The sequence below is a fragment of the Oncorhynchus masou genome, chromosome 31, assembly GCF_036934945.1.
Source record: "Oncorhynchus masou masou isolate Uvic2021 chromosome 31, UVic_Omas_1.1, whole genome shotgun sequence".
Taxonomy (NCBI): Eukaryota; Metazoa; Chordata; class Actinopteri; order Salmoniformes; family Salmonidae; genus Oncorhynchus; species Oncorhynchus masou.
In genome coordinates, this window is record NC_088242.1 from 77,898,026 (window position 1) to 78,020,966 (window position 122,941).

The window sequence follows — 122,941 nt, forward strand, 5'->3', positions numbered from 1 at the left end:
TTCCGTCTCAGACGCAGTCTTCTTTAACAAAAATAGAGACAACACTGCTGGACGAGAAAATTGACATGTAGGTCGTGCGCCCTCCATTTTTGTGTTGAGGAAACTGTACACCCTCCTATCACATAGTAGGCAGCAGACAGTGGAGCTAAAAGACGCACAGCGCATCCGCTTGCCTCCCCATTGACGTCACTTTCGTATCACATGAACGAGAAGGGACCAATCCAAGTGGCTCTATCGAAGTGCTTGGGTTCTTTCACGAAGATAGAAGAAAAAGACAGTAAAAAGGAACCATGCCAATGACCGTTTAAAGACCAAGAAACTCGTCGCCTTTGGATTTGGGTGTTTTCTATCAATGCTACGTGACTTGTATGAGTTCAATCTGTGGAAGATGTTATCTGGACTGGAGCTGGCAGAATGGACATGGCCCGAACATATTGAGTAGCTCGTTGGGGGTGCTAAACGCGGACAGGATAGACATTACAGTGGGAATGGTGTGGATATAGGATTATTTGCCTATCCAATAACTGCTCTTTTACTTTTCCGTTCTGAAATACCCCCATCAAAGACTCTTTCATGGCTTTTCTATCAGTGGCTCCGCCGTGTCTGTTTTTCGCCCACAACACTCTTTTAACAATTGAGGTCGTATCGCGGTAGCTTTGCTCCCAAGGTTTACAATCCAATCCAATTGGCTTTTCTTTTGAAATATATATATATTCAAACTAATATTAGATAGGCCTACATTGTTACCTATAGGATCTTTTTGCGACTAGTTGAATATGGATTTTAACAGCAGCGGCGGGGGAAACGAGCTACATAATAAACAATTCTATCAATCTGAGGAGAGCAAGCCTTTGCTGGGGGAGATGTCTGCGCCGACGCCACCGGAGGGGAATAATATTAAGTTAGGCGCCGGGCCGTGCAAGAGAACCCTTCTCCATTGCAGCAGCGGGATGCGATATAAACTACTACAGGAGGGGGACATCCAGGTGTGTGTGGTCAAACACCCTCGGACCTTCCTCAGCAAAATTCTAACCTCAAAATTCTTACGGAGATGGGAACCGCACCACCTCACCTTGACAGACTGCAGCCTGGCGTCTGCGACGGTGAGTTGCAACATTGTGTGCACGTACAATGTTTATACCCCCCCCTCCCCCCCCATGCTGTCTTTTTTTTAAATGTGGGCTTTGTTATCACTTGTAATACTCCGTTTAAACACGACGATTGACGCATTTTCTGTGATTAACAGCAGAAAATGTAGCCTATCAGTTTCCTTTGTTACCGTCCAAGTTCCATTTGCTCAGCTGATAATTAGATCGCAACATTGTTGCTTTTTTCCCCCTTCGGTGACACTATTGTCGCTACACCTACACACATCCTCTGACGACTGTGCAGTGGACTCCTATTTGCTACGCTTTTATTTTAGTTGGCTACGATTTTCATATCATTATAACATTTGATAATCTCTAGGACTATTGGTTCATCAAACATGTATGGCTGTTGATATGGTTTCAGTCCTCGGCGGCCTAGGCCTACTGTTGTCCTCAGGTTGGATAGATAAGCACGGACTGACGTGTTATTTCTGTATTAAAGCATTGTTTTGTGGGCAGTGAGTGATGGCATGCTCACAAATGTATTGGATGACATTTTCTGTAGTCTATGAAAGCTGAATTGGGCCTAATGTTAATCTCCCAACAGCTGCCTCCTATGGATTTGTATCACATTAAATACTGTTGGCCCAGGCCAGGGCAGGGATCAATTCCGTTTTTAATTAAGTGAATTCAAGAAGCAAACAATAGGCATTTATCATATTTAATTCCAATGCACTTCCTGAATTGATCCTAACTGTGATGTAAAAAATTACTGTACTCATTGGACTCTGATCTGCTGTGTAAACCTTGTATGAAGCCATGGCTCATAGATTAAAACTGTTTTCAACAGGAATGTCATATGAAATATGAGTTTTTAAACCGAACAAATAGTATTAATATTACTCTTCCTATAGTTACAAGTGTCTGGTCTCTTAAAAAGGTTCACAACTTATTAAGAGACTTCCTGGTTAAATGCATCTAAAATGGTTGAAGAAAATATGATCATGATCACTGTTAGGCTATTATTATTGTTACTGTTATTTACTGGTGGCAGTGGGACAGTTGGCATAAGGCTTAGGGCATTGTTTTATCAACAGGTCTTCTAAGAGGACATTGTTTTCTTGTTTTACATTTTCACCCATTTGAACAATTTCACCCATGCCGCATGCAGTAAGCTGATAATGCCACATTTGATATTTTTCAGATTTTATTATGAATAGACTTCATATAGTAAACAATGGTGGGGATATTTAATTATATATTTAATAAGTTACTTAAATAAGAATATGAACATGCAGTGTGTTTTGAATGTATTACACTTATGCACAAGGTATAATTTAATTGCAGTACAATCGGCAAGTCACCCATGGGGCTGTTCACAAATGTTTTGTCTTGGTAGACTGCATTACAATTTGCGAACACATACTGTCAAAGCTATTCTTACAACTCATCTTAACTTGTGGATAATCACACTAATGCCACAGTGCTTCAATGAAAAGCACAGTACAGCTACAAGTGTCAAACACTCCAAATTAGACAGTATTTTGTGGCTTGACCTAGTTGTTGATGAGAATATATGAGAATATATATATATATATATATATATACCTAAAATATGGTAGACTACATAACTTTACAAAAAAGTTATGTCTTCCTTCACAGCTCATTCTATCAGATGTGAAGAGTAAAGTGCTGACTAACCACCTCACCCCATTATCAATAACAGTCCCTCTCAGCAACAGGGTCACTAATAGGTGTCCAACAGGTGCTCAGTGTCTGGCGGATCGTCACTAATGGAAGTGTAGTTGTCTGTGGCGAATGGTCTCTTTGGGCCACAGTCAGTGTCTTACTTTTAAATCTGTAATGTCTGTCTGTCTTTAGAAGAGACCCGTTACATGTATTGTTTGATGTGTCAATATAGTATTCATAACAAGGTACTGTTCTCAATAAATTGCACATTAAAGCCCCAAGGAAATAATTTCTCCCCCATACATTGTAATTCCAGTTTGACTATATGTCAGACAAGTCAGGTCTATAACTAGTTCAATCGCAAATTATCGAGTGCAGAACTGTTGTTGTTCTGTACTAAAAACAACCTGAATTATGTTTCCTTTGTGTATTGGGTCACCAAACTGTGACTGAAACTTGAGCCATGCCACACAAGTTCAGGTGCATTTTCTCCTATCAGACTTACTCCTTTCCTGTCATAATTTACATTAGGACAAAACCCCAAGCCATGTGGATGCTTCAGTTTCAACAAATGAGGTAGGCTACAGTATAAATAGATGAAGGCCTGATATGAGAAAAGTGAATCATTCCTCTTCTTAAGCATAGGCCAGTCACTATTGAGAACCTGCATCATATTTGCGTAACACCAACCCATTACAAGAACTTCCTGTCACGCCTCCTTCACAAAGGCCTACAGATTAGCTTGCAGTTCTGATATCTCAAGGGTCCTATTATGTCTTGAAGCGAACACGAACAGACAGAAACTAAGAACATGAGGTTGAGCAGGGTTAGGCCATACTACTCCCCAAAGAGCTCAGATTAGACAGAGAGTAAGGTATATCAGCAAGCAACTGAAAACACAAGATGAGGCAACTTTTTATCTCCACTTTACATACAAGGGTTGGCTGGCCTTCTCTAGTCAATCGTAGGCTCAGTCACTGGTATACTTTTATTTACAAAGCCAATTTGGGTTTACTACCTTTTTATTTGGCCATTTTTGTTGTTCAGAAATCTGGTGGGTACTCTCTTGGTTCACAGGACTTTATCCTGCTAACTGTTTCAAATGTCTGAACTGAATTTGGTAAAAGGGCTTTCATGTACTCTGTGCCATCGGCTTGGAAAGCCTTACAAGATACTTTTAAACTGGAATTGGTGATTTTTAAATCATTGATTAAGGATTTTGAGGCTGATTCCCTGACCTGTCAATGTTTTATTTTATTTGTTTTATGATCTTGTGAATTCTTTTTTTTTTTACTATATTACCTGTAGTTGTTCATGTCTGTAATTGTGTATTGACTTGGTGCAGCCTATCTTGGTCAGGACGCTCTTGAAAAAGAGATTTCAAATCTCAATGAGCCCTTCCTGGTTAAACAAAAAAAATACAATCTAAACACTGAAAGTCAGACTGAAAAACCAAACTATTTTTCACATCATACTCCATTATAGCTATTATTGTAGCGTAAAATGAAGTGAAGACATTTATAATACGCAGTTGTGACACACAGAAGCCTCAGAGAGCCTCTTGGCAGACAAAGTGTTCATTCAAATACAGGATCATCCTCCTTTTGTTGGGATAATCACCCATTTAAGAGAATATTTGAATTATTGTCTGGAATTAAGCTGCAGTACCCTGACATGGTTTCTTATTATTAACCTAAATTTGACTTTCCCCTTTGCCAGAACATTCAGTAGAGTGAGAAATAAAGAGAACATGTGTGCAATAATGAAATGTGATTTTATCATAATTTTAGACATATAGACTTAGGCCTATTTGTCACCTACCCAGTAAATACGTTTTAGGCCTCATTATAAAAGTGTGCAGTAGCCCGCTGTATGCCATAACTATGATCAGCAGTGGTTTTAGCTCGTGTGCATTTGACCAATGGGTGTTGTTAATCAGAAATCCCTTTAAATCAAATACAGATGCTACAACAAATGTTATAGATTTTCTAACTGAAGTGGTACTAAACTACCATAAGTTTGCCACCTTTGTTGTAACCCAATCTGTACAGTAACAGTGGAACGGGTGCTATCAAGTATAAACATTTGTTTAACCCAGTACTCAGACACGGTATACAGTACATGGGATCCTTGGCAGTTCAGGAGGGAGTAACAGAGTGGTGAAAGGAAGGGCAGTGAGCTGGTCATGTGGCATCAGAACTAGATTATCCCCCTCCCTTACATGGTTCATCATATGAGAACCTTTGGAACCTCTGCTGTGGTGAGGTCCTGGCTGGGCTCTATTTTGTCAGCGTCACAGTGTGATTGTCTCAGCTCTCACAGTGCATTTCCCAAAGTAATACCTTAAATGTATTTTGTTTGTTTTGCCATGTTCATAGAGTGAAATCCCAGTACATTTAAAAATATATATTTTGTCACATGAATGGGTGCAGTGAAATGTGTTGTTTTACAGGGTCAGCTATAGTAGTACAGTACCTCTGGAGCAAATTAGGTTTAAGTGCCTTGCTCAAGGGCACAGACAGATTTTTTCACCTTGTCGGCTCAGGTATTCAAAGTCCTTCACACTTACACTAGAGCTTGTTGATCAGACAGCAGCCTGGTTGGTAATTTACAACCTACTGGTTGGTTCCTTTATTATGCAGTTACAGTAATAATAACCTGTTTTGTTACAACTTGCTGCACATAAAGCCGATTTACTGTATCATTCATTTTGACACAGAAAAGTGGCCATTTGCATGATATTTGGGAAGGCATGTTGGCACAATTGTATTGTTTATTTTTCATTATTGAATCTAAGCCAAGAGACAAATATTTCTGTGAGTTACATAATAGTATGTTCCAGCATTGTATGATGAAATGCTTACACCCTATTTGCCCTGTATCCCATAATCCATTTCACTTTTATTTTACCATCTTTCACACTGGAAGCCTTCATGCCTGCCGGAGCAGATGTGAATGCTTAAAGTACTCTGCTAGTATAACATTACAAAAACCAGTATAAAGTTTATCAAGTTATTGGCAAAAAGAAAAACCACAGCTTGTCAAATGTGTGTTTTTGTTTGAAGAAAACGGGGTAATGGTTGCTGTCACATGCACGTCCACTGCAGTCTGTCTCTTATTAGATCAAGCCATATTGTGCAGGTCACAGTCACTATATGGAGTTGTCCACATACACCAGTCAGAAATCCCCAATGCGTCATGGCTTGACTTTATTAACCTCAGGTCCACTAAGTCATGCCTGATTAATACTCCTCCATACCTCACCTTCTGCAAACTGATGCTGTGTTACAAAGTAGCCTAATGTACCTTTCAAACCACTGTGTTCTCTGTTTCTCTAATCACTCATAGTTTCAGGCTGCCATTGAAGTCTCATTAATTGGATATCCTTCATACAAGCTGTCCAGAGGCAACTGCCATCTACTGGTCTCTGATGTTTATAACATGTGCAAATGAGAAAATGGTGGAGAGTACTTGGCTAGCAATACCCATAATGCCTATACAATGAAAGGAGAGATTTGATGCTGGATTTTGTGAATAGCTGTTTTCATATTTTATTTGCATCGGTATGTAGAAGCGCCTGGCAGTATTTGTGTACCTTCTATACGTTCTCAAATTAATTTACAATGAATGCTTTTTACCATCTTTTTTTGGTGTGATAAAAAATGTTGCTGCCAAAATACATTCATCCTCAAATTTAGTTGATATAAACATCCTATAAAGACACATGGGGTATAATTGAATAAGGTGAGCACAGTGTTGGTAAATTAATTGTGTTCATTACTTGAGCTAAAGAATTGATCATGAACACTGACCACTGAAACCTGCTATGATTGTTAGACTATATCATGAGCAAGATCAACATTGATTGTCTTCATCGTTCATATGATCAGTTTGCCAGTGCACCTGAATACAGAGATGCTTTCCACCTGGTTCTCCCTGGAAACAACAAAAACATGTCTCCATTTCACCTCCTTGTTTCCATGGCAACATAGCTGTGTTGGTGAGAAGAGCTGTACTCCACTTCTCCTCAAGGAAGAAAAGCTGAATAAAGAGACAAAATTAGATGAAGAAAGACCATAAGCAAAAGTGAAGAAAACAACATTAAAACAACCACAGCAAGCTCTTGTGCAGGATATTGCATCTTTGACAATTTATGGTAGTTCCCAGTGTGCAAAATTGGTTGAAAGATGGCTTTTCAACATCTTGTGCTCTAGGGGATTCAATTAACCCTATCTGTTTGCTCCTGTAATATATAGACTTTTTCATTTGAATTTCTCAGAGATGCAAGGTTCCACTTCTCAAGTGACTTTATTTTTTTGTCTTGCTTTGCTATTTGTGTGCATGCATGCATATGTGGTGCATTTGTGCATGCACCTGTGTCCAGATACACGCACAATAAGTTAAATTAAAAATGGTTTTGGACAGTGCCTTAGGTATTCATACCCAAACTTTTCCCACATTTTGTTGTTACAGCCTGAATTTAAATTGTTTTAAATGGAGATTTTTTGGGCCACTGGCCTAAACACAATACCACACAATGTCAAATTATATTGACATTTTTACAAATGAAAGTTAATGTCTTGAGTAAGTATTCAACTCCTTTGTTATGGCAAGCCTAAATAAGTTCAGGAGTAAAAATGTGTCACGTAAATTTCATGGACACACTGTATGCAATAATAGTTAACATGATTTTTGAATGACTACTTCATTCACCCCACACAATTACCTGCAAGGTCCCCCAGTCGAGCAGTACATTTCAACCACAAAGACCAGGGATGTTTTACAATGCCTCGCAAATTTGGTTGATGGGTCAAACATTTTTTTTAGATATTTAATTTCCCTTTGAGCAATGTGTATTAATTACACTTTGGATGGTGTATCGATACACCCAGTCACTACAAAGATATAGGTATCCTTCCTAACGCCGTTGCCGGAGAGGAAGGAAACGGCTCAGGGATTTACAAGATAGAAAACTGATCAACAACATTGTAGTTACTCCACAATACCAACTTAATTGACAGGGTGAAAAGCTTGTACAGAATACAAATATTCCAAAACATGCATCCCGTTTGCAACAAGGCCCTAAAGTAATACTGCAAAAAATGTGACAAAGTAATTTTAATTTTTGTCTTAAATACAAAGTGTTATGTTTGGGGTAAATCCAATACAACACATTACTGAGTACCACTCTCCATTTTGTCAAGGATAGTGATGGCTGCATCATGTTATGGGTATGCTTGTAATCATTAAGGACTGTGGAATATTTCAGGATAAAGCTGAATGGAGCTAAGCACAGGCAAAATCCTAGAGGAAAACCTGGTTCTGTCTGCCTTCCACCAGACGCTGGTAGATGAATTCACCTTTTAGCAGGATAATAACCTAAAACATAAGGCCAAACCTACACTAGAGTTAGTTTTGACTTAAATCTGCGTTAAAATCTCTGGCAAGACTTGGAAATGGTTGTCTAGCAATGATCACCAAATAATTTGACAGAGCTTGAAGAATTTTGAAAAGAATAATGGGACAATCTTGTACAATCCCAGTGTGCAAAGCTCTTAGGGACTTACCCAGAAAGACTCACAGCTGTAATCGCTGCCAAAGGGCTTTGAATACCTGTAAATGAGGTATTTTCATTTTCAATAAATTTGCGAAAATGTCTAAACACGTTTTCACTTTCATTGTGGGGTAATGTGTGGACTTAGACAGGTGAGGGAGAACATCTATTTAATCCATTTTGAATTCGAGCTGTAACATAAAATGTGGAATAAGCCGAGGAGTATGAATACTCTCTGAAGGCACTGTAAAATGTATTTTGTTCTTAGACAAAAAAATCTATATTTGATATAGGGATGGTGTAATGCAAATCACTCCTGTTTTCACAATATGGCTACGGCATGTCAAACAGCATCCTCCCGGGTACTCTAGACCCACTCCAATTCGCATACTGCCTCAACAGATCCACAGATGACGCAATCTCTATTGCACTCCACACTGCACTTTCCCACTTGGACAAAAGGAACACCTATGTGAGAATGCTGTTCATTGACTACAGCTCAGCATTCAACACCATAGTGCCCTCAAAGCTCATCACTAAGCTAAGGACCCTGGGACTAAATACTTCCCCCTGGAACTGGATCCTGGACTTCCTTATGGGCTGCCCCCAGGTGGTAAGGGTTAGTAACAACACATCTGCCGTGCTGATCCTCAACACTGGGGCCCCTCCTGTACTCCCTGTTCACCCACGACTGCGTGGCCAAACATGACTCCAACACCATCATTAAGTTTGCTGACAACAACAGTGTAAGGCCTGATCCCTGACAACGATGAGACCAGCCTATAAGGAGGTCAGAGAACTGGCAGTGTGGTGCCAGGACAACCACCTCTCCCTCAATGTGAGCAAGACAAAGGATCTGATTGTGGACTACAGGAAACGGGGGTGTAGGGGAGCGGGTCGAGAGTTTCAAGTTCCTTGGTGTCCACATCGCCAACAATCTATCATGTTTCAAACACACCAAGACAGTCGAATAGAGGGCACAACAAAACCTTTTCCCCCTCGGGAGACGGAAAGATTTGGCATGGGTCCTCAAAGTTCTACAGCTGCACAATCGAGAGCATCCTGACCGGTTGCATCACTGCCTGGTATGGCAACTGCAGGGCATCTGACCGTAAGGCGCTACAGAGAGTGGTGCGTATGGCCCAGTACATCACTGGGGCCAAGCTTCCTGCAATCCAGGATCAATATAATAGGTGGTGTCAGAGGAAAGCCCATAAAATTGTCAGACTCCAGTCACCCTAGTCATGGACTGTTCTCTCTGGTACCGGAGTGCCAAGTCAAGGACCAAAAGGCTCCTTAACAGCTTCTACCCCCAAGCCATAAGACTGGTGAACAACTAATCAAATGGCCACCGGACTATTACATTGACCTCCCCACCATTTGTTTTGTACGCTGCTGCTACTCACTGTTTTATTATCTATGCATAGTCACTTCACCCCTACCTACATAGACAAATTACCTCAAACCTGTACCCCGGCACACTGACTCGGTACCCCTTGTATATAGCCTCGTTGTTACATTTATTTTTTTACTTTATTTGGTAAATATTTTCTTAACTCTTGAACTGCACTGTTGGTTAAGGGCTTGTAAGTAAGCATTTCACGGTAAGGTCTACACCTTGTATTCGGCGCATGTGACAATTTGATTTGATCTCGATCTCAGAGTGAGGGAGACGTTGAACCGCCAGTTTGCTCCATCAACCAGGGAGAGAGATTTAAATAAAGGAATTGCCTGTTTGTTCTTTTGCACGGGGAGGGAGACACATGGAGCAACTGCTTGTTTGTTCTATCACACAGAAGAGATTGAGAGAGATGCAAATAAAGGAACAACCTGTTGGCTTGACTGAGGGCGACGTTAAATAAGGAACTGTGTTTGAATTTACCCGGAAAAACGTCACATAAAGAAATGGCTCCGGTGTGTTAATGCAGAGGGAGGGTATCAGAAGTAAAAGGAAGAGCCTGTTGGTTTGACTGATGGGAGGGTGTCACACAAAACAGAACAGCTCTGGTCTCCTATATTGTAGAGAGATGAAGACAGCACATTCTGTTGACTTTTCGGGCCATGTGACCATAAACAGTCAGTCATGCAGCTGAAAAACGTCTACCAGTAGTTTATTGCTTTCTGTGTATACCATTTACTTTACCAGTATCAATTCCCAAATATCCAAGGTTAGATGTCTAACTGTAAATCAAATCACTTTTTGACAACATTTCTTTTTTTTTTTTTTTACCATACAACTTTCCATACATATGTGCCCATTGTAGCTCAGAAAGTGGACCTGAATGGTAAAACATTCAAGAGATAAAGGTGCTCAAAGTTAACCTATTTTGCAAACCCCATAAGACATGTCTTAATCACTGGAAAATATATAATTTTAAAAGCTTAAACTAGGGATGGGTTATTCAAATAACCTGAACGGATGGTAATATTCGATTACTTGGGAGAATATTCATTTCCGAGAGGAAAACAAATAACGCTTTGTCAAAGTACATTATCTATGTAACATTGCTACATAGACTACAAGGATAGACCATTACATTCTACATTTCTATAAAACAAGTTATGAGCTACCCATACAAAAAGACGCACTACTAGCCTATACACGTTTCACACATGTAGCTTGTTGTTATTGTCCGTCAATCAAAGCTGCTCAACTGTCACAGGCTCCATTTCTAGTCAACGCAAAATATTATGAAAATTACGGAAATAAATTGGCTAAATTAGGAGTATGCTACAATGATCTACGAACAGGTACTATAGGCTGTTGTTTCATATGAATGGAGTTGTTGTAGACATACAGGGAGCGCAGCAAAATAGACAATGTGCCTTAATATTTTAGCTAGCTTCTTTACAACAAATTGATGCAGTCAAGACAGGCACGACCAGATGTTGCAGCCATATGTTATTGATCATACCAAGTTTGTCTATCGCTCTCTCGCTCCTTTCCACACGGACTGTCACACACACGGGTCGCTGCGCCTCCCTCGCCCGCACCCTTCTACTGAAACAAGCAGAGCGCAGCGCACCCTCCCTCTTGAGTCTCGTGAGTAAAGGCGTCTGCTTACTTCAGTTCGGCGGGCGGCTATCCGAAGGAGTGTGCTCGCAAACTCCCAAAATAGCTTTTTGTTAGGAAAAAGTATTGACAAAAGCGGCAATAGTGCTGTAGCCAGTATACACTTTCTCAAAATAGTCCGAATTAATCTAAGAACTCTAGAAATCGTTCATGTTTATTAGTCGCGCAATTTTACATCTAAAATGTTTGGTGCATTATTTTCATTTAAAATATTTTGCATGAAAATGAGTTCTCTCGTTGAATGACAACCGATTTTATTGAATCTCTACTGTTGACCAATCACTGACGAAGGGGCGTCGACTCCAGCGACCACAAGAAAAAAAGGTGTGTCCGAACAGCCGGATGTCCAAAACTTCACAAAAATATATGCACGAACTCTTCCGAACTGTTTCGGCTGGGAGACACCATTTGAAGTTAGAAAAACGTGTTTTATACTATTTAAGACAGCTAAAAAAGTGTAACCTTCATTTAACTTGTCAAAACAAATTCTTATTTACAATGACCGACACATGTTTTTGTTAGCTCGGATTTCGTTTGCTGGCCCAACGCTCTAACCACGAGGCTACCTGCCGCCCCAACTACCTGGACACCTAAATAAATGATATTATTATGATATTATTAAAAATAGTGAAACTATTTCAAATGTCCATTCTTTTACAAACAGGGTTGTCAAATTACTTAATTTTGTATAACATTTTTTAAATAAAAATATTTTTTTAACCTTTAACGTCTAAGATCAAAAAATGCATAAATAGATTTGTGTATATACAAAAGTATGTGGACACCCCTTCAAATTAGTGGATTCTGCGATTTCAGCCACACCCGTTGCTGACAGGTGTATTAAATCAAGCACACACCCATGCAATCTCCATAGATAAACATTGGTAGTAGAATGGCCAGTACTGCGGAGCTTAGTGACTTTCAACGTGGTAACGTAATTTTTTACATGTATTTTTATTTCACCTTTATTTAACCAGGTAGGCAAGTTGAGAACAAGTTCTCATTTACAATTGCGACCTGGCCAAGATAAAGCAAAGCAGTTCGACACATACAACGACACAGAGTTACACATGGAGTAAAACAAACATACAGTCAATAATACAGTATAAACAAGTCTATATACGCTGTGAGCAAATGAGATGAGATAAGGGAGGTCAAGGCAAAAAAAGGCCATGGTGGCAAAGTAAATACAATATAGCAAGTAAAACACTGGAATGGTAGATTTGCAGTGGAAGAATGTGCAAAGTAGAAATAAAAATAATGGGATAGGATGCCACCTTTCCAACAAGTCAGTTAATCAAAATTCTGCCCTGCTCGAGCTGCCCCGGTCAACTGTAAGTGCTGTTATTGTGAAGAGAACTTCTAGGAGCAACAACAGCTCAGCTGCAAAGTGACAAGCTCACAGAATGCAACCACCGAGTGCTGTAGCGCGTCCTCGGTTGCCACACTCACTACCAAGTTCCAAACAGTCTCTGGAAGCAACGTTAGCACAAGAACTGTTCGTCCGGAGCTTCATGAAATGGGTTTCCATGGCCGAGCAGCGCACGCAAGCCTAAGATCACAATGCGCAATGCCAAGCGTTGGCTGGAGTGGTGTAAAGCTCCCTGTCATTGGACTCTGGAGCAGTGGAAACACGTTCCCTGGAGTTTATTTTATTTCATCTTTATTTAACCAGGTAGGCCAGTTGAGAACAAGTTCATTTACAACTGCGACCTGGCCAAGATAAAGCCAAGCAGTGCGACACAAACAACACAGAGTTACATTTGGGATAAACAAACATACAGTCAATAACACAATAGAAAATATACAGTTGAAGTCGAAGTTTACACATTAGCCAAATACATTTAAACTCAGTTTTTCACAATTCCTGACATTTAATCAGAGTAAAAATTATCTGTCTTAGGTCTGTTAGATCACCACTTTATTTTAAGAATGTGAAATGTCAGAATAATAGTGGAAGGAATGATATATTTCAGCTTTTATTTCTTTCATCACATTTCCAGTGGGTCCGAAGTTTACATACACTCAATTAGTATTTGGTAGCATTGCCTTTTAAATTGGTTAACTTGGGTCAAACGTTTCGGGTAGCCTTCCACAAGCTTCCCACAATCAGTTGGGTGAATTTTGGCCCATTCCGACTGATAGAGCTGGTGTAACTGAGTCAGGTCTGTAGGCCTCCTTGCTCGTACACGCTATTTCACTTCTGCCCACAAATGTTCTATAGGATTGAGGTCAGGGCGTTGTGATGGCCACTCCAATACCTTGACTTTGTTGTCATTAAGTCATTGTCCATTTGGAAGACCCATTTGCGACAAAGCTTTAACTTCCTGACTGATGTCTTGAGATGTTGCTTCAATAAATCCACATACTTTTCCATCCTCATTATGCCATCTATTTTGTGAAGTGCCACCCCACGCCCTTCACAGTTGGGATGGTGTTCTTTGGCTTGCAAGCCTCCCCTTTTTCCTCCAGACATAACAATGGTCATTATGGCCAAACAGTTCTATTTTTGTTTCATCAGACCAGAGGACATGTCTACAAAAAGTACGATCTTTGTTCCCATGTGCAGTTGAAAACCGTAGTCTGGCTTTTCTTATGGCAGTTTTGGAACAGTGGCTGCTTCCTTGCTGAGCGGCCTTTCAGGTTATATCGATATAGGGCTCGTTTTACTGTGGATATAGATACTTTTGTACCTGTTTCCTCCAGCATCTTCACAAGGTCCTTTGCTGTTGTTCTGGGATTGATTTGCACCAAAGTACGTTCATCTCGAGGAGACAGAACACGTCTCCTTCCTGAGCGGTATGATGGCTGCATGGTTCCATGGGGTTTATACTGGCGCACTATTGTTTGTATAGACGAACGTGGTACCTTCAGGCGTTTGGAAATTGTTCCAAGGATTAACCAGACTTGTGGAGGTCTCCAATTTTTTTCAGAGATCTTGGCTGATTTTCTTTTGATTTTCCAATGATGTCAAGCAAAGAGGCACTGAGTTTGAAGGTAGGCCTTAAAATACATCCACAGGTACACCTCCAATTGACTCAAATTATGTCAATTAGCCTAACAGAAGCTTCTAAACCTATGACATCGTTTTCTGGAATTTTCCAAGCTGTTCAAACTTCTGACCCACTGAAATTGTGATACAGTGAAATAATCTGTCTGTAAACAATTGTTGGAAATATTACTTGTCATGCGCAAAGCAGATGTCCTAACCAACTTGCCAAAACTATAGTTTGTTAACCAGAAATTTGTGGAGTGGTTGAAAAACAAGTTTTAATGACTGCAACCTAAGTGTATGTAAACTTCCGACTTCAACTGTACATACAGTGTATGCAAATGTAGTAAGATTATGGAGGAAAGGCAATATATCGGCCATAGTAGTGAAATAATTACAATTTGGCATTAACACGGGAGTGATAGATGTGCAGAAGATGATGTGCAAGTAGAGATACTGGGGTGCAAAGGAGCATGAGGATAAGTAACTATACGGGGATGGGGTAGTTGTATGGGCTCTTTACAGATGGGGTGTGTACGGGTGCAATGATCGGTGAGCTGCTCTGATAGCTAGTAGATATGTCTCGAGCTTCAGTGATTTTTGCAATTCGTTCCAGTCATTGGCAGCAGAGAACTATAAGTATTTGGTCACCTACAAACAAGCAAGATGTCTGGCTCTCACAGACCTGTAACTTCTTCTTTAAGAGGCTCCTCTGTCCTCCCCTCGTTACCTGTATTAATGGCACCTGTTTGAACTTTTTATCAGTATAAAATAAACCTGGCCACAACCTCAAACAGTCACACTCCAAACTCCACTATGGCCAAGACCAAAGAGCTGTCAAAGGACACCAGAAACAAAATTGTAGACCTGCACCAGGCTGGGAAGACTGAATCTGCAATATGTAAGCAGCTTGGTTTGAAGAAATCAACTGTGGGAGCAATTATTAGGAAATGGAAGACATACAAGACCACTGATAATCTCCCTCGATCTGGGGCTCCACGCAAGATCTCACCCCGTGGGGTCAAAATGATCACAAGAACGGTGAGCAAAAATCCCAGAACCACACGGGTGGACCTAGTGAATGACCTGCAGAGAGCTGGGACCAAAGCAACAAAGCCTACCATCAGTAACACACTACGCGGTCAGGGACTCAAATCCTGCAGTGCCAGACATGTCCCCCTGCTTAAGCCAGTACATGTCCAGTCCCGTCTGAAGTTTGCTAGAGAGCATTTGGATGATCCAGAAGAACATTGGGAGAATGTCATATGGTCAGATGAAACCAAAATATAACTTTTTGGTAAAAACTCAACTCGTCGTGTTTGGAGGACAAAGAATGCTGAGTTGCATCCAAAGAACACCATACCTACTGTGAAGCATGGGGGTGGAAACATCATGCTTTGGGGCTGTTTTTCTGCAACGGGACCAGGACTACTGATCTGTGTAAAGGAATAAATGAATGGGGCCACGAATCGTGAGATTTTGAGTGAAAACCTCCTTCCATTAGCAAGGGCATTGAAGATGAAACGTGGCTGGGTCTTTCAGCATGACAATGATCCCAAACACACCGCCCGGGCAACGAAGGAGTGGCTTCGTAAGAAGCATTTCAAGGTCCTGGAGTTGCCTAGCCAGTCTCCAGATCTCAACCCCATAGAAAATCTTTGGATGGAGTTGAAAGTCCGTGTTGCCCAGCAACAGCCCCAAAACATCACTGCTCTAGAGGAGATCTGCATGGTGGAATGGGCCAAAATACCAGCAACAGTGTGTGAAAACATTGTGAAGACTTACAGAAAACGTTTGACCTCTGTCATGGCCAAGAAAGGGTATAGAACAAAGTATTGAGAAACTTTTGTTATTGACCAAATACTTATTTTACACAATAATTTGCAAATAAATTCATAAAAAAATCCTACAATGTGATTTTCTGGATTTTTTTTCCCCTAATTTTGTCTGTCATAGTTGAAGTGTACCTATGATGAAAATTACAGGCCTCATCTTTTTAAGTGGGAGAACTTGCACAATTGGTGGCTGACTAAATACTTTTTTGCCCCACTGTATATGGGGCTTTGGTGACAAAACGGATGACACTGATAGACTGCACCCAGTTTGGTGAGTAGAGTGTTGGAGGCTATTTTGTTAATGACATCGCCGAAGTCAAGGATCGGTAGGATAGTCAGTTTTACGAGGGTATGTTTAGCATCATGAGTGAAGGAGGCTTTGTTGCAAAATAGGAAGCCAATAGTATATTCCATTTTTGATTGGAGATGCTTAATGTGATTTTGTAAGGAGAGTTTACAGTCTAACCAGGCACCTAGGTATTTGTAGTTGTCCTCATATTCTAAGTCAGGACCGTCCAGAGTAGTGATGCTAGTCGGGCAGGTGGTTGCGGGCAGCGATCGATTGAAGAGCATGCATTTAGTTTTACTAGCATTTAAGAGCAGTTGGAGGCCATGGAATGAGTATTGTACGGCATTGAAGCTCATCTGGAGGTTGGTTAACACAGTGTCCAAAGATGTGCCAGAAGTATACAGAATGGTGTCGTCTGTGTAGAGGTGGCAAGAGCAACATCATTGATGTATGCAGAGAAAAGAGTCTGCCTGAGAATTGAACCCCGAGGCACCCCCATAGAGGCTGCCAGAGGTCCGGACAACATGCCCTCCGATTTGACACACTGAACTCTATCTGAGAAGTAGTTGGTGAACCAGGCAAGGCAGTCATTTGATAAACCAAGGCTGTTGAGTCTGTCAATAACCACATTCTTATTGGCAGAGTAGAAAGCCTTGGCCAGGTCGATGAAGACGGTTGCCCTGTACTGTCTTTTATTGATGGTGGTTATGATATCGTTCAGGACCATGAGCATGGCTGAGGTGCACCCATGACAAGCTCAGAAATCAGATTGCATAGTGGAGAGGGTACGGTGGGATTCAAAATGGTTGGGGATCTGTTTTGTTAACTTGGCTTTCAAAGACTTTAGACCCAAACTGTTCCAGACCTATATCTATCCTACCCTGCCTTTCTAGAGGGGGATGACCACTGAAGCTTTCCAATCTTTAGGGATTTCAGACGATACGAAATAGAGGTTGAACAGGTTAGTAATAAGTGTTGCAACAATTGCAGCGGATAATTTTAGAAAGAAGGGTCCAGATTATCTCGCCCAGCTGATTTGTTGGGGTCCAGATTTTGCATCAGCTATTTGGGTGAAGGAGAAGTGGGGGAGGCTTGGGAAAATTGCTGTGGGGGGTGCAGAGCTGTTGACCGGTGTAGGGGTAGCCAGGTGGAAGGCATGGCCAGCCGTAGAGAAATGCTTATTGAAATTCTCGATTATCGTATATTTATTGGTGTGTTTCCTAGCCTCAGTGCAGTGGGCAGCTGGGAGGAGGTGCTCTTATTCTCCATGGATTTTACGGTGTCCCAGAACTTTTTGGAGTTTGTGCTATATGATGCAGATTTCTGTGAAAAAGCTAGCCTTTGCTTTCCTAATTGACTATATTGGTTCTCAACTTCCCCGAAAAGTTGCATATCGCGGGGGCTATTCGGTGCTAATGCAGTACACCACAGGATGTTTTTGTGCTGGTCAAGGGCAGTCAGTTCTGGAGTGAACCAAGGGCTATGTCTGTTCTTAGTTCTAGATTTTTTGAATGGCGCATGCTTATTTAAGATGGTGAGGAAAACACTTTTTAAAGAATAACCAGGCATCCTCTACTGACGGAATGAGGTCAATATCCTTCCAGGATACCCGGGCTAGGTCGATTAGAAAGACCTGCTCGCTGAAGTGTTTTAGGGAAGGTGTGACAGTGATGAGGGGTGGTCGTTTGACCGCAGACCCATTACGGATGCAGGCAATAAGGCAGTGATCACTGAGATCCTGGTTGAAGACTGCAGAGGTGTATTTAGAGGGCAGGATGGTCACGATGATATCTATGAGGGTACCCGTGTTTACGGATTTAGGATTGTACCTGGCAGGTTCCTTGATCAATTGTGTGAGAGATTGAGGGCATCTGACTTTGATTGTATGGCAACCGGGGTGTTAAGCATATCCCAGTTTAGATCACCGAACAGTACGAACTCTGAAGATAAATGGGGGGCAATTAATTCACATATGGTGTCCAGGGCACAGCTGGGGGCTGAGGGGGGTCTATAACAAGTGCCAACAGTGAGGGACTTATTTCTGGAAAAGTGGCTTTTTAAAAGTAGAAGCTCAAACTGTTTGGGCACACACCTGGGTAGCATGCAGTAGATTGCAACTCCACCCCCTTTGGCAGTTCTATCTTGACAGAAAATGTTGTAGTTGGGGATGGAAATTACAGAATCTTTTGTGGCCTTCCTAAGCCAGGATTCAGACACGGCTAGGACATCAGGGTTGGCGGAGTGTGCTAAAGCAGTGAATAAAGGAGGAGGCTTCTGATGTTAACATGCATGAAACCAGTGCTTTTACAGTTACAGAAATCAGCAAATGATAGCGCCTAGGGAATAGGAGTGTATCTGGGGGCCTACAGGGCCTGGGTTAACCTCTACATCACCAGATGAACAGAGGAGTAGGATAAGAGTCCAGATAAAGGCTATAAGAACTGGTTGTCAACTGCGTTGGGAACAGAGAGTAAAAGGAGCAGATTTCTGGGCGTGGTAGAATAGATTCAGGGCACAATGTATGGGTATGGTAGGATGTGAGTACAGTGGAGGTAAACCTATGCGTTGAGTGAAGATAAGGGAGGTTTCGTCTCTTGAGGCACCAGTTAAGCCAGGTGAGGTCTCTGCATGTGTGTGGGGTGGGACAAAAGAGATACAGTGCCTTGCGAAACTATTCGGCCCCCTTGAACTTTGCAACCTTTTGCCACATTTCAGGCTTCAAACATAAAGATATAAAACAGTATTTTTTTGTGAAGAATCAACAACAAGTGGGACACAATCATGAAGTGGAACGACATTTATTGGATATTTCAAACTTTTTTAACAAATCAAAAAATGAAAAATTAGGCGTGCAAAATGATTCAGCCCCCTTAAGTTAATACTTTGTAGTGCCACCTTTTGATGCGATTACAGCTGTAAGTCGCTTGGGGTATGTCTCTATCAGTTTTGCACATCGAGAGACTGAAATTTTTTCCCATTCCTCCTTGCAAAACAGCTCGAGTGAGGTGAGGTTGGATGGAGAGCATTTGTGAACAGCAGTTTTCAGTTCTTTCCACAGATTCTCGATTGGATTCAGGTCTGGACTTTGACTTGGCCATTCTAACACCTGGATATGTTTATTTTTGAACCATTCCATTGTAGATTTTGCTTTATGTTTTGGATCATTGTCTTGTTGGAAGACAAATCTCCGTCCCAGTCTCAGGTCTTTTGCAGACTCCATCAGGTTTTCTTCCAGAATGGTCCTGTATTTGGCTCCATCCATCTTCCCATCAATTTTAACCATCTTCCCTGTCCCTGCTGAAGAAAAGCAGGCCCAAACCATGATGCTGCCACCACCATGTTTGACAGTGGGGATGGTGTGTTCAGGGTGATGAGCTGTGTTGCTTTTACACCAAACATAACGTTTTGCATTGTTACCAAAAAGTTCAATTTTGGTTTCATCTGACCAGAGCACCTTCTTCCACATGTTTGGTGTGTCTCCCAGGTGGCTTGTGGCAAACTTTAAATGACACTTTTTATGGATATCTTTAAGAAATGGCTTTCTTCTTGCCACTCTTCCATAAAGGCCAGATTTGTGCAATATACGACTGATTGTTGTCCTATGGACAGTCTCCCACCTCAGCTGTAGATCTCTGCAGTTCATCCAGAGTGATCATGGGCCTCTTGGCTGCATCTCTGATCAGTCTTCTCCTTGTATGAGCTGAAAGTTTAGAGGGACGGCCAGGTCTTGGTAGAATTGCAGTGGTCTGATACTCCTTCCATTTCAATGTTATCGCTTGCACAGTGCTCCTTGGGATGTTTAAAGCTTGGGAAATCTTTTTGTATCCAAATCCGGCTTTAAACTTCTTCACAACAGTATCTCGGACCTGCCTGGTGTGTTCCTTGTTCTTCATGATGCTCTCTGCGCTTTTAACGGACCTCTGAGACTATCACAGTGCAGGTGCATTTATACGGAGACTTGATTACACACAGGTGGATTGTATTTATCATCATTAGTCATTTCGGTCAACATTGGATCATTCCGAGATCCTCACTGAACTTCTGGAGAGAGTTTGCTGCACTGAAAGTAAAGGGGCTGAATAATTTTGCATGCCCAATTTTTCAGTTTTTGATTTGTTAAAAAAGTTTGAAATATCCAATAAATGTCGTTCCACTTCATGATTGTGTCCCACTTGTTGTTGATTCTTCACAAAAAAATACAGTTTTATATCTTTATGTTTGAAGCCTGAAATGTGGCAAAAGGTCGCAAAGTTTAAGGGGGCCGAATACTTACGCAAGGCACTGTATCTAATGCATGTTGAGCAGGACTGAGGGCTCTACAGTGAAATTAAACAATAAGAACTAGCCAAGACAGCAATAGATAAGGCATATTGACATGAGAGAAAGGCAATAAGCAATCACAGGTGTTGATCAGGAGAGCCAAGACAACAATGGGTAAATGGTGATGAATGTGCAAAGCGGGTCAGTTATGTACATACAGGACTTGAGTTCGAAGCTGGGGCAGGCATGTAAACAAAATTAGGTACCGTATTATTGAAACCATCCAGGGGGCATCAGCTGTGTAGCCGAGTGATCATTGGGTCAAAAGAGCAGCAATAGGTGAGTCAGGGTGCCGTTCTGTAGTCACTTACGCTAGGTGAGCAGGGGACACAGCGTTCAGAAAGCTAGCGGGCTGGGGATAGCAGATGGTTCTTCGGTGACATCGTAACAGAATAGCCGGTTGAGACCAAATCGTGCGATCACGTCGGCAGTCCAGTCGTAATGAATCAGGCTTCACCATCTGGCAGTCTGATGGACGAATCTGGGTTTGGCGGGTGCATGGAGAACGCTACCTGCTCCAATGCATAGTGCCAACTGTAAAGTCTGGTGGAGGTGGAATAATGGTCTGGGGCTGTTTTTTCATGGTTCAGGATCTTTAGTTGCAGTGAAGGAAATCTTAAATCTGCAGCATACAATGACATTCTAGACTATTCTGTGCTTCCAACTTTGTCAACAGTTTGGGGAAGACCCTTTCCTGTATCAGCATGACAATGCACCCGTGCACAAAGCAAGGTCCATACAGAAATGGTTTGTCGAGATTGGTCTGGAATAACTTGACTGGCCTGCACAGAGCCCTGACATCAACCCCAACAAACACTTTTGGGATGAATTGTGACACCGACTGCGAGCCAGGCCTAATCGCCCAACATCAGTGCCTGACCTCACTAATGCCTTTGTGGCTGAATGGAAGCAAGTCCCCTCAGCAGTGTTCCAACAGTCTTGAAGGAGTTCCCACATATGCTGAGCACTTGTTTGCTGCTTTTCCTTCACTCTGCGGTCCGACTCATCCCAAACCATTTCAATTTGCTTGAGGTCGGGGGATTGTGGAGGCCAGGTCATCTGACGCAGCACTCCATTACTCTCCTTCTTGGAAAAATAGCCCTTACACAGCCTAGATGTGTGTTGGGTCATTGTCCTGTTGAGAAACAAATGATAGTCTCACTAAGCCCAACCCTGATGGGATGGAGTATTGCTGTGGTAGCCATGCTGGGTAAGTTTGCCTTGAATTCTAAATAAATCACAGACCGTGCCACCAGCAAAGCATCCCCACGCCATAACACCTCCTCCTCCATACTTTACGGTGGGAAATACACATGTGGAGATCATCTGTTCACCCACACCGAATCTCACAAAGACACAGAGGTTGGAGCCAAAAATGTCAAATTTTGACTCCAGACCAAAGGACAAATTTCCACAAGTCTAATGTCCATTGACTGTGTTTCTTGGCCCAAGGAAGAATCTGTTCTTATTGGTGTTCTTTAGTAGTGGTTTCTTTGCAGCAATTTGACCATGAAGGCCTGATTCACAGTCTCCTCTGAACAGTTGATGTTCAGATGTGTCTGTTACTTGAGCTTTGAAGCATTTATTTGGGCTGCAATTTCTGTAGATGGTAACTCTAATGAATTTGTCCTCTGCAGCAGCGGTAACTCTGGGTCTTCCTTTCCTGTGGCGGTCCTCATGAGAGCCAGTTTCATCATAGTGCTTGATGGTTTTTGCGGCTGCACTTGAAGAAACTTTCAAAGTTCTTCAAATTCTCCGTATTGACTGACCTTCATGTCTAAAAGTAATGATGGACTGTTGTTTCTCTTTGCTTATTTGAGCTGTTCTAATTCCACAAATTAACAAGGCATACCTGTTAATTGAAATGCATTCCAGGTGACCCCCTCATTAAGCTGGTTGAGAGAGTGTGCAAAGATGTCATCAAGGCAAAGGGTGGCTATTTGAAGAATCTCAAATATAAAATATATTTTGATTTGATAATACTGTTTTGGTTACAACATGATTTCATATATGTTATTTCATAGTTTTGATGTCTTCACTATTATTCTACAATGTAGAAAATAGTAAAAAATTAAGAAAAACCCTTGAAAGTGTAGGCTTGTCCAAACCTTTGACTGGTACTATATATAGATATAAAGATTTGTGTATATGTTCTAGCTTAGACCCTACTTTAGACACAACATGCTTTTGAATACAGGGTGGGTGTCATTTTTTGTCAAATAAATGTACATCAGAGAATGTTGACTTGAATGGGAATATCTCTTTTAAATTATGCTTTCAATCTTCCATAGAAATCCCATTGAAATCATAGAAATATAGATACTAGAATAGTCATGACCACTTTAAGTTGACATTCAGCAGTGGGTGGACCGTGGGCCATATTTGTAGTAGTAATTAGAAGTTGAAATTTCAAATAAATTTCAATAGTGTACCTGTACCAACTAAATTGCAGTGTTTTTAGTGATAGGTCCATTCTGTACATTTTCTTTGTTTGACTGAAATGACACCCACCCTGTATTCAAGAGCATGTTGTGTCTCAACTGATGGAGGGCACAACACAAAAACCTCAGATGATGGAAATTAGGATTTAAGCTACAACATATGTGAAAATATGAAATAAATCAGAGTTTACGTGTTTCTACATAATTGACGTTAAATGTTAAAACACTTTTTTTTAAATGTTTTGAACGTAAAAATATGACCCCACCCCCATCAAAGTTGCCCATCCCTGTGCTCTATGGACAGCTATGTTGGGTGTTGAATACTGCCTTGTACAAGTCGTCAGCAATGCCTCTTCTAATTATTTCCATCACTGGGCAAATTTCAGGTCTGCTGAGCGCAAACATGAATGTTGTGAAAATTCTGTGCAACTTCCGACGCACGTTTACTGTGAACACTGAGGCTGTACCTGCTTTAAGTTAGTTTTAACAGTGGTCAAGTAGGCTTCTGGGGCTATTTGATCATAATGTAGTCCTAACAGAGTAGCCTACCATCAAAAACAATGAAGAAAATGCATCCAATAACATTTTAACATGGCAATAGCTGTTCAATTGTTCAGCCTGTGTGTTGTGTTCGACGTAGGATTACATTCCATTAGACTTTTTTATTTTTTTGAACATGCAGGGCTGGACATTAACCTGTTTATCCACTTGTCCTTCAGACAAGGTGACTAAAAATGTTGTTGTGGTGTTTGATGCAACAAAAAAAACAGTTTAAAATGCATCATTATTACATTACCATTATGGATATTGGCTACTTAGCTTATTCAAGCCTGTCTCAAAACCCAACTGCCCCTTACAGGAAAAAAAGCTCTTTACCTGACTCGTTTTTCAAAGATAGAATCCTACTCCGTGCGTTCTGCCCACAACAAAATCTCTTACATAATTAGTTTTACATATTAAGTATTGCATAGTAGTTTGTTTTGGTATGTTGCATTGAAAGTGGCTAATATTGTGTTAATTCGATCACAATTCCCACAGTAAAGAGAGAGGTTGATAGTGTTAAGAGTGGAAAACTCAAGAAAGTTGAGTGAAGTTCAATCTCGTGCTTCTCTGCCCGCTCTGATATTTCTTCTGTGCGCAGCTTTGAGGAAACATTGGTCATCAGTACTGTGATCATTATGACTTCCCAATGAGAAATTATTTGGAACACTGTGATAGCCTGTCTGTTAGCCTTGTATTTGTCTATTCAAATGTGCAGCCTGCGTGTGTAGCATGTACGAATGAGTGGTTGACATTATTTCTCTCATGGTCTCTAGCCCACGGGGTACATGGAGGCTGCCCTGTCCTACAGTACCATAGAGGACCTGCAGCTGCTCTCCTGGGATAATGCCCCCAAATATTGTGTGCAGCTCAGCTTCCCCGGGGGCACCGTCCTCCTGCAGGTATGCCCTGTACCCTCCCTCCCTCTTCATGTAACATGACGTGCATGTGTGCTTTCGATCTGTTACCTGATGGTCTGTGTGCCCTAACAGGCAGCCAACAGCTATCTGCGGGACCAGTGGTTTCATTCCCTGCAGTGGAAGGTAGGATTACTATGATGACGTATTCATTGGTTTGTGTTCATGGGGGTTCAACAAGACTCACAGTACTTTGCACAGAGATTTTATTTGTAGGCTACATAGAGAGCTGCATGGGCAGGGCACGTGGGAAGGGGTCCCACTGGTGGTCGGGGGCTCCCCAAATAGCATGTGATAGGAAAATGTGTAGAATTAAAGGAAATGTGCTTTACAATTCCAAAATGTTCTCATAACTTCAAGGCAAAATGTGTAGAATAGCAGGAAACTTGCCTTAAAACTGAAACATTTTCTCTTGGCCTCATGACAAAATGTGTAGAATAGCATTATAAAACTGCACAAATGTTTTGAAAGTTACTTTTTATTTAAATATGATTAAATCAAATAATTTTTTTCTTATTTGGGGCACCCTCGGAGGTCGATGCCCAGGGGCCTCAGATGCATTCGTCCTGTAATGCATGCATTTCCCTCATGTATCTTTGCATTGGTTTGATAAGCCTATAAAGCAACATATTGTGTCCCAAAGGCTTGAAGCCTATTGTAGTTAATCTGTATGTGGTTATGTGTGTGCCTCTATTTTCTAACCAGAAAAAGATCTATAAGTACCGTAAGGTTCTGAACAACCCGAGTCGCTGGGAGGTGGTTCTGAAGGAGATCAGATCACTGGTGGACATGGCCTTGACCTCTCCCCTGCAGGACGAGTCCATTCACCAGGCCCCGCTGCAAATCATCTCCACCCTGCTGGCCGAGGTATGCCCATCTGCTGGCCTCACACACACGCACGCCCGCAGTCATCTCACACACACACACACTACAATACACACACTATAATACACACACTACAATACACACACCTGCTGCTGGGAGCTCAGCTCAAAACACACAGATGCCTGCTGTTTGGCAGAGTCAGAACTGTTCGTCAGTTTGGGAGTGGCTCTATTCAATTTGTTTGTCTGCTCTCGCTCTCTGATCATACCTGTCCCACTTCTGATGTCCCCTCTGCCTTCCCAGAACACCAACCTCAGCTCTCAGGACCATGAGAACATCATTGTGGTGAGTTTAAAGGGGAATGGAAGCACTAGCTTCTAGAACGCCAGCTTCCTGTCACTGTAAATAGCCATATTATTATGTCAGTGACTGGACAGAAACAATTTTGTAGTTTAGCAATGGCGAAGTTTAGTAAAAGTGACCTGTTCGACAGGTAAAACCTGGTCAAATTGCTGAGACTGCAAAAAATTTTTGCCTATTATTGCAGCTCAGAAGGCGTGTCGAGCAGGTTAGAAATAGGCCCCTGGATAGCAGCTTTGATGATGGACAGCTACTCCGTAGCAGCGGCACCCACTGGTGTTCGTGTGGATGCTGTCAGATTATGCCCACTTACTATTGTTACAGTGTAATGGTGTATTCATCTGGATGTGTTTGTGTCCATACCCCCATGGACCCTGGCCACTTGAATCATAGGATGATTGCATTATTAAACTGTTACAGCACACGAGGTATAGTTAAATCTACACTTGTTGCATACGAACAGCTGCTCACCTTATTTACCTGTCTTGAGGCGAATTGAGAGCTAAGATAATACAGCCCTAGAGGATAATAGGGACAGCTGTGTACTTTTAAGTTGACTTCTGCACTAACTCTTGGGAATTATACTAGGTTAGCAGAGTTTATTAGCCCATGACAGGTTGCTGGCAAAGGGCCATTGTAAATACAAGATAGCATGGCTGGGGAAATTGTGAAGTTGTATTGATCAGTCCTGTCTCTGGTATCTCTGTGTGTCCCTAGGCCATTGCTCCTCTCCTGGAAAAGAACCACCCTCCACCGGACCTGTGTGAGTTCTTCTGCAAGGTAAAGATGGGGTCCAAACATTTCACCTCAACCTGTTGTCAGAATCATATCTCATAACTGTCTTTGCCCTTAGTTAGTGCAAGTGGTAATCTCACTACTCAGCTAGAAATGCCTCCACCCGCCCCATAGAATTGCTAGCTTTTCGGTGGCGTAGCTGGCTGAAGGGCCCTACACCCTATGCAAACAGAGCGACGGAGCGTAGTTTGCATGAAGTGTGTAGAGGCCTTTAGGCATTGTCAAGAGGGCGGTCTTGTGTGTTTTTGCGAGACAGAGGATCCGAGATCTAGGCCCGGTAGGACTTGAGGAATCAAACACACTGACGTCCCTCCCCCTAGGGCCATTGTTGGAGCAGAAGATTTAAACTCTTTACAACCATGGCTATCATTAACAGCACAGTTAGTTTTTCCGGGCCTAGTTAATAGAACATTTAGACGGCTGAGATGGAAACAGCGTTTCGGTACAATTTTATAAATGCCGACAGATCATTTGTTAGTTTGATATGGTGTGATCTTTTTATGCCAGTAAAATCAATTACGCGAGAAATGGCCCCTGTATGTGCAAATATTGATATAATAGCCATCATATCGAAGTAAAATTGGAGTCACGTGATGACATGGAGTGTGTGGTCCTCCCAGTACGACTTGGGAAACCATACAGTTTATTAGGTTATAGATTAAAACTTCTAATGAACTCCCACCACTGGTGGGAAAATGTGCATATTTTGTTTATGCGGATTTTAGAATATTGACATGAAAATCTGTCGCAAATTGGATGGACATCTAGCTACTGTTAAATGGTGTTTGTGTGTTTGTGCAGCACTGTCGGGAGCGTCCGCGGTCGATGGTTGTGATTGAAGTGTTCACCCCTGTGGTCCAGAGAATCCTCAAACACAACATGGTGAGCTGAGTTTTCCATCTTATTTCCTGTCAAGGGTCACGCTCAGTTTGTTTATGTCTGTTTTCTCCTGTGGTCATATATTGGAGTGAGTCAAAGCTCACTATACTGCCTCTTGTCCTCTCTATCCCCATGTTTATTTCTCTGTCAGGACTTTGGGAAATGCCCCAGACTGCGTCTCTTCACTCAAGAGTACATTTTAGCTCTAAATGAGCTCAACGCTGGGATGGAGGTCGTGAAGAAATTCATTCACAGGTGAGTCAGTGACAACATGTTTTTAGGACTGGGATTTTCTCTACCAACCCAACACTCAGGACCTAGATATATCAACTGTACCCCCTTGTTTATTTTGTGTTTTCTCCACGTTCGATGGAGGGTGTTTAGGGTATTGAATGCTGATTGTGTGTGTGGCTGTGTTTCAGCATGCATGGTCCCTCCGGGCAATGCCCTCACCCCCGCGTCCTGCCCAACCTGGTGGCGGTGTGCCTGGCTGCCATCTACTCCTGCTACGAGGAGTTAATCAACAGGTGAGTGATGTACTGTTACTGTAGTGTTCTGTAGAACCACCACACAGACTAGATTCAATGGCCAAATAAACCTCCCAAGTTAGCATGGGCTATTCTCCTCTCCTTTAAACATTTTAAATGAGATGTTGACTTGAGTAATGAGTCATCTAATTGGTTATCATAACATCATCACCCTGAGCCACTGGGTCCTCAGCCCCCGTGAGAGGACATTTGCTAAATTTCCGTGACAGAGAATCATCGCTCGGATACATGGCTCTCCTCACTCTCCCTCTAAATACACAGGGGTTGTAACAGAGACATACAACCCCAACAGAATGATATGCATTCTTACTATGGACCTCAATGTTGTAGTCTTGAAATTATTATTCAATGTGTGATACAGTGACTTTCTCCATTCCTCTCTTACACAATATTGCCCCCTCTCCATAAATATCTCTCTCTCCTCTTGCCCACTCTCTCGCTGTCTAGCCGGGACAACTCCCCAAGTCTGAAGGAGATCAGGAACGGCTGCCAGCAACAGAATGAGCGTAAACCCCCCCTGCCCCTCCGCCTGCTGCGCCCAGAGCCCCCCACACCTCCACCAACGTCCCTGCTGCCCCTCTCCCCTCCCCCCTCAGCTCCGCTCTGCCCTTCTCCCACACTGCCCCTCTCTCCCCCGCCCTCCATCGTCAACTCCAGTGAGATCCTGGTGGAGTTGGAACGCAACAACAACACTGCCAACGCCAGGCGGAAGGGTCCAGCGGGAAGCGACAGTGAGCCCAATCTGATCGACTGTTTGCTGGTCAGCCCCGCCCTCAACGCCCTGTCAATCCAGCTGCCTGCCCAGGCCGACCGCGTGTTGGGCTGCTTCGCACTCATCCTCAAAATGCTGTGAGTTACCACTACTGTTACTTAGGGCTGTGACGAAATCAGTATAGCAATACTTTTTCCTTGGAAAAAATGAAAACACAAAGCAGAACAAACTCTTTGGTCCTTTAAAAACCTGCTGTATGTAAAATATAGTGCTATAGCTTGGAAAATAAATAAATATGACTCTGTTTCCAACATCAGGGCTGTTTTTCTAAAGAAGTTAAATCTGCTTCATGTTTTGTTAATATCAGGCAAGGAAACGAGTATCGTCTCGGCCCTATAATGCCTCTCCCTTACTGCCTGCCTTACTATGTCTGTGTGTGTCTAAGGGGGCTTTCACACCAAGTTTGTTTTAAGCAGGGTTTTTTTCTTACTCTGGTACTTTTACCCACTACATTCGGTTTGTTTGGACAGAACACAACCTGCACTCGGGTGACAACACACTGTGGTTTGTTCAAATAGGGTGGTCTCGGTGCCATTCCATTCATACTGTGGTGCAGTTCGCTGCAGGTGAAAACGCAGTCTGGTCGAAACACAGGAAAAGAATCAGAGGTGCGCAGTATTATCGGTTGTTTGACTGCAAGCATTTGATTAAATGCTGCAATATTGTAACTTGATATCTCTGAAACGTTTTGTGTGTAGCGGTGTGCATTTATGAGCGCATCTGATGCAGAGTCATGTCTCCTTTGTTGGCTGCATATCACAGTTTCCTCACACATGTTACAAAGCGGAAGTAATATGAAGGTTGGGGCCAATGTTCCCTCTAAGCTGCGCGCGGGCATGCAGCTCCCCCAGGACTGCCACGCAGAAGTATCAGACCGCGCAGAGAAGTGCGAGATTGAACTTCTCATCTTTCTAGTTAACACTATCAACGTTTCCCTTTGTGTGACTTGTGATCGAATCAACTCAATATTAGACACTTTCAATGTAACATATCGAAACAAAACAAACTAAGCAAAATATTTTCTTGTCGGCAGAGTGCATTGGAGTAGGATTCTATTGCATTGACAGGGACTAATCAGGCCTACACTCTACACAGACTGGTGCACCATAACCAATCAGAGCTGCAGTATACCTATAAGCAAATAGACCATTGCCATATAAGGATCTGTGCCATTCACTTTGAACTGGACTGTGTTTACAGCATGACTGGTGGCGAGTAGATGCACTTGTTTGAGATCAAAGCAAGAGCTGCATGTAGCCAGGTGTGTACATTTCTTCATATTCTTTCCTAGTAAGTGAGTTATTATCCCAGTTATGGCTCATTTCTAGTCAGCAATGGGGGAGTGATTGCTTCCTACAAGAGCACAAAACATGTACATTACTAGATATCTTTTGAAAAGCGAGTCAGGGAAAGAGCATTTTTTTTCTGTCTGAAAGGGGCATTGTTGTATTTTGAGACAGGCTTAAATAAGCTAAGTAGCCAATAGGCAGAGAGTATCATAATGTGTCTGATTCTCTGTTATAATGTTATGGGAATAATTAAGTACATTTTGTAAACTGGTTTCTTGCATCAAACAACACAACATTTTCAGTCACCTCATTTGTCTGAAAGACAAGTGGATAAACAGGTTAATGTCAATCTCTACATGTTTTATTTCTTAAGTCTCATTGAATGTAGTCCTACATTGAACCACACACATTGGCTGCTACTGTAGGCTAAATGGTAGAACATCTATTTCCATGTTAAAATGTTATGGGATGCATTTTCTCCATTGTCTTTTATGGTAGGCCAGTCTGATAGGCCTACAGTGCCTTCAGGAAATATTCAGACCCCTGGACTTTTACACATTTTGTTACGTTACAGCCTTATTCTGAATGGATAAAAAAATACAATCCTCAGCAATCTACACACAATAACCCATAATGACAAATTGAAAGCAGGTTTTTAGAATGTTTTGCAAATGTATTAAATATAAAAGGCAGAAATACCTTATTTACATAAGTATTCAAACCTTTTGCTATAGGACTCGAAATTTAGCGCCGATGCATCTTGTTTCCATTGATCATCCTTGAGATGTTCTTACAACTTGATTGGAGTCCACCTGTGATAAATTCAATTGATTGGACATGATTTGGAAAGCACACACCTTTCTATATAAAGTCCCACAGTTGACGGTGCATGTCGGAGCAAAAACCAAGCCATGAGGTCGAAGGAATTGTCCATAGAGCTCCGAGACAGGATTTTGTCGAGGCACAGATCTGGAGAAGGGTACCAAAGCATTGAAGGTCCCCAGGAACACAGTGGCCTCCATCATTCTTAAATAGAAGAAGTTTGGAACCAGACTCTTCCTAGAGCTGTCCGCCTGGCCAAACTGAGCATTTGGGGGAGAAGGGACTTGGTCAGGGAGGTGACCAAGAAACCCGATGGTGACTCTGACAGAGCTCCTCTGAAGAGATGGGAAGGCACTTAAGACTTGCAGACCATTTTCCTGCAATTGTACACATTTCTCCAAGGAGCCAAGACATTTTTTAAAGCTGATTTCCTACAACTCTATGTAGAGTCCCTTTAGAAAATATTCATACCCCTTGACTTACTCAACATTTTGTTTTACAGCTATTGTGTGCCGCCCTATGGGACTACCAATCACGGCCGGTTGTGATACAGCCTGGATTCGAACCAGGGTGTAGTGATGTCTCTAGCACTGCGATGTAGTGCCTTGGACCACTGCGCCACTCGGGAGCCCAAAAAAAGGCCCAAAAAAGCCCCAAAAAACCTGGAATGAGTGGCTGTGTCCAAACTTTTGACTGGTATTGTAGGCCCATTATCTTCCCTACATACTTGATCTCTTTTAGTCTTTTAAATTGACACTGAAAGCATTTTTCGATCCCGATAATCTATTTAATTAATATACATGTATACAGTTTATTACAGAAACACAAATCATACACAAACAAAACACACAGCAAATGCATCCAACCAATTTGTAGAGTAACAAACTTGACGTAGTCATTGAGTGCTATGAATATGGGACCAAATACATAACTTTTTAATACGCAAGTGAATTTGTCCCAATACTTTTTCTCCCCTAATATGGGTGTACAATAAGTGCTGTAATTTCTTAACAATTCACCCGATATGGATGGAAATACGCTCAAATTAAAGCTGACAGTCTGCAATTTACCGTTATAGTCATTGTTTGATTCCAAATCAATAGTTAAGTATAGAGCCAAAAAAAGAGAAGGCTTCACTGTCCCAATAATTATGGAGGGCACTGTATATATAAATATATATTTTTTCTTCTCTATTTGTCTCTATTCACTGTTATGAGCGAGCATATGTGGCCCAAAGAAAATGCATAGGCCCTGCCCGTCCAAGGATTTCAATGTCAGAAAAATCCCTGCAAACAAAATTAGGTGAAAAAGCCCTAAGTGTAAACAAGAATGAATATGTGGTGCTATCTGTGTGGGCTGTGCTGAGCAGCTGGACACAGCTGCTGACTCTGTCCTACTGGGGAATCATTCGAAAGGAGGGAGTGCTGCTGTGTGTCTCTCTGAATGGATGGATGACATGGACGTGACGTTGTCGAGCAAGATGTTATATTATGTGTGTGGGAATAGGGAGAATGAACTAAATAGTGTGTCTGTAACAATGACACTGTTACTTAACAGACATGAATCTGATCCTCGTACCATTTGAATTAATGGATTTTTTGGCATCATGGGACTATACTCAGGTTACCTCTTGTGATTCCCTTGGTGACCAGCCCTTTGCTCTCATTCTGTGTACCCCTTTCTGTTGTGTACCTCTTTCTATCATTCACTTTCTCTCTCCAACCATTCAGGTCTGACTACGATGACTGGAGACCAGCCCTGGCCAGTCTGCTGCAGCCCATCCCCTTCCCCAAAGAGTAAGTATACTGCCCTTAAAGCATTAGACATCTCACTAAATTCTTCAGTCTTACAGAAGCTATACTTAAATCCAAACTGGTTCTCTAGCAGATTAATAAGAATTGCTGACCCCGTGTTCAACCATGGCCTTTTTCCCTTCATTCAGATTACAACCATTCACTTTCAGTTATTTGAAAATGAAATCATCTCCACAATATCGCTATTTTTAAAACAAGAAAGTTGGTTGCAATTTCAGTTTAACCAGAAAAGACAGAACAAATATTACTGTTAAACTCAAATATACTAATTGATAAAATGAAAAGTATAATCTTTGTAAATGATGTCATAATTATGACTGGTGGAGTTGTATCACACATGCAGCTAGCAAAATAATATGTACATGTCTGCTCTTTCCAAAATTACAACCAACTAATTGCAGCATTACTGCAAACATCGAAGAGGCAAGTGGAAGTAGGAGAAAGTAAGGAACTTGTCTGTTGGCCCAGCATTAAAGACCAAAATTGGTTGAAGAAAATTGTAATGAATAAAAAAGTATACCAGTTTAATTTAAGGACCCAAAAATTGACAGCTGTGCCATACAGATGCCAAAATAGTTGGGAAGAGATTTTCGATGTACCGACTCCATTGCACATGGTTTATGAACTGATACCCAGTTTAATTTAAATTATTATACAGAATTCTTGCAACCAATATAACGTTATATACACTACATGGCTAAAAGTATGACACCAGCTCGTTGAATATCTCATACCAAAATCTTGGGCATTAATATGAAGTTGGTCCCCCCTTTGCTGGTATAACATCTTCTGGAAAGGCTTTCCACTAGATGTTGGAACGTTGCTGCGGGGACTTGCTTCGGTTCAGACACAAGCATTAGTGAGGTCGGGCGCTGATATTGACCGATGAGGTCTGGTTCGCAGTAGGCATCACAATTCATCCCAAAGGTGTTTGTTGAGGTCAGCGATATCGATATGGCCGACGCTCTCCGCTGGTTCCAATAAGAGAGGCTACTGTTGATCATTTTGATAACTGGAAACCGATTTAGTCTTTTCTTTGTTTTCTCATTTCATTAATAGCCATTGCTTTCTAAGCTGTTTTTCCTACAATTGTATTTTTAAACATTGTGATTTGCCTAGGCCTATTTAACTGTTTTCTACTGACCGCTGCAACGCAACAATCAGTTATCTGGTAGGCTCGTTTTAAAACATGCTAATGATCTTCTTTGGTGTAGTATTTTTCATTTGTATTTTTATGTATATGCACAAGTCATTTTATATAGCAATTTTTTAAAAATTTCGGTGATTCTTAACTACCCCAAGCCTATCGCCTATGTTGACATCAATGTGAAATTAACCGGTGAATAAAACAGCTGGCCGTGAGACTTCCAAGGCCTAGTTCAAATGCCGACATTAAATTCAGAGCCATCGGCGCACTGCCTTAACGGCAGACCGGCAAAGCAAACTGTCTGACACAGTTTCTGCTTTCTACTTTCTTAGTGAGAGAAAAGCATGTAGGCTGGCAGCTTCTCAGAGCGACTCTCCGCATGGTCCTAAAGGCAGCTCACAATACGCTTAACTGTCGTTGCATTTTAATTGTGATTGGAATGATTTTAGTCAACTTTTTTTGTCAACAATTTTTATAGCCTACTTCTTTTTTTTAATGGCCTTTTACATTTTTGGTCTTGAGCTAGGGTATGGCGATTGCCCCTGAATTGTACAACAAAACTTATTTAGATAAAAAATTATACACAGTATATATTGTGAATCGCCCATAAGTTCGCCCTCACCCACGGCTGGGACTGTGGGTGAGGGCCTCTCTCTGAGGTGTAGGATCCTGGGATTGGTGTTGACGTGGGTGTGCTGCTGAGGGGCCCTGCTGGGGGATGGAATGGGCTCCGGGCTTGCTGCTGTAATTGGCTCCTCGGCCCTGGCCCTCATTACCAGTCACCTAAAGAGGACTGTTGTTGTCACAGCCGGGAGACTCACCTGCTGCTCACCTGTGCACCAGAGCCTCATCTAAGCATTCAGGCGTCGTTAGAAAGGGCAAAACACTCTGACACAACTCCCAGAATGAATGAGTCAGACAGAACCCCCACACACACCCTAAGAGCTTCACATGGACATGTATTTATTTGTGTGTTTTGAAGATACGTTCAAACCAACAACAAAAACGGTCTGTATTTCCTATGCAATCCAGCTGCTATCTGTTCAATACCTTACTGCATGTTTGAGTGTAAACATGGTAGAAGTGTTTAAATGTGTTATTTTCCATTTCATCATGATTAGTGTATTACATGTTTTAATGATTATTCTTACCGCTCTCCTCTTTAGGGCCCTTGCACATGCCAAGTTCACAAAGTAAGTATCTACAGCCATGACGTTTATTTAATGAATGTTATATTCAGTTACCGTCCAGATGAATCTGTAAGGAAAGCTTGAGGATTGTGCCTGACCTGTCTGTTTGTTTGAACAGAGAGCTGAAATATGTTATTCAGAGGTTTGCAGAAGACCCCAGACAGGAAGTGAGTGTGGCTCTATTAATCACTGTTTCACACTTGTTCTGTTCTAGGTTGGGGTGTGTGGTACTCATGGTTGTGTGCTTGTTGCAGGTCCACTCCTGTCTGCTCAGTGTGCGCTCTGGAAAGGACGGTTGGTTCCAGCTCTACAGTCCAGGGGGTGTGGCCTGCGATGATGATGGGGAGCTCTTCGCCAGCATGGTGAGTGTTTGGTGTTCTTACCCTAATAATCCTAACCCTCATGCCACCTTCTGTTCTAATTGGCTGGACTTGACCTTTGATTCTCTCCTCCAGGTCCACATCCTTATGGGTTCCTGCTACAAAACGAAGAAGTTCCTCCTGTCCCTGGCTGAAAACAAGCTTGGACCCTGCATGCTCCTGGCTCTGCGTGGGAACCAAACCATGGTTGAGGTGTGTGCACCCGTAGCACAGAGCTGACCAGTTTTAATTAGTGTGTGAGTGTGTGGCAGAGAGTTATAAGTGTACAGGAAGCAGAAGTGACCCAAGTGTGTGTGTTTCAGATCCTGTGTCTGATGCTGGAGTACAACATCATGGAGAACAAGGACACCCAGCTGCAGATCATCTCCACCCTGGAGAGCACTCCGGTGGGCCTTCACATGTACGAGCAGCTGTGTGACCGGCAGAGGGAGCTCAAAGAGCTGGTGAGTTACTACTGTAAACCAACAAAGGCTCAAACACCACACGCTCAACCTCGCACCGCGTTCACAATTATTCTGCAATGTTTCCGCAAAATAAACTAGATATCTGGTTCGTCAGAGGACAGCTGTAGTATCTGCTCAGTTAAAACTGTTACTACTCTACACAGTCGACACAGCTAGAGATATCTATTCATTCTTCTGTGTTACCTAATCTTTCTCTGTTGTTACTTCATGGAAATATTAACCCTTTATCTAATTTAAAAGACCTCATATATTTCATCAGTGGCACATTGTTCACAGACACCACCTGCTGTCTGAATGAGGAACTGCAATGCCTGCTGTAATCAGTCAATGTTTTTGTTTCCCTTTCTCCCTCAGCAAAGAAAAGGAGGCCCAACCCGACTTACTCTGCCCTCCAAGTCTACGGTGAGATTGGCTTTTATTATGCTGCTCCCATTCCCTTAAAGGTTCTTTGTTTTTCCTTCATATGAACATATGATTAACTAAATGTTCAAATTTGGTAGGATTTGGTTTCTTTTTTCTTCATGTCTCTCCCAGACCCTCCGTCTCAATTAAACTCAAACAGCTTTATTATGTCTCTCGCTGCCTCTGTGTCCGACCATGTCTTTCTGTCTCTCTGTAGGATGCAGACCTTGCAAGGCTACTGAGCTCTGGCTCCTTTGGGAATCTGGAGAACCTGAGTCTTGCCTTTACCAACGTCACCAGTGCCTGTGCTGAACAGCTCATCAAGCTGCCCTCTCTCAAACAGCTCAACCTGTGGTCCACCCAGGTCAGAACACACACTCACAATCGCAAGTATTCACACACACGTACATTGAACAAAAATATAAACTGCAACAACCATTTCAAAGATTTTACTGTGTTGCAGTTCATACAAGGAAATCAATCAATTGAAATAAATTCATTAGACCCTAATCTATGGATTTCACATGACTGGGAATACAGATATGCATCTGTTGGTCACAGATACCTTTAAAAAAAATAGTAGGGGTGTGGATCAGAAAACCAGTCAGTATCTGGTGTGACCACCATTTGCCTTATACAGTGTGACACATCTCCATCTCCCCAGTAGAATATTGTCCCACTCCTCTTCAATAGCTGTGCAAAGTTGCTGTATATTGGTGGGAACTGGAACACGCTGTCGCACACTTTGATCCAGAGCATCCCTAACATGCTCAATGGGTGATATGTCTGGTGATATGCAGGCCATGGAAGAACTGGGTCATTTTCAGCTTCCAGGAATTGTGTACAGATCCTTGCGACATGGGGCCGTGCATTATCATGCTGAAACATGAGGTGATGGCAGGCGGATGAATGTCACGACAATCAGGTCGTGTCATGGTATCTGTGCATTCAAATTGCCATCAATAAAATGCAATTGTGTTTGTTGTCTGTAGCTTGTGCCTGCCCATACCATAACCCCACCGCCACCATGGGGCACTATGTTGACATCAGCAAACTGCTAACTCACATGACGCCATACACGCCCGGTACAGTTAAAACCGGGATTCATCCGTTAAGAGCACACTTGTCCAGCGTACCAGTGACCATCGAATATGAGTATTTGCTCACTGAAGTCGGTTACGATGTCGAACTGCAGTCAGTGAGGATGGCAAACACTCAGATGAGCTTCCCTGAGATGATTTCTAACAGTTTGTGCAGAAATTATTTGGTTGTGCAAACCCACAGTCTCATCAGCTGTCTGGGTGGCTGGTCTCAGACGGTCCCTCAGGTAAAGAAGATGGATGTGGATGTCCTGGGCTGGCGTGGTCACACACACGGTCTGCAGTTATGAGGCCAGTTGGACGTGCTGCTAAATTCTCTAAAATAACTTTGGAGGGGGCTTATGGTACAGAAATAAACATTCAATTATCTGGCAAAAGCTCTGGTGGACATTCCTGCAGTCAGCATGCCAATTGGACGCTCCCTCAACTTGAGACGTCTGTGGCATTGTGGCATTGTATGTGTAAGTATAGTGGAGTGGCCTTTTATTGTCACCAGCACAGCACCAGCACTTTGTAATGATCATCCTGTTAAATCCGCTTCTTGATATGCCACACCTGTCAGGTGTATGGATTATCTTGGCAAAGGAGAAATGCTCACTAACAGGGATGTAAACAAATTTGTGTTTTTTAAAATAATCTTTTTGTGCATATCTTATTTCAGCTCATGAAACATGGAACCAACACTTTACATGTTGCGTTTATATTTTTGTTCAGTTTATATTTAACATTTTAGCCATTTAGCAGACGCTCTTATCCAGAGCGACTTTCAGGAGCAATTAGGATTGTGTGCCTTGCTCAAGGACACATCGGCAGATTTATCACCTTGTCTGCTCAAGGATTCGAACCAGCGACCTTTCAGTTACTGGCCCAACGCTCTAACCGCTAGGCTACCTGCTACCCTACATACGCACACTAGTATTAGCACACACACATACACACACACACACTTAGTTGTTATTTGAATTGGATAAGTAATACTGTGCATGACTTTGAAAGACATTCTTCCTGTTGTCTTTCCTTCAGTTTGGAGATACAGGATTGCGGTTGCTGTCTGAACACTTGGCGTGTCTGCAGGTGTTGAATCTGTGTGAGACACCCGTGACCGACGCCGGCCTGCTGTCCCTCAGCTGTAAGAACTTGTCTCAATCATTTAACTATATACTTCTCGCATACCATATACTTCTGGCCTGCCACACGACCTCATGCATTCAGTATAGATCAGGCTTCCCACACAATATCCTAACTCTGTATACACTGAGTGCACAAACATTAGGAACACTAACTCTTTCCATGACATAAACTGACCAGGTGAATCCAGGTGAAAGCTATGATCCCTTATTGAGGTCAACTGCTAAATTCACTTCAGTCAGTATAGATGAAGGGGAGGAGACCTGTTAATGAAGGATTTTTTTTGGCCTTCGAGACAATTGAGACATGGATTGCGTATGTGTGCCATTCAGAGGGTGAATGGTCAAAAAACAAAAGATGCCTTTGAACGGGGTATGGTAGTAGGTGCCAGGCACACCGTTTTTTTTTGTCTAGAACTGTTATGCTGCTGGGTTTTTCACGCTTAACAGTTTCCCGTGTGTATCAAGAATGGTCCACCACCCAAAGGACATATACCCAACTTAACACAACTGTGGGAATCATTGCAGTTAACGTGGGCCAACATCCCTGTGGAACGTTTCAACACCTTGTAGAGTCCATGCTTCGACAAATTGAGGCTGTTCTGAGGGCAAAAGGGGGGTGCAACTCAATATTAGGAAGCTGTTCCTAATATTTTGTAGACTCAGTGTCTGAACGATGACTTATTTATGCGTGTCTCTTCCAGCCATGAAGAGCCTGTGCAGTTTGAACATGAACAGCACCAAGCTCACAGCAGACACATATGATGACTTAAAGGTAAGATGAACCTTCATTCCCCCTCTGACAAGAACATATTAGTATATCAACAAATATCACATTTGTTTTGGTCTCTTCTTTCTGTCCCTGTCAGGCAAAACTCCCCAATCTGAAGGAGGTGGATGTCCGCTACACCGAGGCCTGGTGAACACATCCTGTATGACATCACTAGAACACCAACTCCCACATCATCCAAACATCATCGGAACACATAGCCTCTCTTACATCAACAATAAGAGGATCCTCTCCCATCTCTAGATGAGGACACTTTTATCTGGAGATGACATCAAAACGCCACGACCTCTCTAGTAACATGTCCATGGAAAATTACTATCTTTCTAGTGACATCATCAAAATACAAAGGCCTGTTCTTTCTTGTGAAATCAACATACAAGGACGTCCTTTTTAGTGACATCATCAAAATGCAAGGACCCACTTTCTTGTGACATAAGGGACCCTCTCTTGCTCTCATTCTCTCTCATGTGTTGTTGCTCACTCAGTCCCTGTCCACATCCTATTTGCCCTCAATAGACTCATCATAGATTTCCTCTGTGTTGTCATCTGTACACAGAACAAAGTTAACAAATGGTGGATCTTGCCCCTTTCCCCCCCTCTCTCTAAGGACCTTTGAGTTTAAATTACCTCTCTTCCCTCCATTTACTGGGAGCTATTCTACCCTTGTCTGATGAAGGCTGGATAACCAGGTCACATTCCAGTACATTTTTTTGATATTGCCTCTAGTCAATCCAAATGTAGCTTTAAAAGACTATTCAACTGTCATTTTGGTCTTGTTGTTTTGTTTGGGTTCTTTCAGGTTAAGAGTCGGGCCTTTCCAGTCCTTCATTGGGAATGAGGTGCTACCTCAAAAAAATAAAAGTTGCAAGACTGTGCCTAATGCCTTGTATCACACGTTCACTCTCAATCAATTTTTATCAACTTGAATGAACGTATTTTTCCAGATATCTCTGCTTTCACATATTGTATATATATCTATATCTATATCTATGTATATAGATATATATAGATAGATCTATATAGATATATATCTATCGATCGATCGATATCACACACAGTACCAGGCAAAAGTTTGGACTCACCTACTCTTTCAAGGCTTTTTCTTTATTTTTACTATTGTCTACATTGTAGAGTAATAGCGAAGACATAAAAATGATGAAATAACACATGGAATCATGTAGTAACCCAAAAAATATTTTTTAGATTTCTTCAAAGTAGCCACCCTGTGCCTTGATGACAGCTTTGCACAATCTTGGCACTCTCTCAACCAGCTTCACCTGGAATTATTTTCCAACAGTCTTGAAGGAATTCCCACATATACTGAGCATTTGTTGGCTGTTTTTCATTCACTCTGCAGTCCAACTCATCCTAAACCATATCAGTTGGGTTCAGGCCAGGTGATTGTGGGGGCCAGGTCATCTGATGCAGCACTGCCATCACTCTCCTTCTTGGTCAAATACCCCTTACACAACCTGGAGGTGAGTTGCATCGTTCTCCTGTTGTAAAACAAATGATAGCCCTACTAACTGCAAACCAGATGGGATGGGTTATCGCTGAAGAATGCTGTGGTAGCCATGCTGGTTAAGTGTGCCTTGAATTCTAAATAAATCACTGACAGTGTCACCAGCAAAGCACCATCGCACCTCCTCCTCCATGCATCACGGTGGGAACCACACATGCGGAGATCATCTGTTCATCTACTCCGCATCTCACAAAGACACGGCGGTTGCAACCACAAATCTCAAAATTGGACTCATCAGACCAAGGGACAGATTTCCACCGGTCTAATGTCCGTTGCTCGTGTTTCTTGGCCCAAGCAAGTGTCTTCTTATTGGTGTCCTTTAGTAGTGGTTTCTTTGTAGCAATTTGACCACGAAGGCCTGATTCATGCGGTCTCCTCTGAACAGTTGATGTTGAGATGTGTCTGTTTCTTGAACTCTGTGATGCATTTATTTGGGCTGCAATTTCTGTGGTTGGTAACTCTAATTAATTTGTCCTCTGCAGCAGAGGTAACTCTGGGTCTTCCTTTCCTGTGGCGGTCCTCATGAGAGCCAGTTTCATCATAGCGCTTGATGGTTTTTGCGACTGCTCTTGAAGAAACTTTCAAAGTTCTTGAAATTCTCCGTATTGATTGACCTTCATATCTTAAAGTAATGATGGACTGTCTTTTCTCTTTGCTGACTTGCCATAATATGGACTTGGTCTATCTTCTGTATACCACCCCTACCTTGTCACAACACAACTGATTGGTTCAAACGCATTAAGAAGGAAAGAAATTCCACAAATTAACTTTTAACAAGGCACACCTGTTAATTGAAATGCATTCCAGGTGACAACCTCATGAAGTTGGTTGAGAGAATGCCAAGTGTGTGCAAAGCTGTCAAGGTAAATGGTGGCTACTTTCAAGAATCTAAAAAATATTTTGATTTGTTTAACACTTTTTTGGTTACTACATGATTCCATATGTGTTATTTCATAGTTTTGATGTCTTCACTATTATTCTACGATGTAGAAAATAGTCAAAATAAAGAAAAACCTTTGAATGAGTAGGTGTGTCAACTTCTGACTGGTACTGTGTGTATGTATGTATGTTATATATATATATTCCCTGTTGACATTTTAAAAGCAGACATTTCAGGAGCTCTGCTCTGCGGTTGCAACATCCATTAAAAGGAAAACATGTTTGTACATAACTCCCATATTTAATAGAATGGTTGTGCAGTAGGTGGTCTGAGACTGCCTTGTATTTATGATTTCTCTCTTCATATCCTGTTTTTCTGCCTCCCCTAATTTTGTCATATACCTTTTTTTCACTTTCTAGGCAATTTATCCATAATCCATGTTGTGGCTTCAACAGAGGCCCCATGTACACCTTGCATCAACCTCTCAATGTTGCCTTTTTGGCATGATGGGGCATGTTTTTATAGAGATAAATATTAGACACTTTTTGCAAGTAGATGTAGATATACAGGCCATGATCATCCTTAATGGGAAAGGAATATTTTGTCATTGTCAGGAGTGAAGAGGCTCTGTAGAGGCAACAGCATGGTGTGTAGATGACCCTGATTTAAAAAAAGGGGCACATTAACTGCCCAAAGTGTCTAGACTAAGATTTTAATTCACAATTGTTTGCCATACTGTACTTCAAAAAAGAAACTATTGCATCAAACATCAGTACTGTCTGAAACGTGACATAACGGTGGATTCTAATGTGCTAATCATTCATTCACAGAACCGCATTTCTCTCTACTCCCCCATCAAGCATGGAGAGAGGGCACTGTTTGGAGCATCCTCACCCATGAAAGTAGTACATGTATCTTGGTTAAAACGTTTTGCATTCAATCTTTATTTAAAATCCTAAGAACACTTTCTGTTTACATGGGCATATTGTGGACAAGTCCATTTTTTTAAGCCACCTGTTTTGAATTGATTTACCATATTGTTACCAAGGAATGTTATTTCAGCATTCAGGTATGTGACTTTGCCCACACAAACAGCAGAACAGTGTTGTCCTCTGTGTCGCTTCTCTTCTGCTGTAGGTGGCTTTGATCAATCTGTCCCTTCTCTGTGCCCTTTCAGGGTGTCTTACACAATCAGATCGTTCTTTTGACTGCCCTACTCTGGTCCCATCCACTTCTTGTTTTTTCAGAATTCTCTAGAATTCTGTTCAGTTTTGGCAGAACTTAAAGAACACAGAGTTGGACACCGTCCAATAAGAGTTCAATACTATGTTTATTTTGAGTACCATTACGGTTACTGGCACTACATTTCATTGTGTATGGGCATCTTTGGTCTGACTTAGGACCTCCATGCTGTCACTTCCTGTATAGTGTGTGTGTGTGTGTATGTATATGAATATATACACACACACACACACACACACACACACACACACGTATATAATTTTCTGTCCCCCTCCCCTCTTTGCTTCTTAGTCTCCCTGTTAGGGAGGCTGTCATTGCCTTCATCTTAAGGACATGTGCGTGTGGTCATTAACTTTTTATTTTCACACAAAGTGCACTGTAATCTGTCGTGTTTTCATGCTTAGTATCTTTTAATGATTTGTTTATCAACTGTTGATTTGATCATGTTATCAGTTTATTTTGTCGGCTGACTTTTTTTTTGGCATGTACATTTTGCATCAGCTGATGTTTTTTTATTTTGTAACTTTATTTTAAAGATTTTAATATGAAAAGGGTCAGATCACTAGCTCTGAAGTCGACCTACACCCTTTGTCCATGGGTTACCACAATGTTCTGATCGAAGCTCAATGATAAGCAGTACATGTCATAAACCAGCGATTTAATCACCTTGGTGTGTGATTACAGACCTTTTTGTATTGCTGGACACATTAGCTCGTGCACAAAATACTGTGTAATGATATGAACATAGTATGTATGTATGCCAGTGAGTGTACTGGCTACTGTACCGGTTGTACACTGGTGACATACTGTGTGTAATGATCTGAACATAGTATGTATGTGGGAACCTGACCTGAGGATTTGTTTTGTAGCCCTGATGTTCCTCTAGTTTTTAACATTGAACTGTATATCTGCAGCTGGCTAAAGAGGGAGACAGAGGTTGGAATGTGGAGGGTTTTAGTACTGGAGAGGAAATTGTGACAAAAACGACTCCATTTGTTATATCACTTTCCTGTGGAGCTCACTGTGCTTTGCTTTGGTTTATGTCTCCTCTAACTCTCTCTTCTCTCCTCATTCCTCTCTTTTCAGAGGTCATATTACAACCTGTACTCATTTTTCTGAATTTGTAAAGATTTCTATAATTTGAATTGTGACCGCAGCTTGAGTCTTAATGTGGTTGACAGCGGGGCGCCTGCTGCTGTAGCACCCCTGCTAACGCAGTGATGGACAAACTAGATTTATGTACCCCTCATTTCCTCTCATCTGCGTTATATGCTTCTACAGCTGGGTTACTACTGCTCTGTGGCTGTTGTAATAAAAAAACAAGACCTTCTACGGGAAAATAAAATACTATGATGTGAAATCATTTCAATCAAAATAAACTGTCTGTGAATATGTTTAAAATGTGAGTGCTGCATAGTTATTTATAGGTTCTGTGTAAGTTTCACTGTTTTCAAATGCCGTAGTTTAATCTGATCAAATGAAGCGAAGATAGTCAGCAGAAGAGGTCATGTTTTATTGACTGAAATTACGCAGAGGAACCATAAAAGAAAATATAAACAAGGATTATCAAAGCAACATAATGTGCTCTAAGCCACAGTTTCACCTGCGAATAGCCCTGTATGTCTACAATATATCAGTAGTTAAAGAATGCATTTGTTGAGAACAAAAAAGAAACAAGCAATACACTGGTAACATGACTTAATTTCTCTGGAGTTTTTGAGGAATACATTATCAGTATGACGCTGCTAAGTGCACCTTTCACTGTTCATCTGAATAACCCATTAACACCCAAAATTATGCAAATGTTAAACACATCACACATTTTCTCTCTGTTGGCCTTGGCTTTGAAAGACTGAAGTTCGGGATGCAACCACGCAGGCTCAGGATGAGCTGCCCTCAGGAATAAAATTTACTGTTGTTGATTTTCTTTTCCTTTATCCTAGGACCAGATAAGTTAAATGAATGTATCATCATGACATTTCTGTTCACAATTTTTATTATTATTTTCATATAAGCATTTCGCTGCACCTGTGATAACATCTGCAAATGTGTGTACACAACCAATAAACGTTGATTTGAATAGAGCACAACTCCGGCTTACTTCTGTTTGCAGGTGTCTTGGATCTTCTGTAACTGTGTATCATTGGTGCTGAACTCTCTCATGAGGTCGTCACGGAGCTGTGGGGGGGCGGAACGCTGCAGGCTGTTGTGGGTGTCGTACAGGAAGATCTCGTTGTTTATCTCAGCCTGCCGCCTCCGCAGCTGGTTGGACGACGAGTACAGCTCCTCCTCTGCTTTCTGATTAGCAGACAGACACAGGCTCACCATCTAGATGCACAAACACCACCACTAACACCAAAGGCTGTCAACATGCAGCGTGTCTCACCTCCACCTGCTGCACATCGATGTAGACCAGTAAAGACGCCAGCTCTATGCTCTCATTGAAGCCATTTTTCAGAGGAACGGAACGGTACCCTAAGATGAAACAGTGTAGAAGTGTGTAAATGAGGGGCTTAAGGGTTCATGCACCACATATTGGTGGTTGTGTGTCCTACCTGAGCGGATGCCCTTCACAGGGAAGGTAGCCTGAGCCAGGAAGTTAGGGTCTGAGAACATGTCCTCCTCATTCACCACAAAGCGCAGGAAGGTGAGCTCTGGCTCATGGACTGGGAATGTCACCGGCTCTGGAGGAGCCTTCCACACCGGGTTCAGCCCATTGTCACCTGAACAAATATAAGCCACATTACCAACATCCTTTCAACTTTAAAACAACACACACAAGCTGATATTCTTTAATTAGCTGGACGGCATAGTGGAAAGAATGTAATTCTATCCAGTCCCACTCCTTACGATAGACGACGGTCTTAAACTTGTTATCTTCTGTGTGTCCACACAGCTCCGTCTCTACAAAAGGGCTAGCAATGCTACGGCCTGGCTTAGGCAGGTGTCTGGCAGCAATCACCTGCAGGGGGAAGCACAGCAAACTCAGTGCTCAACAGTAACCAGTTTACCATATGAAAGATTAGCAGGGAAATGTCAGTGTAAATAAATACATTTGGACAATGAGCAGAACCATACCCTGACAGTAAGGGTGAACTTGACTTTCCTCTTCTCCAGATGTGGATCATAGCTGTCTGAGCGCATCATCTCTGGCTGTAGCACGTAGCCTGTATGTCCGTTAAGGCTGAAGAGGGCACTGTTGAGTTGAGTATACTTATCTGGGGACATAAACAAACATGAACATCACTTGGACACCGAGCAAGCAATTTCCTAAACTCTGTGAACACATTTTTTGTTGTTGTCACATACACTGGATAGGTGCAGTGAAATGTGTTGTTCGACAAGATCAGCCATAGTAGTAGAGTCTCTGGCGCAAATTAGTGGAGCTCAGTTGGTAAAACATGGTTCTTGCAACACCTGGGTTGTGGGATCAGTACTTAAAAAGTATAAAAATGTATGCACATAAGTTGTCCTAAAATGTTAAGTGTCTTGCTCTACCAAGGGCACGTGGAAAAAGTACCGAATCGTCAAACTTGTGTAAAAGTATAGATACCTTAATAGGAAAGGAGTGAAAATTGAAAGCCACCAAGTAAAATACTACTTGAGGAAAAGTATTTGGTTTTAAATATACTTTAAAACCTCTTAAGTATCAAAAGTAAAAGTAGGAATCATTTAAAATTCCTTATATTAAGCAAACGAGTGGGCACAATTTTCTTATTTAAAAGAATGTACGGATAGCCAGGGGCACACTCCAACACTCAGACATAATTTACAAATGAAGCATTTGTGTTTTGTGAGTCTGCCAGATCAGAGGCAGTAGGGATGATATGTGTGAACTGAACCATGTTCTGTTCTGCTAAGCATTCAAAATGTAAAGAGTACTTTTGGGTATCAGGGAAAATGCATGGAGTAAAAAGTACATTATTTTCTTAAGGAATGTAGTGAAGTAAAAGCAAAAGTAGTCAAAAATATAAATAGTAAAGTAAAGTACTGATACCCCAAAAAACTACTTAAGTAGTACTTTTAAGTAGTTTTACTTAAGTACTTTACACCACTGGGCACATGGACAGATTTTCATTCCCCCTCCATCTTTAACACATGCTCATCAAACCCACCTGCAGTCTGGAAGTTGAGCGCCACCATGTGGCAGCCACAGGCCCACAGAGGGTAAGGGTCATAGTTTGATGAGTCTACACGTTGGCCCTTGGGGTAGGTGCGGCTCAGGGACTTGCGGTTGTACTTCAGGAAGTCTGGAGTTTTGTTCTTGGCCGGGATCTTGTTCTCCACAAAGGAGCGGATCTCTTTGTAGCAGTAGTTCACTGTGGGGGCATGATTAGTAATGGGCAGACTAAGTTTGATCAGAACAATACTGAGAGGAGAGAGTCTACCACATCTGACTGTGGTGGAGGGTGACATATTCTGGTAGTAGTAATATGAGTGTGAGTAAAGGGTGGATTGAATTTAATTTGAAAACACACATTTGAAATCTCTAATGTGTATTGCAGTGCATGCAAGGATGAATGCCTTAGGTGGGTGTTAAGGGTGATAGGGCTGGGGATCGTACCAAAGCGGTCCTTCTCCTTGCTGCGAGGCTGGCAGTACACCACCAGGTCAGACATCTCCATGGCAACCTCTTCACTCTTCTCCACCTCCTCCTGCTGCTTGATCTGGAGGACAGAAAACACACAGCAGCTTCCTGTCAGCATGACATCACTGAAGACAGCTTCCTGTCAGCATGACATCATTGAAGACAGCTTCCTGTTCCTAATCTGTGCCCCGCACATTGACACAGTACCGGTACCCCCTGTATATAGCCTCATTATTGATATTTTATTTAGTAAATAACTCTATTTTCTGAAAACTGCATTGTTGGTTAAGGGCTTGTTAGTAAGAATTTCAAGCATTTCAAGGTAAGGTTGTTGTATTCTACGCATGTGAAAAATACAATTTGATTTGATTTATCAGTATGACATCACTGAAGACGCCTGGCTGTGTAGCAGCTTCCTCTCAGCATGACATCACAATATACGCTGGGCTATACATCTTTGGAGTGGTAGATATAAAGATATCATACTAGCCTCTTACATATAGATGTCGTTGGGTTATTTAAGAAATAAGGCACAAAGGGGTGTGATATATGGCCAATATACCATAGTTAAGGGCTGTTCTTATGCACGACGTATCGCAGGGTGCCTGGACACAGCCCTTATCCGTGGTATATTGGCCATATACCACAAACCCCGATGTGCCTTATTACTATTGTAAACTTGTTAATTACCACAGTAAAAATAAATGTTTTGTCATACCCGTGGTATACGGTCTGATATACCACGGCTGTCAGCCAATCAGCATTCAGGGCACGAACCACTCAGTTTATAAATGGAAATATATCATGATACTAGCCTCTAACTGCTTGTTGTGCTGCTTGGTGATCTCTCTCTGGGTGATGTTCCAGGCCACCTGGTACCACTCAAACAGATCTTCCAGTGACTCTGCCGCAAAGTCAAAATGAATCTTACTGTCATAATCACTCATCTGAAGTGTCATGACATGGGACTTCCCATTCTTTGCAGATCTCACTGAGAAGAGAGCGGGATGGAGGGAGCATGGGGAAGAGAATGTAAAATATTTATTATGTGTAATGTACTGTATATATAATAAACTGTTGTGCTTGGGTACAGGACTAGACTGTGTCTACACATTATGTACCGTCAATTGTATATTTATCCTGTGTAAGGTGTCATGGTCTAAAATGATCCATTTAGAAATGTATGTAGTTGTGTGTACTGTTGATATGGGGTATGTTTTAAGAGCAGTCGGTCTAATGAGCATGTGCTGTGTGGAAGGACTGGGGGTTTGGTATTTAGTGTGTTAATCATGTGAAGATAGCATGTTTCTGATATAGATTATCTGTGTTTGAACAGCATGTAAAACAGATGTAACAGAATGACTGTACTCACCAACGTTACACTTGGAAATGTCAACAACTCCTTTACACATATCCCCCAGAGGATTGTCCTCCATGACCTGTGAGACAAATGTGTACACTGTAGATCTCTAAAAATGCACTCTTACCACACAGGAAATATACAGCACAAATGCACAATGTCATTGACAGACTGACCCCACACCAGTAATACAGTAACACCATGCAAAATACTGATCACTCCTCCTACCTGATCCTGTGACTCAGCTTTGATATTGTTGGACACTTCCTCAACATAGTTGGCAGGGAAAAATAGCTGCAGCTTTCCCCCATAGTCCCCTTTCCACCTATAGGGAGCAGCAGAGAGAGGTTAGTATGTTCCTAATCTGACCTGGGATCAAATTGTGTGTCTGTGTTCTGAGGCCTCACCATCCATCGCTGTCTTTGGACACACTGTGGATCAGAGCCCCCTTGCAGAAGTTCAGTTCATCCGGTCTCATGGGTCTGTAGTCGTACAGAGCTTTAACTGTACTCTTCGGCTGATGGGGTTAAACATACAGTACATCAACAGGTACATACATTAATACACATTCAAACATAGATACACACACTACATTGACATTGCCTGAGAAAATCTATAAACATAATTTCAATGAAGGGAAACAAGTCAACATAATATGTGAACATACCAGTGACGGCTCGATTTCATTTGGCTCCACATACATCTTAATATCATAGAGTGAGGCGCAGTCTGTCTCCTACACAGACAAACCATTGAAAACACTTATCAGTAAACATATTCTACTTAACCTTTCCTCCCCCAGCAGTCCAGTCTCTGCCCCCTCTTCTCCCTCCCTCTGCCCTCCTCTCATCCCCATTATATCTCTCTCCCATCCTCTCTTTTCTGCCTCCAGTCCCTCCCGTCCCTCTCTCTTACCGTGCTGAAGCGGCTGACAAGTTCCAGTGTGACAGGGTAGCGTAGTTTGATCTTGCGATACAGAGGCTTCTTACGGAAGTAGTTGACCAGCTCCACCAGGCTCTCGAACTCAGTGGTGGTTCCCAGCACGTACATAGAGCCATCCTTCTGGATCCGACAGTGCTTCACCTTGCCATCACCTCTGAAGGTGATAGCGTAGGAATCGCTCTCCTCTCTCTGTCTAATGAGGAAGGCTCCGTCCCGGGGGATTCTCAACAGATAGTCCTCTGCCTCCCCTCTGCTCAGGTTACTATAGAACCACCTGACCACCACAGCACACAGAGAGAGAATCGACGTGTTAAGTGTGTGCATTTTTGCGTACCTGTGTGCATGTTTAAATTCAGACATCCTCTATGTCAGATGACCCTATGTAACTCACCCTTCCAGTAGGTGTGGGTTGGGTCGAGGCACAGCCTCAGTGAGGCGCAGGTCAAAGTCGTGGCAGCGGAGGGGCATGTCGCGATAGTGCTGAATCAGTGAGTACACACTGGGGAAGTGCAAGTTGTCAGTCAGGAAGTAGAAAGTATGTCCTCCCTCTGAGCCAGAGCGGATACGACAGTGCTGGACCCTCCCACTGCGCCTACAGTATAACACACCGAAAACAGGCATCAGCACAGCAGAGATCTAAACACAGGACACGTACTGGCAGTAGAGCCGAAGACAAGCTGGCGTACCAGAACGAGAGGGTGAAGTCTGTCACAAAAGTGTCACTTTCTCGGACCAGGAAGGTGCCATCCCTGCCTCCCGACTCAGCACAGAACTCCTGAAGCAGCCTCTCTGCTGTCTGCCTCCCTTCACTCATCCTCCCATGGAACCAAGGCTCAGACGTGTGGAGCTCTGGGGACTACAGCATAGAGGGAGGGGGACGGAGGCAGGCAGGGAGCGAGGCAGGGAGGCAGGGCGGTAAAAAACAGTCATAATTATGTAATAATTAAATACCGTGACAATGATCATTTGTTTCTCCTACAATTATAAATGAACTATTCTCTGTTGTTTACCTTCCTGAGCTCATCCTCCTCCTCCTCCTCTGCGTAATAGAGCGTGTCATCTGAAATCACACAGTAGTGCTTGTTCCATCGCTACAGGCAGACAAACAGGCACAATGTCAGAATAGTTGACAAAGGCAACCATCACAACAAAATATACACTAACAATGCTATGACTATGAAACAAATACAATAATATACAACACACTTCCTGAACCAAATAGGCCTTTAAGAAACTATCTTGGAACCATATCATGTTAACAGGACAGGTGGTCTCTAAGTTACCTGGTCCACTGGATCCCAGATATGCAGGTCTCCTTGCTTCTCTCCCTTCCGGAAGTCCTTTCCGCTGATGCCTCCCTCCACACTCAGTTTCTTGTGCTGTAGGGGAGAGGAGGGGAGGGGTGTTGGACCACCACAGACCCACCACGCAGGCAATAACTGACTGTCATCTGAGAAGCCCATCATATTTATTTTTTATTTTACCTTTATTTAACTAGGCAAGTCAGTTAAGAACAAATTCTTATTTTCAATGACGGCCTAGGAACAGTGGGTTAACTGCCTGTTCAGGGGCAGAACGACAGATTTGTACCTTGTTACTAGACCAACGCTCTAACCACTAGGCTAACCTGCCGCTACCCTGCCGATGAGGAATCACTTACTATAACAAGCTGTACCATATACTACATCGGAAACCGTTTTTCCCTGTGACCCAATTCTTCACATTATTCCCTCCCACCACCATCCCCATTGTATCCTCTGGGCTGGCCCTCACCTTTAGGATGATATCATACCACCATCCCCATTGTATCCTCTGGGCTGGCCCTCACCTTGAGGATGATATCATACCACCACCCCCATTGTATCCTCTGGGCTGGCCCTCACCTTGAGGATGATATCATACCACCACCCCCATTGTATCCTCTGGGCTGGCCCTCATCTTGAGGATGATATCATACCACCATCCCTATTGTATCCTCTGGGCTGGCCCTCACCTTGAGGATGATATCATACCACCATCCCTATTGTATCCTCTGGGCTGGCCCTCACCTTGAGGATGATATCATACCACCATCCCCATTGTATCCTCTGGGCTGGCCCTCACCTTGAGGATGATATCATCCCACCATCCCCATTGTATCCTCTGGGCTGGCCCTCACCTTTAGGATGATATCATACCACCACCCCCATTGTATCCTCTGGGCTGGCCCTCACCTTGAGGATGATATCATACCACCACCCCCATTGTATCCTCTGGGCTGGCCCTCATCTTGAGGATGATATCATACCACCATCCCCATTGTATCCTCTGGGCTGGCCCTCACCTTGAGGATGATATCATACCACCATCCCCATTGTATCCTCTGGGCTGGCCCTCACCTTTAGGATGATATCATACCACCACCCCCATTGTATCCTCTGGGCTGGCCCTCACCTTGAGGATGATATCATACCACCACCCCCATTGTATCCTCTGGGCTGGCCCTCACCTTTAGGATGATATCATACCACCACCCCCATTGTATCCTCTGGGCTGGCCCTCACCTTGAGGATGATATCATACCACCACCCCCATTGTATCCTCTGGGCTGGCCCTCATCTTGAGGATGATATCATACCACCATCCCCATTGTATCCTCTGGGCTGGCCCTCACCTTTAGGATGATATCATACCACCACCCCCATTGTATCATCTGGGCTGGCCCTCACCTTGAGGATGATATCATACCACCATCCCCATTGTATCCTCTGGGCTGGCCCTCACCTTTAGGATGATATCATACCACCACCCCATTGTATCCTCTGGGCTGGCCCTCACCTTTAGGATGATATCATACCACCACCCCCATTGTATCCTCTGGGCTGGCCCTCACCTTTAGGATGATATCATACCACCACCCCCATTATCCATTGTATCCTCTGGGCTGGCCCTCACCTTTAGGATGATATCATACCACCACCCCCATTGTATCCTCTGGGCTGGCCCTCACCTTGAGGATGATATCATACCACCATCCCCATTGTATCCTCTGGGCTGGCCCTCACCTTTAGGATGATATCATACCACCACCCCCATTGTATCCTCTGGGCTGGCCCTCACCTTGAGGATGATATCATACCACCACCCCCATTGTATCCTCTGGGCTGGCCCTCACCTTTAGGATGATATCATACCACCACCCCCATTGTATCCTCTGGGCTGGCCCTCACCTTGAGGATGATATCATACCACCACCCCCATTGTATCCTCTGGGCTGGCCCTCATCTTGAGGATGATATCATACCACCATCCCCATTGTATCCTCTGGGCTGGCCCTCACCTTTAGGATGATATCATACCACCACCCCCATTGTATCATCTGGGCTGGCCCTCACCTTGAGGATGATATCATACCACCATCCCCATTGTATCCTCTGGGCTGGCCCTCACCTTTAGGATGATATCATACCACCACCCCCATTGTATCCTCTGGGCTGGCCCTCACCTTTAGGATGATATCATACCACCACCCCCATTGTATCCTCTGGGCTGGCCCTCACCTTTAGGATGATATCATACCACCATTACCATTGTATCCTCTGGGCTGGCCCTCACCTTTAGGATGATATCATACCACCACCCCCATTGTATCCTCTGGGCTGGCCCTCACCTTGAGGATGATATCATACCACCATCCCCATTGTATCCTCTGGGCTGGCCCTCACCTTTAGGATGATATCATACCACCACCCCCATTTTATCCTCTGGGCTGGCCCTCACCTTGAGGATGATATCATACCACCACCCTCATTGTATCCTCTGGGCTGGCCCTCACCTTTAGGATGATATCATACCACCATCCCCATTGTATCCTCTGGGCTGGCCCTCACCTTGAGGATGATATCATACCACCACCCCCATTGTATCCTCTGGGCTGGCCCTCACCTTTAGGATGATATCATACCACCACCCCCATTGTATCCTCTGGGCTGGCCCTCACCTTTAGGATGATATCATACCACCACCCCCATTGTATCCTCTGGGCTGGCCCTCACCTTGAGGATGATATCATACCACCATCCCCATTGTATCCTCTGGGCTGGCCCTCACCTTGAGGATGATATCATACCACCACCCTCATTGTATCCTCTGGGCTGGCCCTCACCTTGAGGATGATATCATACCACCATCCCCATTGTATCCTCTGGGCTGGCCCTCACCTTGAGGATGATCTTGCCCTTGAGCTGTGTGGGGGATGGCAGCTGTTCAGCCATCAGCTCCACAGGCTCCATCAGCAGCTTGTCCTGGAATACCTCTCTGAAGATACGAGCCATCTGCCTCTGCTGCTCTACGGGACAGTGCTCCTCAATGGAGAGAACCACAGGGTATCTGACAACAACAGCACCACAATGCTCAGTCAACACAGGCAGAATGTTCTAGAAACATTTACAGTCCTCAGTTGTAAAGCACCTCAGGTGTGGGTATGTTTATTAGTTTGGGTGAGTTTTCTCAGACAGATTCAGACTCACTCAGATGTGACAAAGGCATGGTCATTGATGGCCTTCACCACGTCCTCAAACTTGATCTTGGTGGTCCTGGTCCAGCCATGGTATATGATGGGCTCACCTGGCCCTTCCCAGCAGTCCACTACAGGGCCACACAACACAAAATAATCCTTCCCAACTATAGAAGTAAATGGATAATGTAACGAGGGCAAAGTAAAACTGTTTCAGTGAGGTTTAAGGTGTACAACTAACACTCAACACAGCGGCATCCCAGACGCAGGCAGCGAATGTAGGCCTCGGTGGATGACTCGCTCCGCAGCTGGTCTCCAGTCAAGTACCTGATGGAAACACATAACAACATCATAACAAGAAATACAACATGCAAACAAATCATAAAGAGCATTTGTGTGTTTATTATAATATGAGTTATAGCCTATTCAGAGGTGGCACCACAGATCCCAGAGTGGTCTGGTGAAAAAACATTCTGGGGCCGTAGCTTTTCCTGATGTGGTAAACTAACCAGGTAAAACTCCAGACCGTATACGGTATGATATGATTAATCTGTTGTAAAAAGGTTTAATATGGGCTATGATAGGAAAACAGTTTTTCTAATCAAGTCACGTTTTTTTTTTTTATGGAAAAACTCCTGGTCTTGGTGAGGATGACAATCCTATCAAATTGCCTCAACCCTGTACTTGTTCATTTTAATTATATTTTATTTAACCAAACCACTCTAGAAAATCAAGTTGCTAGCAATAGGCATTATTTTTTTCGCTCCAAAAACTCAACAACAGGTTTGCTAACGTTACTAGCTAACTGTAGTAGCAGCAGCCAACTTATAATTGGATCATTTGGACAATAACTTGATTATTGAGGATTAATTGTTCATATTCATTATATTTTAAGGACTAGAGGTGTTTCCTATACACAGACACGGAGAAAGCAACATGATTGGACAATAAAACTAACTGGGCTGAGCCTGCTTTATGCAGGTTTGCATCGTGTAGTTCTGCCCTATGCAATTGTAGGCCTAATAAAACATGTACTCACAGTCTATGTCAGCTATTGTGTTTAGGCTTATTGATTAATTCCAGTTTTGGTTTGACAAAGTCTAGGTAGCCTAGTCAGCCCAAGTTTGATTATAAACCACATTTTATCTCATTCAAATTTTCTCACAAACAAATGGGCTATAAATACATGTTCCCTTTTTGTTTACCCTGGCCAGTGACAAGAGCACATAGGCTAGACTATTCAGCTGCTGTTGTTGGTAGCCTACAATTGATCAGACTGAAAAATAGTCTCGTTTCCATGCAATACAGCAAGTCTTATCGCTAATGTTTAGCTCTATAGGCTGCTGCATTTATGTAAAAGCTTTTGCTCGTGTCTATTGGGAGTGATGTGCTATCACGGTTGCTTAGTAAATACAGGAGGACATTGGAGATCACGCTTTGAGCTTTGTGCGTTACGTCCCGCCCACGCGACCTGCGATTTCCGCAAATCTAATTGGTCAAGACGTGCAAAGAGCCTGCAGCAGCACTCCGATTTGATGGACAGCGAAATTGTACGGGAGTTGACCAATAATGAGGCAAATCGGTCTAAAAAGCAGCACCTTGACCCTTTTTTTAATGCATTGCATCAATTTATTTTAGTTACAAAAGTTAAGTAGTGTTCATTTCATAGTGCTGTGTTGTATTTTTTGTGTTATGTGGCGGGACTGACGTGTTGTGTGAGGAATTGATCCAGTAGTGGGACAATGGGTTGTTCATATCCAGGTTGCACATCTCTGAGTATTTCTCATCCCAAATCGAGTTCTCCTTAGAGAAGAGGAAACTGAGGAACTAAAGTGAGAGAAGAGAGAGAGAGCGCTTTGACAAACATAAAACATCATTCTCCATTCCCCATTCACACACATCAAACACTGTGTCCCACCTCGCTGACAGTGAACTCTGGATCGTTGGTCTTCCTCATGGTGTCGTCTATAAAGGTGGTCATCAGCTCTCGAACCTGGTTCAGGTCATTGGCCCATGACTCCTGAGAAGGAGAAACGTAGAGAGTGAGGAAAATATAGATAGAAATTACAATAAAGGTAATGATAACAGGTAGCAGTTTAAACACTGACAGAAACAGACCCAGTTTTACCAATTTCATAATTGATAGATAGCTTGATCATACCTTCTGCTGGTACAGAAGAAATCGTTGGAAATCATGGAGAAGAACTGCAGAGGCATCAGGTTTATCTGTACTACTACAGTAAGGAAAAACCACATCACCCACCAACATACCGTCAACAAGAATTCAAGTTTACCGGTATAATAAAGCTGAGTAAATGATTATTTGTGATTGTTGAACTACATCTTTCAATGAAAGAGAAAGACCCACCCCATGATGAAAGCACATGACTCCCTTTTGAACTCCTCGAGAATCTGATGAAACATATCCACACACCAGTTACAAGTCAATACACAGTCACACACACACACACACACACTGGTTGACAGCCATGCAAAATGTGATATGCTAGCTAACACTTCCAATGTGAACACACATATCAATACATACTGTAAGAGAAGTTAAATTATCGGTAATTTATGGTATCTGTTCAGCATTTTCTACTTAGAGAGTGTAGTAGTGCAGTAAAATTATGACTCACATCTTTCTGATCAAACATTAGAATATTGTAGAATTTATGAAACTGCTCAAAGTTCAAGACATCTTTCCTTGCTCCAATTTCCTGGAACAAAAGAGGGAGATGGACAATGTTTGGTTCAGAATCCTTTTTTTATATTTGTTATTTGTTTACCCCCTTTTTCTCCCCAAATTCGTGATATCCAATTGGTAGTTACAGTCTTGTCCCATTGCTGCAACTCCCCTACAGACTCGGGAGAGGCGAAGATCAAGAGCCATACGTCCTCCGAAACATGACCCTGCCAAGCCTCACTGCTTCTTGACACACTGCTCGCTTAACCCGGAAGGAAGCCGCACCAATGTGTCGGTGTCAGCTTGCATGCGCCCGGCCCACCACAAGGAGTCGCTAGAGCGTGATGGGATAAGGAAATCCTGGCCGCCAAACCCTCCCCTAACCCGGACGACACTGGGCCAATTGTGAGCCACCTCATGGGTCTCCCGGTCACGGCCAGCTGTGACACAGCCTGGTATCAAACCCGGGTCTGTAGTGCCCTTGGTTCAGAATACTACAATTTATTTTATTACATACATACTGCAATTCTATTACAATTGAGAAATCACTTGAGAGCCCAAGACCACTTATTATCATCTAAAATAACTCATGAATAGAATGAATTATACTACCCAAGTTTTTATCTGGCCAAGGAGGGAGGGAAACTTCAGCTCCTTGGTTCTACAACTCATTAAAGTTTTGGCAGCAGTGAGGTTGAGGGTGTGAATAGGGATGAAAAGGGGATGAGTACCGAGAACTTTTCCTTCAGGGAACGTGTGCCGGGGACCTTGTAGTTGAGCTGTGGCAGAAGAGACTTCACCTCCTTCAAGGTGATACTGAGGAGAACAAATTGAAAGAACAATCGATTGAATTGTGGAAATTACTAAAGGGGCAGAATGGGAATTTGGCACAAAAAGTGGTATAATTAAGTAGAGGATTAAATAAATGTTTGAGTGTTGAAACTGTTCTTACCAGTTCTTTTTAGTTTGATTGATAGAATACATCTGTTTCCTCAACCAGCTGGAAACAACAAAAAATATGCACCGTAATTGTCAGTTATCGTCCATATAATGTGTATATGTGTATATAGTATATGGGTTTAGGTTTGTGGTCTTTTCACGTGTGTGTGTGTGTTCACCTCTCTATGATGTCTGGTGTGGGCGCCACCAGTGTCTCCTGTCTCAGTAACTCCAGGCCTGTCAGCCATTTATCCGCGTCATCCACAGTGTCAGCTGTCAATCAACACAGACTATTACAAGCTATATTATCCAATATAGCCTAAGATAAACCATCCATATTTAATCAGTAGGCTATCATCAACAAAATGTGGTTGTATGGCATCAAATAAACACAGAAAAGTGGACATACTCTGCACCCTCCCACACACACTTACCGCCAAGGCTTATGGTGTTAAGAACAAATTGGGACCCATAGAAGATGGTGAAGCAGGTATTGTCATCATGTTTGTCCCTGCCATCTCTGAACCTCTCAAAGTCTTTTGAGTTCCTCCCTGGGCGAATCTCCCGTATCTCAGACAGATCCACTGAAACCGTACTCATCATTGTTACTCACTCTCTCACATACTCAACAGCTTTTATACTTGAGGGTAAAGGGTTGGGATTTGAGTTAGACTTAGATTCAGGTTTACTCACAGACACCATCATTCTTGTCTGCTGTTCGGGTCCAGGCCACCTGCCTGGTCTCCATGATGACCTGCACAGTAAGGCGCTCTACCTTCTGGCGGAACACGGTCATGACGATGCCCATCTCCAGGTCCCTCTTGATCAGACTCTTCTTGTACTCCGTCAGCTCTCCCTGCTGGCTTTGCCCCGGCCCCGCCATTTCTGGCCCTGTGGAATGGGCCCATACTCTACTTATAGTAGGGATGCAATGGGTCACTAGGTCCACGGTTTTATTCAGTGACTCATTAAACCCCTACCTCATAGCCTCTCCATAAAGCTGTTTAAGGATTCATGGTTTCATCATGTCAAACAAAGGACGAGGAAGCAACTACAGGCCTGCACAGTTATAAAGCATGCTTTTATTTGACCACTTTAAATATTTCAGGAGGTGCATAGTGTACAGTGACAGTATATTATGTTCATTTGCATTGATGACTTTTTAGGAATGTCTATGTTTATAACATGGAAACATGTTTTATTTTATTTGCTTGATAACAGATATGTAACTTATAACAACTCTACTTTGCATTGTATATTAGCTTATTTATTTTCAATTATAAAACTGGTTGTTTGGATCGTGGATGCTGATTGGACGAGCAGTGTTCCAAGCCATGCTGTCTTGGCGGGAAACAGACACCGATGTCTGCTAACATTTCTATCTGAAAATTAATCACTGTGCCTCCATAAGAATATCATGTTCAAGTTGGTGTCCGAATCATGTCTTATATTTATCTCATATATTTATTTATCTAATCTCAAATTGTTTCCCTTTGCTTCCAACATAGCATGTACTTTGGTACAGCGGGGGTTAATATAAACCTTGCTGTCTGTCTAACATCGGAAACAATGTTTCACTTGTAAATTTCAATCTCTAGTACTACCATACATAAAGTAAAATGTGCCAAGACGAGACAACTTTTTCCGAGCCAGTCGAAATCCCGCATCAACGTCATTATCATGGACATTTACAAGTAAATGCCAATAGAAAAAAGCTCAAACAAACGGAAATGCAGCTCGTGTGTTGTAATGCAGGTTCAATGTATGACGTTACGGAGTTAGCTGAACTTGGCTTGCTACCTAGCAAGTGACAAGAAAACTTTCCAGCCTGGAAAGCAACCCGTTTTTTAAGAACTGACGACCAGTCCTTTCACATAGCTACTAACCAACAATTATTAATGACTGGGTTGGGTCCTTTAGCAACATGAACAAAATAACTAACAACCAGATTTTTGTCCGGACTACAGCCTATCTTCTGGTGGAAGAATTACATTGTATTAATTGACTTATCAAAATAATGTTTTAATGAAAATATGTAATTCATTGTTATTTTAATATGTTGGTAACAGTTCTATTTAAGCAGAGATGGAAAAAGTACTCAATTGTCATACTTGAGTAAAAGTAAAGGTACCTTAATATAAAATGACTCAAGTAAAAGTGAAAGTAACCCAGTAAAATATTACTTGAGTAAAAGTCTAAAAGTATCAGATTTTAAATGTACAGTGTTGGAAAAAACATTCAATTGTCTTACTTGAGTAAAAGTACAAAGTAAAAGTAAATGCTATACATCAAATTCTTTATATTTAGCAAACCTGACGGCACAATTTCCTTTTTTATAACTGTTTTTGACAGCCAAGGGTACACTCCAACACTCAAACATAATTTACAAGGGAAGCATTTATGTAGTGCATTTAGTGAGTACACCAGATCAGAGGCAGTAGGGATGACCAGGGAAGTTCTCTTGATAAGTGTGTGTATTTGATCTTTTTCCTGTACTGCTAAGCATTCAAATTGAAACTAGTACTTTTGGGTGTTAGGGAAAATGTTTGGAGTAAAAAGTACATCATTTTCTTTAGGAATGTAGTGAAGTAAAAATAGTCAAAAATATAAATAGTAAAGTACAGATACACCAAAAAACGACTTCAGTACTTAAAAGTATTTTTACACCACTGTATTTAAGTGATAATGCCAGAGAAACCGGTGTTTGGAGGATATATTGGCACAAAGGGTTGATAGGCCTGAGACAAAGTCGATATACCCTCCAAACACCAGCTTTGAGGGCTTTTAAACAACGGGTTACCAACATATTCAAATAAGCATTGACATATTTTCATAAAAATAATTTTGTATCTATGGATGAGACCCAGTCGTTCTCTCTAAATGTCCCATTGCCCAACTGGCTGGCAACGTTCTTATCCCTTGCTCGCTAGCTAGCCAACTACGGCTAACTTACAGTCACTTAAAACAGTGCAGCCGACAGAAAAATAGCTGCATTTTCATGTGTTTAAGCTGTTTTCTAGTGACATTTATTTGGATACATCCATAACAATGAGCTAATGATGTACGATTTCACCTGGCATTAAAAATGTGCTCTCTCGTCAGGACACTATTGTTCAGAGGAGCGAGCCAACAACACAGCTAACACAATCACTTCAAACTGAAGCTAGTTTTACCAGTTTTCTATTGACATTTCTTTGTATATATCCATAAAAATAATGCCAGCTGATTCATGATTTCGACTGGCTGAGAAAAGCTGTCTGCCTCGTCCCGACACATTCATTTCTATGGGACAGTGGAGATCGAATTTCTATATTGAAACAATGTTGCAAATGTCAGAGACAGACAGGGTTTATACAAATCTCTGCAGTTGAAAACAAAATGCTAGTATAAAGGAAATGGGAGATAATGTCTAGATTATTTTTATAGTGGAGATCAAGTTTATAAATTGCCTGGCTGGGCTGATGAGACAGTGGATTGTGCAGTGAGATGGAACAGTTTAAATAGGCATTTCAACATCACAGCTAGCCGATGGTAACTTGTGGAATAGACACGTACTGGATTGCGGTTTTAACCAATCAGCATCCAGGATTAAACCCAATCTTTGTATAAAAAAGTAATAAGGCACAGTGAGGCAATGCTGTATCATGAAAACAGCCACAGGTAAATGGGTTGACTGGGTCATTCCAAATGTGCAGTGCCTTATCTGTCCCCAGGATATATCACTTCTTATTTTCTGTAAAATGTGGATTCCAAATGGCTTTAAATATACGATAAAGTGTAATTTACCCTAAAAGCATAAAAATATTGATCTTGAAAGGGAATTCTATGCATTTTGTAGAAAGAAAATTATGTGAATGTCGGCATTATTGCTATGTCCCAGTTGTTATTCCTCAACCTCCATGACAAATATAAGGCTTAAAATTATAAAAATGTTATTATCTTTCTTCATTATTTTATAGTCCTAGTTAAATTCTCTATCATCATAATGTTGTTTTTATGATTATCGTATTTATTGTTATTTAATTTAAGATGTTCTGTGTGTCCCTGATATCACTTTCCATCCTGTTAGTTTGTTGTAATTCTCCATTTAAAAAAAAACAGCCCTTTCTAAAATGACACCACATTCAGGAAATGTCATAATTTCTTTGGTTGGAAAACAGTGGTTCAACTGTAAAAAATATACTGTACCAAGCAAAAATATAAATGCAACATACAACAATTTCAAAGAATTTACTGAGTTACAGTTAGTGAAATCAGTCAATTTAAATAAATAAATTAGGTCCTAATCTATGGATTTCACATCTGGAAATAAATATATGCATCTGTTGGTCACAATGGCAAGTCAATGGGACTCGTTACAGTATCTCTATGAATTCAAATTGCCATCGATAAAACACAATTGTGTTCATTGTCAGTAGCTTATGCCTGCCCATACCATAACCCCACTGCCACCATGGGGAACTCTGTTCACAATGTTGAAATCAGCAAACTGCTCGCCCACACCACGCCATATATTTGGTCTGCATTTGTGAGGTCAGTTGGACGTACTGCCAAATTCTTTCAAATTATGTTGGAGGTGGCTTATGGTAGAGATATGAACATTACATTCTCTCTTCTCTTTCTCACTCACAGAGCTCTGGCTAATTTAGGCTCCAAATGTCCACGCTGTTAGGTTCTGACCTGTTAGGATTATGCACCGAACAGGTTGGAATATGTACATTAAAAATATATATAATTGCCTGAGCTTGACTAATATGTTTTTCTGAAAGTCAGTAGGAATGACCCAACTGTGTTACCTGTGACTGTATTCATGATACAGCACTGCATCTTGTGCCTTTCAATTTTCACCTAAAATTACATACCCAAATCTACCTGACAGTAGCTAAGGACCTGAAGCAAGGACATGCATATTATTGATACCATTTGAAAGAAAAACATGTGTTGATTAAACCTGTAGAGGTTTAATCAATACACCTACAGTGCATTCAGAAAGTACTCAAGACACCTTTACTTATTTCAAAATGCTGTTATAGCCATATTCTAAAATGTATTAAATTATTTTTTCCCTCATCAAATCTAGACACAATACCCCATAATGACAAAGTAAAAACAGTTGTTTTTTTTACATTTTTGCACATGTATAACAAAAAACTGAAATATCACATTTACATAAGTATTCAGACCCTTTACTCAGTACTTTGTTGAAGCACCTTTGGCAGCGATTACAACCTCAAGTCTTCTTGGGTATGACGATACAAGCTTGGCACACCTGTATTTGGGGAGTTTCTCCCATTCTTCTCTGCAGAGCCTCTCAAGCTCTGTCAGGTTGGATGGGGAGTGTCGCTGCACAGCTATTTTCAGGTCTCTCGCCGCTCAAGGACATTCAGAGACTTGTCCTGAAGCCACTCCTGCATTGTCTTGGCTGTGTGCTTAGGGTCGTTGTCCTGTTGGAAGGTGAACCTTGGCCCCAGTCTGAGGTCCTGAGCTCTCTGGAGGAGGTTTTCTTCAAGGATCTCTCTGTACTCTGCTCATCTTTCCCTCGATCCTGACTAGTCTCCCAGTCCCTGACGCTGCCACAACCATGCTTCACTGTAGGGATTGTGCCTGGTTTCCTCCAGACGCGATGCTTGGCATTCAGGCCAAAGTGTTCAATCTTTGTTTCATCAGATGAGAGAATCTTGTTTCTCAAGGTCTGAGAGTCCTTTCCGTGCCTTTTGGCAAACTCCAAGCAGGCTGTCATGTGCCTTTTACAGAGAAGTGGCTTCCATCTGGCCACTACCATAAATAAAGGCCTGATTGGTGAAGTGCTGCAGAGATGGTTGTCCTTCTGGAAGGTTCTCCCGTCTCCACAGAGGAACTCTGGAGCTCTGTCAGAGTGACCGTTGGATTCTTGGTCACCTCCCCCGATTGCTCAGTTTGGCCGGACGGCCAGCTCTAGGAAGAGTCTTGATGGTTCCAAACTTCTCCATTTAAGAATGATGGAGGTCAGTGCGCTCTTGTTGACCTTCAATGCTGCAGAAATGTTTTGGTACCCTTCCCCAGATCTGTGCCTCGACACAATCCTTTCGCTGAGGTCTACGGACAATTCCTTTGACCTCATGGCTTGGTTTTTGCTCTGACATGCACTTTCAACTGTGGGACCTTATATAGACAAGTGTGTGACTTTCTAAATCATGTCCAATCAATTGAATGTACCACAGACGGATTCCAATCAAGTTGTAGGAACATTTCAAGGATGATCAATGGAAACAGGATGCACCTGAGCTCAATTTTGAGTCTCATCTAAATAAGGTATTTCTGTTTCATCTTTTTAATAAATTTGTAAAAATTTCAAAAAGCCTGCTTTGTCATTATGGTGTATTGTGTGTAGATTGATGAGGATTTATTTATTTTTAAATCCATTTTAGAATAAGGCTGTAATGTAACAAAATGTGAAAAAAAGGAAGGGGTCTGAATACTTTCCGAATGCACTGTACATTTCAACCAAGAGCAACAGCTCTAACAACTATGTGGTCTACTTTCCAAACCACAACATTAAACAACCAATCTTTTTCTTTTTTCTGTTAACCCGGCGGTCTCTGAGTGTGAGGGAGGGAAAGTTATTTGCACCTCTACGCTTTTAGGCTTCATTGTATGGTGGTTGTGTACAAATGGAAGCAAACTTTGTGCAGGAATACTGAGGGGTAATATTATATGAGTGTGTCAGACCTGATTCCATGTAGCACTCATTATTTACATTGCAAATGAGCAGCAGGCGCAGTGAATGGATGGACCCAGAGAGAGAAGTGAAGTATTAACCCAGAACTATTTCAATATCTTTCCTGAGGAAACCTTTGCTCTCAACCGGTGCCGTCCCCTTAAAGGGCTATCCACAAAATGTACACAAATTAGTTTCCTGATACACCACAAGAACATAGTCAATAACACACACATAAATTATAAGCATAACTGATGGTCCACTACTTCCTTCTGTAAAAGATGTATCCAGTGTAGCGCAAACCAAATGTGAAACCAATCAACACTGTGGCACTCCCCAGGTCTTGATGTGCCATATGAGAGACAATGCAATACAGGTATGTCAAAACATGATGTAATGTAACCCTGGTTACATTAGGCACATAATAGATTCAAATCCCCACTTTTTTAGGTTAATGGTGTTTGCTATCCACAATTTAATTATCATGAAAATAGATACCGTTTGCTGGACAGTTACTCCAAGTGTTAAAATGAATGTAGGGTCTATAACATAACGGGTTCTTTGGAAATGCATATTCTAATGGATTGAGGAAAATTAGATCGACATATAGATGCACAACAGGTGTTCTGTCTATACTAAAAATTATATTAGGAATCACACCCCACAAGACCCCTGCCACAGACCATTACGGGCGAAGAAGATCCATCACCATCAACGCTCCACTTGAAACTAAAAGCGGATTTCCCCATAGTCACTCTGCTCTCACTTTGCTCTACATTTGCACACCCACAAAAAAACGGAAAAGTTTTAAGACTTACCCAATAAATGAAACAGTCAATGTTATAGCTGTAAAGTAGCCTCTTGTATAAATTAATTCATGGTTTTTAGGCTTGAGATTCTAAAAATGATAGTCTTTCAAACAGTCCTAACCCAGCCGCGAAATGGTCAGTTCCTCAATTCTATGTGTATAAGGAAGTAAAGTTAATTTGCGTTATAGGCATAGCAGTAATAAAAAGATCCGGAAGTACGCATATCTATGCAAATTCCCCTTGGACGCAAGAGTATTTGGCGACACAGCTGCATTGAAAGGTTTCAGCTTTTTGGTGAAATCAAATTATTGGCCTATTGTAAAGTAGTTATAGAAAGTCCTTTGACTGTCTATACATCGGCAAATTGTTGTAAATATATATAATGGTCACTGGTGGCAATGTTTCTCTCAAACTCTATTTCTTAACTGAACGCAGCCCTCCTAGTTACAGTGATAGGCTGAAAAGATCTAAACCATCTACTGTGCTTGTTGAGAAGCAGGAGAGCGAGTATATTTTAGAGCAGCAGCGCTGCGCCGCACTCCGCTGATCATTTGAGAGATGTCGACTACAGTTTGTTTAATCTGTTGATAATTTTAATGTATATTATTTACTAATGAACCATTACTATTAACCCATTCGCGTCATTGTACTATATTTAGTACAATATCAAAATACGACGCTGTTTGGTGTACATGCATGAAATTTGATGTCAACACTGTTAGTACAAGTGTCTAAATAGGCCACATTTAAATTGTAAGATTGTCATTATCTATCATATTTCCAGTGTCAATCAAAGTTGCTATTCTTAGGAAATTTGAAAAAAAGAATTAAAATGACTTCAGCACATGTATTTTGAATGATAAAGTGGTTGTTTGGATCCCGGATGCTAATTGGACTAGCAGCGTTCCAAGCTGTATAAAGTGGTTGTTTGGATCCCGGATGCTAATTGGACTAGCAGCGTTCCAAGCTGTATAAAGTGGTTGTTTGGATCCCGGATGCTAATTGGACTAGCAGCGTTCCAAGCTGTATTTGCCATCACAGGAACTCGATGCCTGCTGAAAGTTCCATGTGAAATGATCAATGCACCTCTATAAGAATATCATGTTCATGTTGCTGTCCGAATAATATTTTGTATTCATCTCAAGTTGCACATTATTTCCCCTTGCTTCCAATCTAGCTTTTAGTTTGGTACAGCGGAAGTTAATATAAGACTTGCTGTCTGCCGTTCGACCTCGGAAACAATGTTTCACTTTTGAATTTCCATCTCTACCATATATGGGAAGTGAACGGTGCCCAGACAAGCCTGGACAACTTTTTCTGAGCCAAACAAAATCACACACCAAAGTCATAAATATGGGCATATCCAAGTAAATGCCAATAGAAAAAAAGCTCAAACAAACATGTCATACTGTCATTCCATGTCTGACGTGACTTAGTTAGCTGGAGTTGGCCAGCTAGATAGCTAGCAAGTGACAATAATATTATCATCCAGCCTGCATAGCAACCATTTAGTTTAGAAAGGACGAGCAGTACATTTGCATAGCAACTATGCAACAACAAAAAAGTATGACTCGGTCGCGTCTGTAGCAACATGGCCAAAATAACTAACAACCAGATTATTGTCCAGACTACATTTTCTGGAGGAATAATGAAATTGTATGAATTTACTTGTCAAAATAACGTTTTAATGAAAAAAATGCAATTCATTGTTATTTGAATAAGTTGGTAACAGTTTATAAAAACATTATACAATGGACATAATGTCTATTTACTGTTTCATCTGACTGCACAATCCACTGTCTCATCAGCCCAGTTTCTAAACTTGATCTGCACTACAAAGCATCAAAACATTATCTCACATTTCTTTTAGACTAGCATTTAGTTTTCAACATCAGAGATTTGTATAAACGCAACATTGTTTCAATATTCAAATTCGATCTCCAGCTGTCTCATAGTAATGAACGTGTCAGGAGTCGGGATGAGACAGACAGGCAGGCAGCCTTTCTCAGCCAGTCGAAATCATGAATCAGCATCATTTTTATGTACAGTCATGGCCAAAGGTTTTGAGAATGACACAAATATTATTTTTCACAAAGTCTGCTGCCTCAGTGTCTTTAGATATTTTTGTCAGATGTTACTATGGAATACTGAAGTATAATTACAAGCATTTCATAAGTGTCAAAGGCTTTTATTGAAAGGCTTTTTATTGGCTTGTATTGCTGTCAATTAACTTCTGGGCCACATCCTGACTGATGGCAGCCCATTCTTGCATAATCCATGCTTGGAGTTGTCAGAATTTGTGGGATTTTGTTTGTCTACCCTCCTCTTGAGGATAGACCACAAGTTCTCAATGGGATTAAGGTCTGGTGAGTTTCCTGTTCATGGACACAAAATATCAATCTTTTGTTCCCCGAGCCACTTTTGCCTTATGGCAAGGTGCTCCATCGTGCTGGAAAAGGCATTGTTCGTCATCAAATTGTTCCTGAATGATTGGGAGAAGTTGCTCTCGGAGGATGTGTTGGTACCATTCTTTATTCATGGCTGTGTTCTTAGGCAAAATTGTGAGTGAGCGTACTCTCTTGGCTGAGAAGCAACCCCACACATGAATGGTCTCAGGATGCTTTACTGTTGGCATAACACATGACTGATGGTAGCGCTCATCTTGTCTTCTCCGGGCAAGCTTTTTTCCGGATGCCCCAAACAATCGGACAGGGGATTCATCAGAGAAAATGAATATCAGTCTGTCCCTGATGTTTTTCCTGGAGAGAAGTGGCTTCTTTGCTGCCCTTCTTGACACCAGGCCATCCTCCAAAAGTCTTCGCCTCACTGTGCGTTCAGATACACTGACACCTACCTGCTGCCATTCCTGAGCAAGCTCTGTACTGGTGGTGCCCCGATCCCGCAGCTGAATCAATTTTAGGAGACGGTCCTGGCGCTTGCTGGACTTTCTTGGGCGCCCTGAAGACTTCTTCACAACAATTGAACCGCTCTCCTTGAAGTTCTTGATGATCCGATAAATGGTTGATTTAGGCGCAATCTTACTGGCAGCAATATCCTTGCCTGTGAAGCCCTTTTTGTGCAAAGCAATGATAATGGCACATGTTTCCTTGCAGGTAACCATGGTTGACAGACGAAGAACAATGATTCCAAGCACCACCCTCCTTTTTAAGCTTCCAGTCTCTTTTTGAAACTCAATCAGCATGACACGCATCCTCGTCAACACTCACACCTGTGTTAATGAGAGAATCACTGACATGATGTCAGCTGGTCCTTTTGTGGCAGGGCTGAAATGCAGTGAATTTTTTTTGGGGGGGGGAGGTTTAGTTAATTTGCATGGCAAAGAGGGACTTTGCAATTAATTGCAATTCATCTGATCACTCTTCATTACATTCTGGAGTATATGCAAATTGCCATCATACAAACTGAGGCAGCAGACTGTGAAAATTAATATTTGTGTCATTCTCAAAACTTTTGGCCACGACTATGCATACACAAATAAATATCAATAGAAAAAAGGTCTAATGAAATGCAGCTAGTTTGAAGTGATTTGTTAGCTATGTTTTTGGCTAGTTCCTCTGAAACAACAGCGTCTTGACGAGAGAGATATTCTATGCCAGGTGAATTTGCGTATCATTAGCTCATTGTTATGGATGTGTCAAAAAAATGTCACTAGAAAACAGCTTAAACCACTGCCGGCCCGCTCATTAGGCAGGATTAGGTCTGTCGCACGTCCAACAACACATAAACACATAAAACCTCACATGAATCTACCCAAAAACAATGACAATTTCTCTCAACCAGTGGCATATGGGCATTTTAGGTGAACACTGATGACACCCTTTGATAAGCAGTGCCCACTTTATCAATGGCAAGGGCGCAAAAACAGGTTGCTGTTGGATAGATGCATGTCCGCAGCTCTCCACCAACGTTCCGTCAAAAAAACTATCCAACTTAAAAAGGATATGGTAGAAAGAATATGTCGCTTTTTCTGTAGTCTATAGGCTGGAGATAAAATGTATGACAATATAATGAGAATGACACTTTTTACATCATGCGGGTTTCTCCAATCATATAGCCTAACCTAAATGGTGCTCAATCAAAAAAAGAAAAAGTGCTGTCATGTTAACAAACAACATATCCCTGACCAGGTGAATTCAGGTGAAAGTTTTGATCCCTTACTGATGTCACTTCAATCAGTGTAGATGAAGGAGAGGAGACAAGTTGAAGAAGGATTTTTAAGCCTAAAGACAATTGAGAAATGGATTCCTATGGAACACTTAACACCTTGTAGAGTCCATGCCCTGACAAATTGAGGCTGTTCTGAGGGTAAAAGAGGGTGCAACTCAATATTAGGAAGGTGTTTCTAATGTTTTGTACACGCAGTGTGTGTATATATATATATATATATATATATATACTGCTCAAAAAAGAAAGGGATCTCTAAAATAACACATCCTAGATCTGAATGAATAAAATATTCTTATTAAATACTTGTTTCTTTACATAGTTGAATTTGCTGGCAACAAAATCACACAAAAATTATCAATGGAAATCAAATTTATCAACCCATGGAGGTCTGGATTTGGAGTCACACTCAAAATTAAAGTGGAAAACCACACTACAGGCTAGTCCAACTCTGATGCAATGTCCTTAAAACTAGTCAAAATGAGGCTCAGTAGTGTGTGTGGCCTCCATAGCATCAATGCCTTCCTCTTGCAGGAACTGCTGACACACTCCAGCCACATGAGTTCTAGCATTGTCTTGCATTAAGAGGAACCCAGGGCCAACCGCACCAGCATATGGTCTCACAAGGGGTCTGAGGATCTCATCTTGGTACCGAATGGCAGTCAGGCTACCTCTGGCAAGCACATGGAGGGCTGTGCGGCCCCCCAAAGAAATGCCACCCCACACCATGACTGACCCACCGCCATACCGGTCATGTTGGAGGATGTTGCAGGCAGCAGAACTACCTGAGCCACTTGTGTGGGTTGTAGACTCCGTCTCATGCTACCACTAGAGTGAAAGCACCGCCAGCATTCAAAAGTGACCAAAACATCACCCAGGAAGCATAGGAATTGAGAAGTGGTCTGTGGTCACCACCTGCAGAACCACTCCTTTATTGGGGGTGTCTTGCTAATTGCCTATAATTTCCACCTGTTGTCTATTCCATTTGCACAACAGCATGTGCAATTTATTGTCAATCAGTGTTGCTTCCTAAGTGGACAGTTTGATTTCAAAGAAGTGTGACTGACTTGGAGTTACATTGTGTTGTTTAAGTGTTCCCTTTATTTTTTGAGCAGTGTATATACACATACACACACATACTGAACAAAAATATAAACGCAACATGAAAAGTGTGAAATAAAATATAAAATGTTTTTCCCATATGCCCAAAAAATGTATTTCTCCCAAATATTGCGCACAAATATATTTACATCCCTGTTAGTGAGCATTTCTCCTTTGCCAAGATAATCCCCCTGACAGGTGTGGCATATCAAGAAGCTGATACCCCTTGTATATAGCCTCATTATTGTTATTTTATTGTGTCACTTTTTATTATTTTTTTACTTTAGTTTATTTAGCAAATATTTTCTTAACTCAATTTCTTTAACTGCATTGTTGGTTAAGGGCTTATAAGTAAGCATTTCACGGTAAGGTGAAATGTTGTATTCGGTGCATGTGACAAATAAATTTGGATTTGATTAGCACACTCCTTCTTCAACTTGAAATGTCTTGTCTGAGAAGAAACTGTGATAAATCCCCATAATTTCTACACATCCATTTGAAAAGCAGAAAATCCTCAATCAGAACCTTAAGTCATTCCTCTCATTATCCATTGCACTCCTCTGACCCTGGCTATGAAGGGTCTTCACTGCAATCTCCATTGTGGCCAGCATCAAGGATGCTCCTCTTGCCTCCTGTCTCTACCTTCAACAGAACACCCCAACCTGACTGTCATCCACTAAGTATATGTGGTAGGTTACTTCCTTTCATAAATGTGCCTCTATCTCCACCTGCAGGTGGAAATGAGAAACACAATGATACTTGCACAGCATTAAGAGACAGAATAAAACAAATAATAGAAAAAAATATGTGGGAAAGGAGAGAGGTGAGAGACTGTCCTGGTTGATACTGACCTCTTACTCCTCAGGGAGAGTCCAGGGTGTCCAGAGAGTCATGGGTGAAGTCCTCCTCAGCAGAGAGCCGAGGGCTGCTATAGCTGATGCAGTGAGGCCGTGCTCGGCTATGCCCACTGCCAAAATCGCTGTCCAGCCACAGGCCAGAGTAGCCATGCTGACCAGCCATGCCCTGAAACACACACAGACAAATTACACAAGTGACATTGCTTGGGTCAAGAAAAATAAAAGTTGAATTTTGCTCAATTTGTAAATTGGGAGGTGCCGGAACAAAAAGTGAGCCCTATAGGACTCTTGAAAAAGAAAATCACCTTTTATAATAAAGAATTGCATGCATTATCATCACTTTTGTGTACTGGCATAGAGCAGTAAAGTAGAGGCGCTTGCAGAAGTTGCCCATAGGGAAACACTTTTGTAGCCTGGGTTCCGGGAAAAAATGTGGCCTTTTATAAACCTTTTATAATCAATTCTACATAGTTTTATTTGACTGGAGACTTTAGCAGAATACGTTTTAATACCTCTCAAATGATCGAAATTACAGGCTACTTTGACAATGAGATCAATAAAACGACAATGTCTTGAATCCCTCAATAGCATAGGTGTGTGGAGACATATTGTACAATATGAGGAGGGATTTTTTTTTAGAGCATTCAATTTTCACTGACTCACCCAATGATGCCCAACTCCCTCACCTGTGAAGGCCGAAGTGCTACTGCCAAAACCTTGTCGATCTCTCTCTTGTTTTACTTTGTTAAACAATGCTGTTTGCTTAATAGCGCTATTTGTAAATTGATCACTTTCGTAGTTTACAAACAGATTAGTCTTCTCTTTTCAGCAGAATACATTTGCTTTACAAACTGTGTTTTCACGCGAATGTATTTGAAATACTTGTTTTACATGCATACTGTTCCCTGACCGTATGCCCGGTGTACATAGCACAAGATGCCTTGCGGTGAAACACCGCTTCTGATTCATTTTCAATGGAAGGTAAAGAAGCGGAAAGTCTGGGTGGTGGTGCGTGGTAGCTGGTGAAAAATATACAACTTTTCCCAACTTTACGCAAATAACCAGCGGCGATCGCTGTGCGATGACCAATCATATCGATTGGTTCCCATGACGAATTTGACGCGTTGCGATCCAAGGCTGGAGACTTCCTCCAGATCATTGTCTATTTGTGTACTTCTTGTATGTATACAGTCTATTCTACATTAAAGTTTTTTTTTTAAATGAAACTTTCTTCAGCGAAGATAGCTGACAAAAATTCTAGGATGGAAGCAAATGTAAGTGATTATAACGTCATTACGAATCATGCAAAACAAATGTACAGTTGATAGGAATATGTTAGTTAATGTAGACAAACGATTATGCATATTGTTATATCATTAAGTTCATTTACGAAAATCGCGATTTAGCAAACTAGCTGGCTAGCTAACATTAGCCAGCTAGCTGGCAAGCTTTATGGGTGTTGCGACATGAGTATGAACTTGTCATCCTGGTTGTTTAATGTTTTGGGGACTCCTGAAACAACCAGCAAACCAGACTGTCGTCTTGTGAAAGAATCTAGCTAGCTAAAGCATTTACTGCGAATCGAATGTACAATCTTGTAATATTGCCTTGCTGATATATGCAATTCAGATCGATGAAATAACGTAGCAAGCTAACTATTTTCTTGCTTATTGTGCAGTGGAGGATAAAAATACCTGAATGCCTATGGATGTGTAGCTTGCTATGTAGCTGATCTGTGTATGGACCCTAAAACGTTTGGTTTACATGGTAGTTCAGAACCTAGCTATGAACCTCAACTATCATAGCCAGCTGTATCAACTTCAAAACAGTGAATGACATTGACGAAGCCGATGGATTGACTAGAATGTAACTTTGTGCCAATGATGCAAGTCGTATATACGTGTAGTTATTACCATACATGAGATCCCCACATTGTAGCCCGTACATTTAATATATTCTCTAATCATGTACTCTACCATGGCAAATAGAGGTGCAGTTCGGGTATGAATGAATGAATTAATGTCATTTCAGTCATATCCAATACCAGGAGTATCAAATTCCAGTCTTTGAATGATGCTGTGTCTGCATGTATGCACTTCAACAGTGTTTGCCAATCTTGGTCCTGGGACATCAATGGTTACACATGATTTAACTAGTTAAAGGTTGATTTGTAATTCATATAAACAGAAATAGAATATAATTGAAAAACATTACACTACACTACACTTCCTATGCATCATGTAAATACTCTAAAACCGGTTCATCTCAATATTTAATTTCCTTCATTTGCGTTGATCTAGCACAGAATAGGTGTAGTATTTCATCAAATGAGAGACTTAATTTCAACCAGTAGAGAATGTGAAATGCTTTATTGAAAGAAGTTAATTATTCAAGTGTTATAAATACATGCATTATAAATATTAAAATTGTAATATTATATTATAAATACAAGTTCAATCTTTACTTCAATGCACATCTGTTGTGCATTATAAAAACAGAGGAAGAAAGAGGTGGCAAGAGAGGTGTAAAAGACAGAAAGGGAAAGAGGTAAGAACAGAGGAGCAGGGAAGGCAGCATATGATTAACGAATCACAGTGCTACCCTAATATTCTCTCAGTTCATCACAATGACATAACCTTTGGGGCTGACTAGAGACACTATTATTTGAAGAGCGGGTGAGGTGGCGATGACTGGACTGGGGGTTGGCATCCTCTCTCACATCAAAACATACCTGTAGACGAGAGACAGATGGAGAGAGAGAGAGCATGTGTTTTTTTTTTGTCTAACACTGTCAGTCATAATCAGGAGGTGAAATGCAAAACTGACCTTGGATCATTAACTCTGGGACTACTGCATCTCTATCTGTATTTCAATGTAAAGCATCTCTTTAATAATACTTCCTCTTGGCCAGACCAAGTAACCTCTCACCTCTGATCATTCTGTGCACTCTATGTAGCAAGTTCAGATGCAGGAGGGGTTCACAGACACGGCTGATATAACCTAGAAGTGAAGGCGAGAGACTGTTATTGAGAAAATAAGGTTGTTATGGGGACAGTGTTCAACAAGAATCTGTGTGTGGCCTCACCTGGTGTCCACACAAAGTGGCTGCAGAGTACTTTATGCTGAAAAACATTAACGGACACACGAGGACAAGCAATATAGAGTAGTATGACCGACAAGAGCTTCTGGACATCAGAACTGCGATTACTCACCTCCAGATTAGACTAAGAGTTTTTCTTCAATGAGTCGGACAGGAGGGAGATACTACAGACCCCCGACCAGGCCCAGATCCCCAGCCTTCGCTGGAGAAGGAAACAGAGATTTTGCGGAAAAAGATCAGGGTGCCGTGTGAGGATCAGGCAACGAGTGGCTAATCTGCCTTTGCCTTCCGTCCTGTTAGCTAACGTTCAGTTGCTGGAAAATAAATGAGACGAACGGAAAGCATGTATATCCTACCAACGGGACATTAAAAACTGTAATATTTTATGTTTCACAGAGTCGTGGCTGAATGACAACATTATATATTCGGCCCCCTTGAACTTTGCGACCTTTTGCCACATTTCAGGCTTCAAACATAAAGATATAAAACTGTATTTTTTTGTGAAGAATCAACAACAAGTGGGACACAATCATGAAGTGGAACGACATTTATTGGATATTTCAAACTTTTTTGACAAATCAAAAACTTAAAAATTGGGCGTGCAAAATGATTCAGGCCCCTTAAGTTAATACTTTGTAGCGCCACCTTTTGCTGCGATTACAGCTGTAAGTCGCTTGGGGTATGTCTCTATCAGTTTTGCACATCGAGAGACTGACATTTTTTCCCATTCCTCCTTGCAAAACAGCTCGAGCTCAGTGAGGTTGGATGGAGAGCATTTGTGAACAGCAGTTTTCAGTTCTTTCCACAGATTCTCGATTGGATTCAGGTCTGGACTTTGACTTGGCCATTCTAACACCTGGATATGTTTATTTTTGAACCATTCCATTGTAGATTTTGCTTTATGTTTTGGATCATTGTCTTGTTGGAAGACATATCTCGTCCCAGTCTCAGGTCTTTTGCAGACTCCATCAGGTTTTCTTCCAGAATGGTCCTGTATTTGGCTCCATCCATCTTCCCATCAATTTTAACCATCTTCCCTGTCCCTGCTGAAGAAAAGCAGGCCCAAACCATGATGCTGCCACCACCATGTTTGACAGTGGGGATGGTGGGTTCAGGGTATTGAGCTGTGTTGCTTTTACGCCAAACATAACGTTTTGCATTGTTGCCAAAAAGTTCAATTTTGGTTTCATCTGACCAGAGCACCTTCTCCCACATGTTTGGTGTGTCTCCCAGGTGGCTTGTGGCAATCTTTAAACGACACTTTTTATGGATATCTTCAAGAAATGGCTTTCTTCTTGCCACTCTTCCATAAAGGCCAGATTTGTGCAATATACGACTGATTGTTGTCCTATGGACAGAGTCTCCCACCTCAGCTGTAGATCTCTGCAGTTCATCCAGAGTGATCATGGGCCTCTTGGCTGCATCTCTGATCAGTCTTCTCCTTGTATGAGCTGAAAATTTAGAGGGACGGCCAGGTCTTGGTAGATTTGCAGTGGTCTGATACTCCTTCCATTTCAATATTATCGCTTGCACAGTGCTCCTTGGGATGTTTAAAGCTTGGGAAATCTTTTTGTATCCAAATCCGGCTTTAAACTTCTTCACAACAGTATCTCGGACCTGCCTGGTGTGTTCCTTGTTCTTCATGATGCTCTCTGCGCTTTTAACGGACCTCTGAGACTATCACAGTGCAGGTGCATTTATACGGAGACTTGATTACACACAGGTGGATTGTATTTATCATCATTAGTCATTTCGGTCAACATTGGATCATTCCGAGATCCTCACTTAACTTCTGGAGAGAGTTTGCTGCACTGAAAGTAAAGGGGCTGAATAATTTTGCACGCCCAATTTTTAAGTTTTTGATTTGTCAAAAAAGTTTGAAATATCCAATAAATGTCGTTCCACTTCATGATTGTGTCCCACTTGTTGTTGATTCTTCACAAAAAAATACAGTTTTATATCTTTATGTTTGAAGCCTGAAATGTGGCAAAAGGTCGCAAAGTTCAAGGGGGCCGAATACTTTCGCAAGGCACTGTATTCTCTATTTTGGTTAGGCCAGGGTGTGACTAGGGTGGGCATTCTAGTTTCTTTATTTCTATGTATTCTATTTCTTTGTTTTTTGCCGAGTGTGGTTCCCAATCAGAGGCAGCTGTTTATCGTTGTCTCTGATTGGGGATCACATTTTAAGTTGCCATTCTCCTTTTGGTGTTTGTGGGATCTTGTTTTTTGTTAGCTATGTGAAGCCTGCAGAACGTGACGTTCGTTATTCTTTTTGTTTGGTGTTCAGAGTAATTAAAGAATCATGAACACTTACCAAGCTGCACCTTGGTCTCTTTCTGACAACAAATGTTACGAAGACCCAAGTCAGATGACCTAAAAACTTTTTTTGTGTTTGTTTCCACCCTATGCATGAATCTAAACCTTTTCTGTTTGGAAGACTGCACCAATCGGAAATGGCTGTCTTACAATGAAGAAAGCCATGCGTTATACTGTTCAATTTGTATGGCATTTGCAAAGCCTACTGACAGCAGTATTTTTATGAGTGGAATGACAGATTGGAAACATGTTCACCAAAGGGTAGAAGAGCACGAGAAGAGCAACATGCACAGAAGTAGTGCTGAGGCATACTGTTTAAGGTCCTCCAAAGCAGACACTCAAAGTCTGCTCAGTGGCAGTCAGATGGAAAGTGAAGTGAAGCCCCAAAATTGCTCTACCTGGAAGCCTGTGTTTCAGACATAAGGAAGTGGATGGTAGCAAATGTTCTACTTTTAAACTCGGACAAAACAGAGATGCTAGTTCTAGGTTCCAAGAAACAAAGAGATATTCTATTGAATCTGACAATTCATCTTGATGGTTGTACAGTTGTTACTCTGGACCCTGATCTCTCTTTTGACGAACATATCAAGACTGTTTCAAGGACATATTTTTTCCAACTACATAACATTGCAAAAATCAGAAATGTTCTGTCCACAAATGATGCAGAAAAATGTATCCATGCTTTTGTCACTTCTAGGTTAGACTACTGCAATGCTCTACTTTCCGGCTACCCGGATAAAGCAATAAATAGACTTCAGTTAGTGCTAAACATGGCTGCTAGAATCTTGAATAGAACCAACATTTTCTATCATATTACTCCTAACCTAACTGCTAACCTACAAAGCATTACATAGGCTTGCTCCTAACTCCTACCTACAAAATAGCTTCCAATACTCTACACAGCAAATTGGATGCAGTCTATCACAGTGCCATCCGTTTTGTTACCAAAGTGCCTTTTTCCACCCACCACTGCGACCTGTATGCTCTAGTCAGCTGGCCCTCGCTACATATTCGTCGCCATACCCACTGGCTCCAGGACATCTACAAGTCTATGCTAGGTAAAGCTCTGCCTTATCTCAGCTCACTGGTCACGATAACAACACCCACCCGTAGCACACGCTCCAGCAGGTATATCTCACTGGTCATCCCCAAAGCCAACACCTCCTTTTGCTGCCTTTCCTTCCAGTTCTCTGCTGCCAGTGACTGGCACGAATTGCAAAAATCGCTGAAGCTGGAGACTTACATCTCCCTCACTAACTTTAAACATCAGCTATCTGAGCAGCTAACCGATTGCTGCAGCTGTACATAGTCCATCTGTAAATAGCCCACCCGATCTACCTACCACATCCCCATATTGTTTTTATTTACTTTGCTGCTATTCTGCACACCAGTATCACTACTTACACACCATCATCTGCTCATCATCATCTGCTCATCTATCACTCCAGTGTTAATCTGCTAAATTGTAATTACTTTGCTACTATGGCCTGTTTATTGCCATACCTCCTCATGCCATTTCACACACTGTATATAGACTTTATTATTTTTCTATTGTGTTGACTGTACACTTGTTTATTCCATGTAACTCTGTGTTGTTGTTTCTTTCGCACTGCTTTGCTTTATCTTGGCCAGGTCGCAATTGTAAATGAGAACTTGTTCTCAACTAGCTTACCTGGTTAAATAAAGGTGAAATAAATCAAATAAAAACATCTTTTCGATTTGGTCCTGTCGTACATACATACACTACGGTCACAAGACGCAGGCCTCATTATTGTCACTACAATTTCTAAGCAAATAGCTGGAGGCAGGGCTTTCTCCTATAGAGCAACATTTTTATGGAATTGTCTGACTATCCATGTGAGAGACGCGGACTCGACCTTTGTCTTTATTGAAGACTGATCTCTTCCGTAGGTCCTATGATTGAGTGTAGTCTGGCCCAGGAGTGTGAAGGTTAATGGAAAGGCACTGGAGCAACGAACCGCCCTTGCTGTCTCTGACTGGCCGGTTCCTCTCAGAGGGATTCTCTGCCTCAAACCCTATTACAGGGGCTGAGTCACTGGCTTACTGGTGCTCTTCCATGCCATCCCTAGGAGGGGTGCGTCACTTGAGTGGGTTGAGTCACTGTCGTGATCTTCTTGTGCAGGTTGAGCCCCCCCTTGGGTTGTGCCGTGGGGGAGATCTTCGTGGGCTATACTCGGCCTTGTCTCAGGATGGTAAGTTGGTGGTTGGAGATATCCCTCTAGTGGTGTGGGGGGCTGTGCTTTGGCAAAGTGGGTGGTGTTATATCCTGCCTGTTTGGCTCTGTCCGTGGGTATCGTCAGACAGGGCCACAGTATCTCACGCCCCTCCTGTCTCAGCCTCCAGTATTTATGCTGCAATAGTTTGTGTCGGGGGGCTAGGGTCCGTCTGTTATATCTGGAGTATTTCTCCTGTCTTATCAGGTATCCTGTGTGAATTTAAGTATGCTCTCTCTAATTCTCTCTCTCTTTTTCTCTCTTTCTCTCTCTCTGAGGACCTGAGCCCTAGGACCATGCCTCAGAACTACCTGGCCTGATGACTCCTTGCTGTCCCCAGTCCACCTGGTTGTGCTGCTGCTCCAGTTTCAACTCTTCTGCCTGCGGCTATGGAACCCTGACCTGTTCACCGGACGTGCTACCTGTCCCAGACCTGCTGTTTTCAACTCTCTAGAGACAGCAGGAGCGGTAGAGATACTCTGAATGATCGGCTATGAAAAGAAAAGCGACATTTATTCCTGAGGTGCTGACCTATTGCACCCTCGATAACCACTGTGATTATTATTATTTGATCCTGCTGGTCATCTATGAACATTTGAACATCTTGGCCATGTTCTATTATATTCTCAACCTGGCACAGCCAGAAGAGGACTGGCCATCTCTTATAGCCTGATTCCTCTCTAGGTTTCTTCCTAGGTTCTGGCCTTTCTAGGGAGTTTTTCCTAGCCACCGTGCTTCTACACCTGCATTGCTTGCTGTTTGGGGTTTTCGGCTGGGTTTCTGTACAGCACTTTGTGACATCAGCTGATGTAAGAAGGGCTTTATAAATACATTTGATTGATTGATTGAGATGTCTGCCCATAGAGAACAGGTAAGCAGGAGAAGGCAGGTGCTGGAATGTGTCGTAGACATAGTGAAAGTCATTGGCAAGTGGGGGCTCAGTTACAGGGGGATGCAGTCTGAGGCTGTGTATATATTAGAAGACACCAGCATCGATCATGTTAATTTATTGGAGATTATAATACTGCTGGTATGATGTCTGCTTGAAAAAACATCTCACCGAATGCATCGAGAAAAGCAAGAACCTACATCAGTCTGGGGCAAGAGGTTCTCTAATCACACTCCTCTCAAAAAATACTGTCAACACCGTCATTCACACAATTCAGAGCATTATCCAAGTGAAATCGAGTAAGCTGGAATGTTCTCTGTCCAGATCGACAAAACTCAGGACATAACTTCTCAAGAACAATGATCTGTCATTGTGAGAAATGTGAAAGACGTCGTACAAGAAAGGCTTGTGGCTGTTGTGAAGTGTGAGGCATCCACTGGACAGTAATTTGTTCAGCTGTTGACAGATGTCGTGGATAAACAAAAAATTCCACATGAGCAAGTGCATTGGCAATGCTACGGATGAAGCATCCAATATGCAGGGAAAATATAAGGGTTTCTGTACTCTGTCTCAAAGTCCCCCAATCAAGTGCATGTATGGTGCTATGCACATGTCTTTAATCTGGTTTTGTCTGACACAATGGAAATTGTCTAAACAAGTGGGTCACTTTTTTCTCTCCTTAACGACTTTGCTGTGTTACTCCGTGAATCCTACCAGGATTGGTGGATGTGTGAGAGAAGTAGAGCCACGACACAGACACCTATCTCCAATCAGAGAAACAAGCTGGTGGGCTAAGGATTGTGCTTTGAAGAAGGTCTTTTGATCCTTTGGAAAACCAGACCAGGGTCTCTGTGTTGAAGTACTCCTCACACCATCAGCCATACAAGGACAGGCCAACAGGAAGACAACTGTTTGGGTGAAGGCAAGAGGATTTACTGAGGCTCTTCTCCGGTATGAGACAAAACTGACAGCTCAAATATTTCTTCAGATATTTGAGAACACGTCACCACTGTCCAAATACCTGCAGACAAGTGGGATGGACATCCTGTCTGCCGATCAAGTGGTTGTGGCTACACAGGAAACCCTGAAAGGCATGTCAAGATACTTTGACACCATTAAGGCAACTACAGACACATTTGTTCAGTTTGCAAATAAGAAGATCAAAGAACAGGATGAGGACAGAGCTGGAGGAGGTAGAAGCCACACTGCCACAGAAAAGGGCAAGAAAGAAGAAAATCATGTCTGGAGAGATGTCTCAAGATGAATCTTTGACAGGGGCAGAGTGCCTATAAAGTTGAAGTCCACAATCAAATTATGGATAGTCACAGATAGTAGACAACCTTTACTCCACACACAGACGTGTACAAAGCTCTCCCTCACCCTCCATTTGGCAAATCTGACCATAATTCTATCCTCCTGATTCCTGCTTATAGGGCAAAAATTAAAGCTTGAAGCACCAGTGACTCGGTCTATAAAACAGTGGTCAGATGAAGCAGATACTAAACTACAGGACTGTTTTGCTATCATAGACTGGAATAAGTTCCGGGATTCTTCCAATGGCATTGAGGAGTACACCACATCAGTCACTGGCTTTATCAATAAGGGCATCAAGGATGTCGTCCCCACAGTGACTGTGCGTACATACCCCAACCAGAAGCCATGGATACAGTCAACATCAAGGAGTGGGACTAACCTGGAAGCTTATAAGAAATCCCACTATGCCCTCTGACGAACCATCAAACAGGTAAAGCGTCAATACAGGACTTAGATCGAATCGTATTACACTGGTTCCGACACTCGTCGGATGTGGCAGGTCTTACAAACTGTTACAGACTCCAAAGGGAAGCACAGCCGAGTGCTGCCCAGTGACACGAGCCTACCAGACGAGCTAAATAACTTCTATGCTAGCTAATTTTCTCCAGTTGCGCCGTGATTGGCTCAGTGTTCTGTCACTCATGGGGACACTACGTCACCGCAAAATCTATGGATAGAGCTCGAAAACTCAAGCCCTTTCATTAACTTTGCTGATGACACAACAGTGGTAGGCCTGATCACTGACAACTATGAGACAGCCTATAGGGAGGAGGTCAGGGACCTGAACATGTGGTGCAAGGACAACAACCTCTCCCTCAACGTGATCAAGACAAAGGAGTTGATTGTGGACTACAGGAAAAGGAGGACCGAGCACGTCCTCATTCTTGTTGACCGGGTTGTAGTGGAGCAGGTTGAGAGCTTCAAGTTCCTTGGCGTCCACATCACCAACAAACTAACATGGTCCAAACACACCAAGACAGTCGTGAAGAGTGCACGACAAAACCTATTCCCCCTCAGGAGACTAAAAAGATTTGGCATGGATCCTCAGAACCACAAAAGTTTTTACAGCTGCACCATTGAGAGCATCCTGACGGGTTGCATCACTGCCTGGTATGGCAACTGCTCTGTCTCCGACCGCAAGGCACTACAGAGGGTAGTGCGTACGGCCCAGTACATCACCAGAGCAAAGCTTCCTGCCACCCAGGGCCTCTATACCAGGCGGTGTCAGAGGAAGGCCTTAAAAATTGTCAAAGACTCCAGCCAGCCTAGTTATAGACTGTTCTCTCTGCTACTGCACGGCAAGCGGTACTGGAGTGCCAAGTCTAGGTCCAAGAGGCTTCTAAACAGCTTCTACCCCCAAGCCATAAGACTCCTGAACATCTAATCAAATGTCTACCTATTTTTACCCCCCATTCTGCTGCTACTCTCAGTTATGCATAGCCACTTTAATAACCCTACCTGCATGTACATAATTACCTCAACTACCTCGACACCGGTGCCACCGCACATAGGCACATTGACTCTGAACCAGTACCCCCTGTATATAGCCCCACTATTGTTATTTACTGCTGCTCTTTAATTATTTGTTTTTCTTATCTCTTATTTTTATTTTTTGGGGTCTTTTCTTAAAACTGCATTTGTTAAGGGCTTGTAAGTAAACATTTCACTGTTGTATTCGACGCATGTGACCAATACAATTTGATTTGCTACCATAGTTACAGTGGGGCAAAAAAGTATTTAGTCAGCCACCAATTGTGCAAGTTCTCCCACTTAAAAAGATGAGAGAGGCCTGTAATTTTCATCATAGGTACACTTCAACTATGACAGACAAAATTAGAAAAAGAAATCCAGAAAATCACATTGAAGGATTTTTAATGAATTTATTTGCAAGATATGGTGGAAACTAATTATTTGGTCACCTACAAACAAGCAAGATTTCTGGCTCTCACAGACCTGTAAATTCTTCTTTAAGAGGCTCCTCTGTCCTCCACTCGTTACCTGTATTAATGGCACCTGTTTGAACTTGTTATCAGTATAAAAGACACCTGTCCACAACCTCAAACAGTCACACTCCAAACTCCACTATGGTCAAGACCAACGAGCTGTCAAAGGACACCAGAAACAAAATTGTAGACCTGCACCAGGCTGGGAAGACTGAATCTGCAATAGGTAAGCAGCTTGGTTTGAAGAAATCAACTGTGGGAGCAATTATTAGGAAATGGAAGACATTCAAGACCACTGATAATCTCCCTCGATCTGGGGCTCCATGCAAGATCTCACCCCGTGGGATCAAAATGATCACAAGAACGGTGAGCAAAAATCCCAGAACCACACGGGGGGACCTAGTGAATGACCTGCAGAGAGCTGGGACCAAAGTAACAAAGCCTACCATCAGTAACACACTACGCCGCCAGGGACTCAAATCCTGCAGTGCCAGACGTGTCCCCTGCTTAAGCCAGTACATGTCCAGGCCCGTCTGAAGTTTGCTAGAGAGCATTTGGATGATCCAGAAGGAGATTGGGAGAATGTCATATGGTCAGATGAAACCAAAATATAACTTTTTGGTAAAAACTCAACTTGTCGTGTTTGGAGGACAAAGAATGCTGAGTTGCATCCAAAGAACACCATACCTACTGTGAAGCATGGGGGTGGAAACATCATGCTTTGGGGCTGTTTTTCTGCAAAGGGACCAGGATGACTCATCCATGTAAAGGAAAGAATGAATGGGGCCTTGTATCGTGAGATTTTGAGTGAAAACCTCCTTCCATCAGCAAGGGCATTGAAGATGAAACGTGGCTGGGTCTTTCAGCATGACAATGATCCCAAACACACCGGCCGGGCAATGAAGGAGTGGCTTCATAAGAAGCATTTCAAGGTCCTGGAATGGCCTAGCCAGTCTCCAGATCTCAACCCCATAGAAAATCTTTGGAGGGAGTTGAAAGTCTGTGTTGCCGAGCAACAGCCCCAAAACATCACTGCTCTAGAGGAGTTCTGCATGGAGGAAAGGGACAAAATACCAGCAACAGTGTATGAAAACCTTGTGAAGACTTACAGAAAACGTTTGACCTCTGTCATTGCCAACAAAAGGTATATAACAAACTATTGAGATAAACTTTTGTTATTGACCAAACACTTATTTTCCACCATAATTTGCAAATAAATTCATTAAAAATCCTTCAATGTGATTTTCTGGATTTTTTTTCTCTCTCATTTTGTCTGTCATAGTTGAAGGGTACCTATGATGAAAAATACAGGCCTCTCTCATCTTTTTAAGTGGGAGAACTTGCACAATTGGTGGCTGACCAAATACCCACTGTATATTAGAAGTGCCCATCCAAGAAGGCTCAAGGCCATTGGCCATAGATGAAATGATGTCATATCACGTTATATCATAGCTACTGTAGATTTGATTGTACTCATCATGTCAACATCATACTTACACAATCTTAGTTTCGCAGTCATCATCATGAATCAAGTCAACAATCTACTAGCAAATAATTTTCAATCCTTGTCATATGTGTCACGCCCTGACCTTAGAGAGCTTTTTATGTCTCTATTTTGGTTTGGTCAGGGTGTGATTTGGGTGGGCATTCTATGTTCCTTTTTCTATGTTTTGTATTTCTTTGTTTTGGCCGGGTATGGTTCTCGATCAGGGACAGCTGTCTATCGTTGTCTCTGATTGGGAACCATACTTAGGTAGCTTTTTCCCACCTATGCTTTGTGGGTAGTTGTTTTCTGTTTAGTGTTCTGCACCTGACAGGACTGTTTCGTTTATTCACTTTGTTATTTTGTTCTAGTGTTCAGTTTAAATAAAAGTCATGAACACTTACCACGCTGTGCTTTGATCCGATTCTTCCTCATCAGACGACGACCGTTACAATATGAAGAGAAATTATAGATAAAACGTATCGGTGCCCATCAGCCATTGGACATAAACATTCACAACAAGTCAGAAATCACAAATTCAACAATGAGTGGTTTGGAAGGAATCCGTGGCTAACTGCAAGCATTGCAAAACAATCACAAGCCTGCTATTCAGTGGTCTGGGTGTGTGGTCCAAGTCTAAGGGTCTCTTTTCCAAGCTTAAAATTATAAACATTCAACACCATGGGCCAGAAAAGGTGGAATACATTTGGCCATGCTGTCAATCCAGCATGACTTCAGCCATGTTCAAGACAACTGGGAACTCTGATAAAAAACTCTGACTGGGAAAATACGTTTGAACGGTCATCCAACTTGGAATTCCAAGTCGGGAACTTGGGCCTCTTTCTAGAGCTCCGACCTGAAGATCACTGACTTCATGATTCAACCTTGTTTTTTTTCAGAGTTCCCAATTGTCTTGAAAGCACCCTAAATCCAGAGAATGCCAGACTTTGATGACCAAGTTTGATGACAAAATATGCCCACGAAGGACCGCCGCTCAACCTTCCTGTTCAAGTGAGCACAGCACAACAAGGGGAGTCCAAAAATGTATTGTATGCAGCTGCATAAATTATGTAATATGCCAGGGAGATATGTATACTGTAGCTAAGAAAGTAATACTAAGTGTATGTTGTGTAGTAAGCTGTTAGTAGCCCATGTGCATCACCCTAATAATTTGGTTCCTTTCCCCCTCATAATTTAGCCTACTGTTTTAGAGAAATGTAAGTATTGAATTTTGTAAGAGCTTTCATTATCTGCTTATATTTATTTGAGGGTTCTGACTTGGTGTACAGGGAGAATACTATAAGAAAGACCCATGTTCTGAATTCTGTCGCTGTACATTTCAAAAGTGCTGAACAAATAGTTATATTGACTACGTCCGTCCTAGCTCGCTCATTAATGTCTTAATCAAAATTATGGATTGCCTCTTATCCACTCATCATCCACTTATGCCATAGTTTGTACATTTCAATTGTCAGTAGAAACCACATTTGTTTAAGCAAGTCAGCCATATTAGCTATGTTTTTTTAAAAGACAGTAAATGAGGCTGAATGAACTGTTTCGCTGCCGGACAAGGCTCCGCTGATAGCTAGATGTAGCAGTCGTAAGGATTTCCTCCATGGCGCTGAAAAGAAAGCACTGTTTGTCACAGTTATAGTGCAATTCATGTATTGTTTAGTGGCTTTGCTGGCATGAATCATAATTTTTGTTTGCCCCACAAGATTGACATGCTAAAATCGCAATGTTGCATGCAACAATGTTGTGAACTCTAGTAGATTTAGATCACTTTTGAGGATGTTCCAGTATTTCAGTACAATGGATTTGAGGCAACTACCACATGGGCTGTACCCTGTGGGGGCGTTTTGTCTTGATTTCTCTTAGTGCCCGTGAGTAGGCTTTGACGTTCAGTCTCTAGCATGGTTTAAATTATGTTTAAATTATGTTTAGAATTTGATTGTTTTTCATTGGCAATTGTTTTGTGGTGCAATACATTGCAGGGTTCATGTTCATTACTGTACAATGCTACATATAGTGAGAGGTGGTCTCATTGAGATGTCAATAGCAACCAAAGAAGACAGGTTGAATAGCTATAAAACCAGCACCTTTCCAATCTAATGGCCCCTTGTGGTTGGTCATGTCTCGATGGGATACAACCTTTGTCAAATTGATGTAATTAGAAAAAAAGAAAAGTGCATTTTAGCTAAAGGTCAGTGATATGACACACAAAGTGAACAACTAAGAGCTTTGGAGAGCGATGCTGAACCTCTCAGCTGTTTTGGTCCCCGTTAAAAGAGTATGTTCGGTCCTCCGTATGAGTGTGAAGCGAACCTGTGAGCTTGCGCAGATACTATTTTTGACTGTGTGAGAGTGAAGTCTCGCAATATTTGCGTTGCTGCACGTGCAACGTCATTTTGCTGACTCTCCCGATTACCTAATTCTCCTAACCTGCTGCGTAAATTCTCCTAACTTGCTACGAAAAGACAATTTTGAAAAAAGCTGTATCTCCCCTAGACAAAACCCTTGTGCATCACACCTTTACTTCAGCCATGACGGAAAAGCACATGTGAAGTAATAGGATAACCACTATGATACCTAGTTAAGTGATATATCCTCCAAAGACGGTGTTTGAAGGATATATTGGCACGGTGTTGTTAGTGCCAATATATACTTCAAACACTGGCTTCGAGGGCATTATCACTTTTATACAATGGGTTACCAACATATTAAAATAATGATTGACGTATTTTCATTAAAAAGGTTATTTTGATTAATTTATTCATACTATTTCATCCTTCAATGAGATATACAGTTGAAGTCGGAAGTTTGCATACACCTTAGCCAAATACATTTAAACTCAGTTTTTCACAATTCATGACATTTAATTATTGTAAAAATTCCCTGTCTTAGGTCAGTTAGGATCACCACTTTATTTTAAGAATGTGAAATGTCAGAATAATAGTAGAGATGATGCTGCCACCCCGTGCTTCACGGTTGGGATGGTGTTCTTCGGCTTGCAAGCCTCCCCCATTTCCTCCAAACATAACGATGTTCATTATGTCCAAACAGTACTATTTTTCTTTCATCAGACCAGAAGACATTTCTCCAAAAAGTCTGATGTTTGTCCCCATGTGCAGTTGCAAACCGTAGTCTGGCTTTTTTTATGGCGGTTTTGGAGCAGTGGCTTCTTCCTTGCTGAGTGGCCTTTCAGGTTATGTCAGTATAAGACTTGTTTTACTGTGGATATAGATACTTTTGTTCTGGGATTTATTTGAGCTTTTTGCACCAAAGTATATTCATCTCTAGGAGACTGAACGCATCTCTTTCCTGAGCGGTATGACGGCTGCGTAGTCCCATGGTGTTTATACTTGCATACTATTGTTTGTACAGATGAACGTGGTACATTCAGGTGTTTGGAAATTGCTCCCAAGGATGAACCAGACTTGTGGAGTTCTACAATTTTTTTCTGAGGACTTGGCTGATTTATTTTGATTTTCACACATGATGTCAAGCAAAGAGGCACTGAGATTGAAGGTAGGCCTTGAAATGCATCCACAGGTACACCTCCAATAGACTCAACTGATGTCAATTAGCCTTTCAGAAGCTTCGAAAGCCATGACATCATTTTCAGGAATTTTCCAAGCTGTTTAGTCAACTTAGGGTATGTAAACATCTGACCCATTGGAATTGTGATAAATTTAATTATAAGTGAAATAATCTGTAAACAATTGTTGGAAAAATGACTTGTGTCATGCACAAAGTAGATGTCCTAACCGACTAAAAAAACTATAGTTTGTTAACAAAAAATTGGTGGAGTGGTTGAAAAACTAGTTTTAATGACTCCAACCTAAGTGTATGTAAACTTCCGACTTCAACTGTAGTCCCGACACAAATATAGGTTTGCTACCCAAGCCCGGCTGGTCGTTTTATTGGTTCGGTTACTAGAGGCGCGACCCAGTCGTTACGTCTTTTTGTTCTAAATCCAGTCGTTCGTTCCAAATGTTGCGTGCCATGAAGGCGGGCAACGTTCTTATCCCTTGCTTGCTAGCTAGCCAACTTTGGCTAATGCAGTTTTGTAAAACAGTGCAGCCAGAATAACAGTAGCTTCATTTTGCATTTGTTTAAGCTGTTTTCTAGTGATTTTCTTTTTATACATCAATTAAATATTAGCTATTGATGTACGATTTCACCTGGCATAGAACATTTGCTCTCTCGCCAGGCCACTGTTCAGAAGAGATAGCCAACTACACAGCTAATACAATCACTTTAAACGGAAGCTAGACTGACAGCAAACTAAATCAAATCAAATACAATTGTATTTTTCACATGCGCCGAATACAACAGATGTAGACCTTACAGTGGAATGCTTACTTACAAGCCTTTAACCAACAATTCAGTTTTAAGAAAATATCCCCCAAAAAGTAAGAGATAAGAATAACAAATAATTAAAATAGCGGGGCTATATACAGGGGGTACCGGTACAGAGTCAATGTGCGGGGGCACCGGTGTCAAGGTAATTGAGGTAACATGTACATACATGTAGGTCGAGTTATTAAAGTGACTATGCATAGATAATAACAGAGAGTAGCAGCAGCGTGGAGGGGGGGGCAACGCAAATTGTCTGGGTAGCCATTTGATTAGAACTAGCTGCATTTCGTGTTTTCTATTGTCATTTCTTTATATATCCATAAAAATGATGCTGATTCATGATTTCGACTGGCTGAGACGTTCATTACCATGGGACAGCTGGAGATCGAATTCCACTATTGAAACAATGTTTGAAATGTCAGAGAGACAGACAGCAAGGTTATTACAAATCTCCGCTGTTGAAAATCAAATGGTAGTCTAAAAGAAATGGGAGACAATGTCTAGATGCTTTTTTTCACCCTCATCAATCTACACACAATACCCCATAATGACAAAGCAAAAACAGATTTTTGAAAATGTATTAAAAATAAAACTGAAATACCTTATTTACATAAGGGTTCATATTGGGTTCATAAGGTTCTATATTGAACTTAGTCTTTGAGATGCTCTAACAAGCATGTGTATCTGTAGTTGGTGTTCTTCAACTTTAAAATGCACTAGACTGTAGACTAGAAGACAACCTACAAAGAAAAGACGACAGGCAAATTAATACATATGTGGTCTCAATGAGTACGGTTACATGCTCACAATAATAAGATTGTTGTGGATAGTCAGATTAATATAATAGTTCATTTAAAACATTTATATGATTTGCACGAAGAATGATTTCCATAAAAATCCTGTTTACATGGACACATCTGAAATCAGGCTAACTGATGGGACTTAAATATATGCAGAATATTGCCAATCAAAATAAATGTTTTACCACAATGTCCATGTAATTTTTGCAAAACATTTTTTATAGGCAAACCTGTAACGTCCAGTAATGGATACCAACAATCATTGGTTATACTCTATCACTTTATCTGGTGTACAATCTATAGTCAACTCCAACTAAGCATATTGGCAGGGATGTGTAATTGTCACAACTTCCGGCAAAGTCGGGTCCTCTCCTTGTTCGGTCGGCGCTCGGTGGCTCTGGTCTTCTAGCCATCGTCGATCCACTTTTCATTTTCCATTTGTTTTGTCTTGTTTTTTCTCACACAATTTCCTCCTTTACTTTTTGTGTATTTAACCCTCTGTTCCCCCCGTGTCTTTGTGTGGGATTGTTTATTTTAGTGCTTGTGCAAAGGGTTATTTTGTGCCCATTTATCGTGTTGTTCTGGATGCCGTTGGTTTTGCTTTATAAATCTCTGGTTATTACCCAGTTCTGCTCTCCTGTGCCAGACTTCTCTGCCACCTATTACGCACCCCAATACAGAACCCCACACCCATACTCCAGGCATCCTGCCTTGTGGTAGTGTGGGAGCTGGACGCGGACATTGAGCAGGCATTACGTGCAGAGCCCACACGTCACCCTTCTATGGTCATCCTGGGATCGGTCAAACGGTGCGCTGTTTGGTTGGGAAGTACTGGTGGCCTACCTTGGCCAAGGACTTGAGGGTTTATGTTTCCTCCTGCTCGGTGTGCGCTCAGTGTAAGGCACCTAGGCACCTGCCCAGAGGGAAGCTACACCCCTTACCCGTTCTACAGCGGTCTTGGTCGCACCTGTTGGTGGAAACACCACGATCCTGGTCGTTGTGGATCGGTTCCCTAAGTCCTGCCATCTCCTCCCTCTGCCCGGTCTCCCTACAGACTGCGGAGGCCTTGTTTGCGCACATCTTCCGGCACTACGGGGTGCCTGAGGATATAGTGTCTGATCGAGGTCCCCAGTTCACTTCGAGGGTCTGGAAGGCGTTCATGGAACGTCTGGGGGTCTCGATCAGCCTTACCTTGGGGTTTCATCCTGAGAGTAATGGACAGGTGGAGAGAGTGAACCAGGATGTGGGCAGGTTTCTGAGGTCGTATTGCCAGGATTGGCCGGGGGAGTGGGCAGCGTTCGTGCCCTGGGCCGAGATGGCTCAGAACTCGCTCCGTCACTTCTCCACTAACCTCTCCCCCTTCCAGTGCGTACTGGGGTACCAGCCGGTTCTGGCGCCTTGGCATCAGAGTCGGATCGAGGCTCCTGCGGTGGCGACTGGTTCAGGCGCGCGGAGGAGACATGGGACGCCGTCCGTGTTCACCTCCAGCGGGCTGTGCTGCGCCAGAAATCCAGCGCAGACCGTCATTGCAGTGAGGCGAACACCGGGGGACCGAGTCTGGCTCTCGACATGAAACCTGCCCCTCCGTCTGCCCTGCCGGCATCTGGGCCCGTGGTTTGTGGGGCAATTTAAAGTCCTGAGGAGACTCTCAGATAGAACTGCCAAAGGGGGAGGAGTTGCAGTCTACTGCAGAGACAGCCTGCAAAGTAATGTCATACTTTCCAGGTCCATACCCAACCAGTTCGAACTACTAATTTTGAAAATTACTCTCTCCAGAAATAAGTCTCTCACTGTTGCCGCCTGCTACTGACCCCCCTCAGCTCCCAGCTGTGCCCTGGACACCATTTGTGAATTGATCGCCCCCCATCTAGCTTCAGAGTTTGTTCTGTTAGGTGACCTAAACTGGGATATGCTTAACACCCCGGCAGTCCTACAATCTAAGCTAGATGCCCTCAATCTCACACAAATCATCAAGGAACCCACCAGGTACAACCCTAACTCTGTAAACAAGGGCACCCTCATAGACTTCATCCTGACCAACTGGCCCTCCAAATACACCTCCGCTGTCTTCAACCAGGATCTCAGCAATCACTGCCTCATTGCCTGTATCCGCTACGGAGCCGCATTCAAACGACCACCCCTCATCACTGTCAAACGCTCCCTAAAACACTTCTGTGAGCAGGCCTTTCTAATCGACCTGGCCCGGGTATCCTGGAAGGATATTGACCTCATCCCGTCAGTTGAGGATGCCTGGTCATTCTTTAAAAGTAATTTCCTCACCATTTTAGATAAGCTTGCTCCGTTCAAAAAATGCAGAATTAAGAACAGATACTGCCCTTGGTTCACTCCAGACCTGACTGCCCCGACCAGCACAAAAACATCCTGTGGCGGACTGCAATAGCATCAATTTGTAAGTCGCTCTGGATAAGAGCGTCTGCCAAATGACTTAAATGTAATGTAATGTAAATGAATAGTCCCCGCGATATGCAACTGTTCAGGGAAGTCAGGAACCAATACACGCAGTCAGTCAGGAAAGCTAAGGCCAGCTTCTTCAGGCAGAAGTTTGCATCCTGTAGCTCCAACTCCAAAAGGTTCTGGGACACTGTGAAGTCCATGGAGAACAAGAGCACCTCCTCCCAGCTGCCCACTGCACTGAGGCTAGGTAACACGGTCACCACCGATAATCCATGATTATCGAAAACTTCAACAAGCATTTCTCAACGCCTGGCCATGCCTTCCGCCTGGCTACTCCAACCTCGGCCAACAGCCCCCCCCCCCCCGCAGCTCCTCGCCCAAGCCTCTCCAGGTTCTCCTTTACCCAAATCCAGATAGCAGATGTTCTGAAAGAGCTGCAAAACCTGGACCCGTACAAATCAGCTGGGCTTGACAATCTGGACCCTCTATTTCTGAAACTATCCACCGCCATTGTCGCAACCCCTATTACCAGCCTGTTCAACCTCTCTTTCATATCGTCTGAGATCCCCAAGGATTGGAAAGCTGCCGCAGTCATCCCCCTCTTCAAAGGGGGAGACACCCTGGACCCAAACTGTTACAGACCTATATCCATCCTGCCCTGCCAATCTAAGGTCTTCGAAAGCCAAGTCAACAAACAGGTCACTGACCATCTCGAATCCCACCGTACCTTCTCCGCTGTGCAATCTGGTTTCCGAGCCGGTCACGGGTGCACCTCAGCCACACTCAAGGTACTAAACGATATCATAACCGCCATCGATAAAAGACAGTACTGTGCAGCCGTCTTCATCGACCTTGCCAAGGCTTTCGACTCTGTCAATCACCATATTCTTATCGGCAGACTCAGTAGCCTCGGTTTTTCGGATGACTGCCTTGCCTGGTTCACCAATTACTTTGCAGACAGAGTTCAGTGTGTCAAATCGGAGGGCATGCTGTCCGGTCCTCTGGCAGTCTCTATGGGGGTGCCACAGGGTTCAATTCTCGGGCCGACTCTTTTCTCTGTATATGTCAATGATGTTGCTCTTGCTGCGGGCGATTCCCTGATCCACCTCTACGCAGACGACACCATTCTATATACTTCCGGCCTGTCCTTGGAAACTGTGCTATCTAACCTCCAATTGAACTTCAATGCCATTCAACTCTCCTTCCGTGGCCTCCAACTGCTCTTAAATGCTAGTAAAACCAAATGCATGCTTTTCAACCGATCGCTGCCTGCACGCGCATGCCCGACTAGCATCACCACCCTGGATGGTTCCGACCTTGAATATGTGGACATCTATAAGTACCTAGGTGTCTGGCTAGACTGTAAACTCTCCTTCCAGACTCATATCAAACATCTCCAATCGAAAATCAAATCAAGAGTCGGCTTTCTATTCCGCAACAAAGCCTCCTTCACTCACGCCGCCAAACTTACCCTAGTAAAACTGACTATCCTACCGATCCTCGACTTCGGCGATGTCATCTACAAAATTGCTTCCAACACTCTACTCAGCAAACTGGGTGCAGTTTATCACAGTGCCATCCGTTTTGTCACTAAGCACCTTATACCACCCACCACTGCTACTTGTATGCTCTAGTCGGCTGGCCCTCGCTACATATTCGTCGCCAGACCCACTGGCTCCAGGTCATCTACAAGTCCATGCTAGGTAAAGCTCCGCCTTATCTCAGTTCACTGGTCACGATGGCAACACCCATCCGTAGCAAGCGCTCCAGCAGGTGTATCTCACTGATCATCCCTAAAGCCAACACCTCATTTGGCCGCCTTTCATTCCAATACTCTGCTGCCTGTGACTGGAACGAATTGCAAATATCCATGAAGTTGGAGACTTTTATCCCCCTCACCAACTTCAAACTTCTGCTATCTGAGCAGCTAACCAATCGCTGCAGCTGTACATAGTCTATTGGTAAATAGCCCACCCATTTTCACCTACCTCATCCCCATACTGTTTTTATTTATTTACTTTTCTGCTCTTTTGCACACCAATATCTCTACCTGTTCATGACCATCTGATCATTTATCACCCCATTGTTCCTCCTTGTTCGGGTGGCGCTCGGCGTCGCCGGTCTTCTAGCCATCGTCGATCTTCTTTTAATTTTCCATTTGTTTTGTCTTGTTTTTTCTCACACCTGGTCTCAATTCCCTCATTTACTTTTTGTGTATTTAACCCTCTGATCCCCCCATGTCTTTGTGTGGGATTGTTTATTGTAGTGCTTGTGCACGTTCCCCGGGAGCGCACGACGGGTTATTTTGTGCCCATTTATCTTGTTGTTCTGGATGCCGTTGGTTTTGCTTTATAAATCTCAGGTTATTACCCATTTCTGCTCTCCTGTGCCTGACTTCTCTGCCGCCTATTACACACCCCGTTACAGTAGTTTGTTTGAAATGAATGAGTCCTGCCTTGATGACTGTGTATTAGCTTTACAATACTTGTCCTATAGATTTTTGTAGTCTTAAATTATTACTTGGAATAATGATAGCTAAAGGTACCTGTCTCGGAATGGAATGATAGTGATAAAGCTATCTGCTCCTGCTAGCTAGCAAAAGGTCTACTTGCTGTAGCTACAATAGCTACGGTTGCTGCATTCTAAGAAAGTTGAAAGAGTTTGGTACAGCTTGCATTGATGGTATCATGTTTCTATAACTAAATAGATTACAAATATAAAAAATACTTTACACATAGCAGTTTCTTCTTCTTCGGTGGAGTTTAACGGTGGTTGGCATCCAATATGTTGCATTACCACCATCCAACTGGACTACAGTTGTCACGATCGTCGTAAGCATACTCGGAACAATGTGCAGCACATTGGGTTCCACATATTTTATTATAAGGGAACAGCACAACAAACAATAAAGAATAAACAAAACATGACGTTCTGGAGTGCTCACAGGCAACTACACAAAAACAAGATCCCCAATCAGAGACAACGATAAATAGCTGCCTCTGATTGGGAACCATACCAGGCCAACATAGAAGCAAACAACCTAGATAAGAACACCCCCCCCCTAGTCACACCCTGACCTAACCAAAATAGAGAATAAAAAGGCTCTCTATTGTCCGGACGTGACAGTCCCGTCCCCAAAAGTGCGGACTCCGGCCGCAAAACCTGAAACCAACTGGGGAGGGTAGGGGAGTTGACTAGTGTCGGTCGTGGCTCCGGTGCGGGTCTTTGCCCCTTGCCTAGACCACGGGTCCGGCCATGGAGCCGGGCAGAACGCCGTGCCCGCCCTGGGCCTTGGCGCAGAGGAGGGCCCTGGCCATGGAGCTGGGTTGAACACCGCACCCGGACTGGGCTCCAGCCATGGAGCTGAGTTGGCCGCCGTGCCTGGACTGGGCACCGGCACAGAGGAAGGCTCTGGCCTTGGAGCGGGACTGGACGCCGTGCCTGGACTGGGCACCGGCGCAGAAGGAGGCTCCTGCCATGGCGCAGGACTGGACGGTGTGCCTGGACTGGGCATAGGCTCAGAGGGAAGCTCCTGCCCTGGAGCTGGAGGTTCTGGACCGTGGACCGTCGCAGGAGGTTCTGGACTGTAAACCGTCGCCGGAAGCTCCTGACTGTAAACCGTCGCCTGAAGCTCCGAACTGTGAACCGTCGCCGGAAGCTCCGGAATCTGGACTGTCGCCGGAAGCCTGGTGCGTAGAGCCAGCACAGGTGGCACCGGACTGGTGACACGCACTTCAGGGCAAGTGGGAGGAGGAGACACAGGACGTACCAGACTGGGGAGACGTACTGGAGACCTGGTGCGTAGAGCCGGCACAAATTGTACCAGAATGATGACACACTCCACACGGCGAGTGCGGGGAGCTAGCACAGGACGTACTGGGCTGTGGAGGCGCACTGGAGACCTGGTGCGTAGAGCCGGCACAAATTGTACCGGAACGATGACACACTTCGCACGGCGAGTGCGGGGAGCTGGCACAGGACGTACTGGGCTGTGAAGGCGTACTGGAGACTTGGTGCGTAGAGCTGGCACAGATGGTGCCTGCTGAGAAGGCGCTCTTCAGCGCACATGCGCTGCAGCATACTCCTTGCCAAAACCTCTCTCTGGTATCTCTCATTACCTTCCTCTATCGACTCCCACGCAGGCTTTGGCCTTCTCTGCTGCTCGACCGCTAGCTTCGGCGTATGCCGCCCACCCCGTATGCCGCCCACCCCGTGTTCCCCCCCAAAAAAATTGGGCTGTCTTTTGGGCTTTCTCTGTGGCCGCGAACCCCGGGGTCTTCGCTGTCCTCCCAGAATACCTTCTCCTACCGGGCTCGCTGCTTGGTCCTGTTGTGGTGGGATCTTCTGTCACGATCGTCGTAAGCATACTCGGACCAACATGCAGCGTCATCTGGGTTCCACATATTTTATTATAAGGGAATCGACACAACAAACAATAAAGAATAAACGAAACATGACGTTCTGGAGTGCTCACAGGCAGCTACACAAAAACAATAGCCCAAAAAACACAGTGGGGGAAATGGCTGCCTAAATATAATCCCCAATCAGAGACAACAATAAACAGCTGCCTCTGATTGGGAACCATACCAGGCCAACATAAAAACAAACAACCTAGATAAGAACATCCCCCCCTAGTCACACCCTGACCTAACCAAAATAGAGAATTAAAAGTCTCTCTATGGTCAGGGCGTGACAATAGTATAAAGCCATTATACTTTGTAATACAAAATGAGAAAAGGGGACAAGGAAAAAAACATCCTTCCAATTAAACCCACTACCCCATTCCAATACTTTGACCCTATCTGCAGCTGCACCATGCCAATGGCCTGGGAGGACGACTGAACACGACCCACTACTCAACCCACTCTGTAACTTTTCAGAAGTCGTCAAATCTTGTACACCCAAGTACTTCTCTGCAGCTGCAACCACAATATCTATTTTCTGTGATTTATGTTCCATTTCTGCAATATAGTTGATACCCATTGCTATGAGCGCTAAGAAGCCAACCTTACTGAAGCATATATCACTCGTAGGCCTATCCCTCTGTGCTGGCACAGATCTACTACTCAGAAGGATCCTCTCAGGAGCCCTCACCCTTGACCCATCCTCCTCTACTTTCTTCACTGCCTCAGCATAAAACACCTAATTCAGCCAGGAGAGCCAACTCAACCTCTGACTGTGGCCAACTCAACCTGCCTCTCTGGCACCCGACACTCCCGATCCCCAGAAACATGGGCACACCTACAGTTGAAACACACAACTTTTTCCGCCAAAACTACATCCTAGCATGACATTGTAGGGTAAAGACTGATTAAAAACTCAAAAGGCCAGAATGTGACACCTCTGTTCTACCACGTTCCCCACCGGGTTTGCATCGCACCAAACGACAGGCGTCACAAACACCAGGGATCTTCAACTTCAATTGCTCCACCTCTACACTTAACACTACTCCAGAAATCACTCCTTTCAATAGTACCCTATTCCTAAGAGCAAAGCATGAAACAGATCTTGATCCGAGTTGCGTGGCACGGAGCACCAGCTCCCTCTGGGCGGAAGAAACACAAACAAACATCATAAGTCCAATTCGGGTTACCTTCACCGATTTAACAGTACTTTTCCACCAAACCTGATACCACATATGGATCAGCCAAAAGGCCTGGATCCACTTTCTCCAAGAATCTCACTCCCACTGGACCAAAGTCATCTTTATCATAACCATGTCCATCGATGCAAGGCTTGGGCTCCGAGCTCCTCATCACACCTTCCAACTCACTTAAATCTCCCTCATTCTCTTCCCTTTCACCTCCAGAACTCAGTCTGGCAGACATCCCACTGTGTTTGTACTTGACACCAGTCTTCTTTGACACACCATCTCCCTTTTTATTGCCATCTTCATAAAATTCTAATTAAACCTCTGCTTTCCTCATTCTCTTTGACCTCTTCTTCCTCTTTTCCTCCTCTGAAATTCACCCTTCCGTGTCCCTGTCCCAATATTCCTCTTGTCCTGGCTTTGCTAGCGGCCCGGTGGCATCCCGACGTAAATCCATCTCATAATCGTCCTACTCACCCCGGAAACATGTCTTCTCCGGGTAACAACATTTTCAGAGCATGAGCAGTGGCACAATTCCCTCCCATAGCAGTTTGTTAGACGGAGATCTCGTTCAAGCTGTAATCAGCTGTGTTTAGTACCTTAGATACGGAGAACGTGATTGGCAGATGTGATCAGCAGAGATGGTACCTGGATAGTACACAAGTTTCAGATTTTTTTTTTGTGGGGTCTGCAGCACCCTCAGCACCCCTACTTCCTGTGGCTATGGGTTAGCGGTTTAGTACTTGGCAGCGTTTGCCTGTCCAGATAGCGAATATAAAAGTAAGTATTTAGAAAAGAATTGCAAGAATTGACATTGCCAACAAACGGAAATGTGTTCAGAATAAATAAATATATCGAATATGTAATAAAAACAAAAAGAAATAGCTCCTCCCTTGCCAGAGACCGATCATCTCGAAAACTACAGCTTTGGCCAATGAGCTAGCTATAGGCTTCGTCCCTCCACCTATCACAAAATATACTTAATTTAATCCATGCTCGAAAGAATACAAAGGGTTGCAGTACAAGGAGCAACAAAAACAAAGACCATACATTTCGGCATTATGCTTCATCAGTGCTATACAAAGCATTGATTACGTCTCCTTGACATTATCTTTTACATGATGAAGTTTTTGTTAATATATGATGGGAGTCCATGGGTCACCGGTTTGCCTGGGAGGGGGTCCCTGGGCAAGAAATGGTTGTGAAGTCACCCGGAATGATTGTGGTAAAAAAAGAACAAAGGACTATGAATTTAAACAAACATGTTACCTGATCATGTAATATAAAGCAGTAATAACGTTACACAATTCCCTCCCATAGCAGTTAGGAACTACTACTAACAGTAATAGTAAACACACACAAATCTCAGCCTTAACAACAATAACCACTACTCACTTTTACACGCGCACTCCATGAATACACTGCCATAAATCCCACTCTTATGTCAACTGAAAGGAACAATCATGGGGACTGACTGCATATATAGGGATCCAAGAGCACCGGGCCTTATTAGCTAGTGCAGATATCAATAACCAATCCGAGGGTGAATGTACAGAGTGGGCAACTGGGCACCAGTCGCTTGTCTGAGATCGCGGCTATGCGCTGATCGATATTTCCTCACTTGAGGAGAGCCAGACTCAGCGGAGCCAAACAAATAATTGCGCACAAAAAAAATTAAATAGTGTCATGCAGTGCCCTCAGTAGGGGGAATTCTCTACTACAGTGTAGTAATGTATGTAACGTTATTTCATATACACATACTATTTTGTTTGTCAAATATGGTTGCTGTTGAGTCGATACGTCTATCTCGTAGTCCATGATTAAAGTGGGGAATAGACTACTTTATCACTGACCTCAACCCAGAGTCTCTCAGAGCGTTCACAGTCAGCCCACTGACACCCCTATCAGACCACAGCAAAATCACAGTCTACTTAAACAGAGCAATACTCAATCATGAGGCATCAAAGCCAAAGGAACTGAGTAACATTAAGAAATGCTATAGATGGAAGGAATGCAGTTTGGAAACCTACCAAAAAACAATTAGGCAACAACAAATTCAATCCCTTTTAGACAATTTCCTGGGTAAAACGTTCCACTGTAATAGTGAAGGTGTACACTTGGCAGAATAAAATCTTAACGGTATATTTGACCTCTCAGCTTCCCTATCAAATCTAAAAATCTAAAATAGAAAACCGAAGAAAATTAACAATAATGACAAATGGTTTGATGAAGAATGCAAAAATCTAAGAAAGAAATTGAGAAACCTGTCCATACAAAAACATAGAGACCCGGAAAACCTGAGTCTACGCCTTCACTATGGTGAATCACTAAAACAATACAGAAATACACTACGGAAAAAATAAGGAACAGCATGTCAGAAATCAGCTCAATGCAATTGAAGAATCCATAGACTCTAACCACTTCTGGGAAAATTGGAAAACACTAAACAAACAACAACACGAAGAATTATCTATCCAAAATGAAGATGTATGGGTAAACCAGTTCTCCAATCTTTTTGGCTCTATAACAAAGAATAAAGAGCAAAAACATATACATTAACAAATACAGATCTTAGAATCAACTATTAAAGACTACCAGAACCCACTGAATTCTCCAATTGCATTGAATGAGTTACAGGACAAAATAAAAACCCTCCAACCCAAAAAGGCCTGTGGTGTTGATGGTATCCTCAATGAAATGATCAAATATACAGACAACAAATTCCAATTGGCTATACTAAAACTCTTTAACATCATACTTAGCTCTGGCATCTTCCCCAATATTTGGAACCAAGGACTGATCACCCCAATCCACAAAAGTGGAGACAAATTTGACCCCAATAACTACCGTGGAATATGTGTCAACAGTTACCTTGGGAAAATCCTCTGCATTATCATTAACAGCAGACTCGTACATTTCCTCAACGAAAACAATGTACTGAGCAAATGTCAAATTGGCTTTTTACCAAATTACCATACAACAGACCATGTATTCACCCTGCACACCCTAATTGACAACCAAACAAACCTATTCAATGGCAAAGTCTTCTCATGCTTTGTTGATTACAAAAAAGCCTTCGACTCAATTTGGCATGAGGGTTGCTATACAAACTGATGGAAAGTGGTGTTAGGGTAAAACATACGACATTATAAAATCCATGTACACAAACAACAAGTGTGCGGATAAAATTGGCTAAAAACACACACATTTCTTCACACAGGGTCGTGGGGTTAGACAGGGATGCAGCTTAAGCCCCACCCTCTTCAACATATATATCAACGAATTGGCACGGGCACTAGAAAAGTCTGCAGCACCCGGCCTCCCCCTGCTTGAATCCGAAGTCAAATGTCTGCTGTTTGCTGATGATCTTGTGCATCTGTCACCAACCAAGGAGGGCCTACAGCAGCACCTAGATCTTATGCACAGATTCTGTCAGACCTGGGCCCTGACAGTAAAGACCAAAATAATGGTGTTCCAAAAAAGGTCCAGTCACCAGGACCACAAATACAAATTCCATCTAGACACTGCTGCCCTAGAGCACACAAAAAACTATACATACCTTGGTCTAAACATCAGCGCCACAGGTAACTTCCACAAAGCTGTGAACGATCTGAGAGACAAGGCAAGAAGGGCATTCTATGCCATCAAAAGGAACATAAATTTCAACATACCAATTAGGATTTGGCTAAAAATACTTGAATCAGTCATAGAACCCATTGCCCTTTATGGTTGTGAGGTCTGGGGTCCGCTCACCAACCAAGACTTCACAAAATGGGACAAACACCAAATTGAGACTCTGCACGCAGAATTCTGCAAAAATATCCTCTGTGTACAACGTAGAACACCAAATAATGCATGCAGAGCAGAATTAGGCCGATACCCACTAATTATCAAAATCCAGAAAAGAGCCGTAAAATTCTATAACCACCTAAAAGGAAGCGATTCCCAAACCTTCCATAACAAAGCCATCACCTACAGAGAGATGAACCTGGAGAAGAGTCCCCTAAGCAAGCTGGTCCTGGGGCTCTGTTCACAAACACAAACACACCCTACAGATCCCCAGGACAACAGCACAATTAGACCCAACCAAATCATGAGAAAACAAAAAGATAATTACTTGACACATTGGAAAGAATTAACAAAAAAACAGAGCAAACTAGAATGCTATTTGGCCCTACACAGAGAGTACACAGCGGCGGAATACCTGACCACTGTGACTGACCCAAAATTAAGGAAAGCTTTGACTATGTACAGACTCAGTGAGCATAGCCTTGCTATTGAGAAAGGCTCGCTGTAGGCAGACATGGCTCTCAAGAGAAGACAGGCTATGTGCTCACTGCCCACAAAATGAGGTGGAAACTGAGCTGCACTTCCTGCCCAATGTATGACCATATTAGAGAGACATATTTCCCTCAGATTACACAGATCCACAAAGAATTCGAAAACAAATCCAATTTTGAAAAACTCCCATATCTACTGGGTGAAATTCCACAGTGTGCCATCACAGCAGCAAGATTTGTGACCTGTTGCCACGAGAAAAGGGCAACCAGTGAAGAACAAACACCATTGTAAATACAACCCATATTCATGCTTATTTATTTTATCTTGTGTCCTTTAACCATTTGTACATTGTAAAAAGACTGTATATATATAATATGACATCTGTAATGTCTTTATTGTTTTGAAACTTCTGTATGTGTAATATTTACTGTTAATTTTCTATTGTTTTTCACTTTATATATTCACTTTATATATTATCTACCTCACTTGCTTTGGCAATGTTAACACATGTTTCCCATGCCAATAAAGCCCTTGAATTTAATTGAATTTAATAATTTAGCATTTTGTTTTCTACATTTTATATACATTTATTCTACATAATTGGACATAAAACTTTCAGACGAACACAATATTCTCTGAAGAGCAGATTGTTTCCATTGAACGGTCACTGCTATTCCCTTATTCGCCAGAAGAGTGTGCAAAGGAGCACATAAAAACGGAACCAGTGTGCTTAGCTTCAACTCATATTGAAACTGTCGTAGACTATGAAAAACGCCTTTTAAGGGCATGAGATTTACCGTGCGAGTGGGCTGGGTGTTATCAATCGGATGCAGTACAGTGGGCGCGATCCTCTGTCCAGGCGTTGTTGACGCATGCCAGATCATACAACGCCTGGATAGGTATTTTAAAACTGCAATATGTAGCTTTTTGGGCGTCCCGACCAAATTCATATAGAAATGTTCGTTTTAAAATCTGTCATTATCGTTAAAAGAATCTCTAAAAAGCGGTAGATATGTTCTATGTGTACTATTTATTTGCTTCCCGTTCTTCAATTTCATTTTTTTGTCTTTTACTTTCGGTTTTGTACACCATCTTGAAACAGCTGAAAATACAATATTTTTGGTAATGGAATATATATTTTACAGAGATTTAGATGGTACAATGATTCTCTACACTATACTTGATTGTTTTGTTACATACACTGAAATTAGGCGAGCTATTAGAATTTTAGCAAACGGGAAATGGTTGATCGATTTCTGCATGGTGCATCTTTAAGTATCACTATCAGCTAACCACATCATAATATGTTATAGCAATCTGTCAGTCGATGACACGCTGTATCTCATCATACGCTTCTCATGGCAGATATGCCGGTTTTGAGTAGCAGAAGTGACTTTTTGTACAGGTTAAGAGAATTAACATGACAGGTTAGGAGAATGAGGTTAAGAAAAGGGTTAGCGTTTGCTAAAATGCAAAAATTGGCCCCAACGAGACTGAAACATATCTACAACCAGGCCTGCCCTGAGAACAGTCTTGTGCCGCATTCATAACAACTGGGAATTCAGAGTTTGGAAATCTCCAACTTCAGTGCATTCAAGACAACTGGGAACTCGGGGAAAAAAACGATCTCTGTGTGGGAAAAATAGTTTTTAACGGTCCTCCAACTCAGAATTCCAAGTCGAAAACTCAGGCATCTTTCTAGAGCTACGTTTGACCTCGTTTTTTAAAAGTTTCCAGTTGTTTTGAAAGCACCATTGGTTTCCACTAATGCCGTGCTGCCGAGGACACAGTTGATGACGTGGCACGCAACCATTGGTTGATGCATGCAACATCTGAGCAGGGGAACGCAACAATTGACTGATTCGGGCTCACTCTATTTGTATAGGTGACGTCCACTCATTTGTATAGGTGACGTCTTCAGGTGTCTCTTGCACCTATCTGCAGACTGACGTTTATTCCTCAGTCAAAAACCAAGAACATTACAGGATTTGATTTTATATTCAGTTACAGTTGAAGTCGGAAGTTTACATACACCTTAGCCAACTACATTTGAACTCCGTTTTTCACAATTCCTGACATTTAATTATTGTAAAAAATTCCCTGTCTTAAGTCAGTTAGGATCACCACTTTATTTTAAGAATGAGAAATGTCAGAATAATAATAGAGAGAATTATTTCAGCTTTTATTTCTTTCATCACATTCCCAGTGGGTCAGAAGTCTACATACACTCAATTAACATTCGGTAGCATTGCCTTTAAATTGTTTAACTTGGGTCAAATTGTATTTATTTGATTTATTTCACCTTTATTTAACCAGGTAGGCGAGTTGAGAACAAGTTCTCATTTACAATTGCGACCTGGCCAAGATAAAGCAAAGCAGTTCGACACATACAACGACACAGAGTTACACATGGAGTAAAACAAACATACAGTCAATAATACAGTATAAACAAGTCTATATACGATGTGAGCAAATGAGGTGAGATAAGGGAGGTAAAGACAAAAAAAGGCCATGGTGGCAAAGTAAATACAATATAGCAAGTAAAACACTGGAATGGTAGATTTGCAATGGAAGAATGTGCAGAGTAGAAATAAAAATAATGGGGTGCAAAGGAGCAAAATAAATAAAATAAATACAGTAGGGAAAGAGGTAATTGTTTGGGCTAAATTATAGGTGGGCTATGTACAGGTGCAGTAATCTGTGAGCTGCTCTGACAGTTGGTGCTTAAAGCTAGTTTGGGAGATAAGTGTTTCCAGTTTCAGAGATTTTTGTAGTTCATTCCAGTCATTGACAGCAGAGAACTGGAAGGAGAGGCGGCCAAAGAAAGAATTGGTTTTGGGGGTGACCAGAGAGATATACCTGCTGGAGCGCGTGCTACTGGTGGGTGATGCTATGGTGACCAGCGAGCTGAGATAAGGGGGGACTTTACCTAGCAGGGTCTTGTAGATGACATGGAGCCAGTGGGTTTGGCGACGAGTATGAAGCGATGGCCAGCCAAAGAGAGCGTACAGGTCGCAATGGTTGGTATTATATGGGGCTTTGGTGACAAAACGGATTGCACTGTGATAGACTGCATCCAATTTGTTGAGTAGGGTATTGGAGGCTATTTTGTAAATGACATCGCCGAAGTCAAGGATTGGTAGGATGGTCAGTTTTACAAGGGTATGTTTGGCAGCATGAGTGAAGGATGCTTTGTTGCGAAATAGGAAGCCAATTCTAGATTTAACTTTGGATTGGAGATGTTTGATGTGGGTCTGGAAGGAGAGTTTACAGTCTAACCAGACACCTAAGTATTTGTAGTTGTCCACGTATTCTAAGTCAGAGCTGTCCAGAGTAGTGATGTTGGACAGGCGGGCAGGTGCAGGCAGCGATCGGTTGAAGAGCATGCATTTAGTTTTACTTGTATTTAAGAGCAATTGGAGGCCACGGAAGGAGAGTTGTATGGCATTGAAGCTTGCCTGGAGGGTTGTTAACACAGTGTCCAAAGAAGGGCCAGAAGTATACAGAATGGTGTCGACTGCGTAGGGGTGGATCAGAGACTCACCAGCAGCAAGAGCGACATCATTGATGTATACAGAGAAGAGAGTCGGTCCAAGAATTTAACCCTGTGGCACCCCCATAGAGACTGCCAGAGGTCCGGACAGCAGACCCTCCGATTTGACACACTGAACTCTATCAGAGAAGTAGTTGGTGAACCAGGCGAGGCAATTATTTGAGAAACCAAGGCTGTCGAGTCTGCCGATGAGGATGTGGTGATTGACAGAGTCGAAAGCCTTGGCCAGATCAATGAATACGGCTGCACAGTAATGTTTCTTATCGATGGCGGTTAAGATATCGTTTAGGACCTTGAGCGTGGCTGAGGTACTCCCATGACCAGCTCTGAAACCAGATTGCATAGCAGAGAAGGTATGGTGAGATTCGAAATGGTCGGTAATCTGTTTGTTGACTTGGCTTTCGAAGACCTTAGAAAGGCAGGGTAAGCAGCAGTTTGGGTTAAGAATGTCCCCCCCTTTGAAGAGGGGGATGACCGCAGCTGTTGTTTGACAGCAAATGTTTCGGGTAGCCTTCCACAAGGTGGGTGGATTTGGGCCCATTCCTCCTGACAGAGCTGGTGTAACGGAGTCAGGTTTTCAGGCCTCCTTGCTCATATACACCTTTTCAGTTCTGCCCACAAATTTTCTATGGGATTGAGGTCAGGGCTTTGTGATGGCCACTCCAATACCTTGACTTTGTTGTCCTTATGCCATTTTGCCACAACTTTGGAAGTATGCTTGGGGTCATTGTCCATTTTGAAGAACCATTTGCGACCAAGCTTTAACTTCCTCACTGATGTTGCTTCAATTTATCCACATAGTTTTCCATCTTCATGATGCCATCTATTTTCTGAAGTGCACCAGTCCCTCCTGCAGCATAGCACCCCCAAAACATAATGCTGCCACCCCCGTGCTTCACGGTTGGGATGGTGTTCTTCTGATTTTCCCATGATGTCAAGCAAAGAGGCACTGAGTTTGAAGGTAAGCCTTGAAATACATCAACAGGTACACCTCAAATTGACTCAAATGGTGTCAATTTGCCTATCAGAAGCTTCTAAAGCCATGACATCATTTTCAGGAATTTTCCAAGCTGTTTAAAGGCACAGTCAACTTAGTGTATGTAAACTTCTGACCCACTGCAATTGGGATACAGTGAATTATAAGTGAAATAATCTGTCTGTAAACAATTGTTGGAAAAATGACTTGTGTCATGCACAAAGTAGATGTCCTAACCAACTTGCCAAACCTATAGTTTGTTTAACAAGAAATTTGTGGAGTGGTTGAAAAACGAGTTTTAATGACTCCAACATAGGTGTATGTAAACTTCCAACTTCAACTGTATATCAGGGACCAGTTATATCAGGGAGCAGTTATGTATGTTAAAGATGATATAACTTGATTTCTCAGTTACTGGTATGAATGCTATGTGTGTTTAGTTTGCTCATTTTAATGTGTATGCATTTGATGGGTGTGTTGAAAGGGTAATGGTTGCCTACACTGGACGCAATATGATATCTCTCAAAGGCCTCATAACCTTTCCCTATTGTTATAGAAGGAGACACACACAAAGAGCATCCATTTTGGTGAGCCGTCACATAAAGTATGACAGACACTAAAGGACATAGAGCAGAGGAGGCTGGTGGGAGGAGCTATAGGGGGACGGGCTCATTGTAACGGCTAGAATGCAATCAATAGAACAGTATCAAACACATGAAACATATGGAAGCCACATGTTTGACTCCGTTCCTTTAATTCCATTCCAACCATTACAATGAGCCTTTCCTCCTATAGCTCTTCCCACCAGCCTCCACTGACATAGAAGTAGTAGTGATCCTTTTCAACAGGTTGATGGTGTGTGGTGTTCAAGAGAGAAGGCTGACTGTTCTAAACATTCTGTCATTTCAGTATATTAAAAGGCTGACTATAACCTACTGTATTGAAATATAATGGAAACAGCAACTGACAAACAGTATGACAGATGTGTTATGTCCATTAAAATTGAAAGTACACATTTAGAAGCATGTGAAAAGCCAACATTACCATGAAAGTGAAAGTTAAGCTGAAGTTCAGTCATAACCAAATGCTATAAATCTGAAGGGAACTTCCTTTACACAATGGGTCTCTTTTGGAGCATCTGAAACCCAGCATTGTTGTTGTACATTGATTCAGTTGTGCAGTGTATGCCATACCAGGGGCATTATCAGGTAGTGAATGTGTCATGCTATCCATGTTAAAGCGAGCTCTTGATGTGCTTGGATGCGAGTAAACAAGGCCAAAGTTTCACTGTGAAGTCATCTCCTCTCTCCATCTGTCTCCTGGATAGTCAATGCAGGTACAGACAAACCCAGAAAGAAACAAAAGTTCTGACACTGAGTGCACATGTAGATGTTCCAATAAAAGTTTCTTGGCATGATAGGTATCTCTGGCAGTCTCTACTTTGTTCCTCTCTGCTGCTTCATCTAGCTGCAAGTTGAGACTTGAGGTTTTTCTCTCCCCTCTCAACAGTTATTCTTTCCTCTTCCCCTGCCTGCCTCTTTCTACTCACAGCCCTATATGGTAAAATACTCACTGTTGACTGAGTGCACAGGAAATTAATCACCCGCAAACACTCATGCGCAAAAACAAGAACATAAAGTACATTATAATAATAGTATCACTCACTTTTTGTTGGGGTTAAAATCCACTGAAAACTCTTGTTTGGAGTTCATAGAATGAAGTCCAGCGGATAGGTGAAATAATTGTTCCATTTGATGATACAAGTATCAATCTTGGTACACTAATACTAGATACCTTAAGGAACATTTTAAAGATTTGAGGCAGTCTGGAAATGCGGTCAGTCAAGCAGGGTGGCCATTTCAATAAAATGGCTGCCATACGGATTTCTTGCTCGAAGAAAATAGGGTCAAATCATTCCAAACAATATCAAAATGACTTTGTAATGTTCTCTACCTACTAAATAAACACCAAAGATAATATAGACAATTCTGATCATAAAGTACTCTTTTGACCCTCGTGGGGGTCATATTGAAGAAATTTTGACCATAGTCCAGTAGCTACTGGATCTTTTGGGGGGACTTTGTGATAGAGCCACCAAATTTCACACACAGCTAGGGCATGTCTAAATATGTAATTTTGGCTATAGCACAATTGCAGAATTTGTCCAGTAACCCCCTGGTGCTGGAAAATAGGCAAAGAAAGGCAACTTGTTGGATAGATGTCACCAGGGTACTCCGCTCTGGTCAGAGAGCAAGCGAACAAACTTACTCTTAACTTGGACACACAGCTTTACAAAAAAAAAAAATTAAGGTGTGAAGGGACCTATCACTAATTATCAAGTCCTGATAATTAGTGACAAGTGTGTGGCATTTAGAGAGAGTCAACAGGTGAAATCAACTTGTTTAATCAAGTTCATCTCAGTAGAATGCTGATCCACTCTGAGTGTGGATCAGCTGCATCGGGCCATATTGTACTAGATTCACTTGGCCATATCTTCGTAAATAATTGGTACATACAACCCAATGATGGTTCAATGTTTGAGGGGGTCTGGAAAACACATTGAAATGGCCCACATATGCCATATATACGTATTGAGATTTTAGAAGAAAAGTGGTGAAAACGTGTGACAACAGACTGTTTTTTGTAAATGTTTTCATGGCAAGTTCCAATATGTTTTTTGGAAGCTCCAACATGTAAACACTCTAAAACATTATATTGGTGTTCCCTAAAGTCTACTAATTGTAACGATATATAATATGATATTCTGTTTTATGTCAATTTGAAGAAATGTGAAACCTGCCCTGTACATGTCACTTTAGGTAAAATCCCATATGAATGCATTATGTCCATCAGAGAGACAGATAACTCATTATGATGAGCACAATAAAATGACCCAAGTATGCCTTATGTATGTGCCCTTTAACTACACTTTATGCAGAAATGTGGTGGAAATGTCCCCTAAAATTACTTTTCTGTTATTTGAATTGGCCATAACTTCCTAAGTAAGTGGCATATTAAGCCTAATGATTCCTTGGACACTGTGCTATCTAACCTCCAAACGATATTCAATGCCATACAACACTCCTTCCTTGGCCTCCAACTGCTCTTAAACGCTAGTAAAACCAAATGCATGATTTTCAACCTTTCGCTGCCTGCACCCGCACACCCGACTAGCATCACCACCCTGGCTGGTTCCGACCTAGAATATGTGGACATCTATAAGTACCTAGGTGTCTGGCTAGACTGTAAACTCTCCTTCCAGACTCATATCAAACATCTCCAATCCAAAATCAAATCTAGAATCGGTTACTATTTCGCAACAAAGCCTCCTTCACTCACGCCGCCAAACTTACCCTAGTAAAACTGACTATCCTACCGATCCTCGACTTCGGCGATGTCATCTACAAAATAGCTTCCAATACTCTACTCAGCAAACTGGATGCAGTTTCTCACAGTGCCATCCGTTTTGTTACTAAAGCACCTTATACCACCTACCACTGCGACCTGTATGCTCTAGTCGGCTGGCCCTCGCTACATATTCGTCGCCACACCCACTGGCTCCAGGCCATCTACAAGTCCATGCTAGGTAAAGCTCCGCCTTATTTCAGTTCACTGTTCACGATGGCAACACCCACCCGTAGCACGTGCTCCAGCAGGTGTATCTCACTGATCATCCCTAAATCCAACACCTCATTTGGCCGCCTTCCCTTCCAGTTCTCTGCTGCCTGTGACTGGAACGAATTGCAAAAATCATTGAAGTTGGAGACTTTTATCTCCCTCACCAACTTTAAACATCTGCTATCTGAGCAGCTAACCGATCGCTGCAGCTGTACATAGTCCATCGGTAAATAGCCCACCCAATTTTACCTACCTCATCCCCATACTGTTTTTATTTATTTACTTTTCTGCTCTTTTGCACACCAGTATCTCTACCTGCGCATGACCATCTGATCATTTATCACTCTAGTGTTAATCTACTAAATTGTAATTATTCGCCTACCTCCTCATGCCTTTTGCACACAATGTATATATACTCTTTTTTTTCTTTTTCTTTTTTTTCTACTGTGTTATTGACTTGTTTATTGTTTACTCCATGTGCAACTCTGTGCTGTTGTCTATTCACACTGCTATGCTTTATCTTGGCCAGGTCGCAGTTGTAAATGAGAACTTGTTCTCAACTAGCCTACCTGGTTAAATAAAGGTGAAATTAAAGAATTGTAAAAAATGATGGCTTAAAATGTTCAAGGTAACGTGGAAAATACAATCAAATGGATCATGTATGTTTTTTAAGATGTTTTTGAAAATACGGAAAATAAATTGCCCAAAATGCTGTCCAAATCACAGATTTTTGTTGATATTTTAATCCTTCGATTAAGAGGATCACATTTCAGCATGCTTCTAATAATTTCAAAGTAGTGTGTGATATCTGTGGATTAGAATGATATATAACATTACCAAAACAGTACTTGCATTATAAGTAATGGCAGTATTGTGTCCCATACATCAAGGTAGAGTTCAATCGGAATGGCTTCATGTCCATGGTTTCATTTCAACATTCTAAGTACAGGAAAGTAAGTACTTGGAAGGTTTCTTGTCACATTTCTTGAAATTGAAAAAATACAGACTCTCATATTTTATATCATTGTAATTAGTCAACTTTAAGGAACACACATTTTACCATTTTAAGTGTATTAATGTAAAATACAGAAAATGAGAATGAAAGTATTTTATATATTCAAAATATTTAAAGTCTACATATACACTGAGTGTACAAAACATTAGGAACACCTTCCTAATATTGAGTTGCACCCCCTTTTGCCCTCAGAACAGGCTTAATTTGTTGGGGCATGGACTCTACAAGGTGTTGAAATGTTCCACAGGGATGCTGGCACATGTTGACTACAAAGCTTCCCACAGTTGTGTCAAGTTGGCTGGATGTCCTTTAGGTGGTGGACCATTATTGATACACATGGGAAACTGTTGAGTGTGAAAAACCCAGCAGCATTGCAGTTTTTGACACACTCAAACTGGTGCGCCTGGTACCTACTACCATACCCCGTACAAAGGCACTTAAATCTTTTGTCTTGCCCATTCACCCTCTGAATGGCACACATACACAATCCATGTCTCAGTTGTCTCAAGGCTTATAAATCCATATTTAACCCATCTCTTCATCTCCACTGATTGAATCAAATTTAACAAGTGACATCAACAAGGGATCATAGCTGCACCTGTATTCACCTGGTCAGTCAATGTCATGGAAAAAGCAGGTGTTCCTAGTGGTCAATTGAACATTCAGTGTATATGGCATATTTGGGCCATTTTATTGTGTTCTTGTGACACCCTCAAACATTTTAAGCCATCATTGGGCTGTATGTACCAATTATTCATGGAGATATGGCCATATAAATCCGGTCCAATATGGTCCTATGGAGCTTGTTGGTGGTCATTTTGGGAAACTGAGTATATTCACAGGTGTGGTGCTGCTGGAGCACACCGGAGCAATGAATCAATCACTTAATGAATGATTAATTAGTATTCTGCATAACAGATTGAATATAACAGAATACTATAACGTTATTCTACATTACTGGACATTTTACCCGTAAAATAAGAAGAATTATCATTCACGATTTATATTGATGGTATTTTTGTTATTTTGAAATTAGGTAGGCCTAATTTGATGTATGAGGGTATTAAAAATAATACAACAAAAAATTCATGCAATGTCTGAATATGCAAGTGTGGCATTTGGATGATGCGTTTTATGCATATAAAATTATATTATTCAACAGACTACGGTGCAAACATTGATTGGCAGCCAGGGGGGTAATGGACAAAATCTGTGATGGTACTATAGCAAACAAATACTTATTTAAACATAACCCAACTGTTTGTGAAATTTGGTGGCTCTATCACAAAGTCCAAAAATGTTTCCCCGTAGCTGCTGGACTATGGTTAAAATGACCTCAATTCGACCCCCATAAAGGTCTTAAGAGTGATTTATGATCATAACTATTGTCTTTGTTACAAAGTAATTTTGATATTGTTTGGAGTGATTTTTCTTCTGACAGGAATTGTATTATGTTGACTCCCGAGGCGTCACTACAGACACCCTGGTTTGAATCCAGGCTCTATCACAACCGGCCGTGATTGGGAGTCCCATAGGGCTGAGCACAATTGGCTCAGCGTCGTCCGGGTTTGGCCGGTGTAGGCCGTCATTGTAAATAAGAATTTGTTCTTAACTAACTTGCCTAGTTAAATAAAGGCTCAATTTAAAAAAATAATAATAATAATGGCCTCCCTGGTTGACTGACATGCTTCCCACACTGCCTCCCATGTTTAAAATGTTCTTTAAGCTATCTAGTATTAATGTTACCAAGTTTGATACTTGTATCATAAAGTGGAAAGATCTCAGTATATTTGGTACTTATCCTCTGGACTTAATCACCATTTGGGAACATACTGCATAAGATCACAATCAAACACACAATCAAGCTGAAGAACATATGTACATATGCAATGCGTATGAATCACAGGTAACTTATTTTGAAGCCTTGGATAGTTCTTATATTATAGGACAAGCTCAGTGTATGACCTGCTTAGACACTCAGATTGTTCTTCAGGTTGTTGACAGTATTGAGACAATATTAAGCAGGAATGAAAACAAATATTTTGTTAGTATACCTTTGTAATACACACAAGTCAGTTGTAATGTGCATCGTTTGGAACTCTAGCGCTAAATAGCGTGCTTATTCTGCTCTGCTGGCACAGACCACTTCCTCATTCTGCTTTATGCTTGAGAGGTTCATTAGGCTCTTCAAAGTTTTCAAATGTCATCGTCTTTCATGTGGTTGACCTTGAACATTACTGACCAATTCATCAGACTTGTAAATGCCACACTCCTCAGTGCAGGAAAAAAATGAAAATGTATATGACGTTTTAAAAGTTCTATCTAATGCAGCATCTGCCGGTGCAATATACTGTATCGGTAGCTAGCTATAGAAAGGTATAATGGCATTTTTACAATAGTCAGTAATTGAAGTGTTGCCTCTGAAAAGCCAGTCATGCTGTAGGGAGATGACCTTTCTTTATAAACTCTGTCTACTGACTGTGTTTCACATCTTATTAGTCTGTGTGCAACTTGAGCAGGATCAAGAAATGAATAACTATTTTGCTGGGGTCATTGATCCATGCAGAGGAGTTGAGTTATAATTTAATTAAATAGCAAATCCAGCAAGAAAGGGATGCTGGATATATTGTTGAGTGAGTATGAGCTGGAGAAGGAAAGAATGAAAGAGAGAACATTTGTTGCCTCAAGTCTGTGATGTATATCTAGGAGACTAGAGTTGCTCTAAAGTAGACATGTGACGTTGACGTGTAACATTCAGAGGGGTTTCTGGGAAGAATAGTCTCTTCTGAATTAGATCGTCCAACTGTACTCCACCTTCATCACTTCCTCTTCTGTTTCTGTCTTTGTTTGAGCTCTTTGGAACAGCACTTCTGCAATTCTGTAACCAGACAACAGTTGAGAAACTATCCTACATTTTCCGAAGTAAATGAAACTACACAATCCTATTCCTCACTTCATTGGCCACGATGACAGATCATCTGATTGACTATTATATTTTCTACTAGTGGAAAATAGCATTTCCATAATTTCCCAAATTAAGTCATTAGAGTGTGTATATGACAGGGATGACAGAGAGAGAGGAAGGTTTGATATGCAGGACAGTACAGTGACCTGAACAGCCAATGCAATCACAGCACTGAGGAGACAGATAGAGGCATCAATTTGGATTGAGTGGATGGAGTGTAGCTCAGCTCATTAGGCCCTGACAATGGCCGCTCTGTGCCAATGCTGGAGTGGCACACAGGGGCATTGAGAGTTGACCCATTCACACTCACATTCCCTCTCCCATTCACACAGGCTGAAAGGGTCCGAATACCCCCTTGCTCGCCCCAATTTCTCTCCTCCCTAAACTCACCCCCCCCCCCCCCAACAAAAATAACCCCATCAGTCCCCATGAACCGTATTCCGTACTCCCAGCCCACCACTCCCCCTCACTCCCCTTCCCCCTCTTACGCCTGAGGAGACGAGATATAAGAGAGTGATGAGATCATCTGCACAGCAGGGGTTGGTTAAATATCCCGTAAGTGCACAATCCAGCCGTGCTCGTCACTTTGTTAGCTCATGTTGTGTTATTTGGATAAGTGACTGGGGGAGTCCTTTTTCTTTGAATCCAGGGAGGGACATTGATAATGTAATCTGCTGCAGTGAATAATGCAGTTCAATGACATTTCAGTGATATTGGCAAGATATTAAAACAGACACCATACTCTTTACATTTATTTATTTTTTGTCAAACGTGATATCTGGTTTGAATGATATATTTTGACACAGACAACAAAAGAACAACCGAAAAAGCCTCCCTCTCAGAGTGGAAGAACATTGCTGGGATAAGATGGATCACACAGGAATTCAAACACACACACTCACTGACGTAGACACAGACACACAAACAAGCACATGACTTTGCAGTGATGTGTGGGATATGAAATATGCTGGATATGGGAGGCTTCTGGAATGCAGGAAGGAGCTGAGTATTGCTGGCAGGAACTTCCTTGTGAATCCCAGAGTGAACAACACTTCTAGGACTCGCATACTCACTTATTAAGCAACTCTCCCTCACTCTAATACACAGAGGAGGCTGGTGGGAGGGACTATAGGAGGATGGGTTCATTGTAATGGCTGGAATGGAATAAATGGAACAGTATCAAACACATATAGCTCCTCCCACCAGCCTCCACTGATGTACTTACTCCCGCCCTCTCTCCCGCTCTTTCTTTCTCTCTCTAGCTTACATGCAAGTAATGTATAGTTACACACTCCCACAGCACAGGGGAGAAAAGCTGGCTTTACCTTTGGCCTAGCTGTGGAACTGTCAGAACATGCACAACGTAAATATGATACCGTAAACAGGCTAGCAGGTAAGTCTGTTTGCCTGTGAGCATGATCGTCTCAGGGTAAATGACCTGAAAGAGTCAGAAAGGAGTCTGTCCAGCAGAGTGACAAGGATGCAAATTAACACCCTAAAGTCATTAATCTAATTAATATGGTCCCCTAAGACACCACACAACACCATCTTACCCATTCTCCACTGGGCTAAGTCTCCAACTGGGCTAAGTCACACACACACATACAGTACATCCCACACCAGATCTCCCGAACAGATCACACACACGTGAGCACACACGTGAGCACACACATGAACATACACACACACATCTACTTAAAAGCAAACACAAGAAATAACAGTTGAAAATGTAATCTCACCCTGCATCCTCAATTATTGGAGTCTGTAGGCATTACTGTGGCAATACTGAAACCTGACAAGAAGGCGCCGGAGAACAAGGCTGACGTTTTATGTATTCCGAACCAACAGTTTCTTTGTTTGTTTTTTGCAAAGTGAATGATATACTGCTTCCCCGGGAACAGGCCCAGTTCCCCGTCATTTGCTTGAAGAGAAGGCGGAGAAAAAGGGGCCAGAGGGCGGGCTGCCATCTGAGAATTTGTAGGCAATCGAATAAACCCTTACAACCCTTCCATCTTTCCATTCGGCTAGAAAATATGCAATCTTTGGAAAATAAAATCGAAGACCTACGCGGAAGATTAAACTACCAATGGGACATATCTTATGCTTCACGGAGTCGCGGCTAAATTATGACATTATCGTCATACAGCTGGCTGGTATTACGCTGTATCAGCAGGACAGAACGGCGTATCTGGTAAGACAAGGGGCAGCAGACTATGTATTTTTGTAAATGACAGCTGGTGCATGCTATCTAAGGAAGTCTCAAGGTTTTGCTCACCCGAGGTAGAGTAACTCATGATAAGCTGTAGACCACACTATCTACCTAGAGTTTTCATCTGTATTTTTCGGAGCTGTCTACATACCACAACAGACTGATGCTGGCACTAAGACCGCACTGAATGAGCTGTATTCCGCCATAAGCAAACAGGAAAACGCTCACCCAGAGGCGGCGCTCCTAGTAGCCGGGGACATTAATGCTGGGAAACTTAAATCCATCTTACCAAATTTCTATCACCATGTTAAATGTACAACCAGGGGGAAAAAATCTGGACCACCTTTACTCCACACACAGAGACGCATACAAAGCTCTCCCTCGCCCTCCATTTGGCAAATCTGACGATAATTCTATCCTCCTGATTCCTGCTTACAAACAAAAATTATAGCAGGAAGCACCAGTGACTCGATCAATAAAAAAGTGGTCAGATGAAGCAGATGCTAAGCTACCAGACTGTTTTGCTAGCACAGACTGGTATATGTTCCGGGATTCCTCCAATGGCATTGAGGAGTCCACCACATCAGTCATTGGCTTCATCAATAAGTGCATCGATGACGTCATCCCCACAGTGACCGTACGTACATATCCCAACCAGAAGCCATGGATTACAGGCAACATCCGCACTGAGCTAATGGCTAGAGCTGCCGCTTTCAAGGAGCAGGACTCAAATCTGGAAGCTTTTAAGAAATCCTGCTATGCCCTCTGATGAACCATGAAACAGGCAAAGCGTCAATACAGGACTTAGATCGAATCGTACTACACCGTCTCTGATGCTCGTTTGATGTGGCAGGGCTTGCAAACTATTACAGACTACAAAGGGAAGCACAGCCGCGGGCTGCCCAGTGACACGAGCCTACCAGACGAGCTACACTACTTCTATGCTCACGTCGAGGCAAATAATACTGAAACATGCACGAGAGCACCAGCTGTTACGGAAGACTGTGTGATCACGCTCTCCGTGTTTTAAGCAGACCACCTTAGTCCCTATGCCCCAAAACACTAAGGTAACCTGCCTAAATGACTACCGACCATTAGCACTCACGTCTGTAGCCAGGATGTGCTTTGAAAGGCTGGTCATGGCTCACATCAACACCATTATCCCAGAAACCCTAGACCCACTCCAATTTGCAGACTGCCCTAACAGATCCACAGATGATGCAATCTCTATTGCACTCCACACTGCCCTTTCCCACCTGGACAAAATAAACACCTATGTGAGAATGCTATTCATTGACTACAGCTCATTGTTCAACACCATAGTACCCTCAAAGCTCATCAATAAGATAAGGACCCTGGGACTAAACACCTCCCTCTACAACTGGATCCTGGACTTCCTGACGGGCCGCCCCCAGGTGGTAAGGGTAGGTAAAAACACATCCGCAACACTGATCTTCAACATGGGGGCCCCTCAGGGGTGCATTCTCTGTCCCCTCCTGTACTACCGGTTCACTCATGACTGCACGGCCAGGTACGACTCCAACACCATCATTAAGTTTGCCGATATCCCAACAGTGGTAGGCCTGATCACCGACAACGATGAGACAGCCAGGACAACAACCTCTCTCTCTCTCAACGTGATCAAGACAAAGGAGATGATTGTGGACTACAGGAAAAAGAGGACGGAGCACACCCCCATTCTCATTGACCGGGCTGTAGTGGAGCAAGTTGAGAGCTTCAAGTTCCTTGGGGTCCACATCACCAACAAACTAACATGGTCCATGCACAACAAAACAGTCGTGAAGAGGGCACGACAAAACGTATTCCCCCTCAGGAGACTGAAAAGCTTTGGCATGGGTCCTCAGATCCTCAAAAGGTTCTACAGCTGCACCGGTATGGCAACTGCTCGACCTCCAACCGCAAGGTTCTACAGAGAGTAGTGCATACGGCCCAGTACATCACAGGGGCCTAGCTTCCTGCCATCCAGGACCTCTAGACAAGGCTGTGTAAGAGGAAGGCCCTAAAAATTGTCAAAGACTCCAGCCATCCTTGTCATAGACTGTTCTCTCTGCTACCGCATGGCAAGCGGTACCTGAGCGCCAAGTCTAGGTCCAAGAGGCTTCTAAACAGCTTCTATCCCTAAGCCAAAAGACTCCTGAACATCTAATCAAATGGCTACCCAGACTATTTACATTTCCCCCCCCCCCTTTTACACCGCTGTCACTCTTTGTTGTTATCATCTATGCATAGTCACTTTAATAACTTTAACTAGATGTACATATTACCTCAACTAACCAGAGCCCCCGGACATTGACTCTGTACCGGTACCCCCCATGTGTATAGTCTCGCTATTGTTACTTTACTGCTGCTCTTTAATTACTTGTTACTTTTATTTTTTATTCTTACTCATATTTTTTTCAACTGCGTTGTTGGTTAGGGGCTCGTAAGTTAGCATTTCACTGTAAGGTATACATACACCTGTTGTATTCGGCTCATGTGACTAATACAATTTGATTTGAATCGTTATCTTAACCTGAATAGTTTCTTCCAGAACTCTGCAATCTATTTGTCTCTGAGTCCCCTGCTCTCCCTCCCCCTTTACCACTCAGGCCCCATGTCTGGACCTGAACCAGTTTTGCTGGAGGCTATTAAGGCTGTGTTTACACAGGCAGAACAATTTAGATATTTTTTTCACTCATTCGTATTTCGACCAATCATATCAGCTCTGAAAAAGATTTTATGTGTAAAGATCTGATGTGATTGGTCAAAAGACCAATTAGTGGAAAAAAGATCAGAACTGGGCTGCCCGTGTAAACGTAGCCAAATGAACCTGAGATAAACAACATTCAATGCTCAAACTGCACAAACATTAGTATTCAAATTACACATAGGGTTAAGCCTATGTCTTATTCCCCACGAACATTCTCTTACTCACTACAAGCTAAACTACAAGTCATAAAAGCAGACTGCTAGAGGTTTATAGATTACTAGATTAAGTAATTAGGCAGTCGAGTTCACATCTGTTGAACAAAACTACCGGCAGAGAGGGGGAAAGGCAGAAGGGATGGGGGTGGTGAGAGAGCATAGTGGCAAAAAGAAAGTGGTTGGAGAGAGAGAGGAGAGGGGATAGTCAACAGAGGGATTGAGAGAGTGGGAGTAGGGGGGGGTTCTTATTGACAAGCTTTAGAACAGAACAGCTCACCCTGAGGCTGTGATTGGCTGAAACTTACAGAAGTGGTGACCGTGACAATGCATGCTACTCCCATAAATCCCAAGAGACAGTGGGCGTCGTTTAAGCGGATCACTTTTGTCAAGTTGGTGACCGCCTTTCAAAGTGTGTTGCATTATGGGGATCAGAATTGTCCGACTTGCGCCTACATTTTGATTGCATGAACTTAACAAAAATCATGTTATTAAAGGTCATGAAGATTTGACTGCAAGTTTCTACACTTGCTCTTCACCAACTTCATTCTGCAGTATCGCCTGCATTGTGGGAGGCGCTATTGTCCACCGATCATTGGGTATTTTTGTTTGACCCATGCAAATGTGACCAAAGACGTGACTGAAACAGGAACCAACTTCGCCGAAATTCATTTATATAGTGAATATGTACAAATGAATTGGATATTTAAGGCTCTCTCGCCAATTAATTGTACAACATTATTTACAGTGTGTGATATGGGGGTTGACGACATGTATATTTCAACATTATAAAGAACAACTTTTATAAACAATGGCAACACTGCCATGTTGCACTGAGCCTTGCTGTTGGAAAACCACACCAGTGTCTGACTTTCAGCTGTAGCAGATGCACCTCCCCCGACTTCACTCAAATTTGTCTAGCCGTTTGCTTTCATTTTACCACTCAAATGAGCCCAGTTACTATGTGTACTCTGGACTACTTTAGCACAATGCCAAGAGCTTCCATTACATCACCCCCCCCCCCCCGAGGCTCACCACCACCTCAAAACTAATTTACCTTATTCTCACATCACCCAAAGAGCCCTCCTGTCCATGTAAATGAGAGCTTTAGACACAAACAAAGAGACCAGTGAGCTTGAAAAAACTTTTTTTTTATTCTGAAATGATTGATCATGTGCCCAAGTTCAGTTTTTAAAAGTCTCCTCAAATCTCCTAGATAAATTTGCTCTCAATAATAAATCAAAGGTTATAGAAAATAAAAGTAATCTTAAAAAAAACATTCCTTTTTGGAGTTTAATCCAAATAAAAAGAGAGGCTACACTAGAGAAATGGCTGCTCCTGGGTTGGGCTAACTGAAAGTGCTTACAGCCCTGTCCCATTGGTTTGTGGGCCATAGGCAAATCATAGTCTCACCCCAATGAGTGGAGGATAGCCAATCACAGTGTAGTGTCCACAAACACACACCTCCCATGATGCCCATCTCTCCATGGGAGATTAAGGCAGTTAACACAGTGGGGTATATCTTGGGGGTGGATTGGGAGATGAGAAAAGCTGGGCAGGAAAGACCTCTATTGCCAAGGATGCATGTTTGGACTACAACCACAGAAGAATACAGTAAAAGCACAATGGTGACAAGTCAAATCAGATAGAGGCCCTTGCCCTTGTTCTGACAAACAGTACAGTAATGTGTCTTTTCCAGTTGTAACACAAACACAACCCCCCAGATTGAGAGAGTTTGTAACGTTGCTCTGCAGCTGAGATGATAGTGAGATGATGCACAGTACAGTAGATAATCATCCATGACCGTACAGGTGAGAGGGCTGAGGATAGGACTATAGCCATATATATGTCTGAGTGTGCCTCAACATGCTTTTTTGTGAGAGTGTATGTGTGTTGCTGTGTGTACCTGTGTGTAAGTGTGTGTGTGTGTATATATATATATATATATATATCCCCCTCTCTCCCTCATCCAGGCATGAATACCCCTCCCTCCCCCAAAAGGTAGCAGCCGCTCCCCTGTCCCGCCCTGGTGGACTCTCCTCTACTCTCCCTGGGCGTCATAGTTGGCCCCACCCGCCTTCTTCAGCTCGGTGCGAATGTAGTCCTCCTCCAACTCACGAGGATCACTGATCATGAACTCCTTGGCAAAGTTCTGCAGGAGACAAACAGAGGAGGAATTTAAGAAAAAAAGTGTTGAAAAAAAGAGACAAACGAAGGTAATTTTTTATACTTTATTTGCCATTTAATGTACTGTATTTTAACAGAACATTAATATTTGATATTTGTAAAGGAATCATGTGAGTATGTGTGAGAACAGAGTCCCTAACCTGGACAATGTCTTTCACCAATGTCTTGTCAGTGCTGATCTTGGCACGCTGCAGGCCGCTCACGTTTTCCCCTATCCAGGTGATGAGGGTGAACTTGGCACGCTTGCTCATGGCATCACCCGTCGTGATCCGCACAAAGCCAAAGAGACGCACATCATCTGAAAGAGAGAGAGAGTCAGAGAGTCAGAAATTAGACTGACCATCAGACAAGCAGAAACATGCAGAGAGGCTGAGGACACCATTTCCATTCCCAGCTGCCTCATGACAGGTAATTACAGTATAGTTGTTAGAGAAATGGATTTGTCTCCATGGCAAGGCCTGATTCCTGTGTACTGTGAGTTGATTGAGCTTTGTGAGAGTGTTTCTATGCTGTAAGAAGTATGAATGGCTTGTTATGGTGACACTACCGTGGCCATGCACCAAATCCAAAAGTGTGATAAATCAGTGAGTACAAGAGACAGGAGAAGGTATTCAGGTCAACAGACTAAATAAAAAGGGGCTGGAGTTGTGAGCAATACCGAGGAGGCAGTGATTCTAGGTTCACTCTTTCACGCTCTGTCTCTCTCACACAAACACATCACATGTTAGCCCTACATCACCAGCTGCATTGTCTTGGAATAGAGATGTTTTTTTCTGTATAGTCCAACACACCAAATATGTGCCAAATCAGTTCCCTAAATAGATTATAGTAAAGGTAATAACACATTTATGGCATGATTCTGTTCTGGTCTGGGCCCTGGCTCTTACTTACCATTAATAATGCCCTATTGGTTCCCTCTGTACTAGAGGTTGACCAATTAATCTGAATGGCCAACAATCGGAAATCGGTATTTTTGGACGCCGGTTTTGCCGATTTTAAACTTTTTATTTTTAACACCTTTATT

At 42.4% G+C, this 122,941-nt stretch overlaps 3 protein-coding genes across 4 annotated transcripts in view; 1 reads left to right on the forward strand and 2 right to left on the reverse strand.

The window, feature by feature from the left end:
* The first annotated feature begins 206 nt into the window (after window positions 1-206).
* On the forward strand, window positions 207-45,170 carry cmip (c-Maf inducing protein). Its single transcript, XM_064952034.1, has 21 exons — window positions 207-1,103; window positions 24,598-24,723; window positions 24,814-24,864; window positions 25,444-25,605; window positions 25,867-25,908; window positions 26,641-26,703; window positions 27,520-27,600; window positions 27,749-27,852; window positions 28,020-28,124; window positions 28,593-28,994; window positions 32,759-32,824; window positions 35,156-35,182; window positions 35,298-35,346; window positions 35,434-35,541; window positions 35,635-35,751; window positions 35,862-36,002; window positions 36,378-36,425; window positions 36,643-36,789; window positions 38,549-38,654; window positions 39,357-39,427; window positions 39,522-45,170. Exons 1-21 carry the CDS (start codon window positions 777-779, stop codon window positions 39,573-39,575), a joined length of 2,397 nt encoding a protein of 798 aa, XP_064808106.1. The 5' UTR covers window positions 207-776; the 3' UTR covers window positions 39,576-45,170.
* plcg2 (phospholipase C, gamma 2) lies at window positions 44,579-65,779 on the reverse strand. 2 transcript variants are annotated; one of them, XM_064952032.1, is made up of 32 exons: window positions 65,612-65,779; window positions 58,790-58,987; window positions 58,531-58,680; window positions 58,276-58,369; window positions 58,110-58,157; window positions 57,889-57,973; window positions 57,111-57,191; window positions 56,840-56,883; window positions 56,633-56,705; window positions 56,390-56,491; window positions 56,180-56,298; window positions 54,713-54,798; window positions 54,485-54,602; window positions 54,176-54,344; window positions 51,260-51,355; window positions 50,987-51,067; window positions 50,663-50,832; window positions 50,368-50,568; window positions 49,950-50,250; window positions 49,702-49,770; window positions 49,442-49,551; window positions 49,263-49,359; window positions 49,047-49,113; window positions 48,490-48,665; window positions 47,651-47,753; window positions 47,202-47,405; window positions 46,165-46,304; window positions 45,937-46,048; window positions 45,642-45,809; window positions 45,473-45,561; window positions 45,188-45,384; window positions 44,579-45,025 (listed from the first exon to the last, which is right to left on the reverse strand). In XM_064952032.1, the coding sequence occupies exons 2-32, from the start codon at window positions 58,977-58,979 to the stop codon at window positions 44,983-44,985; spliced, it is 3,783 nt and encodes a 1,260-aa protein (XP_064808104.1). In that variant the 5' UTR covers window positions 58,980-58,987; window positions 65,612-65,779; the 3' UTR covers window positions 44,579-44,982. The 2 variants fall into 2 exon arrangements, with proteins under 2 accessions (XP_064808104.1, XP_064808105.1); XM_064952033.1 differs by lacking the exon at window positions 65,612-65,779 and adding an exon at window positions 65,477-65,494.
* Window positions 65,780-120,860: 55,081 nt separating this feature from the next.
* The window catches only part of LOC135524475 (coactosin-like protein), a 5,919-nt gene continuing 3,838 nt past the window's right edge, over window positions 120,861-122,941 (reverse strand). The window contains exons 3-4 of the mRNA XM_064952042.1: window positions 122,058-122,215; window positions 120,861-121,882 (exon numbers count right to left, since the gene is read on the reverse strand). Of these exons, the coding sequence (XP_064808114.1) occupies window positions 121,772-121,882; window positions 122,058-122,215 (269 nt within the window). The 3' untranslated portion in view covers window positions 120,861-121,771. The remainder of the gene's footprint in view (window positions 121,883-122,057; window positions 122,216-122,941) is intronic.

What these genes read in the sequence shown, in the direction of transcription:
- plcg2 (XM_064952032.1), bottom strand. Translation starts at nt 58,979, where the DNA reads ATGGCGGGGCCGGGGCAAAGCCAGCAGGGAGAGCTGACGGAGTACAAG. An exon ending in AACCCACACCTACTGGAAGG is followed by an intron (nt 50,251 to 50,367) that starts GTGAGTTACATA and finishes TGTGGTGGTCAG; the next exon opens with GTGGTTCTATAGTAACCTGA. An exon ending in AGCACAACAAGCAGTTAGAG is followed by an intron (nt 47,754 to 48,489) that starts GCTAGTATCATG and finishes TCTGTCCTCCAG; the next exon opens with ATCAAGCAGCAGGAGGAGGT.
- cmip (XM_064952034.1), top strand. Translation starts at nt 777, where the DNA reads ATGGATTTTAACAGCAGCGGCGGGGGAAACGAGCTACATAATAAACAA. An exon ending in TGTGTGAGTTCTTCTGCAAG is followed by an intron (nt 26,704 to 27,519) that starts GTAAAGATGGGG and finishes GTGTTTGTGCAG; the next exon opens with CACTGTCGGGAGCGTCCGCG. An exon ending in CTCTGCCCTCCAAGTCTACG is followed by an intron (nt 36,426 to 36,642) that starts GTGAGATTGGCT and finishes GTCTCTCTGTAG; the next exon opens with GATGCAGACCTTGCAAGGCT.